The sequence below is a fragment of the Ochotona curzoniae genome, unplaced genomic scaffold, assembly GCF_017591425.1.
Source record: "Ochotona curzoniae isolate NIBS_2020 unplaced genomic scaffold, NIBS_Ocur_1.0 contig_1482, whole genome shotgun sequence".
Taxonomy (NCBI): Eukaryota; Metazoa; Chordata; class Mammalia; order Lagomorpha; family Ochotonidae; genus Ochotona; species Ochotona curzoniae.
In genome coordinates, this window is record NW_024465100.1 from 7062388 (window position 1) to 7205153 (window position 142766).

The window sequence follows — 142766 nt, forward strand, 5'->3', positions numbered from 1 at the left end:
CTCTGCCTAGGTAGGACTCTGGACTTGGCAATCACCAAAAAGACCAAGGGGTGAATGAACAAAATTAGGACTGGTCAATTCTAGGGAAATATTCTTCCTGAATAAATTTAAATATCATCTCCTACGAGAAGCCACTTTAATGTTGAGCTGCTCTCTCAAGCTCTTGGAGCCAGAAGGCCTGTGCTGGGATCTTGGCTCCCTCTTCGTGTCTCTGAACAACTCACACAAGCTCTCCTCAGCTTTCACTGCCATAAAATGGCACTCAATACGAAATCCTACCGACAGGACCAGGATCAGGATTCAGCTTGAAATTTAAAGAGTTGTGCAGGGCCTGGCAGCGTGGCCTAGAGGCTAAAGTCCTCACCTTGAACACACCGGGATCCCATATGGGCGCCAGTTCTAGTCCTGGCAGCTCCACTTCCCATCCTGCTCCCTGCTTGTGTCCCGGGAAGGCAGTCGAGGACAGCCCAAAGCTTTGGGACCCTGCACCCATGTGGGATACCCAGAAGAGGTTCCTGGTTCGGCAGTACCGGCCGTTGCAGTCACTTGGGAAGTGAATCAGTGGATGGAAGATCTTCCTCTCTGTCTCTCCTCCTCTCTGTATATCTGACTTTGTAATAAAAATAAATAAATCTTCAAAAAAAAAAAGAGTTATGCAATTTTAAGATTTGCCCTCTCCCCTCAAAAAAAACAAAGTTAAGACATGTACTTTACACGCTGATGGAAAGAACATGAGGTGGAAAATCTTTTGGAACACTGACAGTATCACATCAAGGAAGCAAAAAAAAAAACCTTCACTATAAATTTTTTATTAAAAAATAAAATTATAAACAAAATACAGAAAAATATTGACACCTGTGATAACAAGAAAATGACTTAATATTTAGGACAACTTGTCCTGGGGGGAAGAAAATGATTTTTATACTTTTATTATGCAAAGGAGGAATGTTCATTTTTACAGCTCATTTACAACAGGCATTTGGCATTGACAGAAAAAGCATTTCTATGCGTACATTCAACAACTTGCAGGATATTTACATTCAAGTTATATCTCCAGGTCCTATGCCAATACAAGCTAACCACTGAAAATCCTCAGATTCTTACCAGCTTTCTGTTCGTTTGGGAGTTTAACATAATTTTATTAGAAAACGATTTTACACTCCTACTGTATTTTCATTTCTTCAAGAAAACTTGTTGACGTTTGCTTCGCAGTTTAAGCAACTGTCATCTTCTGGACAAATTAAACATTAACTCAGATGTGACCAGTATGAAATCATACATTCCCTCCTTCTTAGTCAGTAAAAGGACTCCAGCTCTGAAAATTGCTTTCTATAAAACTGCTTTCTCTTATTGTACTCAGGAATGTTAACTGCAGAGTTTTAGCTTTTTTGTCAACAACACCACGTGTACTTTCCCCTCAGCAGTTACAAAATTCCCCATCAGAACAAAACACATCAGCAAAGTCACAGTGGATTTCTGAAACCTCTTCACAACTGTTCCCACACACTTCTTATCAGACAATCTACTAATTGGCAAGGCTTCGATTTATTTTTCCAAATTATACTAGGATCATTCTTTTGCTTCCTGGCAATCTTTACATTCTAAATTATGATTTTCTTAAAATCAGAATAAATTACTAGTAACTTCCGACATTTTTGTTATAGTTCTCTTAGAAATCTGCCTTACTTAGCGCCAGGTCAGGATTCCATGGAGCCCGTCTAAGGATTAGGACATTCTCAGCCCTTCAAGAGATTCCAGACAGATCACATCTATTCGTGAAGTGTCTGTTCTTTCTTAATCACCTCAAATTAAACTCAAACTTTAAAAAAAATGTGTTGATACTAAGGACAGAACAGTGGAGAGAGATGAATTTTGCTTAGTTCAGCTCATTCCTTCTAATTTTCTTCAAGTTGTAACTTCTCCTCCGGTACATAAGGGCTGGCAGTTGGCAGTGGACTGCTGAGTGGGTATCACTTCCAAGTCAGATTCACGAACAAAAACCACTGCATCCCCACTTACATTTATAAGACACTGTGCCTAGAAGAACAACCAATAAGACAGGCTCGGTTACAGTCCACTACGTGTTCACACTTCTGTTAAACAAGGGACGGTACTGCAGCGTGGAAAAAGCACAAGCGTACAAATCATCAGGAAAACACAACAACCCAATTTGAAAAACAAAATGAAAAAAGGATGAAGAGGGGCACTTGTGGGAAAGGAAACGCAAAAGCCCCTAAAGCTCATATGAAAAATACTAAGGTGTACTATTAATCAGAGAAAAGGCATTAAAATGACATTAAGAGACCACATTTCACAAACTCTGGCAAAAAAATAAAGATGGCATGCAGTGCTGATGAAGAATAGGGCAAAAGCAACATCGCAGAAAGCACAGAAAGCGTGCATTCTGTTATCCATCCACACATCAATATGTAGAAGAAGTGGCTTCAAATGATTCATAGGACCATGAAATTAAAAGAAAAACATCATTTCTGAACATCAGCATATTTAAGCTGAAGCCACTCTCCCTTCTGTAGGCAATGACACCAGCCACTTAGTTCAGCTCTACAGAACTAAGGGTTCTAGAAATTTCACTTTATCAATGCAGTCGTTTTTACATTCTTAGCTACAGAAAAGTAAAAGTCTTGGGCATTTAAGTCGTTTCAAGTATTTTTCTATTATAAATACATTGCAGTAAACAGTCATGTGTTAATACTTATTTTATAATGTGTGCAATATTTCTTCAAGCCACACACACATGAAGGTCATTCACAAGGTCCTTGGGAACTATATTATGATAAAAACTATTCATGGATTTCAAAACAATTTTGTACCGAAATAAGCTAATCTTTTAATTCTACTTTTCTAGGAAGCTTTTAGAAGTGCCTTCCAAAATGCTATAGAAAGCTTCACCTGACAGGATGACGGCCCAAGGCCTTGGAACCCTGCATCTAGATATAAAAGTAGCAGCAAAATATATACAACAATTTGAGGGTAATTCAAAACTTTATGGAGAAATGTAATTAAAAGGTAAATTTATTCTAGTGCAAAACATTCCTTGAAATCCATGTCTAATTCTTTACCCTACCGACTTCTCATGAGCTTTTTGCAGCTCTGTCACACATACGTTCACACCCGCCTACTCATTCTAGTTCCTGTGTCAGCAGTGGTAACAGATCTGTATTCAAGTTTCTGGGTTTTGCGTTTGCCAAGATGCTGCTCCCCTCTGCTCTCAGGGCATTCCCCTGAGCCAGCAAACCAGAGCCAATTACCTCCATCTATTTATCACGGGGCCTACAGAAATAGCAGGATTTATGCTTTGCTTCAAGAGCAGCAGGTTTGGGACACCACAGACAGTATGCTAGCTCATTTATAATACTTCATTTCTTTTTTTTTTTTTCCATTTGGAAAGCCAGGTCAGATTTATGGAAAGAAGGACAGAGAGAAAGATCTTCCACCTGTGGGTTAACTTCCAAATGGCATCAACAACCAGAGCTAAGCCAATCTGAAGCCAGGAGCTTCTTCTGAGTCTTCCACGTGGGTGGAGAGTCCCAAGGCTTTGGGCTGTCCTCTGCTTTCCCAGGTCATAAGCAGGGAACTAGATGGGAAGTGGAGTAGCTGGGACACGAACCAGCATCCATATGGGATCTCAGCACCTCCAAGGTGAGGATTTAGCCACTGAGCCATCACGCCAGACCCTACAGTTCTTAATTTTTAAAAGAAAACTTTAATCACCATAAGTGAGTTATGATTTTAACTCAAAACAAATTTATCCCAAAATGTAACCTAACAAGGTACCTTTTATCTGCTATTCACAAAAGTAAATTGCTTACTAGAAATACAGAGTCTGGCTATAGCACAGCAGTTAGAATTGGACTGTGTCACGGTTCAAACCGAAGGCTATCTTCAGCTCTCCACAGCTAGCCTTCAGATATTCCAAACACCCACTGAGAAAATGGGGTCAGCAGTGGCTCAGAAGGGGGAATCCCAAATGTGATGCAGCACAGTAGCTGGGGGCAGGCATCTGGTCCAGCCGCTCAGCTGCCACTGAAGAGGCCCATGGCCCAGCTTCAGCCATGGTCCCTGACAGCATCCAGAGAGTGAATCAGCAGGTGAAAGCACATGTTCTTTCACTCCCCCTCTGTCTCAAATAAATAAATACGTTTAAAAATATAGAACATTAAAACTAATGCTTGGAGATGTGAAGTCACATCCGAGCTATATGTCACTACAGTACATTTTAAGCATCCAGAATCAAAGATGTCTGAAGTGTAATCCCATTTGGTGGTGGTGTGGAATGATAAGGTCCTGTGTGAAATTCGCAGGCTCCTTCCGGTCAGAGATGCTCCACTGTGTCTCACCTGGTTTTTATTTGGGTTCTCCATGAAAACACACTGCTTCATTATGTAGGAGACAACAGCATTCCCTCCTAACGCTGCAACGTGAGCTCTCACCATCGCGAACACCTCCGCAATAAACGCATGGAGAAAACCACTGACGCCTCCCTCCTAGGGACCAATGCACAAGAACTCAGAAAAGGGGCTACAGAAATACAAACAAAACATGAAATAACGTACACACACAGATATATACCACAACACTGCAAATTATTATAGTATAATGAGTAACAGTGACTAACTTGCCCTCGTGGTAGAGATTTAACTTATAACTTCGACACAGGTTGGCATAGGATTTGCTAACTTTATGCAAGCTGAAACCATTTCCTATCTTTCCAATAAAAATAAATAAATCTTTTTAAAAAGAGAAATTTCTCTATTCACAATATTAATTTACTCAGCAGCTCCTTTCCATTAACAGAAAGCCAGTATTAACTTTCACCTTTCTGGTGTCAAAATTCCTGTGTTACAGAAGATGTAACAGTCAGGGTGCGTCTAGGCTTCAACCGCACCGAGTAAAGTTGTTTTAATACCAAATGAAAGTTCAATGATATTCACTATGAGCTTAACAATTTGAAGAAATGGACTCTCACATACTGTTGGAGAGAGTGAAAATGAGCAGTCTCATTTTTTTTTTAACTGTGAAGAAACCAGCACTAAAAGATATAAAATACCACACAGACATGTGTCCCTATAATAGTCACACTGCTTTGACATGTGAGCCCTTGAGGATTGCTAGTGAAGCACAGCTCAGGCAAGTAACTTCTATGAACACTAAGCCATTCTTTCATGGCTATTTTAAACTTCAAACAGATACATTTAAATATTGACTACACGATAAAAAAAATTCTAACAATTAATGGGTTTAAATTTAACAGGACTCGAAATACTACTACTTGTTAAATGAAGTTTGGTAGGGTAAGCTAGCTCTAGAATCAACTCAGGTAAGTTACTAAAAATTAAGTAAACACAGAAAAATGTAGAAACATATGCTGTTTTGGAAAAAAGAAAAAGCACATCAGACTGAGATTAGTTACAATCAAGAGAAAAAAAAAAGAAGGAATTTCTACGTAATTACCTCACGAAGAGAAGTGGTTTCCCGAATAAAAAACATGTTAATTATCCCAAGATACTTAGTTATTTTTGCTCCAGGAATGAAGGAAAGTGGTGTCATCTTAACAACCCCAACTGTGGAGTTTGCACATGGTGGGGCAGAGCGATTCCGGAAATTTCCTTCTGCCATTGGACTCGCTTTTTCAACTGTCACAGCTAAAGTTGGAAGGAAAAAAACATTAAGTACAGACCCTGGTAACTTGATCGCTCCCTAAGGTTTCCAAACAGTGGTGACAACATTCAGCTGTCTGTGACGCTAAGCCATGTCATGAAAGAAAAGAAATTACCATGCACTACATGCAATTAAAAAAGAGAAAGAAAGAAAAAAAAGAGGAGATGCTTGAATGGAATTCTTTTGGAAGAAAAAATGGCATTCCTGCAAAAGAAACTGTTGATGCAGTATAGCTAGACACACAACGATCGGTTATAGAGTGTAGGAAAAGAAAAAGCAGAAGAGCATTAAAATTATCTGCTGTAGAAACAAATTATTACAAGGAGAGTGTGAAAGTTGTCATTCCCCAGGACAGCTTTTTTTTTTTTTCACCTTTTTCAGACGACTCCATCATTGTTAACTTGTAGATAAACCTTGTTAAGCAGGTGTAATATATATCTTTTTCAAACCTTTTTGATCAAACCAAATCATAACTTTTCAAAATGAAAGGCTAGCTATCCAATAACTGATGATAAACTTATAGGTAATAATAGCTCTCACACATTACCTCCTTTAGCCAGATATGTGTATATCCTCACAATACATCAACAACATGGGTTACCATCCCCATTTCAAAGATGAGGAAAGTTCAAATGTGAGACTCAGAGATACTAAGCAGTTTGCCCAAGGTCACATAATTATTAAAATGCCACTTTTAAAATTCAAGTCAGATCTGGCTGGTTCTATACTCTGTCTTCTTTTCTTTAAATGTGTTGTAAACTCTTTTATTCAAATATAGTCATCTCAAAATCTACCCAACAACCAGGGTTGAGATAAAGAACAAAGAGCTAGTGATTGGGATTCTAACTTGAAGAGTTACCTACTTTCAGCCAGTTCTGGGGGTCACACTGAGTAAACCAACAGATGTCATAAACAAAAAGTAAAACCTTGGGTCCATAAAGGGTAGTTCTTCAACAAGACAGCTAGCAATTTCCTTCTATCTAGAAGGACATATCTATTTCATATATTTCACAAAAAAAACCCCAAAATTTTAAAAACACATTTTTCTAGTTAAAAATAGCAAATCTAAAGGTCCTTCACCAGCGTCTCCGAAGTGACCTTTAGCGTCTGCAGCTTTCACACTCCACAAGGTGACTGATCGGCAATGTTGTTACTGGGCAGGAAAGTCTAGCCTTCACCAGTGGGAAGTTAGGGACACACTTCTCAGATCAGCATAATGTGGTAGAAACATCCGCCTACTTGTCTTAATTGATCCGCGCCTTATGGTCTGAGCTTTCAGTTTAATGAGCTCTATCCAGCTGCTGCATCTGTCTGCAAAGGAACTGTAATCAACTGACGTTGCTGAAAACACAGACAGAAAACAAAAGAAAAAACAAAGAAAAAATATGGATGACGTGTCTTACTGGTCATAACACTCCTGATGACGGTAATTTAACCTTAACTTAGAAAAAGAATGGTCCTTTTCAAGTCAGATAAGAAAGCTAGTGAAGAGTCGAGCTTTAGACACACTGATTGGCCTAAAACCAAGTTCTCTCTTAGCCGGCTGAGTGTCCAGGTGACAGCACGCTCGTGCGGACTCTCACGGAGAGCAGCAGTCTCGTCTACCATAAACGACACGAAAGGACCACATATTGCGCTTCAACTCCCACCCCCTTTCCTTTAATTAACAACATGTTAGTTATTTTTAGCTTACAACTTGAATATATAATTCAAACTTGGAGTATAATCTCTCCCCTCCCCATTTTGACTCTAACATCCAAAATAAAAACAAAAATACTGAAGAATACATGAAAAAAAAAATCACCACTCGAGTTATCTTGCATTACATTAACTTCTTTACACCATCAGTAACCAATAGTTTTGTCAGTATTCTGTCTCTGCATCTGCTTTTTTTGGCACCTGCTTTTTTTTTCCCCCATTGAGAACATGGGGAAGGTGGGGAGGTGTGACCTTAGGAGGTTCTTCTGTTGAAAAGAATAATTTTTACTACTGTAAGGGCAAGAAAAAACATGTGTAGAAGAGCTAAAATTTTATCTTTAGGCACTGGGAAACGATATTAAATGGCTAATAATATTTATAATATGTATTTATAAAAATACATCCTAACTATAAAAAGTCACATTCTGGTGTCTAGTCCATTTCCAGTGGATTTTTTCCATCTGGAATTGTTTGCACCACTGAACTAAATTTTTCACCTTTGGTGACTATTTGCTTAATTCAACAAACTCACCTCTCTGTGCAGCTGGTATACCTGAGTTAGAACTTGCACTCTCCAGGTGTTCTAATAAGACAATATGAACAGCATTAGCTTAAACGCTAAGTACAAACCAGCATCTCATCTTTGTTATCTGTTAATATCGTCTACAAGGCAGAAACAAAGGAGGCTCTTCATGGCTTCCTTATAAAAGCAAACCAAATATAAGCACTTGGGTTTAAAAGGCGCTTTCTATTGACACATGAAAACTTAGAAATCTTACAGACACAGAAAACATAAACATATTAACAAGCATTATTAGGATGAAGGCAGATGTGAGAAGACTGGACAGAAGAAAGGGTGAAATGTTGGAAAGAATATGTAAGCTCCTTCTGGTGGCCGCTACAAGTAGACTGTCCCCCAATCTTGCCAAGAAACGGCTAGGAATCTAACCAGAGACACTCCCCAGTAACCTCAAGGAATATTCTGATAATTTAAGCGCTTATTAATTTACGCAATTTGACACAACACTATAAAAAAGCCAATCTCTTTTCAGTGTTTATGCTCTACCAATACCAGCTTATGTAAAAAAAAAAAATATTTATAAGATTTATTTATTTCAAAGTCAGAGTTACAGAGAAAAGGAGAGACAAAGAAACAGAGAGAGGTCTTCCGTCTGCTGGTTCAGTCACTAGAAGGCTGCAAAAGCCGGAGCTGGGACAGACAAGTCAGGAGCCTCAAGATTCATCCATCTCCCAAGTGGGTCGCAGGGGCCCAAACACGTGGGCCATCCTCCATTGATTCTCCCAGGCTACTAGCAGGTGCTGGACCATAAACAGAGCAGCCAGGACAGAAACCACAGAACAGATGCTGGCAGCACAAGACGTACCTTAACCTGCTTTACCACAACACCTGCCACAAGTATATGTGAATTTTTGTTCCAAAGAATTTTACAAACTCAAAGCACAGCACTGTCATTTATCAAAAAGTCACAAAGGGCCTGGTACAATAGCATAATGGTTAAAGTTCTCGCCTTGAACGTGCCAGGATCCCATATGGGCACCGGTTCTAATCCTGGCGGCTCCACTTCCCATCCAGCTCCCTGCTTGTGGCCTGGGAAAGCAGTCAAGAGCAGTCCAGGGCCTTAGGCCCCTGCACCCATGTGGGAGACCCGGAAAGAAGTTCCTGGCTCCTGGCTTCGGATCAGCATAGCACCGGCCAAGTGGAGTGAATCGTCGGACGAAAGATCTTCCTCTCTGTCTCTCCTCCCCTCTGTACATCTGCCTTTCCAATAAAAATAAATAAATCTTTAAAAAAAAAAGTCACAAAAACCATTGGGAACAATTTGGGTCAGTAAGGTTTGGTTTTCTTCCTTATAAACTATATAAATGTATTTTCTGGCTGTACTTAGTTTGGTGATCTTTTGGTAATATTCTTAAATTAACACAAACGGAACTTTGGTGCAATGGAACTGCAGACCCAGCAGGAAGTCGTCCTAGGTAAGGATTTTGAGGGGCCTTGCACATCAGTGGGGAGGTGGAATCTAGCTAATCTGCTCCTGCTCAAACTCACTGCTATCACAGCTGGGAACAGGGACAGCTGGCCCAGGCACCTGGGCCCCTGCAACCCGTGTGGGGAACCCAGAGTGGGCTCCTGGCTTTTTGGTCCAACCCAGAACTGCCCATCGTGGCCTTTTGGGGGTTGAATCAATGAATCTGTCAGCCTTTAAAGAAAGTAGACACACACACACAAATACAGCAGAATAAGTGATCTATAACAAGACTGACTACAAGACAACAGATTTCCTGAGTAATGGAAGCACACTGAAATCCTTCAGACTTTTGTGGAGTGAATGCTCAGTGTGGGTCAGTTGGATCTCTCTAGAGAATGTTCGAAACAAACACTTCCTTGCTTAGCCCCCCAGTTTCTAGCTATAAAGACAATTTCAAGCTATAGCATCCCACTTCTCTTGTATGATTTCTGCTCTCATTCTACACAAGAAAAAGATGATTTTGCTTTCTGCAAAGAAAGTCACTATTAAGTGACAACCCAAAAATGCAGCCTTAGAAACTAAGTGGAGCAAATATAAGATGATTGTTACATTATTCCATGGCCTATCCAGCCATGTGGAAAAGGAAACTGACCCAGCTTCAATGCAGTTAAGAAGAAATGAATATACTGATGACAAAAAGAAAAAATGAGGCAAGGATTCCTTTCTCTGTTGCACATTTGCCAATCTTCTAAAGTGTGAAACTTCTCCACCCATTTAGGTGGTCAGTCATTGCCCCTGAGAATGAACTGGTTAGTTATAGCCACAGTTAGAACGTATATCCCCTTTGAAATTCATGTTGAAATTTAACTACCATTATAATAACAGGTTCAACATTTTTTAAAAAATTACATTTAACTGAAAGGCAGAGTAACATACACCCAAACACTGGGTGATGGGGCAAAGTGGAGGGAGCTGTTCCATTCACTGGCTCACTCCCCCAAATGCCGGTAACAGAGCTGGGCCAGGCTAGGGCCCAGGAGCAGAAACTATCTGGGTCTCCCACATGGGTAGCAGGAACCCAACGCACTGGTACCAGCATCTGCTGCCTTACCAGGCACATCAGTGGGAAGCTGGATAGAAAGTGAAAGAGCCACAACTCAAGCTGGTACTCAAATATAGTATGTGGAATCCCAACCAGGGGCTTCACCTGCTAACACAAAGCCTTGGACCAGAGGTATGACTCACAAGGGGTCATTAGGCCATGAGGGCTCTGTCCTCATATGGGTGGGACTGGTGCTATTACAGAAATACTGACTTGGCCTCTTCTTGTCCTTTTTGCCCTTCTATCATTTTATGATTGAGCAAGATGACCTACTGGTATTGAGCCTCCTGGATAATAAGATAGATAATAAATTCAGTTCTGTTCTTTATAAATTATCCAGGCTCAAACATTGTTATAACACAAAGCAGATTAAAACAGTCATCATAATGGTCTACACTGATCATTAACTCTTGATTATTTACTTTAGGGGCCCAGGGTCATGACACAGTGGGCTAGGCTGCCAAATACAGCACCAGCATCCTATACCGGAGCCACCAGCTCAAGTCCCTGTTTGTGTGCCTGGGAAAGCACTGGAAGATGGTCCACGTGCTTGAGACCACCACTCACATGAGAGGCCTGTAGGAAGATCCTGACTCCTGGTTTCGGCCTGGCCCTGCCCCAGTGGTTTGATCATCTGGGGAGTGAACCAGTGGATGAAAGCCTTCCAAATAAGCAAATAAAACCAAATCTAAAAACAAACACAAACAAGAAAGGCTCCCTCTTTTTGCCTAGTCCAAATTACTCTCAGTCTTAAAAAAATGCACAGGTCACCTTTGTTCTGAGTAATTAACCGCCCACGTGGTAGACCTGCATTGGGTTCCTGGCTCCCCATTTCCTTCTGGCTGGCTCCTAGGCACTGCAGGCACTTTGAGAGTGAACTAGCAGATTAGATTTCTCTGTCTCTGTCTCATCTCTCTCTTTAGGTCTCTCAAACAAACAAACAAAAAATGTTAACACTGAAAAAATTCCTCCCCCCAAAAATCTGATCTTAAGATTCATGCGATCTAGAATCATGAAATCTAAGCTGTTTTCCCACACATTCCTGTCTTTAGTTTCCATCTTCCTGACATCTCCCTGCTCGGCATCTCCTTCCTTTCATGGCCTGCTATTTTATCTGTCTGGCCACCCAGTAACACAAGAAAAAAAATGCTAATTTCTTTATTATTGTTATCATTTGTTCACAAAAAACATAGCAGACATGCAATGAATTGTTAATGTATAAAGATGTTTTTAGTTAGTATAAATAAGTAAATATAAAATTTAGGTGTCCAAGTGCAGGCTCAGCCCACTGTGCTACAAGGCCCTCCCAAATCAGAATTGATTTAGAAGATAGCTTATTTTCGAGCCTGGCAGCGTGGCCTAGAGGCTAAAAAGTCCTCACCTTGAACGTGCCGGGATCCCATATGGGCACCAGTTTTAATTCCGACAGCTCCACTTCCCATCCAGCTCCCTGCTTGTGGTGTGGGAAAGCAGTCGAGGACAGCCCAAAGCCTTGGGACCCTGCACTCATGTGGGAGACCTGGAAAAATTTCCTGGCTCCTGGCTTCAGATCAGCATAGCACTGGCCGTTGCGCTCACTTGGGGAGTGAATCATCGGATGGAAGATCTTCCTCTCTGTCCCTCCTCCTCTCTGTATATCTGACTTTCCAATAAAAATTTTTAAAAAAAATTTTTTTAAAGATAGTTTATTTTCAGCTGAGTGACTTGTCTGACATGATTTCAAGCTAACACTCAAATGTCCATGTTTTCCGTAACAGTACAAAAGTTAGCTTTTATTTTTCCTCCGAACTAATTACAGGTCTATAATTTGGTAACAAATATTCCAAGATTTAGGCCTTTAGATCTGTATCTAAAGTAATAATCTGTTTACAAAATCTATACGCATAATATTACTGAGACATCTGCAGCCCACGGGAAAAATCTGTGAGGATAATGTTGTGGCGTATCTGTTAACACGCTGCCTACAATATTAACATCACACCAGGGTGCCAGTTCACATCTCAGCTACTCTACTTCCTATCCGGCTCCTAGCCAACACACCCGGGAAAGCAGAAGAGGGCCAAGTTTTTTGGCCCTGAAGTCACCAGGGAGACCTGGGTGAATCTCTGGGCTCCAGCCCAGCCCAGTGCCCACTACATGTGCAGCGAAGCAATGGGTGAACACTCTCTCTTGCTCACTCATTCTCTAACTCTGCTTTTTGAATAAAGTAAATCTTTTGAAGAAATCAGTTTTGTTTTCTATTCAAATGATCTCTGCTTGTTTTTCCTACTGTACTACATTTGCTTTTGTTCTTTTGTTTTTCTATTTATGTCATTTTAAAGTCTCTTGAAAACCATTCCAGAGAGTAAGAAAGATGTGGAGAGTATATGAAACAAAAAAATTATGCAAGTGGTATTAAAAAAAAAAAACTCTGCTAAAACCATCTTTTTTCTTGTAACAGCCAGAAGTGAGCAGGAATAACTTATGTGGCTGCCTATCTCTGTTCCTGGTGGTTCCTCCTTAAGGAATTCTGATGCCCTCCACACAACCATACCCTTTAGGACATAACTTAAGCTCAACACTTTTTAATATTTCAAATCAGAAAAAAGTCAAGATAATTAGCAAGGTAACACTAAATCAACCACAAATTTGAGACACTTCAAATGATTTTGTTACCTTGAAGAAAAAAAAGGCATAACAAATGATAGGAGAAAAAAACTGAACATGGATGGACAATTCATGCCCAGCCTTATTCCGTGTACTGGATTAGCGTACACTTAATTGGAACGTCATTTCTTCATATGATATTGGCTCATTTTCAATAGTGCAAAAATACAATCAAAGGTTTATCTACAAGTGAAAGAGTGGAGGTGTTAATAAATATACCGTGTATAATTTTTCTAACTATTCTGTCAACATAAAAGAAAATGAAAATTTTAGTGAATCCTTCCAAAGTGGATAGTAACATGAAATATAAAATAGAATTCAAACTTACTGGTGCTATAAGAAATATAAAAATTCCTAGAAGGTAAGCCGGACAAGTGACTAGACCTTTAAAAACTATTTCTTGGTCAGTCCTCATGGCCGACCGACTCCTGCAGCTGCGCCTAGAAAGGCAGACAACCTCCCGTGCAGTGATCGCTGTCCTACTTTCCAAACTGCCGCACTTCATTTTATTGAGACATTTCTATCTTCTGTACAAATTCTTTTTACTTCATTCATGTAAGAGCTTATAACTACATTTTCAGATCTTTTTGAAACCCATCTTAACTTCACATATTTCAAGCTGCTTTCAAATAGTTTTTAAAAGATATGTTTACCCCATATCCTCCCGAAAAGACTCAAGGAAGCAGACTTTAGCCAGTATGTCACATGAACCAGAACTGACAAACTGAGAAGGCAGACACACACTTTTCAGTATTTACTGATTTTAAAATGTAATGTTTTAAGGAAAACACATAGGTTTTGCGATTAAGCACTTGCTACAAACAGTTACACACGAATTAGTATTAGACGTAATATGAAGAGAATGTTGATGACGACAACAATGATTCTAAAGGCAGAATGAGCTTAGTGGTTTTCAACCTTTTTGAGATCCTTTCTTCAAATAAAATGCAGAAGACCACTAAGTAAAATCCACCAGTAGGAAAGCTGTTCTCCCCGAGGATGGGGTCCTCACACTCCCACCCCTCCCTGCTACCCCTGTTCACCTCCCAAACACTGCTATGGCTTTGAGGGTGGAGTACAATGTATTGGCTGAACCGATCACATGACATTTAGAAACATTTCATTACAGAAGTTCAGTGTGAGCTCAGCACTAGTTTAGCTCTTATTTGTTTAGTTTTTTCATATGAACATGTGGAGCCTGTGCTGTGGCATAGCCCATTAGAGTGCTATACGCAGCACCAGCATCCCATAAGGATGCCTGCTTGAGTACCAGCTGTGCTACTTTTGATCTAGCGCTCTGCAATATGCCTGGGAAAGCAGCAGAGTACAGCTGAAGTGCTTGGGCCCCTGCTCCAATTTGGGAGACTTGCAGGAAGCTCCTGGCTTTGGCCTGGCCCAGCTTGGTTGTTGGGGCCACTTCGGAAATGAATCAACAAGACCTCCCTCACTCTTTCTCTCTCTGTGACTCCGTTTTTCAAATAAAATAAAGCTTTAAATATATATATAAACATGTTAGTAAATGAAAGTCATAACCTAAGGAAATTCAAGGAATTACAAAATTCTAAAGCCTAGAAACAATCATCTCCTTTACATTTTACCTATGAGGACTTAACACCTAGAGTGTGAAGCAGCTGGCCCAAGTTCTCACGTATTAACAATGGAACTGAGAAAAGCACCCAGCTCTGTCACTTCTTTAGTCCATGTCATGCCCCTTTCTATGCTCCCTAAAAAGAAGTAACATTTTAGGCACTGTTCGAATAATTCAAATTCTTCTATTCTTGTTCTTACCTCACAAAGTATCACTTCACAAAAAACATACTAAGGGCCACGTAGATACTAGTCATAATTACCTATGAAAATTCATTTTGAAAATTTTTGTAGAAGCTGTTATCAAAATAGACTAAGCAAGCCTTCAGAGCTTAAATCTGAGCCGCACTATTCAGTGTGCCTCAATAAATGACACAGTTTAAACTTGTAACTTTTAGTCCTACAGATTTGTAACTGAACCCATGTTTTTGTTGACAGGTTCTGGTGGGTCTTTACTTTTTTCTCAGCCTTCTCTGCAGAGTAAGGATAAACACAGTCATGCGCGGAAGTTACCGGAAGGTACTCTCAGAAATCCATTTCTACATAAAGCAGGTGTTGATAAAAGCAAACAACCTGCAACCTCGTGAATTCAAGGACGATGTTTAACAGTTCTACTGTCTGTTCTGGAAACCACATTTAATTCAGGATCTGAACTCGGATTATATTCTAAATGTAATTTCTTTACCCATTCATCTTAGGAGACTGAAACTCTGAAGCTCTAAATTAAAGAGTTTTAGACAATGACAAAAAAGCAAAGAGTACCAAGGCCTCAGTGTCAACAGGTTCAGAATGTGAAAGCAGCTTTCATCTTGAGTAATATGAGTCAAGATGTGCATGGGCCTTGCACTAACTCAACTAAGATCTGATTGGCCTGGATAAAATAAGAATAAAATCATTCTATACCCATATGCAAATTTAGCATTAGATAACTCACAAATAAAAATCCTAAAATAATTCCACATTATTAAATATAAAAATTAATAGGGGTTGATTATTTTAAATAACACATAATTGTTCAGAATAAAATATTTAAGAAAAAGTAAAACACATTTATCAAAATGTAATTTTATAAAACAAAGTATAGTAATTCTGAACCTTTTTATAGTAAGAATTATGCCGAAATATTATTAAAATGGAAAAAAAGAATTGACATTTTCTACAAAAAAGATATAGATCAAAAATAATCTGCTGAGTCTAAAGGATCATTAGTTTTACATGTGAAAATTTGAGTATATTTTAAGTACATAACAATATTCATCAACTGCAGTAAAAAATTAAGGTGAGAAACTCATCTCTCTCTCACACTCTCCCCCACCTAAAATCCTTCCTCATATCTTCTGGGGGAAAAAAAAACCACTCTGTTTCTATGAAAACTCACAAGTCCTTATAAAGCTTTAATTTTTGTGGAAAAATTATCAGATATAAAATGTCAAATATATGCACATTATATTTGAAAAGTTATGCTGGGAAATTCCAATCTTTGAAAATAAAATTTAATACATTTGAGGTATGTCAATGGGCTATCATATGAAAAATTATCTTAGTAACACCAGGAAAGTATTTGAGAAATGGAGAGGAACATTACTCTGTCCTCTTTACAAACATCGAGAGAAATACAGTGGAGAGTGAAGGATAAACCTTCAGCTCAACTACACCAGACTGCCAATCATGAGCAGAGAACGGTCTGGAAGCCAGGATTCGTGTTTGCCTCTGCTTTAAGGAACCAACCTTTCGCCGGTGGAAAAGGATGCGAAGGAAGTGAATCTGAACAGAGCTCCAGTGGAAACTGCAGAAGGTCTTCATTGTCCGTAGAGGCTGCAGAGGCAAGAAACACCCCAGTTATTTACTAACGAAGAACCTGTGGTAACATACATACTAAATGCATCAAGTACGTTTTATCTGGTAGCCCCGGTCCCAATTTATTCTGGTTATTGTCTCCTTAGCTTCTCCCAAGGAGACACGTCAACCTGAGTAATGTAGACAGTGGCACTATCACACCTGCTAGGAACTCTTTTGAGATTTTTAAAAGACTAATACTTTGAAATCATTTAGCACAATATCATACAAATAAAAAGCCCTACACTTTATACTTTACTAGATTCTATAATATTTAAAACCAATTATGATCAATTGTCTTTGATGTATATCTGCACACACATTTAATATATACCTCTTTGCTACAAACTCAATGCTCAAATCTCACCAATGCCATACATATGGCATACAATCAACTTTACGAAATTCTGGACAAATCAAAAATATTTAGTCAGTAAATAATTTAAAGTTGAGACAGTATGGTATTCCCTCCCTCTCTTACCTTCAAAGCAAAGTTTCCAGTAATATGAGTTTATTTAAGGTAATTCAAACATGATTCTTTCTAAATCGCAGTGGCTAAAGGACCACTCTCTGAATATGCTGAATATTAGAGCATTTCCAGTGCAATGCAACCTGGTGCAATGTGAGTTTGCTCATCACATAGGCTCCCTGCCAGACATCTTAGGACAGGTATCCTAAACTACTGCAGAATCAATGTTATCACCCTAGTCTGCAAACAGAAGCATTCTCTATGTCAACACCATTTTAGCACCTGGTGGTGTATGAGAAATATCAACTTGGCCATACATTTACACATCTGGTTATGACAATAAAGATGGACAGAAAAAGTTCTATCTCTACAAAAAACAGGGTATTTAGTCTACCTCTGCTCCACATCTTATCCCTGAACTGTAAGCGAGACAAACACAATTGTACCTCGCATTTATCAGGCTCACCTCTTTGCAATGACTTTTCAGCATGTGTTTTTGTGGTTTGTAATGCCTGGTTTTTGTCAAAAGTTATCGCAACTGCTGTGACTGTAACCTAGAGTTATAGAAAAATATGATTAGCAAACATCACAGCCAAAATTAAGCTTCTTACTAATCTTTCTCAATACTCAGGAACAAGCTACCATATTTTGCTAATCCATCTTTCCTAGTTAAGTTCTTTGATCACAATTACACACAAAACTAAATATCCAAAACACAACTAAGCCCAACATGCATAGCTAAAGTTAGATATTCCAGAAAGAGATCTCTAAGGAGAGCTCTGAAAAATACATACGGACTGGAAAAATTCCTGATGAAACAGACATTCGCAGCTGGAGCTGTAGCACAGCATGTTAAGCCGCTACCTGTGATCACAGCATCCCAAATGGGTACTGGTTTGTGTCTCAACTGTCCCACTTCTGATCCAGCTCTCTAAAACTGTCCTCTGAGAAAGGAGCAAGATGGCCAAAGCAGCTGGGCTTGCACCTACACGGCAGACCAGCAAGAAGCTCCTGGCTTCAGCCTCGCCAGGTTCCAGCCACTATCATCACCTGGCAAGTGAAGCAGCAAGCACAAGATTTGTTTCTTCCACTCTGTCGATAAACCTGCCCTTCAAATAAACTAAAAAATCTTCAAAAGAGAAAGAAAAGGCACACTTCTACCGTATATACGGAGGCATACCCTCATTAATTCCTGGTTTGGCCTAACACAAGTTTTCAAATATTCCAAGGCAAAGTCCCTGTGTTCTCAAGTTGTCTGTTCCTAACTGTAGAAAAATTATACTATTAAGACAGGAGGGATGACAGTTGGAAAACCTCTCTAATAACAGTCCGAGTCACTCGATTACCTGAATTAATTCATCTTCAGGCAGAGATACCGTAAAATTTACATGGCAAAGGCAACAGGGGATCATAGACCGCAGTTTAAAATACAGGCTCTGCACAACAGAAAATACGAGTAACGGCACTTTTTCTCACTTTAAAATTTACAAAAGCAGTTTTCTTGATGTACATTATAGCAACTGGAAAGTTAAAAAATTAACACAAAACTGTTCCATTTCTATTTCATCTATTCTCAAGTAAGCAACAATTTAAAAACATAGTAACAATCATATGTTAGTAAGTTGCAAAAAGTAGGTTTTTAAAAAAGTTGTAAACATAAGGCAGGTGTTTATGATATTTAAAGCTATTACCTGACTCAAGCAGTTTTTTTCTAATAGTACAATACACTGGGGAGCAGACAACTTTGCCATCTGACTTGATGACAGTTATAAAGGATGGACACATGAAAATATCTTGGCCCACAACCGTACAAAGTATCAGAAACAATACAGCTACTTTTCTTTAATTTCACAGTCCTTAAGATTTTTAAACAAAAGTCTGTCACAAGGTTCCTACCTTTAGCAAATTTTCACAGAGATCATTAAAGTTCTTATTGAGAGCTTGATTAGTCAGGTTAAGGCTGCTTAATCTGATTACTCTTACTGATGTAAACATCTGAATAGAGGGAGAAAAAAAATACATCATTTCATTGTTAGCTGAATATTAAACCAGTAGATAAAACTGCCAATAACCAACAATTACAACTAAAACATGGCACAAAAAAACCTGTAATACACAGGTAAAAAAGAAAACAGATACTTAGATGGGACAATACAAAATTAATTAATGTGATAATCCCTTAAAACTAAGTGTAAGATTTACCTGTATTTCAGATGTCCAATTATTTATACCAGGCATGATTTCTGTATTACAACTGTAAAAGCCTGTCAAAATAAATAGTAATTAGAATATGATACATCATTGACTTTAACTAAACATGTGCCACTGACTTTCATGCTAAGGAATAACATTACTACTATATGAAATGCTAACCAAAAAAACATTTTTTAAAACTTCCATAGCTGCAGGAGTCTTTAAATCACTCGAATAAGGCATCATCCTTTTTTTTTAATGTATAGATGCAAAATGATTAAAATTATTTCTACAGTAGTTCTAACTCAATTATTTCTTTAAGTTATGATTCAGTCCTGGGCAGAAAGCATGCCACAGAATGTGCCCCTAAGACAAGGCCTTGGAAGTAAAGGTAGTGAAGAACTGGTTTCATGTGCAAAGTGGTCTTCTCTGTCACCTGAGGGCGGGGGGACATCTGTCAGCAGGGAGTGTACATCCTCCATGGCATCCGTGTCATCAATCTGAAAAGAGAATGTGCCCCTTTTACAGAAGTACAACATTTTTTAAAAAGTAATAGCAAAATAAAAAATATGAGTACAGCTATTATCCACTAAGTGAAAAATATCTGTGAGAAAATATGTCTACAAAAATAACTCCAATGGTCCAATACTGCAGATCAGGCATCCCTTGTCTGAAACAGATCTGTTCCAGGTTTCACAATTCCTTGATTTCAGAATTTCCAAACACCAAATGCTACATGCACATTTTAATATTACTCAGACATACACATTGAGAACCAACTGACTTATTCCATCATTCAATTTGTAACATTTTCAGGTTTAGTAAAATTTCTATATAATATGTATATATTATATTTATAACTGCTATAATGATAGAAAAATATCACATCAACCTGGCATCTGAATCTGAAATGTGTGCCTTCCAAAGACATCTGAGAAATCAGTCGAAAGCACTATTACCTCCAAAACAAAAGCATCCTTTTTTCCATGTGAAAGATCTAATTCTGTAACTTCATCAGAACTCTCTGATTGAGATCGTAAAAGTCTTGAGCGTTGTCTAGGTTCTGGGATGGGTGATCCTATAATCTCTTCAGATATCTCCTAGAACAAATAAAAGTTCATATCATAAGACTTTTTTGCTTTTGATTTAAACTTTCATATTAGTAGAAAACTCACCGAGAAAATACTATGAAACATACTCCATAAAGCATATATTTAAGTATAACCTTTATAACTATCCATGACTTCCTGATGCCTTGACAACAATATCAATACAATCAATAATGTGTGTGTATATGTATATATATGTGTGTGTGTATGGAACCATCAGAGATGCAACAAAGTTAGTAATACACAGCTAGTACACAGAGAGAACACTACAACAAACCTAAACATGCCTGGATTGGTCAGGTTTTTTCTTCTGAAGTCAATTTATCTTATACTACCAGTTCTTACAAATACAATCTTTAAAGATTTTATTCACTGGGGCCAGCATTACAGCTTAGTAGAGTAATCCACCTCCATGAACACCAGCATCACCTACAACCAACACCAGCATCCCAAAAGATTGAGGGTTTAAGTCCCATATGTTCCAACTTCTGATCCAGCTCCCTGCTGATGTAACTAAGAGGGCATGATGACCCCAAGTCCTTGGGCTCCTATCAACCATGTGGAGAACCTGATGCAGTTCCTGGTTTCAGGGTTTGGCTCTTTGGTTTGGTCTTTCATCATTATGGTCACTTGGCAGAATGAACCAGCAGACCAAAGACATGTACTCCGAATCCCCCACCAAGTCACTCTGCCTTGGAAATTTCAAAGAGTGACAGAAGGGGATAGACAACAGAGAGAACAAGGCCAGATCAGGAGTCAGGGGTCAGCAGCTCCCCATGGCTCTCCCACAAGGGCAGCAGGCCCCAAGGCACCGGGGCTCTGACTGGCTGCCTGTCACATGCATCAGAAGGAAGAACCCATGAGGTGGCATGCAGCAGGCACTCGGTAGGCACCACTGAACTCCCTCCTTCCACAATATTTTGAAACTTCCCTCCTTCCCCCCCCTTTTTTTTTTTAACTTTTTAAACATTTTATTTATTCAAGAGACAAAGAACAGACACAGAGGGAGTTCCTATGCACCAGCCATTCCCCAAATGTCCACAACAGCTGGCTGAGGCAGCCAATGCAGGAAGTGTGAGCAATTTATTTCATTGGTCTAACAGCAAAGATTTGCTAAAATATAGCATTCATAACCAAATTGCTGTCATCAGTCTTTTGCAGGAGCAATGCGCTAGCTGCAGGGTTACTGTGCAATGGACCTTGTTAGTTGGAACTGCCATTGTTAAACATATTCAATGACTGACTATGTTTTAGCTGGAGTTCCACTAATTGGAGAAAATCCATCTAGAGTTTGAAATCTAGCTCATCTCTTAAGCGTGTGTGTACACATATAACATCCATATTTAAATAATGACAATGCACTGTAATAATTCTTTTGTGATATGTAAATATTAAGTGAAATCATCTTTAGCAGTGGTCTATGTTGTGCTTTGTAAGCATACATTTTTGTGTAAGGATGTGACCATTTTACCTTTCACTGTAAATGAAAATACCATGTTTTTCCCTTTTATTTTAAAGTGACATTTTGGTTTTTGTTTGTATAGAATTTATGTGTTGAAAATACAACCTTTTACTGTAGTCTTGAATTATTTTCCTTTGAAAGCGTTACTGTACCATTATGGAATTAAATATTCATTTTCATTTTTATTCACATTGGCCCTCACCATTAGTATCTCTACCTATAATTGACTGAATCTTACTTTCCATTCTGATGACACTTTAATAACTGACGATTTCCACTGTCACAGTTATCCCATCAAGCTCTATTTCTTTTCTCTTTTGCAAAATATTTCCTGTCTATACTTGTACTTTTTCCTCTCAACTGATTAGCTATATTGCAAGTTGGAAAAAATAATGCAGTTTAAATTTAATTTGAACCAAATATAATAGACTAATTAGGAGAAAGCAGATCTCTTTAAAATTGAGCCTCCCTATACAAATAGAAGGTGTGTATTCTTAGCAAAATTATTATTTTTAATATTGTGTATTGTACAGTATAGTTTTTTTTTTCATTCCATGGTATTTTATAGGTGAGCTAATTTAGTAACTGGGACCAGTAAGTGTATTTTAATTACTGATATGGAAGATAATGAATACTTTACTCTGCCTTTTTTTCATAAATTGATGCTTTTATTTCATAAATAATATAATAATATAATGAGAATGTATTCCATGTCTACAATTCTAGGAAAACCATACATTCTTCCCTTCTCACCTCTTCATTCAGGTCTCCTTCCTTCCATTCTTTTTTTAATTTTTTAATTTTTATAGTACCATTTCAATAACATTAGAATTACAGGCTAATGTACCACTAGCCGTAATGTTCAAGAAGTAGCAAAATAAGTAATGAGTAAAAGTAAATAGTCCTTGTCCTATACCCTACAGGAATATACTCCTCATCTATGGACAAGAAAGGACTTTAAGCAGTACATGTCATTTTTGTATTAGTCCCTATCTTTATTTCATGTTCACATCTAGTTAATTGCCTAAATAAGGAATTAGCTGACCCACACACCTTGTTTATATATGCAATTTTAATGTAGTTCTATTGGTCAATGATTTGCTATTATCTGTTTGAAAGAAATTGTCATGTGCCTCTAGGTTTGGATTTTTCCATAGGCTGTCTTTTATTTTCATAATCCATATATTTTCAAAGATTCTATAAAATGCCTGAATATTAGTGTTGTTAGGCACTGAAACTGAGGTTACCAATTTATGGAAAACATGCTTTTGAAACAATTTTGTATTCTCTTTCTTTTGCTTCGATTTTTCCATGTAATAATTAGTGCTGCAAATGTTTGTCATATTTATTTTACTTCAGCATCCATTAAGTCTGTAATAATTTCACGGTGTAAGATCACGATTTTAAATGTTTTTCTCTTTTTTTAAAAACTATTTATTTTTATGGGAAAGTCAAATTTACAGAGAGGAAGAGAGACAGAGAGGAAGATCTTCTAACCACTGATTCACTCCCTAAGCAGCCACAAAAGCCAAGAACCAGGAGCTTCTTCTGGGTCTCCCACACGGGTGCAGGGTCCCAAGGCTTTGGGCTGTCCTGAACTGCTTTCCAAGGCCACAAGCAGGGAGCTGAATGGGAGGTGGGTTTGCCAGGATTAGAACTGGCACCCATATGAGATCCCGGCATGTGCAAGGCAAGGACTTTAGCTGCTAGACTATCGTGCGGGACCTAAATTTTTCAATTCTATATTTTGGAATTCGGTTACATAAGGAAACACTTAGTTTTCCAAGTACTTATATCAATGTGAACTAAAAGACATTTTTCCTATGTATTAATTCATCAGTGTCATTAAATAACTATTTCAAGTTTTTCAAAATTATAGATTTAAATGTTAATTACTAGTGTATACTTTAGATAAAAGACAACAGCTGCACAGCTTCCTAACATGATTTGTGACCTAACTGCACATCCATTAATCTTATTTGCATTTCAAATTAATCTGCCATACATAAATCTGACAGGATGCACATTACAGCAGTTACAACGTGAGAAAGAGCAGCAATTCCAAGATAAAGCCTTTTGCCTGGGTTTGACCACTGCTAAGTGAGGAGCTGCCTTTTGAAATGTCTGCCTGCAAGATACTACATTTGCTTTTATAGCCAAATAGCAGATGAGAATCCTGTCACCTGAGTGCAGACTTCAGCTTTATCATCAGGGTTTCATCACTAGGAATGTTACTGTAAAAGTTTTATGTCTGCTTTTGTTATCCTCAACTATCCCTATAAGTCTCATCAAGTGGTACTGCACCTCTACACTAAAAAGATTTTTCAATGTAGTGAGAGGAAAAAAAAAATCAAATAGCATTTACTTTGGCTGGAGCTAACAGAAGGAATACAGTGATCCACACTTGCAGATTTAAATGCTTTGCAGGGTGGGTGTACATTGCTCAACAAAATTAATGACAAAACTAGAATGTGTGCAGAGGCCTCGTGATGAATTATGGGCACTGACTGCTAAGCTCTGAGATTTTATGGTAAGGAATTACAACGTGGTCAGTATATAAAATGAGTAAAACACATTACTCATAACCTGATGAGTCCTTTCGTGGAAATACAGTCATCAATATATGAGAGCCTTATGTGCTAGATGTTTTAAGAGTGTAATATATTTATTCCCTCCTACGAAATATAAACTGCATAACACAGAGGTAGCTCATTAGTTTTCATGGAACGGCTGAAATAACTTAACTGATGTTCTCATTCCAGTGGCCTCAGAAAAACATAGTAGTTTATTCTCACTCCAACACATCTTTCTCTAAATTCATACTGTGGCTTCAAGCCATGTGTAAGGGAGAAACTTTGTGATAGACATCGGGGGAATGACCATCAAAGTGGCTTCTCAGAAAACTCTAAGAAAGTACCTGTAACAGAAAACTGCACTCTACATTTTTAACCATAGGTAATCTTTTTTTTTTTTTAATCACAAAAGAGCATTTAAACCACTAAATCACCCAACAGATATTTACTGATCAGCCATTATTATTAGAAACATTTCCAGGCGCAGAGAATTCAGCAATGGTAGTACTTCATTCTGCTGGTAGTAATCGGCAAGAAACAAAAATCAAAAGCCTATCGATGTATGTGTATGTCTTCAGTGTCCAACAAGAAAACATACACTACAACAACATCTCAACACACAAGTCGTGGTCAAATACAGGCTCATTTCACTCACAGGAGGACTGATCTCATACAGCTCTTTGTTCTTGGCGATCGTGTCATTGATCTTCTTCTGCATGTGAGAGACGTGCTGCTCATAGGTGCCATCATTTGGAGTCTTCCCAGCAATCTGGATGCCACCAGGTGGGGGGAGAGCTGCCAGATACACACCTGTAGCAGACTGGTGAGAGCAACAGGAAGTGATCACAGTAACATACCAACAAGAGCTGGTCGGCTAGCATTCCTGTTTCGGGAGACAGTCATTTTTACCCAAAAAGAACAAAATGTTCACCAAAAACATGCACAGGCCATCTCTGGAAGGCAAGGACAGGTCAGACTGGAAACTGAGGCTGGCTACTTCAGGGCAAGACATCAGTAGCTTCGGGATAACCATAAAATGGGGGTAAACCTGGCTGTGTTCACCCAGTGCTAGTCTAACTCTTTATTGTAAAATAAATAAACAAATAAATAAAACACAGCTGAGCAAAACAACAAATAAAAACGTTGCTGAAAATAAATGTTTCTCAATAAGTAGATAATTTTCACAATGGCAAAAGTAGAAGGAAAACTTCTATAAGCAAGGTAAATAAAATTATTTAAGTTCGGAAAAGACACAAAATTTACTCAAGACCACAGTCAATAAATGTGGAGATCTGAGTTTACGTGATTCTCACTCTAAAGTTACCCTTCCTCCATATAACAAGAACAAAAAGCTTTAGACTATTTTCAATAATTAACTGACTATTAATTTCTCCTTCAGTTATGATACATTATTTATACCAGAAAATTTGGAGAAATTTGGGTTAAAACAAGCTAAATTCAGATTCCTATACTTATTTGTATTTAAATATGGAATTACAAGCAGGTTTAAAAACAGTAGACTCAACATCAAATTAACTTTAACAGGGTAGAAAAGGAGAGAAAAGACACTAACTCTGAATCATTTGAAATGTTACTGTCATTACACATGCCAGCATCTCTGGCAGCAGCTTTATCTGTTATGCCACTACGCCAGAACAGACGCTAGATTTTCTTTTCTTTCTTCCATTTTTCTTTGCTGTGGTTAACATTATGGACTAGCACGGAGGGAACAGGTGATGTTCTTAGAGTTTGACATGCTTTATTGCATCCTATGTGTTGTGTCGATGCAGATTCTATTTCATTATTTTGATATTCTTTTATGGTGAAAACACGGAGCCACGAAGATTTACAACTTTCCTACTATGTCTCTTTTAGTCTTTTCTTCATTTCTACTTCCTGGTCAGCTTTCCAGTCTCCTAGGATCACTGTGTGTGCCCAAGCAGTCTCCTCCCCTACTCTAAAGATGCCGTGATCCTAATCTCAGGAACCTGTTGATTTATACAACATGAGATTGTGAGATGGAGACTTTCCCCTGTGTTGACCAGATGGGCTCAGTGTAATTACAGGAGTCCTTCCTTACAAGAGTGAGTCATGGGCCTTGTAACTGCTTGGCCTAGCAGTTAAAGTCCTCACCTTGCACACATCAGGATCCGATACAGGCACTGGTTCTAATCCTGGTGGCCCCGCTGCCCATCCAGCTCCCTGCTTGTGGCCTGGGAAAGCAGTCCAGGATGGCCTAAAGCCTTGGGACCCTGCACCCTTGTGGGAGACCCGGAAGATGCTCCTGGCTCCTGGCTTTAGATTGGCTCAGCTCCAGCCATTGCGGCCACTTGGGGAGTGGATTATTGGATGAAGATCTTTCTCTCTGTCTTTCCTCCTCTCTGAATATCTGACTTTTCAATAAAAACAAATAAGTCTAAAAAAAATGGCAGGGACATATACCGAAATGCTGGCTAGTGAAGTGTTCAGAACAAGAGAGACTGCCAAAGTATTACTGATCAGATTTCACCCGATCAATAGACAAGTGCAGGTCCCTCATCCCCTGGGTCCCAGGCCTCTTGCAGAGGCTGTCCCAACTTTCCTGGTGGACATTTCTCTAGTCAGAACTTATTTTCCAACAGGCCGAGGCAGGCATGAAGCACAGACAGGGATTTTCCCTAACTTGTATTCTATCAGCAGTTTACGGAACACATTTTATTTCTCACACTACTGTTGGCCACAGAGGAACATGTACGGCGATGCTTAATTCTCTACTGAACTGTTTCCCATGTTTTGCTCTATCAGCTCCCTTAAAATTGAATTTTGTTTTACTACACGTTTCTCGCCCTGGAGTGACTGGGCTCTCGTAAGGAACATGTGGCAATATGAAGACTCTGCTTTTTACCACTGGAGGTATGTGGCTAAGCACCCAGTGAGTAAAGGCCAGGGATACTGCTGAGCAACCTGCAATGAGCAAGACAGCCCTGCACTGAAGAGCTATCCTGCCCCAGAGGCCAGCAGTGCCCAGGGACCCCTGCTTTGAGTGATTCATAAACAATCAGGAAACCCAGAGCAATGACAGCCATCTCACTGTGTAGCCTACACAGGAAAAATTTAGAAATGTGACCACTGAGGGGCTGGTGCTATGGGGTAGCACATTAAGCCATCGCCTGCAGCGCCAGCATCCCATTACACGGCACATCGATAAGAGGCCCAGCTGCTCCACCTGCAACGCAGTCCTCCGTTAATGTTCCTGGGAAAGCAACGAGAATGATCCCTGCACCAACATGGTAGACTCCAAAGAAGCTCCTGGCTCCTGGCTGCAGCCTGATTCACTTCCCACTGTGGTAGCCATCCGGGAAGTCAACAGCAGTTGGGAGATTTCTCCCTCAATCTGTAACTTGGCCTTTCAAATGAATGAAACTTAAGAAAAAGAAGAACAAGAAGTCGTCTAGGGCATAGACACACACAACAGGAACGAGACTACGGTCACAGTCCGCTGAAGTTTGCGAGGCCCAACATAGGATCTTGCTCTGCTTCAATGGTCCCCAACACTTAAAAGACTTAAACACCATTTTCTTTAGAGGAAATCTTTTTAGAAGGTTCTTTAAATCACATATAATAGAATTTCCTACAACTACAGAAAACAAAACAAAACACCTCAACTTACCGCTAAGCCCATCAACATATTTTCACCCACTGTGATCTGAATTCTCAGCCCAAACAAGGCGTTCATTCCTTTGAGTTTTAGCTTGTTCATCAGCTGGGTGTGCACTTCATACTCCATAAACGGCAGGAGATTACTGACAGCTGTGGCGTTCGCTTCGGCCTGTGCCTTCTTCTTTAAGCGACATAATCTGTTAAGGAGAGTAATTCAGTCAGTGCACAATATCCATCTAAGGAAATGCTTAATTCCTAACATTTTCAGAAAATGTTTCTTATATTTACATGTTTTAAGTATAAAATTAATCTCTTTTCCACTTTTGTCTCTGTGTAAATGTCACTAAGCTATATTTTAATAAACAATGGGCGTGCTTAAAAATCTGTATAAATGAAATAAATATTGACCCAAATCATCAGAGAAAATCTTGGGTTCCATAACTGCATGTGGTTAGAAACATACTTTTAAAGAACAACTGAACATGACTCTGCAATGAATATGGAAGGAGAGAAGGATAACCACGAAACAGTGTCAGAAACATCAAATTTGGCATGAGAAACTGGGTTGAGAAAGGTACCATTTATTAGAGCTGAAGGGGCTAACAAGAAAGCAACTCAGCTTGGAGTAAGCGCACAATGCCTGGGCTAGAACATCACGGCCAGTGAAGCAGAGAGGGACTAAGATCTAATGCTCTGAAGGAAGTTCTGGCCTCCCGCCACAAATGCAGGTGTCGCAGACCTGGAGAAGCTTAGAGATGCACAGGAGTTGATGACTAACCACACAGAGCTTTGCGACGGTCTCTGAACAGGACTCCACAGGGCAGCCCAAGACTACACACAGGCAGGGAAACACAAGGTACAACACTGTGGAATCCAGGACACTTCAAGAGAAGATGACCAGCTGTGTCATGCAGCTCCCGTTTTAGACAGCTACAGCTCTTTCCAGTGTGCCTACACAACTGAAGATATACTTCTCCAGAGTGTTTCAGAAGGAACTACTTTTTCTTTTGACTTATAAAATCATTTATTTATTTCCATTTATTTCAAAGGCAGAGAGCCATACATAGGAGAGGAGAAAGAAAGATTGATCTTCCATGTCCTTGTTCACTCCCCACAGGCCTGCAGAATGCCAAGCCAAGCCCAGTTGAAGCTAGGAGCTAGGAGCTCAGTCCGAGACTCCCACACACATGGCAGGGACCCAGGCACCTGAGTCACTGAACCATCACCTGCTGTTACCCAGAGTGTGCACTAGATGAGAGACAGGAGCAGGAGTGGAGCTGGAACTTCAAATGGGGTGGGCAACTGGCACAAGGGTTAAGATGCTGCTAGGGACACCTCTGTACAAGTTGTGCCTCTTCTGCAGGCACTAATAGGCACCCCAGGAGGCAGCAGCAGCTAATGGCTCCCATACGTGGGTCCCTGCCACGTGGGAAAACTGAAACATTATCCTACCCATCCTCTTCCACACCTAGACCTTCCCCACCCTGATCTGGGGCCCACATAGGTATGCGCTCCTCCCAACTTCGTAAACTATATTTTTTCCAAGTTAACATTCAGTCAAATTCCTAGCCTAGCCCTTAGGGGGCAGTGATGTTGCACAACAGAAAAGACACTGCCTATATTGTTAGCATCCCATATGGTCGACAGCTCAAATTCCAGCTGTTCTACTTCCAGTTCAGTTCCCTGCTAAGGCATCTGAGAAAGAAGGCTCAAGTATCTACACTGATGTCACTTATGTGGGAGACCCAGCCAGCGTCCTGGCCACTGTGCTCATGTGGGGAGTGAACCAGTATGGAAGATCTTTCTTTCCTCTGTCTCTATTACCCTGTCTTTCCAACAAATCTTTAAGAATAAAAGGAACTCCCTAGCCCATAGCAGGTTAATTAATCATCTGCATAATAATAAATATTCAAATTTAAATTCTTACAATTTGCTTTTGCATATAAACTTACTTGAACTGTATGCCAAGAATATTTTAATTCCAATTTTTGCATGCAATAAAATACAAGGTTGGGAGATAAGTGCCCAGCTTGGCTATAATCAAACAGGTTTATGATTCTACATTTCATACTTTTTTTGGAATATTAGATACTGCCTTCACAGACATACCTTGCTTGAATGAGACAACCTTTTCCAATAACAGCTGCATCTGTTGGGAGGTCTATAGTGGTAAACAGAACATCAGGAACTTTTTGTTTCCTGCAGTTATAGCAATATGTGAGATGAGCTGGAAATGGCATATTCAGTTCATCATATGGTATATGGCAAAATCCACAGCCAACAGGCAAATTTTCTTCAAGCCTATATAAACACATTAAGGAAAAAACATACAGCATTCTTGAATAATCTACTGATTTTTTTTCAAAAACATGTACATGTATAGTACTGATGCATAAACTGTATAATTCTACCACAATAGGCTATAAGAGTAACACTCTGATCAATAAGAATGATAAATGACCCTGATATCAGAACTTCACATTTTTCCTATAAGACAAACAGCTACTACAAGGAGACCATTATCAGCAATGATTCTTTGAGGCTTTACACCTGACAGATTGCTACTGTCTCAAAGCTTTTATTCTGAAAGGTATGAAAAAACAGTTGGATGATACAGATATCATTTGCCTACCAGCTGACAAATATAACCACAGAAAAATGCCTAAGAGAAAAAAAATGGCTTAACCAATCTAAAAATTGGGGGGGGAGGGAATTAGCATAAAAATTAAAACAATACAAGTTAAAATAGACCCACTATAAAATTTATTTCCCAATGAGTAGTTGAGCATTTCTGAAAAGGTAAAATGTTTGCTTCCTAAATGATGTACAAATCATAGACACCACAATGAAACACCCAAATCCACTGTGACACACATGTTGCTATGCGCTGCCTGTGACTTCATCTTACAATGATTAAACTATTTCTCATTCATGAAGTTTGATAAAATCAAGACAACAGGAATAAAAACAGACTGAATCTTTAAATTGAACTTCAGCCTTTCATAACATCATATCTAGAGTCTAGAAAGACATGTATCTTACCTATCCCTAATCTAAAGCAACACTTCCTCAGTTGAAACTTTGGGCTAGGCTGCTTGATTACATTCCCCTAAGGATGTCTGAGTTCAGTATTTTAGCTCAGCTCTGGGCCTGGTTCCTGAACCCAGCTTCCGGCTACCACAGGAGCTGGGAAGTCTCGGGCCTGGCTCAGGGGACAGGGAGGCTGCCATCCACACAGGCCATCAGATTCAGTTTCTTGCTCTTGACTTGGCCTCAGCCCAGACCAGGGTCACTGTAGGCAGCTGGGTAGTAAGCTAGTAAGCAGGTTACTCTTTATCAAGTACATACTTTGTGATCTTATGATTCTTTAATTGGTTGGAAATAATTTATAGAATCTTCTCTCTGTTGCCAGCATTACAAGACACAGCACTGCACAACACAGTTCTGATTTCTGCATTGTTCTACCATGAGCCACCCACACAGAGAACTACCCGAACTCCGAGAAAGGAAGAAAGGTCAATCTCTCCCTCCCTACGGAAAAAAGCCAGGCCGCCATGATAACCTTTGTTCCAAACAGCCCTCCACGGTGCCCTCCTGCAGAAAGCGGGGGTTCAGCACGGCCGCCGTCCCAGAAGCAGATAAAATACAGACCTCTTCACTGTAAAAGAAAAAACACAAACACCCATCACTGGTCAAGGAAACTTAGGAAAACACTAAATATAAAAATTATTACAAGAATGACAATTGAAGGTCGAGCTATTAACTTGTAGATGATATCATCAGATTACCTCCTAAACTTAGGATACAAAACAGAAGGACTTATTAGAATGGCTGAGGTAAGAATTCTTTATAATTAAAAAAGAAATAGTATTACTGACCATAGCTTGTTTTGTGAGATAGTAAGTCTGAAAGATGAGAATGCTTCCAAACATAAGCAATACTGAACTACACTGTTGAATCTAACAACAATTCTATACTAAAATACTCTTTAAATGATGTACAACTTATTGAAATCACTTTGGGGTGAATGTTCATTTTGCAGTTAAGCTATCCTTGTCCCCTATCAGAACACGTGGGTTTGATGCTTTGCAGCTCCAGCCCCTGGCTCTTGGCTTCCACACAAGGCCGACTCCAGGAGGAAACAGGGATGCTGCAGCAGCCGGTTCCAGCCAGCCCCAGTGGAGAAGGGACTGAGTTCCTAACTCCTGACTCTCGGCTTCTGGTTGGCCCAAGCCTGGTTTCTGTGGGCATCAGAGGAGAGGTCCAGCAGATGGCTGTGCCCTCTTTTTCTTTCTATCTCGCCCTGCCTCTCAAATAGCACATTAAAAAGACATAATTCTTACAAGGTATAACTATACTAATATGTGTACTGCTGTGGTTTAATTAAAATTTAAATAAATTCTTAAAAGACTGTCCCAGCTTTTCCACTTCTGATGCAGCTTTCTTTGGGCCTGGAAAATTAGCAGATGATGGCCCAAGTCCCCGGCTCTCTGAACTTGCATGGGAGACCCAGAGAGGGTCCAACTGGAAGCCCAAAAACTCTGAACAGCCTTGCTATTACATGTGATCATCCAAGGCAAATGAGAAATACAGCAGCCTAGGGTGAAATGCTAGAAACAAGATGTGCACGGCACAGAGAGGCTTAAGAGGAGATGAAGGAAAAGTCGTTTGGACTGTAAGTGAGCAGCCAGGCTTTTTATAAGGTAGTCACGCACAGAAGAAGTCCTAAGGAATAAAGCATTGCCACTGGGCGTTTCAGAACCAAGGAGTTCTAAAATTAGAAACAAATGTCAAAAGGATGAATCCACTAAGTGGACTGGATGGAAGACAGTAAAGGACATAAATACAAACATTTTTGATAGGATTTAAATACAAAATTTTGAGGTCTAGAAAGGGAAAAAATAGTTTCTGACAGTTGAATTTAAACTTCTAAGTATACTAATAGGACTAATTTGTAAATTTTGCAACTGGCACGTGTCCCCAGCTTGCTGAGGATACAGCAAAGCCTCTGACATCTCACCTTACGCTTCTTATCTTTGAACCCCAACCCCATACTGCTTCTCTTGGCTTTGGGGATCCATATCACCCTCCAAGATTCAATTAAAGCACAGTTACTCCAGTGGCACCTTGTAACAATCCTGTTTCCCACCTCAGCCCTCTGGAATCCAAAAGCAGGATGAAGTATATAAATCATACATCTACTATATTTGTCATAATTCTCCAGTAGAATGCCAATCTATTGGCAGCAAGAATTGTACTCTTTAATACTGGTATCTGTAAAACTGGAAAGTGTGTGAGACTAAATCCATGAGGGAGGCAAGATGACCTATTGGGGAGGAACAGGCAGATAATAAGCTAGGATAATAAGCATAAAAAAGGAAGCAGTTAACATGAATGGGACAGCTACCATGGAGCTAGAACAGCACAAAGACGTAATACATGGCAGGCAAACGAGTAGGGCTAAAATAAATTAGTTGGTTCTTTAAGACCCATTTACTCTATTCTAATCATTTCTCCCCAACAAAAATGATTATCTCTAGAGCAGAAAAGCAAAAGTAGTATTTAAGGGTGCCAAAACAGCCAGCAAATCTACTAAAGAACTGGGAAAATGCTTGGTTAAGTGTCAAGGCCAAGCATTTGTTGCAGTTAACATGCCACTTAAGACAACTCATGTAAGTGTGGTGGATTTGCCCAGCTACTTGGCTTCTGATCCACCTTCCTGCTAAAGCAGATCCTAGGTGTTAGCAGGAAGAAGATAGCTCAGATATTTGGGTCCTGAACACCTATTCAGGAGACCAGAAGGAGTTCCTGACTTCTGGCTTCAGCTTGGCCCAGTCCTGGTTGCTACTGGCATTTGGGGAGTGGACTAGCAAATGCACAATCTCTTTGTGTCTCTTTTCCTTTAAATTAAAATTAAAAATACAAAGGTCAAAAAAAATTAAGTGGAAATGAGAAAACTGGTGGAAAACATTATGTTATATTCTAAGAATAAAATTTTGCAGTACAAGTGGGATAGCTTGTGGCCATAATGAACATGGCTACAGGTCAAGCGGAGACAGAGGATTTTGAGGTACTACATTGTCAGGTGCAACTTGAGGAGAGAGCAGGGACGTTATGAAGAAAGGTGGGAAAACCTTTGGAAGCTGGAGGAGTCTGAACACTAGGATGGCATGGCTCTAAAGCAGGAGCTAGGCTGTCCAAAGTTAACAAGGAGAAGGAACCTAGGGTCAGGAGGAAGGAGGCCCTTTCACAGCATGGTCAAGTAAGGAGGGATGATCTGCTGGCAGGAAACAGGATAAGTGAACAATCTGTCTATCTGGCAGTTCATTTCCAACAGAGCAAGCAAGAATTCCGAAGTTTCCAGTGCAGGGACCCAGCAGTGCCACAAACTCCAGCGAGACAGGCCTACAGTTAACACTTGGGAGGTGCTAGAATAATGTCTTCTTTCAGTCACTGAAAACCTTACAGAATGGAGGTTAGAGTAACTGAGCAACTTTCCCAAAGTGTCACAATGTTTAAGTGGCAAACATAACACATGATACTTAACCCTAATCACTTCCTTAGTCTTTTTCCTATATGCTGACATAAAGCTCTTGCTCATTCCACTGACAATATAAACTATGCACCCAGAAAATCGAGCTGCTATTTACCAGATGCTAGTGGATTCACTGTAGCCCACCACGGCATGACAGCCTAACGCTTTAGCATGCGATTTGATTTCTTGTCTGATCTCTGCCCACCATGCATCTCGAGTTTCTGGTTCATCTGAAAAATAGATTTCAAATCAGTTCACTACTCAACAGCATATTGATACAAATAGGAAATGTTTAAAATAAACATACTAGGGGATATTTTTTAAAAAGTGTTCTATAACAGATTTTTAAATCTCACATCTTTTAAACACTATGTCTTAAAAAAGCGTAAAATTTAATATTTGAAACTCGATCACTAAAATTAAACCACCAAGCTCTATCTGCTTCATTTCTTTAAGTAATACCCACAAAAATGTATCTTAGTAGATACAACTTAGAGTGTGGATGAGAGTTTTGGATTCTGATCTTGATTAGGAGGATAACCTGTCTCTCATCGGAGTGACACCTTGTGTGTCATATGCATAAATTTAAGTTCTGATTTCACACCCTGGTGCCTAATTTTTAGTCAAATACTACTTTTGAGGTTCTTTTCAAGGCAAAGATTTGTCAACATTAAAAGAGAGGAAGCCATCTGTAGCCAGTATCTGTAGAGATGATATTCTTAAAACAGTTACAAGAAATCAAGGGACTTGAGAATCAGAACAACAACAACAACAAAAAAAAGATAAGAAGCAAATACACTTAAAAGATAAATACTAACAATTTGGTTAATGCATATAAGGATAACTTTCAGGCAGAACATTATAAATTCCATATATGGTTTTGTAATTAAAAAACAAAATAAGGCTCAGACCCAAAAAATCAGGGCAGCCCCAGAGTTTCTATCATGAAACATGGGCCTCACTCACGGGCCTCACTCACGGGCCTCACTCGCTCCTAACTGCAAACTATAGTAGCTTTTTAATCAAAGATGTTAAAAGTAAAACAGTTACTAATTTGTTTCTTTTCTGGTCAACTCTTGTTTGTGAATAATCTGAAACACCAAACTACTTAAACAACTTTCAACAGGAAGCTATTTACATCAAACTTTCAACAGAACTGCAAATTTTCCACATAATGATTAATACTAAAACTGAAAAACAGTCTAGATACTTTCTATTTTTAAACTGAAGAATTCTCAAGAAATATTTTTCAAAGAAGTAGAAAAAGTAGAATTATACTCACTAGTAAAATAGTGAAGACAGCAAAGTAAATACAGATTTAGAGGCTTAGCATATTCACATTTCTGTGATAGGATTTTGTCTCCTCCCACAGGAGGACCTCAGCAAGGGAGTAAATGAGATCAAAGCCACTACAAATGATGTCAGGCAGTTCTTGAATTAAAGCTTTGAATCCAAGATAGGACTACCCTAAAATTTTATTTCATAAGAAAATTAAAAAAAAAATGCAGATTTCAGAACACTGAGGAAAAAGCCAAAGTGTAAGATTTTAAAAAAAAGAAAAAAACAAGGAATAGAAAAGCCTACAATATGGTGTGAACAATCAGTATTACGAATTAAGAAATATGTAAAACAATGAAATGACCTTATTTTGCACATATTTATATATACTGAATTACATAACTTCTTCATATTGCTAGCTGAAATGTTTATTTAACAGCAAAAATATGCTTTAAAATCTATTCTCTTTCCCTTCTAAAACAGACAAGCTTCGTAATTCAGTTTGTACATGCATTAACATAATCACAGCCTAAAGGGATTTGTCAATCCTAAATCAAGCTATTATTCAGGCAAGAATTCTAATCAATTATTATGCTTGACAGAAAGCAAAACATCCTGAATAAGAAATGCATTTCAGCTTAGAAAAATAATTATTTTCCTAAGAAAACTCCATGAAAGTTTTTTTTTTTTCTTAAACTAGATCTGCTACTTACTTTTTAAAACCTGAAAGTTTAAAATATTATTTTCTAGAGCAAATAACTGTATTTTTTTTTTTAGGAATAGATTTTCTCACATTAGGGTTGCCTATTAGCTGTGCCATTGGTAAAGATATGACAGCTTTTTTGAGAAATTAATTTTACAAGAAATGATCTATAATATTGCTTTAACAGCCAAGAAAAATGAAGGTGGCTATTAATTTTAAGTTGGAAACACATTTACTAGAAATGGCCAGCATGTCTTAATGGAAAAATATGTAAGTGGTGTAATTCCTGTGAGATACATGTAACCACAGAGCAAACAAAGTATATTTACATCAAACTTACCTTAGTATGACACACAAAATAATTAGATAATTAAACCAAACACTATGAAAGAGTAAGTGGCTGATTAAAGAAAAAAAAAACAACAACAAAAAACAAGAAGCTGAATGCAGCGCAAGTGGAGCATTCATACTCTTCTGACAAATTCACAAGCAGCCTTTATTTCGACACATGAGCCACACAACTGCGCATGAGGATGCCATCGCTGTATTTCATAAACTATGTACAATTGTGATCAAAAGCTAACAAGAGTTACATAACATGGGAGCTTGGGAAGCAAAACGGCGTATGTCCACACTCCAGAGTAGTTCTTCAATTTTGGTTTTTTTTTGGTTACAGCAAAAGCTCAAGGAACAGAGGGTTTGCAAAGCAGATTCAGCATACAGGAGCCAGAAACAGTGGATATTTGGGCGCATGCTTGGATCAGGTGACAGTACGGACCGAAAACTATGGCAGCTCACTGAAATGGTCACAGAAAGGAATGGCCCTGGAGCTAGGTGACAGCCGGCAAGCATACAGTGGGGAGCAGTTCATCACACACTAGTGATTGTACTAGCACTAATCATCTCAGCTCTAGAAACGAGGTCAAAGGACGCGCTCTCTAAGTCATATATATACACGTATTTATTTTTTATTTCTGGACTATTAAATTTAAGGTCTTCTGGATTAAAATTAAACTATTTATTACTACAGAAAAGTTAAATTTATCTTCAAAGCCTATATTACACTCGTGCTAAAGGTAAGCTACAGAATTTTCAGCCTAATTTATTACCAACAAAAACTCAGAAATATAGAATTTGAGCTCTGCAATACAATTTTTAGAAGTTTAAAACTGCTATTACATTTCTATGCGAGACTAGTGAATCTGAATTGTATTACTCACTATATGATACACACAAAATTGAGGTTCTATCATAGTTTTTAAAAAGGCAAAAGAGACTAGCTCAAAAAATGATGGCAATTGCACCTGCTACACATTAAATTTAGTTCTTTGAAAGATATACAGCTGAGATGTGAGATCACATTTAATAAGATGTCATAGATGTCTAGAAAGGAAAAAAAAAAAAAAACCTCCTCACTTTAAATACTATGCTCCTTCCAGTAATCACAAAGATATCAGTCATTTAAAGAGAACTTAAAAGTTAATTATTATGGGCCCATTAACCTAGAGTCCTTGGGCAACCTAAAGTCCTTGCCTTGCATGCACTGAGATCCCATCTGGGCATAGGTTTGTGACCTGACTGCTCCACTTCCCTTCCAGCTCCCTGCTTGTGGCCTGGGAAAGCAGTCGAGGACGGTCCAAAGCCTTGGGATCCTACACCTGCTTAGCAGTCCTGGAAATCCTGGCTCCTGACTTCAGATCGGCTCAGCCCTAGCCACTGTGGCCACTCGGGGAGTGAGCCTGCGGATGGAACTTCTTTCTATCTCTCCTTCTCTCTGTGAATTTGACTTTCCAACAAAAACAAATAAATCTTTTAAAAAGTTAAGTGCTATACAAGCTACATTTCATATTATTTTGCTTTTCTTCTACAGGTCAAAAACTGTGCATATATGATATCACTAATCTTTTTTTACTGTAGGCATGAACAGAACTCTAAATATTTCATTGAAGCCTCCTTCAGGGCTAATGCTGGCACATATGGGTTGACATCAGAATTAATTCACTTGTACTACACTGCTACCTTCCTAGAGCATGGCCACAGCTTGATGTCATGCCATCTGCTTATTATTTTATCATGCTTGTGAAGTGCAGGTGGAATTGGTAAAGACTTCTAAAATAAAACTCTATCTCTCAGAAAGTAAAGAAATGAACAAATCAACAAATACTGCTTTATGAACTCAATCACACACTTCTATTGTTACAAAGCTCTTGGAGACAACTCAGACCTGGAAAACCTTTTAACTTCCTTAAATGAAAAAAAAAAAAAAAAAGGAAATGGCCTTTCAATCTAATTTATAAGTGAACAAGAGGAGATAAAGTGTTAAGCTGGAACAAATAAAAGTTCCTAATACAGCAATGATCTTATTACTAGACACCATGGAAATCTATGTTCCTAAATACCTGAAAACAGTTTTCAGAAAGGGTAACTCCTGAATATTTTTTACCGACTTCCTAGATTATTTAAGTATTGAGAATCAAAAGCTGCTTAACTACTTTAGACTTAATCTCCGTACATCTGCTCAGAAGTTACTTCTCAGATAAAGTGAAAAGAATAACTGTTGAGAAGATCAGAATTCAAATCCAAGAATGCCCATCAGCTCACTCCACTTAACTAATACTCACATAATACAGTACACATTTCAACTGGAAGAACTGGGTTAGATTATTTGCATCAACAGATGTCTGTCTTACTTCAGAATGTGTATTCCTTTTAGTACCCAACATGGCAGACATTTCACAAACATCCATTAGACAAAAAAATTTCTAATTTGGGTCTGGCATGATGGCCCAATTGGTTAACCCTTCCCTCGCAAGTGCTGGGATCCCATATGGCTGCTGGTTTGTGTCTCAGCTGCTCTACTTCCCATCCAGCTCCCTGCTTGTGGCCTGGGAAAGCAGTCGAGGATGGCCTAAAGCCTTGGGACCCTGCACCCATGTGGGAGCCAGTGGCTCCTGGTTTCGGAACAACTCAGCACTGGTTGTTATGGACCTCTGGGGAGTGAATCCGGTAAAAGAAGATGCTTCTCTGCCTCTTCTCCTCTCTGTAAATCTGACTTTCCAATAAAAATAAATTCTTAAGACAAAAATTTTCTACTTAAATAAAATATAGGGCCCGACGCGGTGGCGCAGTGGTTAAGGTCCTCACCTTGCACGCCCGGGATCCCATATGGGCGCCGGTTCTATCCTGGCAGCCCCGCTTCCCTTCCAGCTCCCTGCCTGTGGCCCGGGAAAGCAGTCGAGGACAGCCCAAAGCTTTGGGACCCTGCACCTGCGCGGGAGACCCGGAAGAGGCTCCTGGCTTCGGATCGGCATAGTATCGGCCCATTGTGCTCACTTGGGGAGTGAATCATCGGACGGAAGATCTTCCTCTCTGTCTCTCCTCTCTGTATATCCGCCTTTCCAATAAAAAATAAAATAAATCTTTATAAAAATAATAATAATAAATAAAATATAAATAGGGGATTATACCAAGCACTGAGGCACAGCATTTTAAGCTGCTGGCATCCCAAGTGGATACTAGATTTCCAAGCCCAGCTGTTCCACTTCTAATCCAAGTCCCTGCTAGTGTGCCTGGGAAAGCAGTAGAAGATGCCCCAAGTGTTTGGCTCTTGAACACACGTAGGAGACCAGACAAAGGTCCCGGATCCTGGCTTCAGCCTGGCCCAGTCCTGACCATGTGGGAAATGAAACAGTAGATAAAGCTTTCTGTCTCTCCTGACTTTCAAATAACTAAAAATGAATCTTGCCTCTTCACTAGTAAAAGTTTACTACAGGACAGTAAAAAGTCTTAGGACCGGGCCCGGCGCGGTGGCGCAAGTGGTTAAAGGTCCTCGCCTTGCACACCCGGGATCCCATATGGGCGCCGGTTCTAATCCCGGCAGCCCCGCTTCCCTTCCAGCTCCCTGCCTGTGGCCTGGGAAAGCAGTCGAGGACGGCCCAAAGCTTTGGGACCCTGTGCCCGCGTGGGAGACCCGGAAGAGGCTCCTGGCTTCGGATCGGCATAGTATCGGCCCATTGTGCTCACTTGGGGAGTGAATCATCGGACGGAAGATCTTCCTCTCTGTCTCTCCTCTCTCTGTATATCCGCCTTTCCAATGAAAAGATAATAAAAAAATAAATCTTTAAAAAGTCTTAGGACCAATACATCCTAAAATCCTCGATCTATGTAAAATGTACTGTTAAAAACATTAAGAAATATTCTCTAAAATAAGAGATAGCTAGTTTTTAATAACATTTTATTTAAGGACGTTTAAGTATTTAAAACATCAAGTCCAAAATATCTAAATGTGGAAGCTATTTCAAACTAATATATATCTTCAACCCACAGTATATGGCTACTTTATACTTCCTCTTGCCACTTTCTGAAAAATTACCTAAATCGCCATGCCTCTTAAACAGTAAGAAAATAACAAATTTTTCTCCACTATATGAAGACCATGGCTGATCAACATGTTCATGTAAAAAGTAATCAAAAATATGTTTAGAGCTAATTTAGGAGGAAAAAATCCATTTGAGAAATATTGAGCTTAGACTATTAAAATAATTCTTTGAATAGTTTTTACAGCTTTCAAAAACCCATTTGAGTATCCAAACAGTAGCACTCAACAGCTCACTGAAACTTTAGATTTGAAAGTAATAAGGTATTCTCTGAGAGATCCTGCTGATTTTAAACTCAAATAGTTCGTTAATTTACGATTAAACCCAGAATACTAAAGCTTCAACTGTGGTTCAGCCACTTTCTATTCACCTTGAGAAAACTGCTCTGATAGTTTTGCTAAGCTACAAAATGGGATTAGTGCCTCACTCAGGATTTGTTGAGGGGATTAAAGAACCTTGTATGAAAAAGTACTTACAGAGAACCTGCCACTGGGTGGCGCTCGGTAGTTATCCCTTCTATCACCACCAAATCCTAGACCACAGCTAACTGGTCTCTGTGTCTCTCCTTGCTGCCCTTAAATCCATTCCAGGGATAATATGTGAGTGAAGCTGGCTCTTGGGATGGTTGCACCCCACACAGGATTGTGCGGCTCACACCTCAACTCTCCTTTGCTTCCGATCCAGCTTCCTGCTAACGAGCAGCAGGTAAAATCCAAGTACTTGGACTCCTATCATCCAGGTTCCTGGCTTCTGGCTTCAGCTAAGGTCAGTGTCGGCTCTTGAAGGCATTTGGGAAATGACCCAGCAGAGAGAAGACCTCTCCACTCTCTTACCACTCGGCCTTTCAAATAAATAAATCATCCTTTAAAAACAAATGATGAATTCATCCTGCACCCTGTAATCAATGACTGATGCAAATGTGATTCCAGGCTACCCCATGGTATTTGCGTGCACTCCCTTGCCTAGCATGCCACAAACAAGATCTGCAAGTGCCGCAGTCTCCTTCCTTCCCAGCAGCAAGATTGACCCCCATCTTTCTCAAAACCTGATATCAAACCAGAAAACGCAAGCAGCAAGATAAGCATGGGTACTATTTTTAACCTAAGTTCTCCCATACGGGTTCCCTCTCTCCTGCTCTAAACTTGTTTTCTACCACTGCAAACTGAATGCAGTAGACAGGTGGAGAAAAAGAAGCTGAACTAACTCGGACACTCCGTACCGTGTGGCAAATAACTTACAAAGTTGGAGGCAACCACATAAACATCATCAGAGGATAAAAAGCTGCGAGTTTCAGAACCACACTACCCATGAACCCAAACCTTACCGTACGCTGTCTGACACATGTAAGTCAACATGATTCTCCAATATTTCTTTAACTCTGAACTGCATAAAATTCCCTGACAAAGTCAATCACGTCCTGATCTTCATCTCTGCTCACACATCACCCTCCACAGTAAGCCACTCAATGAGCCTCTAGCCTTCAAGAGCGAGACGTTCACGGATTCGGGGACTTGTCAGGTTAGAACGCTGTGAACCAACACGGTGACGCTTGTTCACAACTGTGTGTCTCTCCCTTCCTCCTGCTAACTCTGCCATTTAAATAAATCAATAATTCTTTAAAAATTATTATTCCTTAATGTGCTCTCAACACCCTTTTTCTACATGGCCTTCTGCTGTCCCCACTAGGCTAATCTGCCCATAGTTTTAAAAACATATTCTAACTTTATGAAAGAATCCAGCAGGGCATGTTTGCATTTTTTTTTACCATAAAGAAATAATAAGGAGCCAGTGGTTAGGCCTCATCAACTCATATGTGAGACCCCACAGAGGCCCGATCTCCTGGATTTGGCCTGGCCCAGCCCTGGCTGTTTAGGTAATGTATCTCTCACTCCACCTCTTTCCACAACTGGATTTCATATAAATAGATTTTTTTAAGGCAATGATAAAAAAAAACTATGCTAAAAATGACCATTTTAATTCTAATCAATGAGAGCATGCTGGTAAACTTTGGTACATAGGGGTAATGACCTAAAGAAGACCCGACTGATCCCACACTCCACCTGCAAACGCTGGGCCTGAACTGAGGTATCTCCACAGTAAGAGAAGCACTGTGTCATCAAGCATGCGTAACTCACTTCAGAACTTATATCCTAGGCTTTTAAAAGCAATATATTTGTGGCAATCGTAAGATTATGAGATACTGTCTAAAATGCGGAGTCCTTTGGTGTCTTTGTTTTTCTGTAATATACTTTCTGATACAAAGAACTGAAGTTTTGGGGCCAGTACGGTGGCACAGCAAACTAACCCTCTGCCCGTGCGGTGCCAGCATCCCTTATGAGTGCCATTTTGTGAACCAACAAGCTTCACTGTGTTGGTTCACTTCTGATTCAGCTTCCTGCTAATGGCCTGGAGAAGCAAGGGAGGATGGCCCTGGGACACTGCACCCAAGTGGGAGATCCGAAGAAGTTCCTGGTTCCTGCGACCTGCCTTCAGATCACCTCAGCTCTGGTTGTAGCCATATGGGGAGTGAACCAGCAGACAGAAAACCTTCTCTCTTCTATCTCTCCTTCCCTCTCTAAAATCTGCCTTTCAAATAAAAATAAATCACTCTTTTTTAAAAAGAAAAGAAAACCGTGAAGTTTCTTGAAGCAAAAATCAGCTTCAGATACTCAAATTGGTTCTATTATTTAATTTAAAACAAAGGCTATTTAAAATTTAAGTACTTTTACTTTCTAAATATACCTTCATCAAAATGAAAAATTTGACCTTGTGTCTAAACCACATCATCAGCTGTAATGTTCTCTACTTTGTGTCTTTTCAAAATGCAAACTCTATCCACATGTAGAATCATTGAGAAAAATTACATTTTCACATGTAAAGGTAAGAAGGAAGGCATTTAATCTGCAAAAAAAAAATGCTTTTACTAAATTTTAGAACACTTCTAGAATTATAAAAATCGAACAATTACACCTAGTTTTTTATAGCGCACAAAGTATTTTCTATTGAAATCTAAATATCAGCTGAACTGTAAGAATTCTCAAGCTAGTCATTAAATATGTATAATTAGCAATGTTTGCTTGATCAAAAAGCTAATGCCCATGTTAGCTACATATGAAAAAAACTGCCCTGAATGTACTAAATTTAAAGTTATCATCCTGAAAATTTTATCACCTAAAAAAAGTAACTCACAAATCAATGATATTTCTATGGTTTTGACTAATTGAACATGTTTATTGCATTTCCATGGAAATCATGTTATTAAACATATTATAGAACGTGTCTGTATAGCTGCATTAAGCCTATTTAGTCTAGAACATTTCTAAAAACTTCACTGAGCTGCCATAATTTCTGTCAGCATATGTAGTACTGAATGACCATTAAAATACCTGAATTGAAACTATTCCAGTCTAGTAGTTTGTAAGATCTTGTGTTACCCATAATTCCGACAAAGGCTGAGTTCAAAACAGCAAATTAGTAGATCAGTTTTAGGTGCAGAATAGTAGGAATAAAACAAACAAACAAAAAAACACTATAAACAAGAACACAATTGACAACATTACTCAACAGGAACTGGAAAGACACAGACAGCAGAGTTAATAAGAAGTAGAAACAGAAAGGAAATAGAGGCAGGCCATAGGACTCTACCATTATCCAGGCTAGTTCTCCATTCATGACCTTTAAAAGCCACCCCCATTCTTTCCCTTGTTGTAGGCTCCTGTTTGTTAAACATTTAATACAGGAGGAAGTTCTAAACAAACAAACTCAAATAATAATCCATAAAGTTAGCAGGTAATCCTGATTGGATAGTAAATTTATATGTCCTTTTGTACTGAGGGTGAAGTAAAAATTCTTCAATCCATTAACTGAAAACACAGCTGCAAGATTCATTTGAGAATGCAAACACAGAACTTTTAATATCAGTACATGCATCTCAACGCGTCACAAAAGTAAACACTTCATTATGGAAAATGTTTGATTCACTTTATGTCAACATTCAGCTTTTTTTTAAACAAATCTAAATTTTTATACTGATTTAAGGGGTTTTGAGGTTAATAAATGCTCTTAAGAAAATCCTTCTTTTTAGTTAATACTATATACATATAACAACCCAAAAATGGGAATCTTTTATATCAAATGAGTGTAATATTAGAACTATTATACCATTGATATGTCTTTAACTGAAAAGGAAAAAAAATATATTTATATTTATAAACATCGACAGCATTTATATCTGCTCATAACCACTTGGGAAGTAATTTATTCATAAGAGCTTTTTTTACATGTGAACAAAAAAATATTCTGAAAGGAAAAGAAAAGGAGAAAATGGGTAGTTCTGGTAGCTACAAGATATGGAATACACCCTATAATAAGGACTCTGATTTTTCCCTGGACCTGGATCCCTACATTTGTTTCACACAATTAGAATAAACTGGCAGGTATGATAAATCCCCAAAAGAGGCTCTTTAGATAAAAACCGGGGACACCTGAAATATAACTGTATGCTTAAAAATGTAAGCAACCTCCACTTGTTCTCCTGGGCTCTGCTACTTAGAGTACCTGTAAGTCACAAGATAAAAGCCAGGCATTTTCAGTCAACAGAGGCATCACCAATACCTGAAATTATTTTTGCAGCTATCATGCCAGTTGATGCCATTTCTTAAAATATAATGAGTCAAGGGTTCAGAGAAATACAGATGATCTGCCTTGGGTCTGAGAGACAAGGTGAGGTACTGTTACCTCACTACCTGCTTGTACATTATAAAGAATTTAAGTTAGTAAACACCAAGATGTCAAACTTGGCATAGCCTACAAGATGTCAGTGCATTATATTAGCAGAAGTCTCAAATTTTCTTTACTTACTATAGACCATGTAAGCATAATAAAGAAAGGATCTTCAATTGACCAGAATAGCAAGAAACAAGGACCAAAGCTAAAGACTGAAAGAGAATGCCAATGCTTGCAGCATACTTGTTTAGCTTTCCGAGTTTATATACTCCTGGCTAGCCTTCCTTTATCTGAAGCCCGATTCAGTGTGCAACATTCCATTTTGCTTCCATGTAGTTAACTCAAATGGCATCAAACCATAGAGAACAGGTTAAGCTTCTTTTTTTTTTAATTTAAAGGGATGTTCATTAACCTTCTGATGTCTATCTTAAGTCACTACACAATGTCTTCTTTTCATAACTCTTTATATCTGCTAATATAAGCCTCAAGAAGAGGTAACTGGATGACAAAGTAAGATATTAATATAATTTCTGGTTTAAGGGATGTCATCAAAATAACTGATCTAAGCAACTGATTGAACATCCAGTCAATAGGAGACCCAAGCACATACCTCATTGAAAAAGCTTCTATCATTTCTGACACTCACGTTAGACTGAGAACAATTACTACAATATTTCTAATTCAAGTGCCTAAAATTACACTAGGACTTCAATTCCCACCTTCTTTTAAAATTATGGCCCCATATTTTAACAAAGGGAGCTTCCACTCTTACTTGTCTGGTTTATTTTTAGCTACAATAAAGAAGCCAAGGAGCTGGATGTTAGGAAGTTACTGTTTTTTTTTAAAATTCATGGATATTGAACATTATGTTTATAATTAAGTTTTAAAATGCCTTTTTTAAACAAGCGGTCTAAACAGTCAAATTCAAGTTTTTTTTTTTATTTCCATGTGTCAAAGTAAACAGCTGATTGAAAAGTTATTTAAGGAGTCCCTCGAAGTGACCCTCGCCTAAAAATAAGTCAAGGTTGGTTTATTTGTTTCATATAGGAAGTAACTAGAATATCACTTCTACTTAATCTATTTTCAATTATGATACTATAAATATTGTAAAGTGCCATGTGCCAGTTTATACTTTGCTTTCTTTTTTCAGATAGAATCGGCTTAATTAGCAGCATTATAAAAATCTATTTTAAAAAATCACAATTTAAATAAACACTGAAAACAAACTTCTTAAGAACTTACCTGGATTGTGGATACGATCCAAAAGCTTCACCGAGCGTGCGCTGACAACACCTCCAACGTGAAGGAGAAACCCAGGAGGAAAGGCCGTCAGGGTGAAAAACGGAAACTCCTGGCGGAGAAAATGAGGGAAAATGGGACTGTCCACACGCAAAGCATAAAACTGTGCTTGTCATAAAAAAGTATCATCGCCTTCAAAAGGAAAAGCTTACTATATGCTCTACATGCTTTGCACTTAAGTTGCCTTGGATGTTTAGCATTCCGAGTGCATTTCCCCACATGGACAGTGTCACCGAGCATCCAGACACCCCTCCCACCAAGTCTCAGCCTGAGACACGTGGGACATGCTTACCTCTCAGCGGGGCCCTACTTGGCTATAACTGCACAAAGAGAGGAGTGCACTGCTCCCCACCCTTGCTGCTTCTCAGAGACACAGCCAACCCTCCACATAAACACCACGAGCTACTGGTGAAGACTCCAAAAGCCTGGGGACAACAGAGCTAACAGTGGGACCCGGAGAGGGGTGCTGTGCGTTAGCAGAAAGGAGCAAGGATAAGGCCAAACACCAACATGAGGAAGGTACACAGCATCACCTCCTGGGATGATGTACCTTTAGTCTATCCATTCCAGGGCAGCAGGACAAGTGCAAGTGCACAAATGAGTAAGGAGAGGAGGACAGAAATGTGTTAGCTGGAACTAGGGAGGCAATACCATGCCACAAGCTCTTCTAAACTTCCTTCCTACACAGACCTCAGGATTGGAATGGCAGGAAGAAACATGGCAAAAAGAAACATCAATTACAGAAGGGGAAATCCAATGGAACCGTACCCAGGAGAAAGGGGAGGTCCTGTGACTGCCCAGACACAAACATCCCCCCTGTTTTAAAGACTGGAAAAGAGTGACTACCTGCCCTGCAAGATTCACACAGCCCACCTAACTGCACATCACTTACCGAAGCTTCAGTTATTCTAAACACAACTGAGAGGTGCAATATAAGCAAATCAGGACTCCTAACCATCAAAAGAATTGTATAGTTTCAAGTCTGAAAACACGCTGGACCGAGCACGTGGCATACTGGGCTAAGGTGATGCCACCATCCCACTGAGATGCAAGTTCAAATGTAGCTCTTCTGCTTCCAATCCAGCCCCTCGTTCACATGCCTGGGAAAGCGGCAGCAGATGACACAAGTCCTTGGGCCTCCGCCACCCATGTGGGAGACCGGAAAGAAGCTCCAGACTTTGGTCTGACCCGGCCTCCCTGGCTCTTAGGGCCATGTGCGGGGTGACTCAGTGGTGGAGATCATTATCTTCTCCTTGTCTCTCTCCATAACTCTCCTTTTCAAGTAAATAAAAAACCTTAACCAAAGAAAGAAACCAGATCTTTGTTCACAGATTTCCACAGCCCATGTTCCAATCACAGTATGCACAGAGTAAGTATAAATACATATTTTAGGAATTGGAAAATTTATCATAATTTTATTTTCTGTACCACAGCAGAAAAGCTGGAGGAGAAATAGATACAGAACAGTACTAGAAGCACAGACATTAAAAGCAACAAGACTACTAACTGGATGCTTAAAGCATAAAGAGTACAAACTCGTACAAGCACAATCCACAAGGCACAGCAATTTGGGATCACTCGGTACAAAGGTAAACAGCCTTGCATGCCTCAAACTCATGAATGTAGAATACAAAATGTGTGTGCATGTGCACACATCTGTCACAGGGACAGGAAATCTAGGTTTTGAAAGAAAAAGTGAAAAATACAGTCTATACATGCATTTAATTTTTCCCCAGCTGAAAGAACAAAAAGGGAAAACAGAAAAGAAATATTCACTAAAATGCCTTCTAAAATCTTCAAAAATATATATTTATTTTATTTCAGTGATGAGTAGGCGAATGTGTTACCAGAAATGCATTTTCCTTAAAAGTGAGACACTAATATTATTTTCTTCAATGTCAGAAACGTTTAAATTTTTAAAATTTCCTCATGGGATGATCCCATAGAGGGGGAAAAAACTATTTATTTGCATTAACTAAAATCTTTTAGGTATCAAGAAAAGACACTGAAAATAAAATTTGTGAAAGCAAAAGAGAAAACAGCACTCTCCTCAAAAACTAAAACTATTCGGGTAAATGCACACAATGGGAATAATTGTATAATATATTTTAGGCAAATGTGGAAAATGCACCTAAATGATTCTCCCCTGAGGCTTGTAAGCCTTCTAGAAGAAGGACTGGGAAGAAGTGCCACGGCAGAAGAAAGAGCAGATGGCCACAGTTAGCCAAACAGGGGAGGGGACACTGCTCACTTAACTCCATCTTCCCAGTCTCCAGGTCACCTGATCAGCTCACCTAGTCACTGCGCAACACAAAGATTTTCAAACTAGCCTCAGTAAACAAAAATGTTTGTTGTTTAACCAAAATATCATTTCCAAACAGGTCTCTAATTAGAAGAGTTACAGTTGCTATCAGCAGCAGATTCTAAAGGAACTATCAGAAATTACTCCATCTCCTCAAAGATCCCAATTCATCGAGTTTGCTTTGTATCAATGATTTCCAAGGTGTTCCACGACACAGACCGTACAAGGAAAGTTCTAACGTAAACCACATTTCAGAGACCTCTATCAAACCAGGCTACATCATTTTACTGCAGGGAAAGCACACATCTCAGAAACTAAAATGTAACTTCATTCTTGTAGATGAGAGTCTTAATGAATATAAATGCATTTGCCTTACGTCAAATAATTCAGAGGTAAAACCTCAACTTAAATAAAGCTTTCTCTCTCTTTCTCATCTCCCAGTTTCTGGCATCAGTTGCCAAGATATTGACAACTCACATTTCAATGCTTTTTTTAAAAAAAAATAATATTTTTATTGGAAAGTCAGATATACAGAGAGGAGGAGAGACAGAGGAAGATCCTCCATCCATTGATTCACTTCCCAAGTGACCACAATGGCTGGAACTAAACCAATTCAAAGCCAGGAGCCTCTTCTGGGTCTCCCACGCAGGTGCAGGGTCTCAAGGCTTTGGGTTGTCCTCGCCTGCTTATCCAGGCCACAAGCAGGGAGCTGGATGGGAAGCAGGACCGCTGGGACAGGAACCAGTGCTCATATGGGATTCTGGTGCATGCAAGGCAAGGACTTTTAGCCACTATGTTACAGCGCCAGGACCTTCAGTGCCTTTTAAAACAAGCAACAACAAAAACTTTAGTTCATCTAATTTGAAAGGCAGAGTTACAGAGACAGGAAGAAACAGAGAGAGAGGTCTTGCATCCACTGGTTCAATCCCCAGATCACCACAATGGCCAGGGCTGCTAAGCCAGGTCCAAGTCAGCAGCCAGGAGCTTCTTCCATATGTTGTACCAAGTGCTTGAGCCATCCTTCATTACTGTCCTAAGCACATTAGCCCAGAGCTGGATTGTTAGTAGCCAGGTCTTAAACCAGTGCCTATATGGGATACTGGCACTGCAGGTGGCAACTTAACTCAGTACATCACAGCATCACAGTACCAATCGCTACTTCGTTGCTTTTTTTTTTTTCTTTTTTAACAGAAAAGAACACTGGTTTTATTTTTTTAAATTACTACCTGAATAACCATCAAACAACAAAAGTCGGGGGTCTGAAGGGTAGCGTCTGGGCTAATCCTCCACCTGCAGCATCAGTAGCCCATATAAGCACCAGTTTGTGTCCTGGCTGCTCCACTTGTGACTCAGGTCCCTGATTTTGGACTGGGGATGGATTGGGAAAGAACTGGAAGATGGCTCAAGTCCTTGGGCTCCTGCACCCATGTGGGAGAGCTGGAGGGAGCTCCTGGCCTCAGAATGGCTTAGCTTCCGCCGTTGCAGCCATTTTTGGGAGTGAACCAGTAGGAAGAAGGCTTTTCTCTCTATCTTCCTTTCTTTCTCTATAAAATCCACCTTTCAAATAAAAATAAATAAATCCTGTTTAAAAAATTAGGCAAATAGCTTCTCACTCATCAAAAGGAAAAAGGCGTTAATAAGAGGGTTAGTGAGAGATAAAAAAATGATTATTTTAATAAATAAAAATAAATAAATCCTGTTTAAAAAATTAGGCAAATAGCTTCTCACTCATCAAAAGGAAAAAGGCGTTAATAAGAGGGTTAGTGAGAGATAAAAAAATGATTATTTTAAAAATAAGAGCAGGGGATGGTGATGTGACACGCAGGTCAAGGCATTGTCTGCAGTGCTGCCATCCCATATGGACACTGGTTCAAGTCCAGGATGTTCCATCTCCAATCCAGCTCCTTGCTAATGTGCCTGGGAAAACAACAGGACAAGACTCAAATGCTTGGGCATCCATGCAAATGATGAAGCTTCTGGCCTTCTGGTCTCAGCCTGCCCAGCCCTTGTATCTGCAGGCCTTTGGGGAGTGAACCAGGAGATGGAAGAACTCTTGCTCTGTTTCTCCCTCTCTCTCTGCAACTCTGTCTTTCATATTTTGTATTCGGGTACAAGAGCATTCCATCTGCATCTGCTCAGATAACTGCAATTATCACATGCGACTGAGGTCACCTGAAACAACTCATGCTCAACGAAGCTGCAAAGGAAAGCACAGTCTTACAGACTCCTGCAGTGAATTCGGTGAAGATCGCCTAACAACATATGTCCACCGTGCCCAAAAACTTCAGAGTGTTTAAAAGCATATTTGCAAATGCAAATGTTATCAACAGTAAATTCAAAAGGATCTTCACTGATTGTTATACTGTTTTCTCCTCAAAGCAATAGTTTTTAAGATTCTATAACAAATATAGCAAAGTGATGGGTACAACAATATAGGCAAAATGCCATTATGTCAAATTTCAAGGCAACTTAATTCTTCCTGTCAATGATCATTCTGGAACAGTAACAGAATTGTAAGAAATGTCTAGAAAACTACATTGTATTATTTGTAACAACAGGATATGGAAAGCACTGATTTCAAAAGTCTAATCTGTAGAAAGGAAAACTTTGTCTTATAAACTCCACCCTTTTATGGGTATCTAGGATACATTCTACTTCTTCCCACTCCAATGTTGGTGAAAATGAACCATACAAAAGAAAATTTTGTAAATGCTTATAGCTTCAAAAAAAAAAAAGCTATGAAACAGTGTCTTAAAACAATGGACATGACATATAAAACCATGCACTGTATTAGTAGAAAAAGAACATGAGCCTAGCAGTGCTATTAAATTAACAAACAAACAAGTGCACATTACGAAAAAAAAAAAAGTCTGGCAACACTTGTTAAAAGCTTAAATAAAACTTAAGTGACCAATACTAAACCAGAAAAGCTTCCAATACAGGAAGTAGGATTTCACACATGTCAGGAACATACCCGCCTTCTACAGAACCTATGGGGCGATCCTCCCTTAGCAAGGAAGTTTACAAAACACAAAAAAGAAACAAAAATAGAGAAAAATCATCCAAAAACTGTAACTACAGATTTTCCTACTCAGTAAATATAACTATATATTAAATATATAAGTATTAAATCAACACAAACACATATGTATATTAATCTGACAAATATAAAATATGTGCATTGCTTATCCCAAAAGAAACTGTCCAGAGATTTTTTAAAAGCTAGTTCTAACAAAGCAAATATACTATAGACTTCTTTTTCATACTGCAAGAGACAACTGAAATGCTTTTTCTGCAAAAATGTCTGCCATTTCCTTTCCTATATTATATACTCTTAATGAAAAATCAGAAATGATTTCAGTATTTCATGCATATTCCCAAAAAGAATAGTAATAAAAGACTGGAGAACAAAACAAAAAGTTACAGAGCTATTTCAAATCACAACTAATTATAAACAGTTCATGACAGTATAGACACCCACAAAAGCCCCAGATAATTCATCGGTACCGATAGCACAAGCAGGGATGTCAGGCGGCTCTTACCCTCTGCTCCAGGGCGGACTGAGTCTGTTGTCTCAACAGGGCTTTAAACGGCCCCCCTTCTTTTCCAGCACTACCACTTCCCATTCCTACAGAACAACAGCACATAAACAAGAACCAAAACAAAACAAAAACTATAGAAACAGAAAGTTTAACTGCACTTATCTTTATAAACATTATGAGTCAAAATACAACAAAATTATCCAAACATTAAAAGTATTTTAGGATGGCAACTATTTCATTATAATTCCATTCATAATTTTCTCCTTAGAGGCAAGATGTCAAAGACCTAATGACCTTAGCTAGTTTGGACTTAATTCGTCCAAAAAATTATGTCAAAGCTCTGAATCTTTGTGTAACACTCCACTTCTAGAGATTTTTATCTAATAAAAACTAATCAAGATAATAACAGTATGTCACTGCTGTTTTAAGATATTAAGAGAAACACTAAATATTTGGCTACAAATAGAAAAAAAAAGCACTAATTTTACTTACTTAAAATATCCCCATATCACTAAATTTAAGTATTTCTGAAATATAAACAAACTTGTTTTTTAATAACTTCCCATTTCTAAAAATGTCAAAACAGCATCAATTTTGTATTTGTCAATGCTGATTCACAAAAGGCAACATAAATTTTAAAAATTAAATAAAAATCACAAACATGTAATAGACACATCACAGATGTACATAGTTATGGATGAAAAAAAAGTATTTCCCAAGCTCTTATGTGTATTTTTAAAAGCTTAGTTTTGAATTTCTTTTCCTATCTTCATTTTATTGTTTCTGTAATGCCAAGAGAGCAACTGTGAATCAAACAATTATAGAAAGCAGGGGCCAGGTGGGAAGCCAGTGCTGTACAAACCAGATTTAATTCTACCCTTTCAGAATTGAAAAAGCATACCAATCAAATTCTCTACAATGACTTAAAAAGGAACTAATTTACTTTCACATTTTTAGCTGTTCTTGGATAAGGAAACAAAGGTTAGCATGTGTATAGTCCCATTGGTTCCTTGGGAAAAATATTATTTTTCTTGTAGCAACCTAAATATTATTTTTAGAGACTATACAATACTAAACATAGAAATAAAACTAACATCTTTATATGAAGCATACTGAAAGCCACAAAATAAAATGCAAATTTATAGTGATAAGTGAAATATCAGAAAATATAGCAGGAAAATTTAATAAATAGTTAACATAATGGACAAAAATAAGGGGGGGGGGGATGAAAGAATATCACCAAAATGAGACTTCAACTGATTCAGACAGAAAAATTTACTAATGTAGCCATTTGGCTTAGCCACGGGATGATGAATAGATCCAGCACGGATGGAGTGGGTATGAAGGGAAAGAAAGTACAGCATCTAAACAAGGAACTACCGGGAACATCCACCTTCTCACGTCCTTTGACGTAAAATATTTTAATACAAAAAATAATCTGGTGTCGTATTCATAATTATCCATACAATAATTCGCAATAATTTTCTTACCATAATTAGAATCATTTGGCTCTAGCAATGTGAAAATGAACAGAAATACATTGTGTTGTAACATGCTTAATAATTCTTTACAGTACAAACTAAGAAAAAAATGTTTTTCCAAAGGAATTTAAGACAAAAGGAGTCAAAAGCTGACATAACGTGATCCTACCAGAAGCAGCCAGGAACAACTCTTCACTGAAAGAAACACTTTTCCTCAGAACAGGGCTGACAGGGCTACAATGACGAGGGGCAAGGCTAGATTCCGAGAGGAGGAGACAGGACTTTCTAAGATGAAGGGAACCACTAGAGAGAGAGGGGGAGCTGGGACACAGGTAAATCCTAGGTCCCTGTGGGTAAGGTGCTGTAGAGGAAAGTGGCAGAAAAAGACGCAGATTCAGAAGATGATCAGAAAATGCAGGATAAGGAAACCAATGATGAAGCAAAAACGTAACAGTAAAAATGAATTTCAGAATGTATCGACAAATTACACTCAGCATATGAAGCCATTTGTAAGTCTGCGCAGCAGAGTCTGAACTCCACAAAACTTTTGCAAACTCTGCCTGCCTTAAAATTGTCTTAACCACTATCTTAGGATTTCATGTCATCATAATCATTCTTAACCCACTTCAACATATTTAAATTACCTTTCTGGTTTTTTTGCTTCAGAATCTTTAAGGTTAAAATGTACCACATTCTCAATTTTTGAAGCCCAAAACTTGCTGTCTTAAATATTAACATCTATTTAAGATGTTATTAAATAATACACCATTTATGGGTGCACTATCAAATAGCTACACAGAAAAAAGTTAAATGCTAGGTACCACTAGAATTTCAAATACATATTTTTTTTGCCTCCCAAAATGTTTAATCCTTTAACTTGATCTTGGTTCCCTTTGCGTTTACAGAGATTTGGATACTCTAAAAACTACACAGAATTAACTGCCGAAGAATCTAACACTTAGATTCTGACAGCTTTCAAATTGCACTTTTATTAGTTGAGTACTTGGGAAAAAAAATAGAAAAATAAAGTCTTTTTAAAATGACAAAATTTAGAATCCACACAAATAAAAATGGAAATTCTTAAAAGAAAATTTTAAACTATCAAAAAAAACAAATGATAGCTGCAAATATAAACAGAAAAAAAAGTCTTTCTCAGACTCCGTTTTATTATCTTTGTTTTCTTTTTGACTTCCACATCTATAATTATCACCTGTTTAATTCCTCTGTTTCTCAAGACACTGGTTTTTATATACAGGTAGATTAGAAGGACGAGAAAAAGAAACACATGCTCAACTACAGCCTTGGGAATTTTCAGGCAATTATTATAATTTGGCCAGTTTAAACATCCATGAGAAACAGGCAGGTTCCTCCAGATTAGCCCACGACAGCTGAAGGGATTATGAGGTAAACTGAGTAACACGCGGCTTGGCAGCAGGAGCTCCAGCTTACAGACCTTTTCTATAAAACACTGCGGCAGTGAAAAACAGGCAAGACAATTATTTAGCAGTAGCTTACAAACGAAGAAATGCATGAGGATAATATCTCATTTATAAAAGAACATTTAAAATCTAACAGTGTAGAGCCAGAGGATAAAAAATTTTTCCTTGGTAGTAGAACTGCCTGCCTACTAGAAAGCTTAAGCAAAACAAGTCCGGTTCAGATCATTCATTACATGATAGCCTTCTTTAGAATTGGCGTTTTTGGTAAATTAAAGAGACAGAAAAGGCCACAAAATTAGTTTCAAAACTTCACTTGCGGTGGAGCAAAAAATAATGAAGTCTTAAAAAAATGGCCTAGAATCCGGTCAGTGGACCAAATAAGAAGTTAATCAACATATTTGCACACAAATATGATCACGTTGTTATGAAGATTTTTCATAATAAAATCTTAGAATTAAATTCAACAACGGGCAAAGACAATGAATCCAAAAAAGCTCATGCTGCATGAGGAATGTGATTGCAAATTACTGGAGAAACGTCCTATTCGAACGCTTTAAGATGTTATTTCTTGAAGCGTGAGCATGAAATGAAAAGCGTCTACCTAGACACACCAGCCCTGGCCTTACGTCTACACTGTAATTCAATCAACAAGACGTACATCTCCAAACAAGATCATTTTTGAGCTATCCAATTATTTTCCAATTTTAATGATAGTTACTGAAAATGATTTAATATTAACATTATCTCTCTCTTTTTTTTTTTTTTAATTTATTTAACTGCCAAAATCAAGAGGAAAAGATTTGGATGGAAAAGCTAGTTAAGAAATAGAGACAAATTTTTTCAAAAGAAGAAAACAAAAAGTGGGTGGAAGCGCCTTACCAGTTTTGGGTGTCAAACTCAAATCTGTGTCAGAAGAAGAGGACTGTCGGCTGTAGGACTTGGAAGGTGAAAAGGAATAAGTTTGGTTTTTCAGAGGGGTTGAGGGTCCTGATGAGTGAGTATTGGGGTTGGGATCTTCATTGAAGGGAATCCTGCCAGAAGAAGGTGGAGAAATATTAAGTAATCATGTGCCAGAGGGCTTGGCGGTTGGCAGCATGATCCAAACACCAGCAAAGCACTTGGGGCAGGGCCAGCAGGCCTTTCTTAAGTGTGGAGCTGGGATTGAGGCCAAAGACAAACGTTTGCTGTTGAACCACTCATCGTCTCCAGATAAATATTTATCTGCATTGAAACAGTTAATAAGCCAAGGGAAAAAAGCAAAAAAGCATGAAATGATGAACTAAACGGGTAAAAATTATTGAACAGAGAAATAAATGAAAAAGACAAAATATTTTCAAAGAAACAATGCTTCTTTAAATTACAAAAAGGAAAAATGATGACCACAAATGGTGTGTGTAAATATTTGTAACTGTTGTTATATTTGCACACACAAGCATCTTCAAAAGAAAAAAAACATGTTTCCTTATCCCACAGCATCAAGAGTGCCACAGCTAAAAACCCAGCAGAGAGGAAACGGAAGCCCTGCAGTTAATGCACAACTGTTGCTTACCTGTTGTCCAACAGCTCTCTTCCACAGAATCAGACCCTACTGTACCCGGTTTAGCACACAAATAAGTAAGAGGAATCTTTGGAAGGAAATTTCATTTAGAATTTGATCAATTTCACTTCTGAACATATGCAAAAAATCATGACACACTGGAAGCTTCTCCTCAAAGTGACACACACGTAGATGGCACAGGGGCCTTAGGAGATCTGTGGAAGAGCCTTTGGAAGCGGGAAGAACACTTGCACTTCCATCTAGTGACAGCAGTAGGGTGGCTGAACATGGAAGCTCTTCACTGCAGCTGCACTTGGAGCAAGAAAAGGAGGAAGCAAAGACTCGCGGCACCTGCCTACCCAAAGGCAAAGACTCTGCGGCACCTGCCTGTGCTACCTGCTTGCCTGCCTGCCTGCCTGCCTGCCTCTGCAGCCACTCTGCCCGTGGCCTGCCTCTCCCCAGCTCTGGAGTCTGAGCAGTCTCGTACCAGTATAGATGAGAGTGGGAACTGACACAGAGAAGTTCTGAGTAAGTCGTGAGCCAGTAGCAGTGTGAATTGGGCTGTTGTGAGTCGAGCGGCATCCATGGCTTGGAGGATGAACCAGCGGAGACCTGGGGGAATTTTTGGTCAAAGTGGAAGAAAAGAAAATAATACATACAACAGATTGCAAAGTTAAGATAATTTTGAAGGCATTTTTGTTGGGGGAGAAAACTTACTTTTTAAGCCACAGCATGCAATACACTAGTAGAAGTTAAAACAGAAATAGCTAACTATTAATTTGTTAGGCTATAGATAAAAGTTAAAGGGATCTGATTAATAAAGTAGGACTATGAATAAGAAAAATTAACAAGCACAAGTCAATTAAATAAGTAAAAGGCTAAGATTTGGGTTTCAAATTGTCTTAACGTTTGTTATTATTTGGATGACAGGAGAATGTACCTAAATAACAACATTTACTGGGAGAGGAATGCCCACACAAGTGAAAAGTCAAATATAACTTCCTCGAATTACCTTAGAAACTGAGATGAATAACTAACATAGGTATAACTTTCTAAAAATTAAGTTTAACAACTGTTCTTTGTCACATCTCTTAAGATAAAGACATTTTAAGAACATGAAAAACGACAGCATCAAGAGAAATGAGGGAACTGAATGGATATGAACATTTATACATTTCAGCATTTCAACAGATGAAATACACAGCTTAGAGCTAACCTGCAGTGGAACCAAAACAAAATGGGAGCATGCTGGTTTTAAAAACACATTTAAAAAGCAAGGTAAATAATCTGTCTAGTTTGTATATATGGTACATTATATAAACTACATTTCGCTAAAGGTGTATTACAGAGAAGTGTTGGACTTCATTCTAGACCTTATTTCACTAAAGAAAATCTTTGCTTTTTCGCAGTGGGGGGAAACAATCATATCTAAGTACATCATCAAATCTTCATTTTTTAGAAGTCAAATTGAAGGTAGGCCAACCTTTCCTGATCTTCTCTTTCCAACTGCTATCCTACTGACTGCCAAGGGAATATTTCTACCAATCACAACCTGCCCATGGTTCACACATGAGCTATCACAAATTAGCCATGTGTTTTTTTTAACAGGGTCCAGAAATGACTTCCTGAAAATAGTACTGATTTTTATCATATGATAAATGTTTCTGATTTTGTTAATAAGATAAATCTAAGATTTGATAACATTTAAAGATCTCATTGATGATTTATTTTTATCCAACCAGAGTTTTTTGTTTTGAAATTTCTCTGCTGACATGTGAAAAAGTCTAAGAATGCTCAGATTTAAAAAGTCTAACAATCAGTCCAGCACACAGGAGAAATCTCAGACTAAAGTGTATCAGAAAGGCCTTTTTTATAAGTAGCGAAGCAAAGAACCATATGTTATATCATCAAGAGAATACAGCTAAGAAGCACTAAAGATTTTACACTGTGCCTCCCTCAATACCTAAAAGATAAATACTTAGTAGCGGTAAAATAGAATGAATACTGTGAAATGCTCAAATTGCAACACTGAATTAATATTCAAATACACTGCAGTATCACTTTAATGTACACCTAGAACTGTAGTTCTATTAGTCTCCTTAAATCAAAGTACCTCACTAAAAATCCTTACACAGTTTCTAACATTAAATCTACTCAGACAGGGACACCATCTAAACTACATTCTACCAAATTCTTATCAAGAACAATTCTGCAATGATAATCAAATGCCAGAAGAGTTATAGTAAGCTGAATCATTAAAAATTCATTCTGAAATAATACTCAATTAATTACCAAAAATATAGCAAAGTTGGCTGAGAATAAAGCAGTCTGGCTCCTGAGAGTATTTCTTTTTTTTTTTCATTTTTTAATAATAAAAAGAAAACACACTGTAGGAAGATGCCTTTCAGGAAATCCTGATAAAGTAATTTAAACTCTTCATGGTGTGAATGCTTGACAATTTACAGCAAACAGCTACAACAAAATCAGAAAGTGGAAAAAGCCTACATAGCTCTTGAAGGTAGATATGCAGAGGTGAGGAACCTTTTTCCTGTCAAGAGCCAGTGGACATGTATAACATCATTCATGAGTCATATAAAATTATCAAGAGGAATTTTAAGCCCTGCCTGTGGCTGCCTTGCGAGATTGAGACTGAATGAGTTTGCAGATTCTAGCATTCCTGTGTGTGGATTAACGGGAAAGTTCCTGAGTACATGTAAAACATACTCCTCTCCTACTCAAATTCCATTCTGATGCACCAGCAGATAACACAGCTTTGTTCTACCAATGAAGTGATAGTCCAAACAGAACTTGAAGCTGCACATCTGCAAAACCATGCCGAGTCAGGCCATACAGGGGCATCAGCAAGACAAATCTAGATCTTAAACTAGCTTTGGAAAGAGGAAAACACAGGGCCAGCTCTGTAGCGCAGAGGTAAAGCCATTGCCTGCAATGCAGGCAACCTGCATCTTACGGAGACCCAGAAGCGCCTGGCCCTTGGCTTTGGCTGGTCCAGCCCTGGAAGTGAATCAGTGCACGTAGGATATCTCTTTCCCTCTCTCTCTTTCAAACAAATATAACAAATAAATCTATAAGAAAAAAATGCAATGTGAATCCCTCCAGAAGTTACAGCTGCTACTAGACTTATAATTTGTCTAGGACATGTGAGAATTATAAATAGTATAAATAGAACATAAAGCAAACTTACTCTTAACTTATTTAAAACAATTATTTCTATGGTCAATGTGTTTCCAAACAAAGTGAGGTAACTTATGATACTTGGCTCTCTCTTGTGAGTAAACTTCAAACCAAATGACTAAAGCCAGCAGAAAGGAAATGGCTAAACAAAAAAACAGAAAATCTCATTTTAAAAGATTATCAAAGATATTTTCTTTTTTAAAGGATTGACTGCTTTCTATTCAGCTTCTATGCATGACTACTGGACTGGGGGACATTTCAGATTTTCTAACTACAGAACTGTGACTCTCTGATACAGAACAAGGATTAGCTAACTGCAGGCCCTAGGCCCAATCTAGCTTGTCGTATCTGTGTTATAAGAGCACAGCCACACTCGGTTGCCTGCAGACTCTATTGCGGAGATCACAGCACAATGACAGAATTATGTGGCAGCATAGCAAAAATTTCAACATTTATTTTGACCATCTCGCCACATTCAGAAAAAGTTCATCAAGCCTTGATCTACAAGAATCTACAGATGAGTGGTCTCAATAGAAGCACCCTGAACATACCACTTAAGACCTTGCCAGCAGCTCGCTCTGTTGATTGCCAGCATCTCTAGTCCCTAACGGAACCTACACCTGTCATTAAGCATCGTGACAGATAACTCCTAATTCAAACATTCCAAGCTGACAGTACAGGCTGAATGGCAATTATCTAGAGTGTGTGGAACCAGCAATGTTTCAGAGTCAACATTCATAAACTGGAAGGCCTCTGCAGACAAGTGACTTTCAGACTTCTGAATAACTCAAGTCTTTCCTGCTGCCTATACTAATGTTGTCAATAACAAGTACAACTGAATTAACATGGGGGTTATACATTACTTAAGCACAGTTCTATACCATGGGATGAAATGACTTAAAATTTCAGTATCTAAAAATCTAGAATACATTCATCTATACTTTTTGAATTTCACATGAAGACAAAATAAATACTAATAATAACTAAACACCTCAAAATTTTATAAGTCCTCTTGGATAAGAAATATCATCATAGGAAAAATGTGTTTTGAGCAAAGCTAATAAAATGTTTTAAATTCAGTGAAAAGGTGTAAGATAAAACTCTCCATAAGAATAATCTCATTGACTCATACTTACTCCTTCATTTCTTTGGATGGGGAATTACATGCAGGAAGGAATGCCGCCGGGCTACTTAATTTATCCAAAGTACACGCTGTTCCTATGGCTCGTACCACTAACCCAGACTCGCCCTCCAGATCAAAACACTGCAAGTACCCGACAACTGCATTTCCTCTCATTTCAAGGACTTTCAGACCAATCTTCCTTTGCAATTCACCTGAAAAGGGGAAGAAAATTCATTTGTGCTTCATATCTCTGCATTACACATGAGAAAGCTGGACAAGGCAAATAAGATAAAAACAATTTATTAACAAACAAACAAAAATCATAGGTTTTCATCTTGAAGGAAACCTAAACAATCATCTGGTCCATTCACTGACTTCCAGGGAGGCAAGTTCTGAATGGTTGCATTTTACTGATGTGCAAGCAAGCCTCTCGCAATGATGCCTTCATCTACAGAAATACTAGAAAAAAAAGGACATTGCTCATCTATGCTAAGTGCCAGGGACACAAGGATGAATAATAAAGGTAAAGTTCCCAATCTAATGGAGTTTACTCATTTGTAAGATAAACCAAAAATAATATGAGTAAACAAATATATATTACAAATAATATATAGAGAGCACAAATATCACAATTAAACATAAAAATAACATTTAGACTTTATGTATGTATTCTTGAGTGTATACATATATCACATGTATGTTCATACACAAATAACTATGTAGTTTATGAAGCATACAGGTTCTTAAAGAATAAAAATCACAGGATAAGACGGGCAGGGAAACCGACATGACAGGAAGACAGAGCTTGCAGTAAGTTCTCGGGGAAGGATGGAGAAAAGGCGGTGTTTGAACCGCATTAGGAAGAGAGGGACAGTCTGCCTAAGCTCTGACCACAAATAAAAGGTCTAGGGAGGAAAACCAGACTCCAGCTTCCTGCTCAGGCCTCCTTCAGAACCTTCTCACTCATGACTCTTGCCACTGTACCACTGAATGAAGCACACGATTTCCTTCTGCTACCTGATCAGGAAGCAACCACAGGCTGCTGACTGGTATTTCCACGTGTTACAATAGGGCAATGTATCTGTGTTCAGAAGGAGTGATCCAGGGACAGGGAAACACAATCACAGCCCTTGCTGTACAGTTTCAAGAGCGTATCAAAGGGAAGTGAAAATGCTTTGTGTATTACATTAATCAGTAATAGATTTTCCTTTCTTTTTGTTTAAATACCTGACATTAAAGAAATGAGTCTCTGTCTTGCCTCATTTGAGGCCCTTGGTGTGCGAATTCGATCAATCCACTGATACTCTGGGTCTTCATTCACCACAAGTTCTTCTACAAATCCATGAATTATCACAGCTCTATAGCACTTTGGAATAGATGTTGCTGTTAAAACAAATGATGTTATGCCTCATTTACCCCAAACCAAAATTCAATTTTTTAAAAAAACTGTTACATTTTAGACACATAATATAAAAACTATTTCTACTATGAGAATCTCATTAGAATTATACTAACACTTCCAATTACAGCTTTACAGGCATCTAAGGTTTATTTTAGTCACATAAATAATCATTTTCTTTTATAAAGCCTATCATCTTTCTTATGTCAACACAGTAAATATAACTTATATTTATGTAAATTGTGGAAACAACTACATATTTCCTTACATAACACTGAATATAGTTTTAAAAATCAAAATTAAGGTCAGCTAGCAGATTATTTTATAAGTAGGCACAAAGTACAATAAATCTAAAAATTCTTAATTATACAAAGATCTTAGCAAAACTTCCTCCAGACACCGCATGCTGTAGCCTCAAGCCCTACTCCCTTCGCCCTTCTAGAGTGCTCTTCGAGCCAATACTGCCCCGCAGGACCTAATAATCCAAACAGCCGAGTGGTTCTGAAGTCACTGCACTACTCCACACACCCATTTTTTAATATGCTCTCATTTAAACTGAATTGGTATTTGTAGTGAAGATCTCATCAGATTCAAAAAGAGAGAGTCTCAGACTATCAAATTAGTCTCTTCAAACTGATGCTAGTTCATTAACAGCAGCTCTGCTCCTTTTAACCCTACCTCCACTTGCTGCTTATGCCACCCAGATTTGCCCAGTTCAGACCCACATACTTCAGAGTTCTCGGAACTCCATTCCTGAAGAAGTCTGGACACTAAGGGGCAGAACCATCTAGTGCTTGGCTGTTGCGCTCTAACAGCCTCCAAGATCCTGTATACTATTTACACTCAGGTATGACAATTATTTCTGGAAAGCCAAATATTTTCTCTCTTGTACTAAAACCAATGATTAATACAATTTCAATTAGCCTTCTGAAATATTCACTGTTTTCCCATGTTTAAGAATATGACATGTTCTATGAAGTGAATAAAACAACTTATTTACTTACTGCAAAAGAATTTGACTCCACACGATGACTGTCGAAACCGATTTAAATCATTGAAGAGATCCACTTTAACAACTACATTGATTTCCCCACGGATACCTAGAAATGCAAGAGGAAAATCAAGTTCCTACCTTAAAAATAACATGTAAATAAACAAGTAAATAAATGTCAATGAATAACTTCAAATAATGTATCAATCATAATAGTAAAACTTTGTTTCCTCATTATTTTCATTCTACCTATTCTTCTATTTTCTAAAGTGCTACATGTGTACAGAATAATTTTCATTTTTGCCACAAATCTCCACTGATCTGAACCATAACTAAATGAAAAGTAGTCTCATCTCATTCAAATAGGGTGATGATTTCTATAATGATAACAACACTGAAGATGACATCCTAAATGTCTTAATATCACATGTCACAGTACCCACATCAACACAATCAGGTATTGCAATACTAGTATCAACCCTATTTCATAAAAGGAATACTTAATTAATAATAACTGTAACTGGCAAGGCTAGTATTAAAAGACTTTTGTGGCTCCAGCATACATACTCTTAACATCTGATTTAACACAAAATAGATTTTCTTCCTTCCAATAACTATAAGTCTAATAAGCTAACTATAAAATTCTAAGACTAAGGACTTTTAGAAAAAGTCCTAATATATAAAGATGATCTAGTACTTACCTCTAAATATTTGCTAGGCAATTTTACTGAACTATTCTGATTTCACATTAAATTCATACTTTGCACTTCATAATAAATCATACACATTTCCTGGTGATCCTGTTTTCTGAAAATAGGCTTTTTATCCCAAGCATAACTCTTATCTGCATATATTTAATTTAAGCAATCCTAATTTTCGTCTTACATTTATCATTTTAAACATTAGTAAGTAACAGGATGTAAACATTCATGAATATCCATATTATGTTCATAAGAACATAACATTATAAAATAAGCTACTCAATGTTTATAAAAATGTAAACAACAACAGAAAACATATATGATTAGAGAGACAAGCACCACTTCTGGATAGGTTTCTTTGCGATTCTAAAGAGATATTACATGTTTAGTCCAGCAGGTCACAATTTTTTGGTTTCAGGAGCCCTTTACCACCTAAAAAATGATTTGAGAGGGGGTCAGTGTTGCAATGCAACAGGTTAAAGCTACAGTTTGAGCTGCCAGCATTCCACCTCAGAGTGCCAGTTTGAATCCCACCACCCAAGGAATCCCACCATACTGGAACACCAGTTCAAGACCAATCCAGCTAACTGCTAATGCACCTGTGAAGGAAACAGAAAGATGGCAGTGCAAGTGCTTAGGCCCTGCCACTCGCACAACATGGAATTTCCGGCTCCTGGCTGTGGCAAAGCCCATCCTCACCTTGTCAGCCATTTGAAGAGCAAGCCAACAGATGAAGGACTCCTCTCTCTCTCTCTCTCCATCACTCTGACTTTCAAATAACTCTTCAAAAAAAGGCTTTTTACAGGCATATTTTTAGTGCACATAGTTTAAAACTACCAACTATACCACAAGTATCTTCAAGGATAAGTAATAAAGATTGAGACTGTGATTTACTCTTGAAACACTTCCTACCATGTATGGTGTCATAAATTGGAAACCATCCTGAGATGACTGTTGCAGCTTCACTATACAGTAAAGGGTCGATGTCGATGTACACCTTCCCAATGGCATCATTGGCACTGTAGGTGTCATGGTCAAGAACTGTGATCTGCAGAGGTTCGTCCTGCAGGTCTTCATCATCCACCTGAAAGTACATGTAAACATTAAATTTTACAGTTTTGAAACATTGATGATCACAAATGTGTACCTAGACTCATGAAAATGATGACATTTCTCAAAAACAAAAAAGTATAGACTTGTTACACCATTTGTTTCAAAGTACAAAGATTGAGGCATTCACACACACTGTAGGATGACATCTTTCTGAAGAAAAAAAGAACACAGTTTTCCTCCAAGTACTAAAGTAAGAATAACACAGAAAGTTCTCAATGTGTTTTCCTATATTATCATTTGTTTTACAACTCTGAAGGCACGTCACAACAGAGCCCATATCTTCTCTACAGAGAAAGAAGATGCCAATGAGTACAACTGTACCATAATTTCGAAGAACTATTTCAGAAGAATGAAATTTTAAGCAAAATAAACTATGCATGAACAAGTAAACTTCCATGTATCAAATTCATGATACATGTCTTCTCTGAATTACACATTATCAAGAATGTTTCACATGCCAAGCACTGTGCCAAAACAAAACAAAGGAGACAAGACCTTCACCAGACAGTTGACTAGTTTGAGGAGGTAGGGTAATAGAGGGAAAGTTCCTCTTTGAAGCCATAACATGGCTGTCAAACCAGCCCAAAACCCTGAAACTCAAATGAGACAATGCTCCTAAGGCATTTCACCAGGGTCCAAGGCTAATAAATGCTGTGCAAGCGAGAACTGTCATGTTTTTTCAATATTTCATGTTCCTTCCATAGGGCCTGGCTGAGTTACCAGAATCTCCTATAATATTTGCACATATTAACAGCCTGAATCAATGCATGAAAATATAAACAGATATACACAGAGAGGGGCAAAACATGCCAGCAGTGCAGTGATTTTGAGCCAACACAAAACAGAATTCCCAAGGGACAGCACATACAGTGGACCAACACACAGAATGGATACAGCAACCCTATGTCTCAGGACAGGATGTACGTAGGAGGCTGCTGGGGAGCAAGGGATCCTCAAGTGCTTTCCCCTGGCCAACTTTAGCTGTTGAGTAAACTTAATTCAGTTAAAATTATTCAAAGTAAAAAGTATTTTCATTGTGTAAACAAGTTAATATATCTGAAATAAAAGGTATTGCTACCATTCTGGGAAAATAATCACTTCAAACAAAAAAAAAAAAAATAAGAAAAGAAAAAGAAAAAAAAACAAAATATTGCTACTTAAAAACTCACCTCAAATTTAAACCATTCTGAGTTCCACTGGGGGTTGAGTGACTTGAGGTACACATCTGTCTTAAATGTGGTGTTACCAAATTTTACCTAAAAACAGACATAAATATTAAAACTGTGAGTAAAAATAAATTATCACGACAGCCACATGACCATAGCAGGAACAAGGACAGCTGTCCTCTATGACAAAAAGGAAGTTCCAGATTTGTCCATGTGTGCGCGTGGAATACTTCTGGCACCTTGCTTAACTAGCTCCCTGGGAAAATGGGGCACAGAACACAAGGTAAGCTTGGAGGAAGGACTCAGGAGGACACTAAAAGGAACTGACATAAAAGAGGGAAATCTTTTTTTTTTTATTTCATTTCATTTTATGTCACAGTTTCATATGCTCTAATATTCCCCCAGCCCCTCCCCATGCCCTCCTCCCCTGGTGGATTCCTCCACATTGTTGCAGTATTACAGTTCAAATCCAGTCATGATTCTTTCATTGCAAGCATGTTCCATGGATGGAGTCCAGCATCTTATTGTCCAGATAAATTCAACAGTTTCTTGGGGAGACCATCTCTGGTCTGAAAGCAGAGCTGGCAGAATATCATCCTCTCCAATGAAAAGCCACAACATAACATCGACAACAATTTACAGCTTTATGGAGTTAACTGACATGGTATTGAGTGACCATTGTTAGAAAATGCAAGTTCTTAACCACTGTGACTATTTCACTGACATTTCAATTTTAGTTTATACACAACTGGTTGCTATACACCTTAAAATGGCTGTAGGATACTATTCAGCTGTCTCGTGTCTATTTTCATTTTTATATTTAGCAGTTTATAGTGTTGAAGCATAATTTTTACTGAACTTGACGAATTTTAGGATAATCCAAACTGGCTTATAACTCTAACAAGGCATATGTCAACAGTTGAGGTGCAGAACAGTTTTAGGAGGGGTGTGCAGAGAAATCTTCAATACTCCAGTGAGGAGTAACTAATCTTTGTGTCCAACCTAGTAAGGAATACGTGAGTCCAAGCTGACCGTTTCCTTTCTGGTTCTAAGCTTTCCTTATTGGTCTCTGTCTATCTAATCTAATTTTTTTTTTTGGTGGGGGGTGGTGTCTGGAGCGACCCTGACGATCATTGCAAGAGAGGGTGGGGATCCAAAGTTGGAACTAAGTAAGAACCAGAGAAAGCTCCCCTCCCGAGTCCTGAAGGAAGTTTACTGTTCTGTTTCTGAGATCCGCTCAGGGCTCCCAGCTATTGTTTCGATGACATTAGATCCTGTGAAGGATCTGGGCATCTTCCATCCCATGTGGGAGATCCAAAAGGGAGTGGATGACCCCAGAGTTCTTGGCCTACAAGGGCAATCCAATTCCCCATGGTCTCCTTGGCAGTTGGGATACAGCCCTTTGTGCCCGTACCTTGTGAGGATCCGGGAAAAAGAGGGATATCTTAAAAGAGTAGGACCAGAACAAATAAAAATCACAAGGTGATGCCCTCCTAAGCAAGAGAATCTAGCACACCCACTACTTCAAGAACTTTGGAACATTTTCTGGTAACTTTCCCGTATCTGTTGTGTCTTCATTTCTGCATTTCATCAACTGTGATGTTTGATGTTCCCAGCTTCAAAGATGATAAAAGGGGTTAGATGAAAGACATCTTAATTCACAGCCTATCTTGGCAAGCACTAAATTACACAAGCTCCAAAAACAAGTCATTAAAGAAATGAAGATGGGGGGGAAAAAGCAAGGTAAATCCCTGGGGTTTGCTTCCAACAAAGAACTGGGTGAAACCTGAGAATCAGTCTGTGAAGTGGTCAGGAAGTAAGTTCAAGAAAAAACCACCAGGCCCATGTTTTCTAACTTGCCTCAAAGTCCCTAACTTGACCTCTGCGAAGTCTTACTGCTATTCTATTATTTATCACCATCAAGTATTCTTCCAAACTTCAAAGTACAGTAAGCCTTAGCTCCTGTATCCTAACAACCAGCATTGCACGCTGTACATACTCAATAAAGGCTTGTCCAACCTGGTAAATGTCATAATATTTGCTGATGTCACAGCTTAATCAAAAAACTTGTGAAAAGCAAGATTATTTTTCTCTTCCCTATGTTTTTTAGTTATTGTATTATTTAGCTAATTTAGTTTCAATTATCAATTATTTGGTAACTAAATAGTGTTTAAGGGTAGGGAAAAAACCCTACAAAGGCGGCTTGTGTTATGGCTTAGGGAGTTAAGCCATCCTTTGCAACACCAACATCCTATCTAACATGGGTGTGAGCACTGGCTTCTCATGGCACGATGCAACTGCCTGTGGATGCACATTATTGCACCAGATGTTTTTGCCCAACCACAGGCTAAGTGGGCTAAGCACATTCAAATTAGACTAGGAAGGTTAGGTATATTAGAAGCTTTTTGAAGAAAATATGAGCCGTCCTCAACTGCTTTCCCATGCCACAAGCAGGGAGCTACATGAGAAGAGGAGCACCCAGGACATGAAGCAGCATCTGAATGGGATCCTGGTGCTTGAAGGGAAAGGATTAGCCAACTGAGCCATAAGAGCATCTTTTTATCTAGTGAATTTTCAATGTACAATGGATTCATCAGGATTAAATTCCATTACAAACGCCACTATAAGTTGAAGACAATTTTTCCTTTACATAAGCCACTGCCAGCTGGCATTATAACACAGTAGGTAAAGCGGCCACCTACAACACAGGTATCCCCCACATGGGTGCTGGTTTGGCTGCTCCACTTCTGAGCCAGCTGCCTGCTACTAAGCTGGGAAATGCAGCAGAAGACAGTCCAAGGGTTTGGGTCCCTGCCACCCACGTGGGAGACCAGAAGGAGCTCCTGGCTCAGCTCTGGCCATTGTGGCCACTGGGGGAGTAAACTGCGGATGGAAGGTCTCTCGTTCTCTCCATAAATATGATCTGCCTTCCCATTAAAAATAAATATATATTTTTAAAAATACTAAAACTGCCTTATTTGAAATAAAATGCTAGGATTTTCAAAACCCTTCAAAAACCAAATACACTTCAAAAGCATAGCATGTTTAAAATGATGAACCTGGAGCCTCTTCAGTTGTCACACTACGGCACCTGTCCTAGGCCTATGCTCTGGTTTTTGTTTTTTTCATGTTGTTTTGGTTTTTGTCAAATGTTTCCACTCTAGATATAGATCAGACAGTTCCCAAATGGAATTAAACAAATAAGATTTCACAAAAAGAAAGAAGTTAGTATGTGTATTTTGTCAACATTGTGATGTTTGCCCTTTAACTAACGCAGAGTCACAGTTCATTTGGTCTTATTTAATTTAAAGGAGATTTTATTACACAGCAATTAAATGAATGCCTTACAACTTTGTTAAGAAACATCAGGGACTTTAATGGGAGATTCCCCAGTAAAGTAAGGCTTCCTTTTCCCCCACTCATTAACTAAATTACCTTGAGAAAGTTATTAAGCCTATTATTTAAGCCTGCTTCTTTCTCTGAGAAGCAAGAATGCTGGAAGCATTACATGAATTTATACATGTAGTGGCCCCACAAAATATCTCGGATATAAAAATACTCATTAAGTGCTAATTTCATTTCCTCTCCATAGTCTCTCAAAGGCTCCCGGATAAACACAAGATGGCAATGTAGTTTAGCAGAACATATTTCAACATGCACACTGAGAGATTTAACAGTTCCCTTGTACAGAATCCCTTATTCATGCAGAGATTCTGCGAGAATAACCATCTCTAAATACCACTTGCTTCCACCGGATCCCTAACTCATCTTACACAATAGAAATCCTCTCAACCAGTGCCCACCAGGAAAAATATTCAATTAAGTATCAAATGATTTAGAGAATCATTAAGAATAATATAATCTGCAAACACCTTAAGATATAGCATATTGGGGCCCAGCATGGTAGCCAAGTAGTTAAAGTCCTCGCCTTGGATGCACCAGGATCCCATATGGGCACTAGGTCTAATCCTGGCAGCCCCGCTTCCCATCCAGATCTGTTTGTGGCCTGGAAAAGCAGTTGAGGACAGCCCAAAGCCTTGGGACCCTGAATCCGCCTGGAAGACCCCAAATTAGCTCCTGGCTCCTGGCTTTGGATCAGCTCAGCTCTGGCGGTTGTGGCCGCTCGGGGAGTGACTCAGTGGTTGGAAGCTATCTCTCTCTCTCCTCCTCTCAGTATATCTCAGTACCCGTGACCATCCTAGACTTTACGGCTTCACACTCCCAGGGGCCTGATCATAATCCCCTATCATCCCTTTACCTGCATGTTCCCCTTTTGCTGGATTAGTGTAACTAACCAATTGTGGTTAAACACTCCAGTACTTTCCATCTCCCTTACACAGTCATGTTTGTCCTTTTAAAGATTTACTTACTTATCTGAAAGGCAGAGAAAAGCCGAAAATATTATTTTTCATTCCACTGCTTGATGTGCTAAATGTCTAACAGCAAGGCTGGGCCAGGCCAAGGTCAGGGGACAAGAAATCCCTCCCCATCGTGGAAATGGATGGCAAAGAAACAAGTACTTGACCGTCACTTGCTGTCTCCCAGGATGTGCATTTACAAAATGCTGGATCAGGAGTGGAAAAGCTGGGAGACTGCAGGACTGGCATCGGAGCCCAGCAGGTTTAAGCAGACTCCTGTGACAACAGTATGCCAAAGCAGAGTGCCAGATGCTCTGAGCTGGCCTCTCGCTAATACTCCTGGGAAGGCAGCGCATGATGGCTCAAGCACTTGGGCCCCTGCCACCTGTGTGTGAGACCAGGATGGAGATCCAGGCTCCTGGCTTCAACGCGGCCTGGATCCAAGTACTGCGGCCATTTCGGGAGTGAATAAGCACAAAGAAGAGTCCTAATTCTTCCTCTGCTGCTCTTTCAAATAAATAAGCTTAATCAACTCTGCCACAACACCCACCCCTCGGCCATTCTTCAAATAGCTGCTTATTCACACCATTCCTCCTTTCCTGGCTCCCTTTACTGACAACAGTCCTGGTTGTAGCTTGACTGTGCCTCCGCCAGGATGGGTAACTGCCTCCACACTGTCTAACAGTGACTTCTCAGTCTTACTTGACCTCTCGAAGCATTTCACAGAAGTCCCAACACTCTCGTGTCTTCTAAGACATTACTTTCTGGCTCCTCCCTTCCATTAGCATTCTATTTCCTTTTCCTAGTCTTCCTCATCTTACAAACCTGTTCACACCCCCACTTTCTCCCCCTAAATCAGAGGTTTGCAAAAATTAACAGGCGCTTTAGAAATGTCCAGCAGGGCTTTATTGGGACACAATAGTAGCTAATGAGGAAGGGTGAGACAGGTGGGGTGTCCTGCAACGCCAGGGGTCTCCCCAGTAATGAAGACTTATCCCATCTCATGACTTCCCAGCGTCCCATCCAACAGTCACATGGGTAGGAACCCGACCTGGAAACCAGCTCAGTTACGGGTGAAACTACTGTGACAGAGTCCAGCATTGCAACACAGTGGTTGAGCCTCTGCCTCCAACACCAGTATCTTGTATGAACACTGGTTCAAGTTCTGACTGTTCCACTTCCAACCTAGCTCCTTTCTATGTAGCTGAGAAGGCAGCAACAGATGGTCCAAATACCTAGGCCCTGCCACTTTTTCAAGAGTTTGGGCTAGAGTGCCAGTCTCCTGGCCGGGCCACAGCCATTGTGGGCTCTGGGGAGTAAATCAGCAGATGAAAGATCTCTTCCCCTCTCTCATGCTGCCTTCCAAATAAGAAACTAAATCTTTTTAAAGTGTATTTTATTAAAAAGTTACAGAAAGAGAGCTAGACAGAGTTGTCCATTTGCTGGATCACCCCCCAAATGGCCACAATGGCTGCAGCAGAGCTAAGCCAATCTGAAGCCAGGAGCTGAGACTCAAACCAATGCCCATATAGGATGCTGTGGCCTAAGTGGAGGATTAGCTTGCTATGCCACCATGCTGACCACTGTAAAATTTTTTACAAAGTAAAAACTAAAGGCACTGGGATCAAGTTTCACATTGTTAAAAACTCTAACCATTTGGGTAAGTGTTTGGTTCGGCGATTACTACACGCTCCATGTTGAATGCCTAGGACTGAGTGCCACTTCTGGTCTCAATCCAGTTTCCTGCTAATGCACCTGGGAGTCAGCAAATGATGGCTCAAGGACTTGAGTCCCTGTCACCTACGTGGGACAACCAGCCTGGCCCAATCTCAGCAGTGGCAGGCACAGGGAAAGCAAAAAACGCAGACAGAAGATTCTTTGTGTCACCTTAGCTTTTGAATAATGCAAATGAACACAACACAACTTCCTATAGTGAGACCACAGTGAGGGCTAACAACTGAAACCTACTTAGCAGCGATCTGGCAGCGAGGAGGTTTAACACACATTAGCTCTGCATTCTGGCTCTCAGTTGCACAGGTTAGCCCCTGAGCTACCTGCAGCATCCCATTCCTCAGCATCTGGTCCCACAGCACACTCAGGAAAAGGAAGCAGGATTAAGAATTACTGTGACACTGAAGGGGCAAGAGAACTGCAGTCATTATCCTGGAGAAGCCTTAGGGAACGCTAAGACTGTTCTGAGACGAGGCGCTAAACGGTGGGGCCTCTATCCGCTCTCAAACATTAACACCCCAATGATTATTGCTCTACCTCATCAACTCAATTTTTATTGCAAATTTTCCTTGGCTTCTTTCACACGCCGGGTTATTACTTTCTGGGCCTTAGGCCCACGCTAATTTGCATGAGTTTTTAAACTAATCATTAGATTTTAAAAAGCAATTTTGCAATTTAAATCCGTGGCACTTAACTGACTTCCTACCTCAAGGCACTAAATTACCCTTCCTGAAAACACCTCCCCGCGACTGTGGGTCCCTACAGAGGCAGTGTCAGCAGCTGTGTTTGATCAATTCTGAAACAGGTTGGGTCAGGATCCCTGTCACACCGCAGGGCTCCACGCACCCGTGAAAAGGGCTGGAGGCACCTCCAGCGACAAGACGCCCATGGCTCGGGCGCCCAGCGCCAGCCCTCCCTGTGGCGAGTCCTGACACCAGCTTCCCCGCGCCACCTGTGCGCCAGGATCCATGACAACGGCTGAGGTCTCGGCGGTCATCCCTCCAGGGACAGCTGGTCACGCCCGGCAGACAGGGCGCGCAGTGGAAGGGCGTTTGGGCTGAGGAGCGGGGAGAGGGGGCGGGTGAAGGCGAGGTGGGCAGATCCTTCACAGGGTTTGCAGCTCTCTGGGCTATAAGGGGGGGCAGGACCTTGCACCAACCTCCACGAAGGCATCAGTCAGGTCACTAGCACGGTCCATCACCGGCAAATGGCGCCCGGCCACGATTTTCACCTTCAGTTTCCCGGGCATCTTGTCGACTTCTGCCTCTCCTTGGGCTCCTGCAGGAAAAAAAAAAAAAAAAAAAAAAACCGAGTCTGCGCCGAACGCCGGAGCCGGACACGCGCCGGTCGGGGGCGCGCGGGGCAACTGACAGCGGAGGACGCGCGAGGACGCGCACAGCCGCCGCGGGCCCGTCACTCACGCTTGGGGGTGAACAGGGACCGTCTGGCGCTGGCGCTGAGGTCTCATTCCGGAAGAGGCAGGCGGAAGAAAACGCCCTACTGGATTCTTCTGTCTTGTGCCCCGCAAAGCTGGGAAGAGAAGCCGAGCCCGGTCCGCATCCCGTAGAGCCTCGACCGCCCCTCCAGGGTGTTTCTCCTCCCCCCCCAAAATGGCGGCCGTCGGGGCGTGCGGGAGGGAGGAGGCATCGATCGTTCGGCGCTCGGCCCTCTTGGCGGGGGAGCAGTTGAATTCGCCGAGCGGAGATGAAAGGGGCGGGGCCGTCTTGGAGGAAACCGGCGGACAGGGGAATGGGTCGAATCTTGCATCATCCACCGAGTCGCGGCTGTGCCTTTCCTCAGCTGAGGAAAACGCTGCCGCCTTCAGGGCCCGAGCGCGGGCACGGCTCACGGGCATAGCGGCGGGCCACGGGTTCGCGAGCCCCTGCCACCGCGAATCCGACCGAAGTAGCAGCTGCGAAGGCTGCGAGGGGAGCGTTTCCAGTCGGCCTGTGTCCACCCGTCACTTGGGGGTGGAACCGAGTTGGCTGGTTTCCGGCCTGGAAGAGGTACAGGTGGAGTGGTTTTCCGTGAGGGGAAACTGCCCGGGCTCTCTCCGTAGTGAACCGAGCGTGACTTAGTGAAGCGTTCGTTTCGGCCACGTGGCACTTGTACTGGGGCGAGAGGGCACTGTGAAAGTTAAAGTCCCTGCTTGGTGCGAGTCGCCCTGCACTTGGCTCACCTCGGGGGTGTTTATGAAGCATCCACAAGCCTTAAGTTCAAGACCCAGGATGCGGCGGGTGGTCCTTCATCCGCAAGAAGCGAGCCGTAGTAGCATTTAACATCCTGAAGAACCGACTCCGTGGTGTACAGAAAAACGTGCAAAGCAAATATCAAAATCCATATATCAAATATCAAAACGAGCCTTAGTGGTTAATCCGTATCCTGGCTGCCAAAAATAGCATGAACAAAGCAAAGGGAAAGGAAGTTGCGCGGCTCCTGCGTTCTCCAGGAATGGAAACTTCCTAACCTGGGGTATCAGCGTGCTCTGTTTAACTGTGAATAAATTCATCGAGGTGCAGTAGGTAGTCAAAGCAGATGTTACCCAGAATTAGCTTTTCCAAGACAAAATTTCTTCCTACACAAAGAATATTGTTCACGAAAGTAAGAAGTTCAGCTCTTTTAAGGAGAAAGGAACCTTATCCAAGGAAAAAATCGGAAAGATCAAGCTCCTAATTTATTTCCTTTCAGCCACCTGCAGCTCTTGCAGATTTTCCATCCAGTGGTTCACTCCCCCAGATGGGGGGTGGGGGGTGGGGCGTGGAGAGGGGCGGTGTACAATCTGGATTTCCTAAAAGGGTGGCTGGAACCATCACCACTGTTTCCCAGGGTGCACATGGGCATAAAGCAGTTTAGAGGGCCCGGCAGCGTGGTCTAGAGGCTAAAAAGTCCTCGCCTTGAACGCGCCCGGGATCCCATATGGGCGCTGGTTCTAATCCTAGCAGCTCCACTTCCCACCCAGCTCCCTGCTTGTGGCCTGGGAAAACATTCGAGGACCGCCCAAAGCCTTGGGACCCTGCACCCACGTGGGAGACCTAGAAGAAGTTCCTGGATCCTGGCTTTGGATTCGCATAGCATCGGCCGTTGTGCTCACTTGGGGAGTGAATCATCGGACTGAAGATCTATCTCTCCTCCTCTCTGTATATCTGACTTTGTAATAAAAATAAATAAATCTTTTTAAAAAAATAAAGCTGGTTAGAAGTGCATGTAAGACTCCCATGTGGGATACCAGTATCCCAAGGAGCAACTCTGGCCCAAAGCCTGCCCGTGCAGCTTTTTTCTGGAGTCTGACTTTATGCTTACCAAATTCTAAAGACCAACTACCTAAAGGAATCAGTCCTTTCTGGTGGTAAGGTTGAAGTGGCTATTTCTAATGAAATCTACATATTGCTAATTCACTTTTAATACAGGAGCATTAAAAAATACATTAGAAAACCTTAGCAATAATGGCAATGGACAATTATGTGCTAAATTATGAGATACTGCAGTGTAAAAAGTATTTGCAAATTGCATAATTAGAGGTTAGCAATCCCAGCCTCCTAATTAGTAGGCTATAAGGTACTTGTACGTTCCTGTTGCCCTAGGCTTCATTAACAGGAGATTATAATTAAGATGCTTCCTGAAGACCCTTTTTATAAGTAAAATTAAGCCTGTCTTCAGTTTAACTGTTCCCTAATAATCATATTAGTTTGTTTTAATTAATGCTGGGAACAGTGCTGACTTGCCGGACAAATACGAAGTGAGCCCTAATCAGCTCCTGTAGCTTCCTACCCTGAACCTGTTCTTAGCATTTTAAATCCTGCAGTAATAATGAGAGTTAATATGTACTGAGTGTTTGCAGCGTGCCAACTGCTGAATTCTGTGCCTCAAAGTTTTTAAGACTCCTTAAATACTGCATGAATATAATCAGGTTTCATCTTGTTGTTTTTTTTTTAGACTTATTTGTTATTTATTTCAAAGGCAAAATTATAGACAAAGAGAGACGGAGATCTTTGATTCATTGGTTTACTACCCAGATGGTTGCAACAGCTAGGGCTGGGACTGGCCGAAGCCAGGGGCCTAGAAATTGCCCCGATCTCAGATGCATGGCTTGGACCCTTGTAACTGGGCCATCTTCTCCTGGTTTCCCATGCACAGTAGCAGGCAGCTAGATCGTAAGCAGAGCAGGTGATACTCAAACCAGTGCTCTAAAACGGGAGGCCAGCATGACGGGTGTCATCTACCCACTGCGCCATACCACTCGCCCCAGTCCTCATCTTATAAATGAGAAAATTGAGGCTTTGCAAAGCTGTTATGTTGACCAGGTTCACAGAACTGATGATGATATAAGCAGTTTGCATCTAGGAAATGTGATTCTAAGAACCCATACTCTTTAGAGGCTTAATTTTATAGCAAATTATTTCTTTCCCTGTGCCTGGAATATTTTTTTTAATTATATATTTTAAAAAAAAGCATTTATTTTTAACCTGAAAGGCAGAGTTACAAAGAGAGAGACCAAGAGAGTAAGAGAGAAGTCTTCATCTGCTGGGTCACTTCCCAAATGGCCGCAGTGACTGAAGATGGGCCATACCAAAGAACATAGAAGCTTCTTCCAGGTCTCCTAAATGGATAGAGGGCCCCAACCCCCTGGACCTCCTTCCACTACTTTGTCAAGTTCATTAGCAGAGAGCTGAATCGGAAGTGGGGCCACCAGCACTCCAACAAATGCCCAAATGGGTTGCTGGTAATACAGTCAGCATCTTTACTTAGTACACCACAGCGCCAATCCCTGGAATATCCTAGCGGTCACTTAGGAATCACAGATCAATTTAAAACTCAATTCTACATCTATGATTTCTTTTGTAAAAAAAAAAAAAAATACTCTTCACTCACACCTGTGCTACTGCTAATATCATACACCTGTTACTGTACTCTGTCCTAATTAACTTTTCTGTCTTATACTCCCTCCTAACCCCCAACCCTGTCCACTAAACTTTGAGCATGTTAAAGAAAGGGTTATATTTTTTCCTTTTTTCTTTCAATTCTCATTTCCTTCTTCTGTGGCCCTCAGGCAGTCAGTAAATACTTGTGTAAGTAAACTGAGTCACAACACAAATATTACTATTTGTTCTCTCTCTTCCTGCCTGATTTACCCAAATGTTCCCTTTAATCACTCTCCATCCCTGTAAAATTAAAATTGCCTGTACTTGGTGCCCTCTGCTTGCCTACCAGACATTTTTGAAATTCTATCTATGTTTAGCCACCAACACTCTATACCAAAATAGCTTTCATTAACACTGCTATCAATAGCCCCTGGTGCCTACTCCAGTCAACCTTTTCTTGTTTTCATTCTACATGACTCCCAGGAGCATTTGATGGCATAAATCATACTCTCCTTAGAATGCTTTTCTTGTTGATATTCAGACACCACTCTGCTCTTACCTATTCTAGTATATACATATGTCTCTCAGCCTACTCACTGTGCTTAACTATTAAATGTGCAAGTTTTCACAGGTTCCGTTCTTGAGTTTCTTCCAGCTATAGTCTCTCTTTAGGTGATCTCATCCATCCCCCTAATTTCAGTTTCCATCTGTTTAGCCAATGGCTGTCCAAAAAAATAAATAAATAAAATAAGTGTAAATGCAATCTTTCCTCCTGCCTTTAATTTTAAACAACACATTAAAATTGTTCAAATTTATGGCATGCCATGTGATGTTTTGGTACATATGTGCCTTGTATAATGTCAAATCTGAGTAAGCATATCTGCTCACATACTTATCTCTTTGCAATGACGACATTCAAGTTGGTCTCTCCTAGCTTTAGACATATATATATGCATGCATGTACAGTACATTATCTGAAACGACCCTACTGCAATATAGAACTAAACATTTTACTCTATTCTAACTATACCTTATTACCCATTATCAATCTTAGCCCATTCCCTGTGTTCCTCAGCCTCTGGCTAACCACCATTATACTCTCAGCTTCTGTGAGATCAACTTCGTTTTCAAATTTTTAAGATTCATCTACTTGGAAGGCAAAGTTATACACAGAGAGACATCTTCCACCTGCTGGTTCACACCTCAAATGGCTACAACAACCAGGGCTAGGCCAGGCCCAAACCAGAAGTCTGGAACTCTATCTTGGTCTCCTACCTGGGTGGCAGGGGCCAAAACCATCTTCTACTGTTTTCCAAGTCCCTTTAACAGGCAGTAGGATAGGAAATGTGCAACCAGGACTTGCAGACAGCAGCTTAACCTGCATCTCTTATTTGCTTTAATTTAAAATTTTATTGTTTATTTGAAATGTAGAGAGTCAGAGAGAGTGGTCCTCCATCCACTGCTTACGCCTCAGTTGCCTACTTACATTCGAGTTTGGGTGAGGCTGAAGCCAGGGGCTCAGAACTCTCCAGTGCTTGTGGCTGAGAGGCACCTAAGCACTTGAGCCATCACCTTCTGCTCAGATACTTAGGCATACACTAACAGGAAGCTGGAATCGGGAGTGGAGCCAGGATGGAAACCCAGGCACTCTGTCATGAGGTGTGGGTATCTGAAGTGTATCTGACCCTGTACCAAATGCCCACCCTGGGGTCTACATTTTTAGGTTCTACATATGAATCAGCTCATGCAACGCTTATATCGCTCTGATCGGGCTTATTTCACTGACACAATTGCCTCCGATTGCAAAAAAATGTTGTTGAAAACGACAGGATTTCTGTTAGATGTATAGGCTGCATTTCCTGATCCATTCATCCACTGATACTTTGTTTCCATTTCTGGGCTACTTGGAATAGTACTGGGGGGAAAAAAAAGAAGGCATAGTACTGCAGCAAGCACATGTGTGTAAAATCCTTTCAAAACAGACTGATTTTATCTCATTTGAATATATACCCACTAGTGCGAGTGTGTCTTATAATGCCTGGCGTCAAGTTCTGCCTCTACCTCTAGTTTTCTTTTTAAAATATCTACTTGTTTGTTTTGTTTTGTTTTTTGGTAAATCAGATTTACAGAGAGGAAGAGAGACAGAAAGATCCATTGGTTCACTCTCCCAGGTGGCTGCAAAATGACAGGAGCTAAACATCTGAAGCCAAGAGCCAAGAGCTTTTTCAGGACCTGCCATGCAGGTGCAGGGTCCCAGGGCCTTGGGCTGTCCTTCGCTGCTTTCCCAGGCCACAAACTGGGAGCTAGAAGGGAAGTGGAGCAGTGGAACACAAACGCCCATAAGGGATGCCAGTGCTTGCTGGCAGAGGATTAGCAAGTTGAGCCATCTTGTCACTCTCTACCTCTGCTTCTTATCAGTTTCCTGTTGATGCTCCTGGGAGAGAGCAGGTGATGGCTCACGTACTGAGTCCCTGCCACCCACAAAGAAGACAGAAGGCGTTCCAGGCTGCAGGCTTCCTCCCGACCGACTCTGAGCCCAGTGAGTAGATGTCTCTCTGCTTTCTCCCTGTTTTTTTTTTTTTTTTTAATGAATAAAATACATTCAAAGAGGCTGGATCTGTTTCGATGCAGAGAAGATAGATACTTCTGCATATTTTATTCATAATATGGGTTTTCCATGACCTTTTGAAAACCCCATCATATACTTGGCAAATGTTTTTTCCCATTCTGCAGGTTGTCACTTCACCCTGTTGACTATTTCCTTTGCATGGAAGAAGTTTTTTACTTTGAGGAAATCCCATTTGTCTAGTTTTGCTCATGTTTCCTGTGCTTTTGGAGTGTAACCCAAAAAAACTTTGCCCACTCTGTCTTCTTTCCCTTGTCTTCCTCCATATGATCTCAGCGCTTGCATTTCATCCTTTAATCCATCTTGACTTAAACTTTTTCTAAGGTAAAATAGAGGCTATGGCTTCATTCTTCCGAACGTATTTATCCAAATTTCAGGACAATTTATCGAAGAGAGCGTCCTTTCTCTACTGCACATTCTTAGCAACCCTGTCAAAATGCAGTCATCTAGAAATGTGTGGGTTTCCTTCTAGCATCTTTTCCATTCCATTATCTACACACCTGTTTTTATACTGCTACTATGCCGTTTTGATTACGATAGCATTGGGTGAAGGACATGGTGGCACAGAACGTCAAGCCAGCATGGAGGTCACCTGTATCCCATTTCAGAATTTTGGTTTGAGTCCCAACTACTCCTGTTTTAATCCAGCTTCTTGTTTATGCATTTTAGGAGGGAGGAGGTGATAGACAGCAGAAGTGCTTTGGCCTCTGCCCCGTAAGCAGAATTCCTCCCTCGTGGCTTCTGTCTGGCCTGTCCCTGGCTGCTAGACACACTGACGGAGTGACCCAGCAGAGGAGAAACATCCCTGTCTCTCTTGCTGTCACTCTTTGCATTGTCCTGCCTTCCAGGAAAATGGAAATAAGCATTTTAAAAATTAAAAATAATCACTAGAGCTTAGTAGCGTATTTGGAAGTCGGTTGATATATTGCTTCCTGCTTTGTTCCCTTGCTCAAGTCGCTTTGGTCATTTGGCTTTTTGGTGACTTCCCTGTCAACCTTAGGCTTATTTCAGCTAGTTGCAAGATGAATATCATTGGTATTTTGAACTTTGTTTCATTGATATTTTGGCTTTTCTTTTATTTCATTGACTTCTTTTCCATGATCTTATTTTTTCTTCCCTTCTACTAATTTGGGGTATGCTTTTTTTCTTGTGTCTCTAATTCCTTGAGATGCATCAGTAGGTTGTTTGTGATCTATTATTGATGTAAATATGAATTGCTATATACTCTTACTATTGCTTTTGCTATATCCCAGAGGTTGTACTATGTTTCCATTATTAATTGCTTCAAGAATTTTTAAAATTTTCTTTTTAGAACAAATATATATATTTTTTTTACCTTAAAGGCATAGTTTACAGAGGCAAATAGAGAGACCTGTGTTCTGCTGATTCACTCTCCTTCTGGCTGTGGTGGTCAGGGCTGAGCCAGGCTGAGTCTGGGAGTTAGGACCTTCTTCAGAGTCTCCTGTGTAGCTGCAGAAGCCTAATCATATTTGGGTCATCTCCCACTGCTTTCTGAAGCGTATTAACAAAGAACTGGATCCAAACCGAAGCAGCAGGGACTTGAAACAGTGCCCATACAGGATGGTGACACTGCACACAGTGGCTTAATCTACTATATTACCACACCAGCCCCTGATTCTATTTCTTCTTTGATCCAATGACTGTCCAAGGAAAATTGCTCAGTTTCCATAAAAGTTTCTCTTATTTATTTCTAGCTGCATTATATTAGGATCAGGAAAAAACATATTTGATGTATTTAATTTTAATTTTTAAAAAATATGATCTGCCCTCGAGAATATTTCATGTAGGGAATTCAGAAGACTGTGTCTTGTGCAACTGTTGAATGGGATGCTCTGTGGAAGTCCATCTAATATAACTGGTCTAGGGTGCAGTTGATGTTTTATTTTTTTATTTATTTAATTTTTATTTTTTCATGGTACAATTCCATAGGCTGAGAGGTTCCCCTTTCACTCTCCTCATTTCCCTTCCTAAGATGCAGTTTAATTCTTCCGTTTCTTTGTTGATTTTCTGTCTGGATGCTTTATCCATCATTAACATTAGTGTTCTGCAAGGTTTTCGCATTAGTCTGTCTCCCCCTTTAGGTCTGCTAATATCTGTGTGCCGCAGTATTGGGTATATATTTATAATTGTTACTCTGTCTTGATGAATTGATCACGTTGTAGTTATATAGTGATTTTCTTTTTCTCTTCTTACTGCTTTTTCATAAGATATTTTACTGACCGAAGTGTGAATATTTCTGCCTTCTTTTGGATTCCATTTTATGCAATGGTTTTTTCCATCCTGTTTGTATTCTTAGGAGTGAAGCAAGCTTTACTTTTTAAATCTATTTTTGATCTTTTTAATCACTCTCTCTCTCTCTCTTTAATTTGTTTTTTCTGAAAAACAGTCACACACACACACACAGATACATAGAATCCCCTATCTTTTGGCTGTGGTTCGCTTGTCAAATATCTGCAGTACTTGGGGATGGACCACACCAAAGTTGAGACTAGAACTCTGTTCAGGTCTCCTATATAATTATCAGAAACTTAAGAATGGAGCCATGACCTGACACCTCCCAGTGTGCACAGTAGCAGGAAGATGGATCATAAGCAGAGCCACGCCTCAGACACAGGCACAGATAGGGGATGCAGGCATCTCAAGTGAAGGGTTAAACTGCTGAGCTAGGCAATTGCTCCACTGGCTCTCTTTTCATTAGAGGATTTAATCCCTTTACATTTTGGATAATTATTGAAAAGTTATCAATTGCCACTAATATTTTGATACTTATTTTTCCTGTTTTATTATAGCTCCTTTCTTTCTCCTTCTGTTAAAATCCTCCTTTATATTTCAGTGTTTTTTCCTCTATGAATAAGTTTTGATCACTTATCATTTTTGGTATTTCTCTTACACATTTCTACTTTGTGGTTACCACAAGGCATGCAAAAAAAGGTCTTTTCTTTATGCCAGCCTATTTTAAAATATTAAAACTGAACATCGATCATAAAGTTAGGACAAAAAATAAAGTGATAGAAACAATAATATGAAAAACTTCACAGTTCTACATTTCTGCACACCTTTTTGAATTTCTAACATCCTGTTGTATGTCTCCACATATGGCTTATCTCTTAACATATTAATGTAGTCTTCATTTTAATTTTTTTTTGTTCTGCAGGCCAAAGATATAAGTGGCTTGAGCACCATATTTATAATATTAGAACATTCTAAGCTAGTCTATATTGTTATTCTTATGATCAGCTTTCTTTTATTTCTTCTGCTTATTTGGAAACGGAGAGGGGGAAGGAGAGAATAGGGCAAGCTCCTATTCTCCGGTTAATTCCTCAGGTACACTTACTTCTTCTTTCTTCACCTTCAGCCTTGGCAAATGTGGTTCCCCTGTATCTTGAGATAGTCTTGGTAGAATTGATTTTGATTGGTGACCTTATGTCTTCCTATACTGAAATGGTTATAGCTGTCCTTGCGTTTGAGGAACTTTCTGTTATTAAATTTTATTTATTCATTTGAGAATTGGAAGTAGAAAAAGGAAGTGGGTAGGCAAGTGCATTTCGTTCTCATGGTTCATTCTCTAAAAGCCCACAATGGCGGGCCTAAGCAAGGTCAGGAAGCACGAACCAGGTCTCTGCTGTGAGGACAGGAATTCAATCACATGAGCTTCCACCACCTCCAAGCTCTCTATCATCAGAAAACTGAAGTGAGGAGCTAGACCTGCTCGTTGAACCGGACTAAGGGACACAGGCATCTTAGCCAGACTTTCAACCGTTGGGCCTCTCTTGTCTTCTGTCCTTTTCCCATTGAGTAAGGTTTCTAAACCTTTGATCTTTTCAAGTGCTTCTTTTAAAAAAAAATTTACTTATTTTTATTGGAAAGTCAGATATACAGAGAGGAGGAGAGACAGAGAGGAAGATCTTCCATCCAATGGTTCACTCCCCAAGCGGCCGCAATGGCTGGAGCTGAGCCAATTCGAAGCCAGGAGCCAGAAGCTTCTTTTGGGTCTCCCATGCGGGTGCAGGGTCCCAAGGCCTTGGGCCAGCCTCGACTGCTTTCCCAAGCCACAAGCAGGGAGCTGGATGGGAAGCAGGGCTGCTGGGATTAGAACTGGCGCCCATATGGGATTCCGGGCGTGCAAGGTGAGAACCTTAACCACTATGCTATCGCGCCGGGCCCTTCAAGTGCTTCTTGAACTGCAGTAATTGTAATATTTTCTTTTTTGAAGTTTCTTCCAAAGTTCTCATAAACTGGCTTTCTGGACCTTTCTTCCCTCACCTCCCACCACATACTTTCAGATACCCTGGCTTTGAGTATTAATTCTTTTTTTTTTTCTGTTTGATCTAATCTAATATCATGTCTTCTGTTGGATTTTTAATTTTGCTTAGTGTGCTAAAGGATTTCTGGTTTTTACTTATTACTTTAGTCTCTCAGTTACATATCTCAGAGCATTGAGCCACTTGTGTCTCTGCATTTTCCTCATGCTTATTGAGTTTCCTTATTGAGCCACTATTTTGAATTCTACATGCAGTAATATGCAGTTCTCCAAGTTGCTATATACTCCCTTTCTGGTGCCTTGTTTTGTTCATTAGACAAATCATAGTTCCCCAAAAGTTTTTGTTCATTATTGGCATTCAACATTGTTATGTGCATTAAAGGATTAGATATTTACTCCAACTTTGTAATCTGTGTCTTTGTCCTCCTAAGGAATTCTAAGCAATTTGCTTATGTTCTCTGAGCTTGTGGAACTACTGCTATTTCATCACTAGATGGCACCCTAAGCTTAGGTTTGCCGCACGTCTGCTGTTGGTGTGTTGTCATTGTCTTAACACTAGATGGCACTCTAATGTCAGATTTATTCCCAGATCTGCAGTAAGTGTGCTATTCAGAATGAACCAAGTCAGACCTGTCAGCTATCCCCATAAACCTCTAACTAGTGTTGGGTTACCCCCGAATTTGTCCACTCTCACTTCCCCATGATCAGGTGCTGGGGAATCCCGCCTGACTCTGGCCTTCACTATGGAGGAATCATTCTCAAGGTTTTATGCAATAACTTGATATCTCCCTCCTTTTTCTTTCCCTAAGTGAATAGTGGCTCTGTGTTGGCTGGCTGGGCTTGGGGGACTATGGGGTAGGCAGTCATACTTCTACCATTGCGCTAATGCTAAAATTAATGCTTAGGGAAAAAAGCACCGGGCCCTGCGCGGTGGCACAGTGGTTAATGTCCTCGCCTTGCACGCCTGGGATCCCATATGGGCGCTGGTTCTAATCCCAGAGGCCCCGCTTCCCTTCCAGCTCCCTGCCTGTGACCCGGGAAGGCAGTCGAGGATGGCCCAAAGCTTTGGGACCCTGTGCCCACGTGGGAGACCCGGAAGAGTCTCCTGGCTTCGGATTGGCATAGCATCAGCTGTTGCGTTCACTTGGGGAGTGAATCATTGGACGGAAGATCTTCCTCTCTGTCTCTCCTCTCTGTATATCCGCCTTTCCAATAAAAAAATAATAATAATAAAAATAAATCTTTAAGAAATGAACCTTGTAAAAAAAAAAAAAAGAAAAAGAAAAAAGCACCCACAGGGTACTGAGACCAGTGCCCCATGGGGCATGCAGAAGCTCTTGCTGTTATAGGCTGCCTGCTGCTGAGGTAGACTTGAGGCTGCAGCCACCCACAAATGGCCAAGATGTAAATCTGATTAATTGGTGCCACAGATATTCTCCTGGTACCAGAGTGGTTCCAAAAGGCTCCATCATCAGCCACTCACCCTTCGACAGGGTGCATTAGAATCCCTAAAATCTGTTTTTCATTTTGTTTCTAAACATTTATTTTATTTGCGAGACATACATACAAACAGACAAACAAAGCTCTTCCATGCGCTAGTTTACTTCCCCAAGGATCACCTGAGCTGAGCATGTTGGAAGCCAAGAGCTTCTGGGTCTCCTACAGGAATGTAATGGCTGAAGAACCTGGGCCGTCCTCTGATACTGTCCCAGGCACATCAACACGGAGCTGGATCAGAAGTGGGGCGGCCAGGACTTGCACCAGCACTCACGTAAGAGGTTAGTGCTCCCAGGCGGCAGCAGCTTTACCCACTATACCACAGAGCTGGTCTCCATAGCTGGGTTTGCATCAGCCCAGCTCTGAGTTTCAAGACACAATCCTGTGCTTACTTTTTGGATATACTCCTGATTTATTGGTGCTTTGCACCTTGCTGTCTGTCTCGAGTTGGGTGAGGGTTGATGGAGGCAAGGCCTTGCTTGCACAAGTCCACATCAAGCCAGGTCTCCTAACCTAGGGGGTTTCCTCAGTCTTGTGGGTACATATCAGGTCTCTGTGTGGCTGGCCGTGACTCAGGCCAAAATGTTACGTAATTTCTGCCTCACACCTCATACCGAGGAACATCTGCAGGCTGCCTGGAGTTAGGGTCCTCTAGCAATGACTTTCCCCACAGACACCTTGCACTGAGTGCTAAAATAAGGTCATTGGCTCACTTTCTTGTCCTACTGCCCAGGAGCTAAAACTCTGCTCTGCTGCCTGCTCCAGACTGGGGAAGGAGGGGCGGGAGAAGTGCCACGATGCCCACGGGAGGTTCAGGAGCTCAGCCTTGCAGGTCCTGGCTCAGATCACGAAGCCTCCCCTGGCACTGAGTTTCACCATGAGCAAGCCTGGTAATGAGTTTCAGGTCTAAGGTCTGCATTGGAATCCTTCACACTGCCTGCTCGGAGTTGGAGGAAGGATGACATGGGTAACTTCTTCCTTCTTGCCTTCTGTGAGGCACCTTTTCATATTCCCACGCCACTATCCAGTGCCGTGGCCTCCGCTCTGGCTTCCTTAGCTCTGGTGAAGGTGATGTGCTGCGTGGGAAGCGTCCAATTTGGTGTCTCTATGGGTATATAATCTTGGATGCTTTGTTGTCAGCCTCCATCTTGGTCTGCTTCCTCTCAGATTTTTATCTTTAGCCCACAGCTCTCCTCTGCGTTCTTGACCCATGTGACAACAGGTTAAGCCTCCACCTGGGATGCCAGCATCCCATACTGGAGTTCCTGGGGCCAAGTGCCACCCTGATTCCCTTTTAACTCCATTCTGGAAGGCAGTGGGAGAAGGCTGTTACAAGCGCTTAGGGAGCGAATCAGCAGAGGGAAAACTTTCTCTCTCCCCTTCTCCTCCCATTCTCTTGCTTGCCTTTCAAATAAGTAAACGTAAGGGGGAGGGGGAGCGGAGCAAAATGCTGGTCTTCTGTACTGTGTTACCCATGTTGACGGTAATCACACCAACTATCTAGTCATTTGTTCAAGTTAGAAACTCACTGATTTAAGTTGGAGTTAGGCATAAATCCCAACTTGAACTTAGTTCAGTTAGTTTGCTTTAACTTACTTCTTTTTTTCAAGAGTTTTATTTATTTTTAAAGGCAGATTTAGAGAGAAGGAGAGACAGAGAGATAGAAAGATTGTCCATCTGTTATTTCACTCCCCAGATGACCGCGACACCCAGAGCTGGGTTGTTCTGAAGCTGGGTGCAAGAGCTGTTTCCAGGTCTCCCACGTGTGTCCAGGGGCACAAGGACTTGGGCATCATCCTCTGCTGTTTTTCTAAGCCGAGAGCTCTATTGGAAGTGGAGCAGCAGGGGCTGGAACCATCACAGCCATATGAAATGCTGCAGGCAGAGGATTAGTTTGATAAGCCATGGCAGCAGCCCCAACTTTGATTTACTTCTAAAACAGCAAATCAACTGTGAAAATAAGATAAGTAGTCAGCTGGAAAGCCTCGTCTTGCCATCAGTCCCCTTCTATCTCATGAGACCCTGTGTCAAGGACCATCATTGAAACGGCAGCCCTGCATCCGAAGGCTGTGCAGGTGGAACCCATTGCTTGGCGTTAGCACTTATCATCAGTGCACTCTGGGAGCCCTGGCACCCAGGAGTAATTGGCAGGTACTTTCTTTCTGCACCTGCACCAGCACAAATTCCCCTAATCAGTGCCTGTACTGCCCAGCGTAGAGGTTTTCTAGTGAGATCTATTTAAGGGCTTTGTGGAAAACTATACCCACGACTGACAATTATCTTTATCTCTTCCTCTTCTTTACCCCTGACACCTAATTAATCACCAAGCCCTATTATTTATAATTCCTAAAGACCTTCTCAAATGCATCTCTTTCCCATTGAAGATTGATATTCCCATCTGCTCACCACAGAGCAGCCCAACTGATCGTTTTAAAAAGTTACTCAGATCATTTCTTCAGAATTTTTTTTTTTTGCAAAGGTCAGAGGATTCTTCTCATGCTGTTATAATATCCATATCTTCCCGTTTTCATCTGCGGTTTCTAGCTTCTAGCTCTCTCTCTCCAAGATAAACCTTAGAAACTTAGAATGTCTCTTACACAGGCCAGGCATAGAAACTAAAAACCTGATATACTGCTTTTCTGCCTTGGAGCTGACTAAAAAACTTTCTGAGCTACATTCTTTGAAAGTAGCTCATAAGGTCCTCATGTAAGGAGGTGTCTTTGCTCCGTGCGCATAAGGAAGAAATGCTGCAGAAAAACCCAGAAGAATCTGTTGGGCTTCTCAAAGAGAAATCAAGTCTAATTGCATTAGAGCATAACCTTTTTTTGCCTATGCACTGAAGTCGCCATCAACACCCAAAGCAGGCGGTTCATGTGCCAGGCAAATAGTGCAACCCTGCTCGGCAAGGATGACAGCTGCTGCACGCGACACCCTTCCACATCTTGTCCCGTGTGTCTCTTTCACTCCTTACTTATCTCCTTAAAAATATGTGTCTTACAGCACACCGGTAGGTATATATACTGTTTCTCTGAGTAGAAATCAGTAGAACCTGAAGGAAGGAGAACCTGAGGGAAGGATCATGGGAACCCCAGTTTAGGGCACCGAGCCCTCCACCTGTTGGTAGGTTTGAGCTGCTGTCTGCTGCTGCCACATTGATTATTTTCTTGTTAGTAGGGAGAAATGCTGCGTACTTTTGAAGTCACTAGTCTGCTATGTTAGTCGCGGTGTGAGAACAGAGAAGAAATGGTTAGATTTTCCTGCACACTTCCTCATTCAAGTCAGACCTCTGCGTTATAATATAGCATGAAAAATGTTCAAACTTTACAGGGACAGATACCAATCTGAATTAGTGTTTTATATGTTATTTCTGTCTTGCTGAGTGTGTTTAAAATCAAACTCTTGGCAGTAGTTGAGCTGTACCCTGCTACGCTGCAGTATAAGATGCCAACATCCCACACCAGAATGCCAGTTTGAGTCCCGGTTCTTTTGCTTCCTGCCAGTGCATCCTGGGAGTCAGCAGATGATGGCTCAATTGCCTGGGCTCCTGCCACCTTCATCTCTCTCTCACACCTCTCTCTCTCTCTCTCTCTGTGGAAAAGATTTAGAAATAGAGAAAGATTTTCCATCTGCTGGTTAACTCCCCCAACTGGCCTCAATGGCTGAAGCTGAGCCAATCCAAAGGGAGGAGCCAGAAGCTTCTTCCGGGTTTCCCGCATAGGTGCAGGGTCCCAAGGTTTTGGTCCATCCTCTATTGCTTTCTCAGGCCACATGCAAGGAGCTCAATGGGAAGTAGAGCAGCCGGGATACGAACCGGTGCCCATATGGGATGCCCACGCATGCAATGTGAGTACTTTAGCCACTAGGCTACCACATAGGGCCACAGCAATTAGTTTTTAGTTTTATAAATCATTGTGTGAATGTGATATAAGTCCCAATTATTTTGATGCAAACAATACATTAGGAAAATCTTAAATAAAGCCAGTTACATAGAGCAAATGACTGTTTCCCTGAAAATATGTCACAAGAAAAACAAAGAAGTGGAGAAATGTTACACATTTTAGCAGAAGTAAGATAGTATTCAACTAAATTCAACAGATACATCCTGATTATAATGTGTGAGAACAAGGCAGGGAGTTAGGCAGGAATAAACAGAAGTTAGAAACTGTGTAACAGCTGTAACTCTACTGCCTTGCTTGTCCATCTAGCACACCCCGTGTCTCATGATGTTCTTGTGTTATCCGTAACTAGGAAGTTAAACTGCACATGGAGTTCTACGCATGGAGCCACACCCAACTCTACCCCATTTGTCTATTCAGTTAGGGTGCTACTCCTTATCTTGTAAAAACAATTTTTTTAAAGCTGTTATATATGAAAATGTCTTTCTTTTGTTCCTGGCTTCTGGACCACTCTTAGGATCCCTTGCCAGGGCTCAGGAGCAGGTGCAGGGTCCCAAGGCTTTGGGCTGTCCTCTACTGCTTTCCCAAACCACTGGCAGGGAGCCGGAAGGGATGTGGAGCAGCCAGGATAGCGCCCATATATGATACCATTGCCTGCAAGACATTGCACCAGGCCCTGTTTTGAATTCTTAATCTCTGTGAGGCAAGGATTTAGAATAAAAATTGAGATACTTAGCCCATAACAATAAACTACAAGAATATGTCTGAGAACAATTAAGGAAATTTTAATCTTGATCGGATATTAGACTGTATATATAATTAAATTTCTTTGCATAAAGTTGTATTCTAGATACTTTACTAGTCTCTGCAGAGGTCTTGAAAGTTCAGGGAAAATTCATATCACATAAAAACTGTGCTTGAGTTTCAAAAATTTTTTCAAAGAATTTATTTACTTGAGAGTCAGAGTTACAGAGAGAGAGAGTGGTTCACCCCTGGATGCCTTCAACCTTTGGTCAAAAAATTTATCCAGGTCTCCCTCAAGGGTGACCTCTGGATTGTAATTAGGTCATAAATGGGATTAGTGTCATTATGAAGAAAAGGCCTCAAGGATCTGCCTTTGCCTTTCCACCATCTGGGGACATGGCAAGAATGTGCCAGGCGGTGACTCATGAAGTAAACCCTCCTCAGTCACACACCTGCCATTGTCTTGATCTTGTACTTCCTAGCATGCAAAACCATGAGTAATAAATATTTGTTGTCTGTAAGTCAGTCAATTTATGATATTTTGTTGTAGCAGCCAAATGGATTAAGACACATGACATTGCAAAGATTTATGACAAGAGGAAAATACAAATAAATTGTCATGTGGCCCTGACTCGTGTTTGAGTCACACTCAATAGTAGCAGGAACAGCACAGTTACACTCAATTTATCATGGTCGTGAGCAAGAACTTCTTGCAGCTGACACATATTTCTAAGTGTGTGTCTGGTATACGTTAAATTCTGTTAAGTCTGTGTTATATTCTGATTTTTCGTAATTATTCTGCCCTTTCTTGTCCTATTGCTTGAGTCGCTTCTCTGAAGGACACAGGTTTCTCATTATTGTCAAAGCGATGACTTCTTTTCTTTATTCATGGGAGACTTAGGAAAAAGTCACTCTGTGACTTAAAATTTTTGTTTCTGGACATAGAAACAAATTCAGTTGCATTTTAAACACAATTGTCATCATTTTGTGCCTAACTCTGGGATAAGCACATAGTCTTTGCTCTCAGAGAAATTACATTCACTCACTCATTCAATAGATAACTATGGCGCTCCAACTATACATGAGGGTTTTTTTTTAGAAAAAAAAAAAGGCAATGTGGGTATTTCAAAGATTTTGAAGCAACACAAACAACTTTTGACTCAATTTTCCAGAAACATTTTTGTGTTACCCCTTGTGTATCCTCAAGTTAAGCTTTGGGGATGCAAAAGAACAACATAACACCTATAGGAGGAACTTAGAGTCTGGAGACAGAGACAGATCCATGATCAGGGACTGCAAAATGGAAAGACACGTGCCGGGAGTTGTGGCAGCCTTTGGAAAGAGCCTGTAGCACAATGTGGGAGAGTCAGGAAAACCTTATAAAAGTAAATGCGTGAGTTTCACATTGCTGCTATAACAAAGTACCAGAAATTTAGTGGCTTATCACAAATTTATTATGCCATTCTGGATATTAGATCAAAATGAACATGTGAACAGGGCTTCATTGTTTCTTGATACTCTAAAAGATTACCTGTCCCTTGTGTTTTCCAATTTTTAAACTTGCTTGAAAGGCAGAGTGTCACAAAGATGTGAGGGTGTATGTGGGTGTGTGTGTGTGAGAGAGAGACAGAAAGAGAGAGAGAGAGGCACTTCCATGTGTTTGTGCTTTCCCCAAATATCCACAAATATTTAGATAGCTAGGGGTTGACCAAAGCCAAGAGCCCATATCTCAGTCTGCATCTCCCATGAAGGTAGCAGGAACTCAAGTCCTAAAGCCATCAGCTGCTGCCTTCCAGGGTGCACACATTAGCAGGAAATTTGAATTAGGAGTGGAGTAGGGACTCAACATCAAGCCTCCAGTTGGGGATGTGGACCTTGTAAGCAGCATCTTAACTGCTGCGCTGAACATCTGCCCCTGTTTTTTGTCTTTTCTTGACTTCTACAGGATTCCTACATTGCTCCTGGCCCCTTCCAGACACGATATCACTCTGACCTCCCTGCTCTTCTCATCACATCTTCTCTTTTATTCTGATCGCCATGACTCACTCTTGTAAGGAAGGACTCCTGTAATTACACTGAGCCCATCTGGTCAACACAGGGGAAAGTCTCCATCTCACAATCTCATGTTGTATAAATCAACAGGTTCCTGAGATTAGGATCACGGCATCTTTAGAGTAGGGGAGGAGACTGCTTGGGCACACGCAGTAATCCTAGGAGACTGGAAAGCTGACCAGGCAGCAGAAATGAAGAAAAGACTAAAAGAGACATAATAGGAAAGTTGTAAATCTTCGTGGCTCAGTGTTTTCACCATAAAAGAATATCGGAATAATGAAATAGAATCTGCATCGACACAACACATAGGATGCAATAAAGCATGTCAAACTCTAAGAACATCACCTGTTCCCTCCGTGCTAGTCCATAATGTTAACCACAGAAAGAAAAGAAAATCTAGCGTCTGTTGTGGCGTAGTGGCATAACAGATAAAGCTGCTGGCATTCTACATGGATGCTGATTTGTGTCCTGGCTGCTCCAGTTCTGATCCATCTCCCTGCTAATGGCCTAGGGAAAGCGCTGGAAGATGGGACAGGTACTTCAGTGTCTTCTACCTTTATGCGAGCCCCAGAAGGAGATTCTGGCTTTCTGGCTTTGGCTTGCACCAACCCTGGCCATTGTGCTCATTTGGTGCGTGAACTAGCAGATGGAAGATGTCTCTCCCTTCAGCTCTATATCTCTCAGATTCAAATAAATACTTTTTAAAAAGGTAAAAAGGAAATCTAGAGAAGAGGCTGAGACAGTAAGCAGTGATTTTGTCGAGTTCATGATGAGTTAATGTGATAGGAGTCATGTTGATGAATTCTGTGCACTAATGTGGCATCATGACACAAGTCATGGAGATGACTAACTGCCCGTGGTGAGTGGAAAGCAGATGGAGGGAGCCAACACTGAGGTGGCGAGCAGGACCAGGGCAAAGATAGAGTGAATTAAGGATTGGCCTTGTGTTATCGAGGCACCCAAATAGACTTTAGTCTTCCAAATTGAGGAGACACCGAAAGACTAAATCATCAGGATAAATATTCTAATGCAATATTTTAGAAAAGTAAGGCCTAAAAAACAATCATGATGAGCAAGTTATGAAATTGTTCAATGGACAGGGTCACTCAAAGGAAGTTCTAATAATCCAAGTGAGAGAGAGATGATGAAAGCCTGAAGCAAAGGAATGGCATCAAATGTGAAGGTCGTTGGACAGATTAAGGAAATCTATGAAAAGTGAGGGGCAGGCCTGGCATGATGGCTTGGTGGCTAAATACTCATCTTCAAGTGCCGGCATCCCACATGGATGCTGGTTCATGTCCAGGCTACTCCACTTCACTTCTAGACCCCTGCCTATAGCCTGCGAAAGCAGTAAAGGATGGCCCAAAGCCTTGGGACCCCATAGCTGCATGGTAGACCCAGAAGAAGCTCCTAGCTCCTGACTTCGGATTGGTTCAGCTCCAACTTTTGCAGTCATTTGGGGAGTGAACAGGTTTCTCTGTCTCTCCTTCTCTCTGTAAAATCTGCCTTTCTAGGGCCCAGTGCAATAGCATAGTGGTTAAAATCCTTGCCTTGCACGCACCCGGATCCCATATGGGCGCTGGTTCTAATCCCAGCAGCCCAGCTTCCCTTCCAGCTCTCTGCTGTGGCCTGGAAAAGTAGTCAAGGATGGCCCAAAGCCTTGAGACCCTACACCTGTGTGGGAGACCTGGAAGAACTCCTGGCTCCTGGATTCCGACTAGCTCAGCTCCAGCCACTGCGGTCACTTGGGGAGTGAACCATCAGATGGAAGATCTTCCTCTCTGTCTCTCGTACTCTTTGTATATCTGCCTTTCAATAAAAATAAATAAATCTTTTTTAAAAATCTGCCTTTCTAGTAAAAATAGACAAATTTTTTTAAAAATTTATTTTATTTTTATTGGAAAGTCAGAGATACAGAGAGAAGGAGAAACAGAGAGAAAGATCTTCCATCCGGTGATTCACTCCCCAAGTGGCCGCAATGGCCAGAGCTGAGCCAATCTGAAGCTAGGGAACAGGAGCTTCCTCTGGGTCTCCTATGCAGGTGCAGGGTCCCAAGGCCTTGGGCCATCCTCAACTGCTTTCCCAGGCCACAAGCAGGGAGCTGGATGGGAAGCTGGGCTGCCAGGATTAGAACCAGCACCCATATGGAATCCCTGTATGTGTGAGGCAAGGACTTTAGGCACTAGGCTACCACATCGGGCCCACCAAATTTTAATAAACAAATAAATAAAATTTCAGGAAGGAAAGGAGAAAGAGAAAAAAGGCAAAAGAAAGAAAGAAAGAAAGAAAGAAAGAAAGAAAGAAAGAAAGAAAGAAAGAAAGAAAGAAAGAAAGAAAGAAAGAAAGAAAGAAAGAAAGAAAGAAAGAAGTGAGGGGCAGCAAAGTTCTTTACTAAAAGGCTATCCAAATCATGCATAAGCTTACAGAGGAGGAGATGGCAGGATGTGTTGAGGCAGAAAATTACATATTGCTTTGGACATAGTTTATTAAGCAGCCTGAGACATACTCACCTGGCGGTTCCAGTAGGCAGAGGAAACACATGAATATAATGAAGCAAAACTTGTTAACTCAAGGAGAGTCCCATTATTTCTACTCCTTATCTATTAGCTTCTAAATATTTGTACTGTTTATACTATTGCCTCCTTGCCAACCCAGATCTTTGTGAGGAAAGAAAAGATCCTGCAAGGTCCTGAATCCTTGGGGCAGAGGACCAAACAGCTGGTAGCTAATGTGCTGTTAGCTGTGTGTTAAGAGAGCAGCCATTTCCAGCTGGTTACACCTGCAGCCGCCTTGCTCCTTCAAGGTTCTTGTCATTAGTTGTATCAGCCTCTAATCACCATCAGTGCCGTCCTGCGTGGACAGCCTGCGCATTGCAGCTTCCTTCAGTGCCGTCCTGTGTGGACAGCCTGCGCATTGCAGCTTCCATCAGTGCCGTCCTGTGTGGACAGCCTGCGCATTGCAGCTTCCATCAGTGCCGTCCTGTGTGGACAGCCTGCACATTGCAGCTTCCTCAACAAAGACTTGGATCCCACGTGTTGCTGTTACCTGGAACCCTTTCACGCCGAGCCGTTCAGACATAGCACTGTGGGGCTTTTATCTTCCAGCTTTTCTCATCATCGCTCCTATTACATCAGTTCCTTGAACTGGTCAATATTTCTCAGCCCTTGACTCCCTCCTCTGGTTTCTATCCGCCCCTCTCCTCCAGGGCACTGCAATGACATGATACTTCTCCAGTGCCTGCACCGGCAACCTATTTTCCGTGCTGTTTTCATGCATTGTCATCTCCTCTGTAGACCCCCAACTCTACAAGATCATCTCAAATTTAGGGACAGTTTAGGGATGCACATGCAACACTGCCGAAAGGGGACAAGAGAAAACAAGCTCTAGCTTTGGAGACCTGGGATCATCTTGCTCCAAGGATGCACCTTTTTCTAAGCTGCCACATAATCCAGGGCAGAGTTTCTCAAACTACACTTCCCAGAAAGCATATCCACCTATGGCCTGCTTTTGTATAACCCGCAAGCTAGGAACTGTCTTTACATTTTTAAACAGGTGAATAATATCAAAGGAAAGTAATATTTTGCAATATGAAAACTATATCAACTTCAAACTTATGAGTCCCCAAATAAAGTTTTACTGATCTATAGCTATGTTTATTATGTATTTATGTATTAGTATTGGTTGATTTTATATGACAAAGTCAGAGTTGAGGGGTGAGCATTATGGGGTGACAGGTTAAACTGCCACTTATTACAGCCATGTATCTCTGAGTTTGAGTTCTGACAACTCTGCTTTTGATCCACCCTCCTGTTAGAGCGCCTGCAAAGGCAGCTGATTGATGATTCATATACTTGAGTCTCTGCCACCCACATGGGAAAACTGGATAAGAGTTCCTGGTTGCTGGCTTTGGCCTGGTCCAGCCCCAGCTGTTTGTGAGTATTTAGCGAGCGAGCCAATGGATTTTTTTCTCTATCACTTTCTTTCAAACAAATAAATATGTTTTAAAAGAATAGAATAGCTAACGTAGGGAATACATGGTCTGTAGTCCTTTAATATGTGCAACCTTAGTTGTTACAGAAGTCTGCCTGTCCCCGGTCTAACAAGTCTAATCTGCCTTCGCTGTGCAAATACCTGGACTGGTAAATATTTACTAGAGAAAATCCACTAATTATATAGATTGGTGCCAAAGAGCATTCATGATCTCTAACCCCACCTACAAAATCAACATTGCACAGAAACTTCTAATCATCTTAGTCGGTTCTATTTCTTTTCTTGAATTTTTCACTTCTCTCACTCTTCCAAGCCTCCAAACACTTCACCCCTTCATCCCAACAGATGCTCACTCCTACTTCAGAGTGAAAATAGAAGGCATCCAACTGGCACTCCCTCTGTTTCCTGCTGCTGGACCTCCACATTCGCCTGCACATGCCTTACCCCCTGTTTACTACCTCTTCTATCAGTGCAGATGGAAACTTTTCACTCATTGAAAGCCGATTCTTCAACCAGTGCTGTGATGGGTCATTTCAAATATCGTTTTGAATAGATTAAGGGAAATCCAAATGGTCTTTAAGACATTAATTCTGGGCATGCTTGTGAGGGCATTTCTGGAAGTGATTAACATCAGATTCAGGAGATGGATAGAGAAGATCCACCCTCACCAACGTGGGCAACCATCAGCCAGACTGTCAGGGCAGGAGAGAACTCCTAAGGCAGAGGAAAGGTTCATTTGCTCTCTTTGTGAAGCTGGGACATCCATCTTGTCCCAACTGGCTGTACTGGTATTCCAGTTTTTCAGGCCTTCAGACATCACCACTACATCCTTGTCAGTTCTTATGCCTTTGAACCAGGAGTTGTGCCATTGTCTCCTCTGGTTCTCAGACCTGACTCACACCACCAGCTTCCTTGGCTCTTTAGCTTGCAAAGAGCATATCACACTACATCTCTGCCTCCAAAATTGCATAAACCAAGCCCCATAATAAATTTCTTCTTATAGAGTGGGGTGGGCGTTTGGCTTAGCCATTAAGACACCACTCAAAGTGCCCACACCCCATTTTAAAACATCTGAGTTAAAATTCCACCTCCTCTCCCAATTCCAGCTTTCTGGTGATACCCACATTGCGGGACAGAAGCAGTGGATGACTCGGGTAGTTGGGTCCTCATCACCCAGGTGGAAATCTGGATTGCATTTTGCATTTCTAGTTTCCAGCTTTAGCCTGGTTTAGTCTCAACTGTTACAGTGATTGGGGAGGGAGCCAGCAAGTGGGGAGCTTTTTTCATGTCTCAGCATCTCAAACAATTTTTTTTATTTACAAATAAAATCCCAGAACCCAGCAAAGAGCTGAGTTGAAAGTGAAGCAGCCATGATTTAAACTGGCACTCTAATGGTATGCTGGAATTCCAGGAGGAAGCTTCACCAATTGTGCCATAACAGTAGGTCCACTGCGAGGGATTTTAAAGGAACAAAATTTAAATGGTCAGTTTGTCAAACTGGTTTGGGCTTCTTGAAGTGACTCTCCAATTTCATTAGATTTAAAATCACTAAGCAGGGTGGGCAGCATTGTGGCATGTGGGTTAAATCACCACTTGTGATACAGATATCCGGTATCAATTCAAGCTGTGGCTGCACTGCTTCTCATCCACCTTCCTGCTGTTGCATCTGAGAAAGCAGCATAAGCTAGCTTGAGTGCTGGGGCCCCTGCTGCCCCACACAGGAAACAGGAATGGAGTTCCAGCACGTGGCTTTGGCCTGGCCCCAGCCCCAGCTGTTGTGGTCATTTGGGGAGTGAACTAGTAGATATAGAAGATCTCTTTCCCCCTCTTTCTTTCCCCTACCGCTTTCTGTTACTCTCTTTTTCAAATAAATAGAACATGCATACAGGCACACATACACATAAAAACAGTTGCTCAGGATCTCACTCTAGTAGTAAAGAAAACACTAACAGTTCACTGCCTGAACTATTTATAGAAACAAGCAAAAAATCTGCATTGGCTAATCCTAGTAAGCCACTTCTAAGAGGTATCAAAGGATAAAGTTTTAACAATTTGGCTTAGCATTTTTATTTGACTCTATTTTAAATTTTCAGGCAACACTTCACAAATATAGTAAGTATTCTGAGGTGCCAAGCAGGAGTCAGTTTTACAGGCAGAAAAGAACAGAAGAAAGTAGAAACTAAGTCAATTGATCATTTAAAGGTAAGATCAGAGTACAGAGATAGAATACGACGGAAAGAATTTGAATGTTAACTTTGACTTGTTTTAGTTGGCTTCTTTTGTGTAAGGATTAAAGTAGAAGGATTGCCAGCATCATGCCAAGTAAAATCTGCCTACTTGGCAACTTTGTTTGTTATCTCTCTAATCCTTATTTCTGTGAAGGTCAAGGAGACAGCCAAGTTACAGCCTGGTGATGTGGAGCTTTTGGTTTGGTTTGTTTGTTTTTTTTAAAAAGATTTATTTTTATTAAAAAGTCAGATATACAAAGGAGGAGAGACAGAGAGGAAGATCTTCCGTCTGGTGATTCACTCCCCAAGTGACTGCAACGGCCAGTGCTGCGCCGATCTGAAGCCGGGAACCAGGAACCTCTTCCGGGTCTCCCACATCGGTGCAGAGTCCCAAAGCTTTGGGCCGGCCTTGACTACTTTCCCAGGCCACAAGCAGAGAGCTGGAAGGGAGTGAGCTGCCAAGTTACAAACTGGTACCCATATAAGATCCTGGTACGTTCAAGGTGAGGACTTTAGCTGCTAGGCCATGCCGCCGGGCCCATGGAGCTTTTGTTAGTAACTCACTTTTGGTTGTTATCTTGGTCTGCTGGGTGCTACCAGTACAGGAGCTTGGTGCAAAACACTGTCACAATCTCTGTATTCTTTATGTAACAGGGAGAGAGCTAAATAGCATATGTGTGTGTGTGTGTGTATGCATATATAGCTCTGTACATATAGTATATGCATATACTATATATGCATGTATGTATAGTTCTGTATATATAATATAATATATACATATATATGTATTTATATGAATATTTTTGGAAAACTAAGGAGTAAAAAGATGTTGGTTGGTTGCTTCCGATATTGTCAAAATAATAAAAGAATAGGATGAACTTAGTGGCTTAAATTTCATTCCTAGAACAATGCTGGTCTTTCTTGAGTTGGAGCCCCTATGTAATGTCTTGAATGTAGGCATTAGACCCTGTCAGGCAGGGGGCTGGTTGGGATGTGGAGCAGCTGGGACACGAATCAGCACCCAAATGGGATCCTGGTGCCTGCAAGGTCAGAATTTAGCCACTGAGCCATGACACCAGGCTCCACATCAGCCTTTTAACTACAATACCCTGTCTGTGCTTCATAGAAATAGCCTACCTACTACTAGTCTAGTTTAGTAGAAGACAGCTATATTTTTACTTCTGCTTCTAAACCAATGCATTATAATTTGTTGCTTTTTTTTTTTGTTTTGGATTGAAGCATTTGAAGAAAATGTGACTTCACACAGATAATATATTTTGAAAAAGGTGGGTTACTTTAGTAATCTTTTTAGATCATTGTGGATAATCTCTGATGCTACAACAGAATTCAAAGGGGTACTTTCTCAAAAGTTAATTGCAAAGTGCCCTCTGGCATCTTATCCGTCATATTTGGTTGCATTAAAATCTGTTGTCTGTCTTGCACTTGTGGCCCTTGACAATGAGAGCTGCCCAGTGCCCAGGTTCATCATTTGCTTCACTGAGTAATTCAAGAACAAGTCGAAAATCACAAACAACAAGTACCTAACATTTCATTGAGAAAGAAAAAATGCACACTCCGCAATGAGAGTTAGAGCTCAGTGGAGGAGAGTGGCTTTTTCTCTAAACTGTGTTTAACATTAAGTGGCTTGGTTCATTAAATAGTCTTTCTGGGAAGTGGGTGGAGATTTCCCAAAATCTAGCTACCAACCCTTTCCAATCTTTATGTAGTTCAATGTTTCCTGTCATGGTGGCTGAGCAGATATGTCATTTTGTATGCTAATGTGTTCCAAGAAACATAGATTGAACCGTTGGTCAGTCTGGGTCAGCCTTGGCCTTCTAAAGTGGTCTGAGCCTCTTCCAGGCAGACGGGTGTTCCTTTTCAGAGTGAGATGAACCAAATTCCCAATTTGTAGGCCTTGAGGCGATAGTATCTCTCTGGTGGCTCAACCACTCCCTCCCCTCATTTGTTTCACTTGGAATAGCTCTTTTTTTGCATGTATTTTATAGCTTAACACATTGATCATTAAAAGAAAATTGGTTCCTTGAGTGATGTAGACAGTAAGGAATGACTTGCAACATTCCAAAGGCTGACGTATTTCATTATATAATAATAATTTTTTAAAAAATCACTGTAGCCATTCTATCTCTGATCTCATCAGGCAAACGCTGGATGCTATTGAGCCTTCAGAGGCAGATACAAATTTTTCAACATTCTAATTTGTCTGAAAGCTTAGGTCTTATCATGGGCAACAATTGCTGCCATCTGGTTCTGTTGAAATAACAAGGTCGCTTGCTTTGTTTTTAAGAAATGTGTCTGCCAAAAATTCAAGTTTAAATAAGCCTAATTTTCCATGACTCATTTTTTTAAAAATTTAAAACCAATGAGGAGGGGGAGTGGTAACACAGGTTTTTCAGCTACGATTGAAACAATAGCACAAGTCTTTCCTTGGGACACTCAAAACATTTTGGTTTGTGCCAAGAGTACTTCGTTAGAACTTTGCACACCGTTACGCTGATTACTAAATGGATGCTGTATTAGCTCTGCACTACTATAACAGAACGCCCAAGGCCACTAACCTTTTAAGAAGAAAAGACTTATTTAGCTCATAGTTTTGGAGTTCCAAGGGCATAATATTTGAATTGGCTCAGTTCTGGCAAGGGTTCTCCCGGCTACAGCCAGCTCTTGACTCTGTGTGTGTGTGTGTGTGTTTAACAACCTGTGTCACCAAATAGAAAGGCAGAGAGAGACAATGGAGTCTCACAGTCTCTCCAGAGGTCATAGTCCCAGAGACCTAAGCACCTCCTGGCCGTGCCGGTCTCCGAAAAGATCCACCACCTTCCAGCACTGCAGTCCCGGGGAATCAAGGCCTCAATCGCAGTGCACCTTTGGGAGACCCAATTAAACATTTAAACTACATCCAACCATAGTAATGTATATTGAAGCTTCAAACTAATAAAATAGTACTCACCCTCTCCATGGTTGAAAAAAACAGCATTTTCTAAAAACTGCAAGAACACTAGTGGTAAAAAAAAAAAAAAGTTTAAAACTAGTGCCTTGATTGGTGCAAAGGTGTGAAGAGTTTTACCTACAGTTGTGTTTCTGTTTTTGTACAGTTATCTACAGAAAAATGAAAAGCTGTTAGTGTCTTTGTACTGAAAGCAGTTTGGATCTCTAGTGCCTCGTGAAAGAGTCTTGGAGAACCCCAGGGGTTCTCACTCTTTGAGAACAATTGCTCTGAACATTGAAGTGAGCCAACATTCTTGTCTCTTGGTCACTAGAAAATTACTCCTAGTTTGGTGGCTTTCATGTGGGATAGGCCTAGAGTTAGCAAAGGACGAGCAGCTAACAGGTTTCCAGAAGTCTCCGTGCCAGAGTCCCATATTGCTAAAAACTCTTCCTTGCAAATTCAGCACACCCACTTTCCCATGATGCAGCTGGGCCTTTCCCCAACAGCCTGTGGAAGACACTATAATGCACGCATGGATGCTGAGCCCCATGTAAGATGCTGGAAACCTTTCCAGAGATCATCATCTTGCACAATGATCACCAAGCCCCAACTCGCCTCCACCTGTATTTCCAATCAGCACACTACGCCTTACCTGAAAAGGGGGGCTAATGAACTCAAGTGGGAAATGATTACCCCACAAAGGAGACTGCACTCGCATCTGAGTGTACACTGTTTATTTAATTGCTTTAAATAAATCCTGTGTCCATTTTTGCATTTTGTCTAAGTTTCTGTTTTGATCTCATGCTGAGAAAAGAACCTTAGGATAAGTCTAGCTAGAACCCCCTATTCAATTCCTACAATAACTTTAGCTACTATTTTTCACAGGTTTTTTTTTTTTTTGAAAGGCAAATTTCAGACCCTGCTCGGTAGCCTAGCAGCTAAAGTTCTTGCCTTGCATGCACCGGGATCCCATATGGGTGCTGGTTCTAATCCTGGTTACCCCGCTACCCATCCAGCTCCCTGTTTATGGCTTGGGAAAGCAGACAAGGATGGCCCAAAGCCTTGGGACCCTGAAGAAGCTCCTGGCTCTTGTCTTTGGATTGGCACAGTTCCAGCCATTGAGGCCGTCTGGGGGGTGAATCAGCAAACAAGATATTTTCTCTCTGTCTCTCTCCTATGTATATCTGCCTTTCCAAAATAAATAAATGAATAAAAATATATGGCATCTCTAACTAAAGAAAAAAAAGAATGAAACGAATGGAAAAAAGAAATGAAATTTTGTCATTTGCAACAGAATGATCAGGCTAGATGGTGTTACGTTAAGTGGAATAAGCAACACAAAGAAAACAGTACGTGTTCTCGCTTGTAAGTGGAAGCTATAAAACAAAACAAAACAAAAACCTGTCTGAACACAAAGTGGTGGTCACTAGGGACTGGCAGGGGTAGGGTAAGAGAGAGAGGGAGAGTTTGGATAATGACTCAGAGTTAGACTGAAGGAAGAAGTGCCCGGAGAGTTACCCAGCTTTGTGAGGAGTCTGTAGCTTACATGACGACATTTATATTTTATGAACAGGTACAAAGAGGAAGCTCCAAGCCTCTGACCAAAAAGTAACGTTAGGAAGGGGTATGTGTTGGTTGTGCTGTTTTGACAGTATCATTGTGTGTGCATGTGTTAAAGTGTCACACCGTGACCCATAAATATACATAATTATTGCTAGTGTAAAAGCATTAAAAAATGCTAAGATAATCTGCGAAGATAATCAAAATTTTAATTTAAAAATTCATAATTCATTTGTTAATATAAAAATAAGGAACTCTTGGGAAGTTGTGCCTAATGTATTAGGTTACCAATAGGCCACTTGCACCACAACAGTTGCTATTTGTGCTGATTTGATTGGGTATTCTGTTCACACAAGCATTTCCTGGTTATTTCCATTTAAATAAGGTATTACTTAATGTAATATTTACAATAATACTGTCTAGTATTAAAGTATTAGTGTGTAATTGTTGCATTATCATAATCTGAGATATGTGAGGTAAGCTTCTACTTTGTATTTCCAGCTTCTAACTTAGTCCCTTCTCGTGTGATATGAGTGAGGCATAAGCGTATTAAAAAGAGAACTCAGCTAACCACATGTTAAATCTCAAATATGATCAGTGATAACTTATCTATTTTCCCAACCCTTGCCAGTTACACAGTAACTAATACTTCCTTTTGATGATAATGTTCATGGAACTTGCTGATATACAAGTGGGGAAAAAAAAGTGTGCTCAGACTTCAGTAGGTAAGGATCAGGTCAGTTTGTCCCAGGCGGCAGTGCGAGAGAAGTATTCAGTGCAGGCACCCCTCCAGCCATTTGGTTTACGAACCAGCTGTGTCATGATGTGTGTCTGGTCCGTGCTTCAGCCATCAAGAGGCCAATATTGGTCAGGTTACCAGTCCCTGGAGATGAGTGAGAAATGTGAGAAACCATTGATGAGAAGCACAGGAGGTACCTGCAGGGGAAAAGGGGTCACACAGTCCTGCAAAAGCTTGTATTGCTGGACTATAAAACTGCTACTGTGGTTGTGTCATCCACATGTATCAGTCTTGAAAAACTTGGGGAAAATATGTACTATGAAAAAAACTACCCATGTGTTTCAAAATAATTTTGCACCAACACAAATGTATCATTTTTCATGAATGTTATACAAATTCTCATTTATGTATTTTCATTTTATTTGAAAGATAAGGAGAAAAAGAAGAGTCGTGACTCATCTGCTGAACCATGCCCTAGTTGCCTACAACAGCAGAAACTGGACCAGATCAACGCTGAGAGTCAGGAACTCCCACTGGGGCTCATTACCTGCTGCGGCCTGGAGTGCACATTAACACGAAGCTGGGAGCAGAAGTGGAAGTGGGACTCAGTCCAGGCACTTCAGTACGAACGTGGGTATCTCGAGTGATGTCTGAACTCCTGCACCAAGAATGTACCCATAACTTAACTGTTTTTTTTTTTAAATCAATGATTCATTTATTTGAAAGGCATATATTATGCATATTATATATTATATATGTATATATAAATATACTTATATATTTATATATATATTTGAAAGATTGGGAGAGAGAGAGAGATCCGGCTGGTTAATATCCCAACAGCTTTAGTTGGGACAGGCCAAATCAAGGATCCCAGAACTCAATACAGGTGTCCTAAATGTGCGACATGGACCCACCTGCTATCTCACAGAGTATGTGTTTTCAGGAAGTTGCAAACTTGAACCCAGGATCTCCAAAAATGGGATGCTGGCATCCCACACAGTCCCTCTGTCAAATGGCTCCTTGAACATTTGTTTTAGTTTTGTTTAAAAAAAAAATTGGTATGCATCAAAATAAAAATTTAGCATGTGCAGATGTGCAATGTCCATTTACAAGTCACTTTGTAAAATATAACTGTGGATTAGGTCAAGTGACTGTCCCAGATAATTCCGTTGATTTTTATTGAAAGTTGCATTGTGTGCTTAGGATAAATTTATCAATAATTGGAGTTGGCTCTGTTAGTAGGAGAGGTTTCTCAGACAGCTAAATAATCTTTGATCTTTATGCCAGTGTTACAAGATGCTCCAAACATAAAATCAACTCATTTCAATAATAAGTTCTTTTTTTTTTCCCCTCCAATTCATCAAATCAAAACAAAATTTTTGGAAGGTCATTCTGCCTGAAGTAAAATATCTAACATTGGAAGGGTTTATTGTAAATTCCGCTTGAAAACATTTCAGCCTTTAAACACAAGTTTAGCAAAGATCATTCAGACACAGACTCTGGTGAATTCAACCTATCGTGACAACAAAGATCTTGGAGCAAACATGGTGGTGGTGCCTGGTTCAAGTCCCAGCTACTCCATGCTTCTCACCAATTTCCAGCAAATGCATCCTGTAAGGCATTGGATGATAGCCCTCAGGTTTGTTTCTACCACCTCCTTCTTGGCTCCTGACTTCAGCTGGGCTTACCTCCTCCTGCTGTGAGCATTTGGGGAGTAAACCAGTGGATTAAAGATATCTCTCTGTCATTCTGCCTGTCAAATAAATAAATCAATCTTTAAAACAAAACAAAATTATGGCCTTAGCATATTACACAATCTGTCGAGCAAAAAAAGTACTTAGGCTTGGTTTTATTACACAATATTCCTAGTATTATGTAAACACATACTTCACAAAATGTGTTAAAGATGGCAGATAAGCATATGAAAAGATGTTTAATATCAACAATCACCAGAGAAATGCAAATTAAAACCACAATGAGATTTCACTATACAATTTGTATTCCTCAGCTTGGGTTTCTGTACAGATTACCACAGTTGGGTGCCTACACCACAGAACTTTATTTTCTCAAGATGAAGATGCCGGCCAAATTGGTCTCTGGGGAGATCCTCTTGCTGGCTTGCGAACAACCATCTTCTCATGGTGTTCTGTAGGCCTTTGCTCCATGTGGTCACACAACTGATATGCCTTCCTCCTCTTGTGGACATAAGTCCTGTAAGAGTAGGACCCCACTCTTTTGACCACCTTTAACCTAAATTTTTTCCTTGAAGTCCAAACACAAATACAGTCACATAGGAAGTTAGGGCTTCGGAGAGGGGAAAAAAGGAAGTTAGGGCTTCAACCTACGTGTTTTATAGAGAAATTACTAAGTTATAGTCACTCAATTATAAGAGTCAACTTAATGCACTCCTTCGCCAGATCTCTTTCTTGCTGTTTTCATCCTCTACTTAATCCATGCTCATCTTGTCCTCCAGCCACATTCAGTTTTTTGGATTTTGATTTGCTTCTTCTGCTCGCAGGGTTCTTCCACCAGTAGATAGATAGCTACAGGGAACTTGAGGTCCTCTTCTGCCTCTGTACTGTGCAAGTCACGATCCATCATGCCCAGGACTTCCAACACTACTCTCTAAATGCTGATGATTTTATACTACTTCCAGGAAAAATTTACAACAGCCTTATCTTTGACACTACATTATGATGCCAAACAAACCAGGGACATTTTTTCACCTTAAAAACCCTACATTGTCTAGGAAATTCCACACTGGCTTTGTGGAGCCGTGAATTAAGCCACTGATTCCAACACCAGCCTCCTGAATGAGAGTGCAATTTGGAGTCCCAGCTGGGACTCACCTGGGATGGCAACGAAAATGGCCCAAGTACTTGGGTTCCTTCCACCCACGTGGTAGGCCCAAATGGAGTTCCAGGTGCTGCTGGCCTCAGCCTGGCCAAACCGCAGTCATTTTGGCCATTTTGGCTGTGATTTCAGCCAATCGAAGCTTTCTCTCTCTGTCTCTGTGTCTTTTTTTCTGGAGTTCTGCCTTTCAAATAAATAAACCTGTTTTGTTTTTAATGACTTATTTGAGAAAATGAAGGGACAGCAGAGATATGTTTAGTCCTTCCTTGAGATCTTGAGGCCCGTGGGAAATTGTTCCTCTCCTGTTTGGGAAGAAGCCACCAGTTTGTGGCGAGCTGAGTTCAGCTGTTCATGAGTCTGTTACTAGCTCGGGAAACCCACTGTGGCTTCTCAGAGTCACTTTCGGACAGTTCTGCTCTCCATATTATAGTAATCAAAAAAAATCTCTTCACAGCTGATTACTTAAAAATATGTCAATGTTCACATTGAATTTCAGAAGTATAAATTACATAGAAAACACATAGCAAAAGAGAGTGCCCACACATATATCATGGTAGCATTTTGTTCCTTCTCAGTGAAAGTTATTTCCTCTCTCTGGTGAACTCTTGATCCATTCATGTAAATGAGAACCTTGGAGTGTCCTTGAGAATGACTCAGGAAAATTCTTTACTTGAGGTGGTTAAATTAATATGTAATTTATCTCAGTTAAAATTTAAAAGCTCATTTTTTCTTAAACTTTTAGCTTCATTTCTGAGTCACGTCACTAAGTTTAAGTCTGACAAACATTATAGCTACTTTTATCAGTTGCCTTAAGAGGTCTTTGATTAATAGATGGCCTTATTCATAATTTTAGTAAAATATTTCAATTACCTGGAAAAACTCCTGTAATACTTACATGATCCTTAGAAATCTAAAAATTTTATTATAAAAAAAAATTTTAGATTGATTTATTTGAAAGGCTGAGTTTATAGAGAGAGAGAAGGAAAGGCAGCAAGATCCTCCATCTGCTGGTTCACCCCAAAGGGGCACAATGGTCAGACGGTGCTGGGCCAGTCTACAATTAAGTGGGTAGAGATCCAAGTACTTGGTCCATCTTCTGCTTTCTTGGGTCCATTAGCAGGGAACTGGACTAAAAGTGTTGTTCACATGGGATGCCAGCATTGCAGGCAGGGACTTTACTCCCTATGCCACAATGTAGACCAACCCTACACCTAAAAGTTTAGTATGTGTGTATTTATGTTGAATCTCAAGTTGTTTTGACAAAGGTCAAATACTATCAATAAAGCTACTGTTGTCTTATACCTTCAACTTACAAGTTACAAGCCTGGAGCAATGAGACATTTTATATTGGAATCAATCAAAAGGATAGTCTATAACATATAATGCCACATGCCTTAAAACAATGAAACAATAAAACATGAAACATTAAACTATACCAAGGACGGCATATTTCCAAGACAATTGTGGAAGTATTACTACTAAGACTTCATTTGCTTCCCCATCTATGTAAAGCTGGGGGTTACTATAATTTTAATTTTTATTTAATGTATTTAATGTTCATAACAAAGGTGAGGGGGTTGCAGACCCATGTGGGCCACTAACTAGGATGAAGAGGGTGCTGGAAGGGTGGGTGAGATTCACGTTTCCAGAAAGGGGCAGGCAGCAGGGAGGGTGTGCTGCTCCTTGTTGTCAGACTACATTAGTGCCAGGGGCCATAGATGGTTTCCTGATGCCACCTCCAGCACTTTGGTGGGTTCTGGGTAATTTTTTTTAAAGCAAATATTTATTTATTTCAGACATAGAAGAGAAATAGTTAAAGAGAGAGAGCACCCATGCACTGGTTCACTTCCCAGGTGTCCACAGCAGTCAGGGAGTTCAGTCTGGGAGGTGAAATCGAGACAGGAACTCAACTTTGTGAGCCTTCACCACGCCTGCCAGGGTCTGCATTACCCTGAAGTAGAATCAGGCCCAGTTCCAGCTCCTGTGCACATTTGGAGAGAGGAATGGAAGATATCTCTCTTTGTCCCCCTTCCTGTAATCCCTGCCTTTCAAGTAAGTAAATAAATATTAAATAAAAGATACCACCAGGTGCTCGCTTCGGCAGCACATATACTAAAACATACCACCAGTATCAAGGTTATTGGGAATGAGAAGGGTTGTAGGTGTAAAGAAATTGCATAACACATTTTTTTAAACTATTTATTTACTTGAATGGTACAGTGACAGAGAAGGATATGTGGAGAGGGGAAGAGAGAGAGGGAGAATGAAAGTGGTATCTCCATTTGCTAAATCACCTCCCCTCCCTCCCCCGCAAAAGGGTTGCAACAGCCAGGTGTGGCTAGGGCAAAGCCAAGAGCTAGGCACTGCATTCAGGTCTCTTACATGGGTGGCGGGGTCTCAAGCCTTTAGGCCATCTGCTGCTTTCACAGGCTCTTGTTATCTATATTCATCCTGGATGTATATGAGAATCTTCAGCCTCAATTTATCTTGATCTGGAGACCTTTGATTCAGTGACACCTTCTGCACGCTCACCTTCACTCCCACTCCTCCCCGAAAACCCAGTGCACACTGATGATAAAGGACAGCACAGCTGCAACAGAAACTCAGGTTCTAAAGGCAGGAGAGTATGGAAGACACAGAGCTTAGTGCTGTGGTTTGAATATGATCTGGCTCCCAAATGCATGAAAATTTTAAACATATTTATGTAAGAGGAAAACATAGACTGGACCAGGCAGAATCTGGGAGCCAGGAACTCATCTATTCTCTTCCACTTGGAATGCAAGAACCCAAGTACGAGCTATCGCCTTGGCAAGATTCAGGAGCCAAAACCAAATATCAAATCCAGGCACTCCAACTGGGATGCAAAGTGTCCTAACCAGCATTTTAGCTGCAGAACCAACACCCATGGAGTATTTATACCCCAATGTCACAAGTTAATGGTACTTAGAGGGGTGGAAACCTAATCCAATTATGGTCTTCAAGAAGTGGACCTGATGAGAGGCCTTAGATGGGAACTCTGGCAGGAGGGGCTGATTACCAAAGTCCAAGTTGAACCCAGCCTCCCTTGTGGCTTGGCTCATCATGTGATCCTAACTGTGCATACACTGCCATCATTGCCACCCTCCACTCTCACAGAGGTCAAAGCCATGGGGCTACTCTTTCTTGGACTTGAACCTCTAACACTGTGAGTCAAATAAAATTTTTTCTTGTTTATGCTTATTGTAAGCAGGTATTTCAGAGTAGTGATGAAAAGCTGACTCCTGCACTCAGCAGACTGAAACCTGGGCAGGTTTCTGATACATCCCCACAAATGCCAGAGTCAAATCTCAGTTGCATTCTCTGGAAGTTATCCAGATTGGTTGTTCTGTTGATTCTTGGCTTTGGCCCTTTTATTACACTCAAGTCAGCATTTGCTCTCCGTAAGTTATTCTGCTGCCTTCCTTTGGAAGTCAGTGGACCAGGGGCAGTCATTCCTTTCACAGCTCTCTGTGTTACTTGGTTGCCACGGGTCAATATCCTTATGATTCCAGAAAGTGCTTCTGTGTAACTCTGAGGATCTCCAGTTCATCTCCTTAATTTTTTTGAAAGTCTTTTTTAAAAAAGAGTTATGTATTTACTGTTTTAAGACAATGATAGATCGGCAGAGACAGAAAGAGATCTTTTACCCCCAACTGCCAGCAACAGCAGGGCTGGGCCAGGCCGAAACCAGGAGCCAGAACTCCATGCAGGTCTCGCACACGGGTGGAAGGGACCCCGGTTCTCAGACCATCATGTGCTGCCTTCCCAGACACGTTAGCAGAGAGCTGGATCAGGTGCAGAGTAGCTAGCCGGGCCTCAAATCAACACTATAAAATGAGATGTGGATACCCAGGTGGTAGTTTAAACTGCTACAGAACAACAACTGGCCCTTACTAGGAGGGATGAAAGAATTCCTTACCAAGGGCAAATAAATCTTTATCATTATTTCTGTTGTTTCCAGTCTTCCTCAACTGTCTCCTCATTGTCTTTCTGGCCTCGTCCAACAGCTCCTCGTGTCCTTCCATATTCTGCCCACCACCTGGTCCCAAAGCGATTGTTGTATAATTTGATGACTTCATACAGCTGAACTCCACAGCCAGAATCAGTTTTTGCCTGAGTTATCTATCGCTGAGGATCAAACAACTCCCAATACTTAAGGGCTTATAGCAGGCACTACTGGGGTAAGAAGAGAGCTGTGTGGCATAGTAGGTTAAGCACCCACCAGGGATGCTGGGATTCTATATTGGAGTGCCTGCTCTGATCCCCAGCTAATTTATGCTCCCTATCCAACTTCTTACTGATGTGTCTAGGAGGCAACATATGGTGGTCCCCAGTACTTGAGCTCCTTCCACTTACATGGAGTACTAGGATGGAATTCCTGGTCCCTGGCTTTAGACTGGCCTGGTCACAGCTATTGCAAGCATTTGGAGAGTGAGCCAGCAGATGGAAAATCTGTCACTTCCTTTCTCTCTGTCACTCTGCCTCTGAAAAAAAAAAAATCTTAGAAAAAAAAAAAAAAAAACACCACACTGTGTCAAGTTTATCCATTGGGATGTGAGCTTAGATGCAGCTGAGTTGGAACACTGTCCCCAGCATGTTGGTGAGGTTTACTTACACAGATGCACTCACCTGGGAGTTCATGTGGGGCTGGAGCATTTACCATGGCTACTTCAAGGAAAGGCCCATAACTGCCAAGTATAACGGGTTGCTCACGAGGTACTTAGACTTAAGGAAAGGGTAAATGAACTTCTGTGGATGGGAGAAGCATCATGTATGTCCAGTTGTTGGTGATCTTGTTTGGATATTAGCTCTTCGACCGCTGATAGGTTGCAGCATTAGTTTTGGATGTTTCCCCCAAAGCCTATGTGTTAAAGTCTTGGTGCCTAAGGTCTTATTTTGATAGCTAGTGAATTAATTTTAAGAGTTGATGTATTGAAGATAGAAACTTAATCTGATATGGTATCTGAAGGCAGGAACTTTGGGAAGTGACTAGGTAGGACTAGGTTGCTAGGGCAAAGACTCCATAATCAAGTAAATCCCAGTAGTTTTCTTAGAAAGACCACACAGGCATAATTACAAGCATGCTGCTGCTTTTTTTTTTTTTTTTATAAGATTCATTTATTTTTGGGCCCGGCGGCATGGCCTAGCAGCTAAAGTCCTCGCCTTGAACACGCCAGGATCCCATATGGACACCGGTTTTAATCCCTACAGCTCCACTTCCCTTCCAGCTCCCTGCTTGTGGCCTGGGAAAGCAGTTGAAGACGGCCCAAAGCTTTGGGACCCTGCATCAGTGTGGGAGACCTGGAAGAGGTTCCTGGTTCCCGGCTTCGGATCGGAGCAGTATCGGCTGTTGTGCTCACTTGGGGAGTGAATCATTGGACGGAAGATTTTCTTCTCTGTCTCTCCTCCTCTCTGCATATTTGCCTTTCCAATAAAAATATATAAAAATTTTTAAAAGATTTATTTATTATTATTTTTTAATTCTTTCACCTGGCTCACCACATAATCATATGTCAGCTCACACTCTGCCATTGTCACCCACCAGGCTTACCACATGGCTAAACCAATGGGACCCGCCTGATCCCGGACTGTGGACCTTCAAAACCATGCGCTGAAACAAAGCACTTTCCTGCAGAAGTAGCCTCCTCTAGGTATGTGTTACAGTCTTGAAGAATGACTAATACAACTAACACACCACTGCCTACATGCTCTTGTTGATGGCACTACTTAACCAGTCACACGGGCTTGTAAAGTAAAATTTACACAACTGCTTTAAACCTACATTCCGTTATTGACTATCTTCTGATAATAATGTCAAAACAAGCACTTAATTTGTTCCTTTGTTTTCATTCCCTTAGATTCCACTTTTAGTGTGTTTTAACATAGTTATTTAATTTTTTTTTACTCAAATAGATAAAAATTACTCATTTGAAAAGGAGATAGTGAGAGCAAGAAAGCACCCATCTATATAGCCTCACTCTGCAAATACTCTTACCAGTTGATGCTGAGCCAGGACAAACCAGAGATTCAATTTGTGTTCCTCTTTTCTTTAAAAAAAAAAAATTATTTTGAAAAACAGGCAGATAAATAATTGGAAAGAAAGAGCATTCTCCTCTGCTGGTTTACTCCAAAATGGTCACCATAGCCAGGGCTGGACCAGGCTGAGCTGGAAGCCAGGAACACAATCTGGGTTTCCTACTTGGATTCAGGTACCCAGCGACACCTGTGCTGACCAAAGTGTGAATTCTAAGGGAACCAGGATCAGAAGCATGGTCAAGACTTGAACTGAGGGTCTCTGGTAAGGGACACAGGTGTCCCTCCTGGCATCTAACTATGAGCCAAATGCCTGCCTCCAATTCAACTTTTAGATGGCATAATCAAAAGTGATCAGATTATATGGCCAAAGTATATATAAACATTGAATATACAAATGTTTTTCCTATAATAAAATAATGTAATTTGGTGTGTTTAATATATATGTTATGGCTAGTGCCTCTAAAGGTTAATAAGCACTGGCTCAGACATATACAATCAAATGAAATTTTTATTTTCCCCTTATTTGTTGATTGACTTCCCTCACTGAAATAAATATTTTTTATATATATATACCTTGTTTTATTTTACAGCATAATCACACAGGCTACTATAGACTTCTGTGTTACATCCTGACAGTTGGCTTGGTGGTCATCTAGCGAATGGGAAGAGATTACCTTTCTCCACTTTATGTCCAACTATGAAGACACGTTAGCTTTCCTGTGACCTTCCCTTCACAATTTGGCCTCCTTGATGCTTTCTGTGCCCTTCTTGCTGAAAATGTTGATGTAACAGATTAACATTAATCACTACATTTTCTTTTCTAATGTTGAGGTGTGCTCTCTTTCACTGCTCCACTAACCTGGCTGGGGCTGGGCTATCTGATTTGCATTGGCCCAGCAGTGTCTGAATGGAAATGATGTGAGCAGAAGCTTTGCATACACATGGTGCTTTGGTGATCTCACTTGAGTAGTGACTACAGACATGCTTGGAGTATCCTGATCCCACAATCCAGAAACAGAAGCCAGCAGCACAGATGCCAGAGATGGAAATCTTGCCTATCCCACTGAGGAACAACTAACCAACCCCACATCTGTCAGAGAAAAATGAATAGGTCACATTCCACACTGTTATTGCAGTAATAGTTGACTAAAACACACTCTTTTCTCATAACCCAGGAGTCTTGGGGCCAAGTGAATTGAGGCACTAGACACTTTGTGTTTAGAAGTTGTGTATAGTAGGCCTGGCACAATGGCTCAATTGGTAAATTCTCCCTCTTCCAGTGCACCAGGATCCCATGTGGGCACCAGTTCATGTCTCAGCTACTGCACTTCCCATGCAGCTCCCTGCTTCTGGCCTGAGAAAGCAGTAAAGGACGGCCTAAAGCTTTGGGACATGTGCTTATATGGGAGACTTGGAAGCTCTTGGCTCCTGGCTTCAAATTAGCTCAACTCTGGCCATTGCGGCCATTTGAGAGAGTGAAAATAGATAAAGTTGTATTTAAAAAAAAAAGGTATTTGTTAGAAATCAGTGTTGCAGCTCAGTAGATTACAGTCTCACCTGCAATGCCGGCATCTCACATGGGCACTGATTAGAGTCCTAACTTCTTTTAATCCAGCTCCCTGTGGTTGTGCCCAGAAAGGCAGAGAAAGGTGGTCCAAGTGCTTGGGCCCTGCTGGAAGACCCAGATGGTTTTCCTGTTGCTGGCCTCAGCCTGGTCCAACCCTGACCACTGTGGCCATTTAAGGAGTGGAAAATTTTTTTTTCTCTCTCTCGCTCTCTCTCTCTCTCCCCCTCTGCTTTCTCTTTACGTCTGCCTTTAAAAAATAAATAAGTAAATCAGTTGGGGGTAGGAATCGTCCCCACCTCTGGCAGGAAATCCCAGACCTTATGGAATTATACCATAAAAATCAAAATTTTAAAAAAACTGATATTAATTAGAGGCAGATGTTTGGCCTAGCAGTTAAGATGCTGGTTTGGATAACCCGGGCCTGGGTTTGACATCCAGTTCTGGCTTCTGACTCGAGTTTCATGCAAACTCTGGGAAGCAGCAGCTATGATTCAAGTAATTGGGTTGCTGCCACCCATGTGGGAAATCTGGTTTGAGTTCCTGGCTCTCCGTATTGGCCTCGACCCATTTCTGGCCCTGAGGATACTGGGGCAGTGAAGAAGCTGATGAAACCTGTCTGTATTTCTGTCTTTGTTTCTGGTTTTTTTTTTTCTACTCCAAGTAGAAAAAAAATTAGTTAAATACAGCATTTCCCATGAGATCATAAATCGTGTCTACTTTATTCATATACTCAAAGCACAGTGCTACGTATATATTAGTTCATCAATACACATTGGTAGAATGTTAAAAATTTAAACAGAACACAAAAAGCCAAATATGACTTAACATGAGCCCAGAAGCTCTTAGAATCATCTACAGTCCACCTCTTCATAAATGGAAGTTACAAAAATCTGTATATACTAGCCCTGCTTTAGGTTTAATTTAATTTTAGACACAAGCAAAAGATCCACAAATAAGATGGAGGGATTATTTTTGAATTATTGGAAATTTTTATTGTTAGATAGATATTACATCATTGTATCATTTTGGCTTTTGTACATAGTGGTATGAATGGGCAGACATAAGAGGGTTGTGAGCCAAGTCATGATATGATTGAGTTTTCAAACCACTTACTATAATTGCTTTGTTAAAGATCATAGATAGTGTAGGGAAAAATGGGAAGACGATTAAGGAAGGCAAAGCCGTAAGCTGAGCTACAATGGCGGCTTGGAATGCATAGGTGTAGTAGTAGAACTGATGATGAGAAATAGTGAGAATCTAGAGTCTAAATCTGCAACAAAGTTTTATGAACAGATTGAATGTGAAGCAGGAAAGAAAGATGGAATAAAGAATTGTATCACAGACCATACGTTGAGAGCAGCTGCTCGAGCGTTTGAGCATCATTATGTTAACCTGTGTGTGTGTAGTTTCATGTACATACACATAGTATTCATACACACTTCACATAGGTTCAGAGTGCCTTGTCTGAAATACTTAGGGCCGGAAGCGTTACGATGTTGGATTATTTTTTGGATGCTTGAATATCTGTCTAGACATATACACACATATAATGAGGTTTTCGAAGAATGGGATTCAATTCTGAATTCCAAAATCATTTGTTTCTTGATCATCATATACACGTAGACTGAAGATAATTTCATAGAGTATTTGAATATATGTGTGTGTATATATATACATATATATTAAAATACTCCATAAAATTATATATTATATATAATTGTATAGAGTATCTATGCTATATAATTCATATATGTTAAATATATTATATACTTATATATATAATTTTATGGAATATTTTAGTATATATACACATATATAATTATATCTATATATCCTACAGTAAATGTATAATTTTACGCAGTGTTTTGGCTATGAACAATCATAAGGGGCAGAACTGGAATTTTGTACTGTGCCATGTTGGCACACAAGCAGTTTCAGGTTCTGGAGCACTTCTTATTTTAGATTAGGCATGCTTAACCAGTATGTATGTACATCCTGTGTATAGGAGCTAAAATTATGTCAAAGTGTGGTTTCACACAATTTATTGAGGTTTTCTTCAGTTTTGCAGTGCTTGTCAGAACTCACTTAATTCAGTAATATTTATGTTGTTGCAGGGTATGGTCAGGGACTGCATTCTTGTGAGCCGAGTGTGCCATCACTTCCGGAGCAGAGCTTCTGAACACTGAGTATGTACTTCCTGTTCTTCCTCTTTCACTCAGTGGGAGCACTGAGTCACTTGTGACTTGACTTCAAGTAAAAAAACAACCCTAGGGCAGAGGTTATTAATCAGGGTCATGAACTTGAGTGGGAAAATGTTACATTCTTATTTTCATTAGCTTCTAGCTGAAATTATTATGATTTTTTTTATGATGAATGTGTACAATAAGCCACAGGACATGGTTAATGGCATCTATGAAATCCCAAAGACTTTTCATGATGATACTGGACAGTGAGGGCTGCCCAGTATCATAGTCCTCTGCTTTAAAAAGGAGCTCAGGAGCAAGTCAGAGAATCGCAAACAGATCAACAAGTGTTTCATTGAGAAAACAAAGATACACACTCCAAAGGTAGAGTGGGCCGTACCCAGCGGAGTGGCCTAAACTCTGAACTCTGTTGATCAATGTATGAGTTGGTTAATGAAGGGAGAGGCACATTCTTTTAAATTATTTTCTCATTTACCCATAAAGTTTTGCTTTTATTTTAGCATTTGTTATAAAGGTGAGGAGGTTACAGATCCATGTGGGCCTTCTATTAGGGGAGAGAGGGTCTGGGGAGGGGAGAGGTTTGGGGTGAGAGAAATGTTTCAGTTTTTCCTCCTGGGACCACCAAAAGGGTGTGGGACAGTGCTCTGCTCCTAGCTGTTAAGACTATACCAGCGTCCTGGGGACAGAGACAGATGGTGATGTCACCTTGAGATCCCATGTGGGAAGAATGTTGTGAGGGTGATACTTCAGTGATCTCGATCATTTTGAGAAGTTGTTGGCTTCATTGAACCACAAGTAAGGAATTTTTTCTTCTTTTTTTCCTTTTTTCTTTTCTTTATTTCTTTCTTTCTCTCTTTTTCTTTCTTTCTTCCTCTTTCTTTCTTTCTTTCTTTCTTTCTTCCTTCCTTCCTTTCTTTCTTTCTTTCTTTCTTTCACACTTAGGGATACTTTCATCCACTGTGAAACATCTGAAATTCCCACAGCTTGGTGGGAATTTTATGGGTGACACAAAGTTATTTTCTTAATTGGGAATAAGATGACCATGTATCCTCTCACCATTCCTATCTTTTTTAAAAAATTATTTTTTATGATGTTTACAAGGTTGACCAGGCCCCAATGCATTGTCATATCCTCCACATGCGTCTGGGTATACTGTCCACTCCTCCATCTGAGCCACTGAGGAGGCCCAGTTCTGACATGTGCACTCCACACTCAGACCACAGATCCTGTGATTGTCCTCAAGGTTGGAGTTCTGAGTGCAGCAGTTCAGTTGGGAGGATCCCCAAAGAAACCTCATCTGAGGAGATCTCAGACCTGACTCTTGTGTGTGCTTGCCAATACAGGATCTGGCTCAGTCTGTCACCTGCATCAGCCTACTCACACACTGGCAGTTGCAATTGCAGGATCAGTTCTGTCTCCAGCCCCATCTCTTATGAAGTGCTGTGTTAGCCAATGGGCGCTGTGGCCAAGGCAAGCCCTGCCCACCACACACTTGGCCCTCACCAATGGGAGCTATAGCCTAGACACAGCAAACTCCAAGAACTCACACCAGGCCTGCCCCAGCACTGCTTTCTGCACATGCCAGTATATACAGCAGACTGGTCTAGTCTGTTCCACATCCCGTTCAGCTCTCACACACATCAATGGCCATTGAAGTCTAGTTCAATCTAACTGACCCTACCATCCAGCCCACACACCTGCGTGTGAGTACCAATACCTGTCTATCCTGGTTCTCATGCTCTCAAGTGGGAGTTGCAACCCATCAGAGAGGTGCCCACCTCTCAGTGGCCTACTGGACCCACTCCCAGTCCAGGATCATGCACTCTCCAAGCGGTTCTGCAGTCTAGCTTGACAAGTTTGCCCCCAGTCCCAGCACCTACCAGCTGATACTGTGACAAAGAGCAACCAGCCTGCTCTTACTCTGGCTTATGCATATACCAGTGGGTTCAATCAGTTAGCCCAGTCTGGTTCTCCCCTGAATTCATCTCACACACAGATCGACAGGTGTTGTAGCCCTGCCCAGCCTGTTCTGCCCCCTGCCTGTTCTCATGCTCACCTTTGGGAGCAGCAGGGAGCGCCCTATCTTGGTTTTCACATCTGCCAGTTGTCCAGCTTGGTCCAGCCTGTCCTGCTCCCAGACTTGACCCACAGTGTGCCAGTGGGTACCGTAACCTGGCCTGGTCTGGGTTGCTCCCAGCCTTAGTTCTTTCACTCACTTGCAGGGATTACATCCTGACAGAGGAGTTTCCAAAATTCCTCTATCATGCTTCCTCTCAATGGCAAATCTTGTACACACAGGTGGGTGCTTGGCTCAGCTTGACTTGACCCAGCCAACTCCCAGTCCCAGCCCTAATGTGTACTGACTTGTATTGTGGCCCAGCCTGAACTGTTGTGCACCCCGTCTTGGTTTTCACACCTGCCAGTGGGTGTTATATACTGGTCCAACCTGGCCTGCTCCAGGTCTCATCCACACATATGCTGGCAGGTACTGTAATCTGGGTTGGTCTGGTCTGCTCCTAGTCTTGAGTCTTGCACTCACCTGCAGAAACTGTGTCCTGACAGGGGTGTTTCCCAAGCTTCTCTATCAGGTCTCCTCCCAGTGGCAGATCTCGCAAATACAGGTGTGTGCTTGGCCCAGCCTGACTGTCCACCTCCTACCCTGGCCAGAACAGTGGCCTTGCCTGACTGATCCACTCCCATTGCAGTTCTTACTCTGAGGTGCTATAGCTTAGCCATGCCTGGTCCAACCCCAGACCCAAATCATACATTGTCAGCCCAACTCTGCCCAGTCTGTCCGCATTCCCTTTCTTTCATGCAAATTGGCAGGTGTGAAGCCTAGCCCAGCATTGCCGGCACTCCATCCTGACTCCTGTATATGCTTGTGTGTTAAGGTTTGGTCTGGCCCTGTCTTATCAGTCCCCTCCTTGCCTCCCCTAACCAGACACATACTTGCTTATAAGTGGAACAGTCTTGCCATACTTGAGCAACACCCAACATTGACTCATGTGCTCACCAGTGGGAGCCATAGCCCAGCAGGGGAGTTCCCCACGTTCCTCCACCAGGCCCACTCTCAGACCCAGGTCTCATGTGTTCCAGTGGGTGCTAGATCCTTACCTAACATAGTCTGCTCCCTCTGTCTTGGCCTCTGTGGGTACTGGTGGGTGTTGCAGCCCTCTCTGTCCCATAGCCTATTCCTGGGTGCACCTATGGGTGTTACAGCCTAGACCAGCCAAGCCTGTTCCCAAATCCAGTACCAGTGAGTGCAAGAGGGTTCCATGGTCATGCCTAGCTCAGCCCGTCACCCACCCCAGCTCTTGAGCAAATCAGTAGATATTGCAGTTCCTCAGGGGTGAGCTCACATATCTCCCAAGGAATCTGCCCCAGACCTGGTTGTCTCGCATGCTAGTTAGTGTTATGGCCCAGCCTGATGTTGCCCGTGCCCTGTTCTGACACTCATGGCAGGTACTGTGAGCTAATCCTGCTAGGTAGGCCCCCAGTCCTAACTTTAGTGTGAACCACTGTGTGGTATTCAGTGGTGGTTGATGCTAAGTAGCCCCATTCAGGTCTTCCATATGGGTGCGTGCATCAGTCTGTCCCAGAAAGGTCCTCCAGCTTCCCTCCTCCAAACCTCTTGGTGTCAGCCCCCTGACTTACCTGCAAGTACAGTGACCTTGTCGGCAGAAGTCCTCCAGAAGTCATTCCTTACCTGCAACACACTCCCTCGGTGGTCCTCCTACCATATATCCCATAACCCCTTTCCTGATCAGTTCAAAGCCCCTGTGCCCACAAACACATGGGTTCCCCAGCCCAGTCTTCTGGCAGGGTGGCGTGCTGGCCTGGAACCCTGCCCGCCCACCCAGAATCCCAGAGTGAGTCCTCTGGCACATGTGACAACCTGGGACCCTACCCCTCTGCTCAGCCAGGACTCAAGCATGTTAATGAATTCACAAGCCCAGTCTACCAGCACACCAAGGCAGCATGCCAACCTGTGGCCCTAGCACCCCACCACTACCTGCCTGGGACCCACATACACAGGGAGTTCCCAGGTGTGCTCCGCTCCACCAGCCCCCAGCCCAATTCCCCAGCGATCCCCTTCCTTAAGCCCCCAAGGCTGATGAAACGCTACGATGGAGGAAGCCAGGAATTCTTTCTAAGGGAGAGGTACACTGTAGTAGTGGGGAGACCTGATTTTTCTGGGGAGTAGGTTGACATTTCTCAGAATCTCATTACCAACCATTTTGCTCCTTATGTAGTCCATGTTTCTTGTCATGGTGACTGGCAGGTCACCATGTCATTTAGCATGCTGAGATATGGACATGGGCACAGAATGAGCTTCAGGTCAATCTAGTCAGCCTTGGCCCTCTAACCTGGTACAATCCTGGACCAGGCAGGGGATCTGTTTGTCTTCAGAACAGGAGGAGTCAGTTTCCTATCCTGTACACCGTAAGATAATTGGAACTACTATCTCCAGGTGGTTCGACTGCTTGCTCCAACTCCCTGTATCAAAGTCATACTGTAATTCTTTTCATATATATCATTATGCTCAATCCTACTTCAAAGTAATGATACCTATTAAGTCATTGGTATACTGTGTTAATAAAATTAAAAATATATTTATCATCCTGTCAGAGTTCATTTATGAATTTTATTTGAAAGGCATAGATAGCTCTCATCTGCTGGTTCACTCCCAAAATGTCCTCAGCAGCCACAGAGGAACTTTAGCCAGGAGCCAGGAACTCAGTCCCATATCCCCCATATGAGTAGAGGAACCCAGGCATTTGATTCATCACCACTGCCTCCCAGGATGCACATTAGCAGGAATTTGGAATGGAGAGGCATCACAAACAATGATTTAACTTCTGCACTAAGTACCTACACTTGTGTCTATCACAAATGTAGAAAAAAATATTTTGATAACTGCTAATATACTTTAATTGGAATCTTTTAAATCCATATGTGCTTCATTTTAGTCTTTGCTTCTGAGAGGCCAGCCACTTCAACAGAGCACCAAAGAAGTCCACAGCACAAAATGATTACAAACCCTTGCTCTGTGTGGAAATATAGATTGGAAGGGAGCAAGGGGAATTAATGAGGCGTAGAGCAGAACCAGCCAGTCTCCTCGGCTTGTACTCCTGAGGCAATCTAAGGGTCTACTGAGTGTCGCCTCATTGGAAGGAAACACACCCCTAATGCATTAGGGTCATGAAATAAGAAAGACTGGAAAACTATCTGATTAATAAAGCATAAGGAAGGATTACACTAAGTCAAAAGTTTGTTTTCAATTGAATCCTGGCTTAAAAAAAAAATGACCTTGGGGGTAGAAATTCAGCTTGCTGGTTAAGTTGTCAGTTTGAAAGTTCATGACAGCTGGCTAATCTTCCATCTCTAAGCATTGGGATCTCATATGGGCTCTGGTTCATGTCCCAGCTATACCACTTCCCATCTAGCTCCCTGCTTTATTGCCTGGGAAAGCAGTAAATGATGGCCCAAAGCCTTGGGACTTTGCACCTGCTTGGGAGACTTGGAAGAAACTCTTAGCTCCTGGCTCTGTTGCAGCTGCTTGAGGAGTAAACCAGCAGACAGATCTGTTTTCTCTCCTTCTGTCTGTTAAGTCTGTCTTTCCAATAAAAATAAATATTTCCAAATCAATAATGAAACTGTTAGAAATGGATAGGCAATGGGATGCTGGACTGTCTGACACTGTCTGTACCAGCAATGTCGGAGCACACGTAAATAACAGACTGATGGAATCACGACTCCTTATGAAGGACTATACTATTGTAGCAACATGGGGAAAATCAGTTGGGGGGTGGGGTTTGGAGAGGAGGGAAATCCCAGACTCCATGAAATTGTACCATAAAATTCAAAATTTCAAAATGAAAATTAAAATAAATAAATATATCCTTAAAAAACTTGGGTTCAGTACCTGGATCCTGACATGAGCTTCTTGCTAATACAGGGCTAGCAGAAAGCATGATGGTTCAAGAACTGGGGATCCACGTGGAACACCTGAATTGAGTTCCTGACTGCCAGCTCTGGGCTAGATCCAGCCATCGCTGGTATGCGGGAAGCGAACCAGTGGATGAGAGTTCTCTCTGTCATCGAATGAATTAATTAAGTAGATCACATCAGTGAGCAGCGGCCAAAATGTGACATTTATGGACTAGCTGGTGTTACTGTGTCAGCATTAATTTCTTGATTGTGATCATTTTTTTAAAGATTTATTTATTTTTATTGGCAAGTCAGATATACAGAGAGGAGGAGAGACAGAGAGGAAGATCTTCCATCCGATGATTCACTCCCCAAGCGGCCGCAATGGCTGGAGCTGAACCAATCCCAAGCTGGAACCAGGAATCTCCTCCAGATCTCCCACACGGGTGCAGGGTTCAAAGGCTTTCATATGGGATCCTAGCGCACTCAAGGTGAGGACTTTAGCTGCTAGGCCACCGCGCCAGGCCCAGTTGTGAACATTGCAGCTTGGTTATATAAAATTGAGGGAACTATGTGAAAAAGGTACATAAAAATTCTTCCTGCTACTTTTGTGACTTTTTGAAGCCTGAAATTATTTCAAAGTAGAAATCAATAAAGCACAATTATCTGCTACTTATCAAACACATGAAAAATCAAAACAAAATTATAAGACTTTGAATTAAATAATGAAAAATGTTTAGCAAGAAAAAATAAAGTAAGCAAAACTCTTACACAAAAGATAACAGATGGGCCCTGCGCAATAGCCTGGTGGCTAAATCCTTACCTTGCAACCGCTGATCCCTTATGGGCACCGGCTGGTGTCAACTGATTTGATTTTTTTTAAAGATTTATTTATCTTATTGGAAAGGCAGATATACAGATATACAGAGAGGGGGAGATAGAGAGAGAAAGATCTTCCAGTTGCTAGTATACTCTCCAAGTGGCTGCAATGGCTAGAGCCAAACCGATCCAAAGCCAGGAGCCAGGGGCTTCTTCCAGGTCTCCCAGACAGGTACAGAGTTCCAAGGCCTTGAGCTGTCCTCTACTGCTTTCCCAGGCCACAGGCAGGGAGCTGGATGGGAGGTGGAGCAGCTGGGACACGAACCGGAGCCCATATGCAATCCTGGCACATGCAAGGTGAGGACTTTAGCCACTAGGTTACTGCACTGGGCCCTGTTCTATTATTCTTTATATTGCTCTCTGCATCCTTATTATTTCCTTTTTAAAATTTTTGAAGTGTTTACTTCATGTGACTAAAACTAAAGTTTTAATTAGAGAGGGAGTGATAATGACTCTGTGGCCATAAAGCCCCAATTGATTATGCAGTCATTCTAATACAGACACATGACTGGTTTACTTGGAAATGCACTGTTTTAAGACTACCTCTTTAACTTAATATTACCATATCAAGAATGTGTCCTCAGAGTTTGTATCCTTGGGAACCCCCCTGGTTACCAGGTAGGCCAGTAACAGCCGTGATGTTTATATTCACTTGCCCATGACTGTTACTATGCTGGAAGGGGCCAAAGAGCCGTGATGAAAGAACTCGTATTCTGACCATGTTGGGGTTTCAGTCTAATGTTCAGCCTGCATATCAAACACCACATTAACCCCTTCGAGGAGTCCAAAGAGATGGAGAGTGCAGTCACTGCTCGCCAACAAGCTGCTTTTCAGTTTAGACACTTGAGTCACGTAACAGCAGAAATGATTGGTGAATGATTGGTCTAGATTCTACGACTCCAAAGACCTAACAACCTCTCTGGAGTAAGAAGGCTGATGATACTTCAAGAGGGAAACAGGACTTGAGGTGGGGAAGTCAGAGGTGAGACTCACTCAGACGAGGAGGTAAAGGCTAGCCAAGCCACTTTTTTTCTGTGAAGACAAAGTGTGGGCCCTGAAGCAGGCACGTGGGGTGCAGCTCTCACTTGCTTTGTCCACATCAAGGACTCCAAATTATTTTCCTTTAGCTTTAACTGCTGGCATGTTGTTTCATACATACGTCATTTTTCTAAGAAAGAACAGTTTAGAGCTAAACGCCAATGCAATAGAAGGTAAATGAAGTGAATGAATCCAACCTAAGTAAAAGTTTTCTCTTCTGAGGGGGGAAAAATATAAGTACTGAATAATTATCCTGAGATATTTGTTTTTCCACCTCTTTTCTTTTAAAAATCTTGTTTATGTACCTAATTTATTGAAAAGGAGAAACAGCGAAAGAGATTGACTTTCGAGCTGCTGATTGACTCCCCGCAATGCCCACCACAGCCACAGCTACATCAGGACAAAGTCAGATATCCAATCAGGGTCTCCCATGTGAGTGGCAGGGACCCAAGTACTTGAGCCACCTGCTGCCTCTCACGGTGCATTAACACAAAGCTGGAGAGGCCAGTTATATGGAGAGGTTAGCTTTATACCTAGCTTTATAAAGCAATGGCATATACAGGTGCCAGTTTATGTTCTTGCTGGTACCTATTAATGACCTGGGAAAAGCAGCAGGAAATGACCAAGGGCTTGGGCCTCTGCCCCCAACAGGGGAGGAGACCTGGATGAAGCTCTTGGCTCCTGGCTTTGGCCTGTCTCAGCCCTTACGGAGTCCCTTAGAGAGTGAACCAGCAGACAGAAGACCTTTCTCTAGAACCTGTCTGTCGTGTAAATAATTCCAATATATGTGTTGCCGGAGCAAGCACAGACTTTCACATAAATAAATAAACCTACCTTAAAAACACAAATAAATAAAAAGAACAGGAAGCTGGATTTGAAGGCAAAAAATGAGACTTGAGCCAAACACTGACTGTTGTGGGGTACGGGCGAGATCACGCAACAAGTCTAAGGTTTGTTAAGGAGTCATTATTAACGAAGTGCGGTGATAACAGGCTCCACTAGAAACAGCAAATCACAAGTCCATATGGCAGTCCAGTCCATCGTAACCCCAAGAGGAATAAATGGTCACTATCCTGAAGTCCCTCCATGAAGTTGAAGACCTATGTCCCAGCTTCCCCAAGAATATAAGTTATCCTAAAAGACATGCAATGAATAACCTGGAAACACAAAGCTATAGACAATTCACTTTTCCCTGGCTTCTCTGCCCACATTCCACTACTGCTAGGCCTCACCTCTCCTGGAACTCCTGGTAGTACATAAATTAGAAATACAAAGCATCTTAGCATTGCTAGCTTCACTGTCTCACCTAAGCAGTGAACAGAGGGTGAGGAATACAGACACACAGGGGTCACGCTCAGGGGCTACCTGTCCTCAGATTCTATCCTGGCCAAGAGTCGGAGTGCCAGAACAATGGAGGCAAATGACCAAGAGAGCGAGCTCCTTCTTATTATGAGCCTTTAAAGGGGCTCGTGAGGAGAGTGGTTCCACAACAATGCAATACTGTCCCCTCTGAGATTCCAGGTAATGATAGGTGAGAGTCACTGGTGGGCAGGAGGGAACACCTAGGTGGTCGGGGGTGGCTTTCAAGCTCGTGACCCTGAACTAGCTGCCTCCCTCACTACACTGACATGTACACATGTGCCCCAAGCCACATCTTAGCTCCTGTGCTTCTGTATTATTTGAGCATCCTGAGTTAGAGTTGCCCGTTCAGACAATCCCTTTCTCTACCTCAGTCATGACACACCAACTACCTATCCCTTCCATTGTTGCTTGTCTGAGCAAAACCTATCTTTTCCTTCCCAGTGGCAGTGTCCTTCCCGGCAGTACTCTTTAATTTTATGTCCGAGAAGAGAGAAAAGGATATCTCCAGAAAACATATTTAGGATTTTTTTTCCTTTCCTGGAAGGCCCCGAGTACCTTTTGCAAACTGTTCACTTTCACCCCCATGACCAACTTCACATTCCCAGAGACACAGTGAGTAAGACTCACTGAATTCATGAAAAATATTGGCTACACCTTCATTTCAGAGCAAGGACCTCTGCCTGCCTTTCGTTTGCAGGAAGGTCATGCTAGTGACTCTCTAAGAAATAAATAACAAGCTCGCTTGAAAAATAGTGCAAAAAAAAAAAAAAAAAGAAAGAAAGAAAGAAAATCACCATGCCACATTAAAATAGCCTCAACACTGCCTTGGTGCATGGCTTTCAATACATTTAGTTCCTTTGTTTTTACTCCCACTCCTGATGCTGCTCCCAGTTCTACAGTTGGTTTTGATAGGAGTGTCTTTTTGTCTTGAATTCTACATATCTTATTTTCCATTCAAGCGAACCAATAAGAGAGCAATAGAGTGGAGGAAAAGGATGTTTGAGGCTAAAGACTGACATAGAAGAGCAAGAATGAACTGGGAGGTGAGAAACATCCTGCACAGAATCTTGGAAATAAATATTTGAAGGTTGGTTAGATTGTCCACTTGTGATGAGAAGTGCAGCTTGGCTTTACTTTCCAAGCATTCCAAACCTGATATTTACCAACTGCATATTTTTTCAATCTTTGGATAGTTACAAAATGTTCGGGTATCAGGCCCAGCAATGTGGCCTAGCAGCTAAAGTCCTTGCCTTGCAGGATCCCATGTGGGTGCCTGTTCTAGTCCCTACAGCTCCACTTCCCATCCAGTTCCCTGCTTGTGGCCTGGGAAAGCAGTTGAGGATGGCCCAAAGCCTTGGGCCCCTGTGCCCACGTGGGAGACCTGGAGGAAGTTCCTGGCTCCTAGCTTGGGATTGGCTCAGCTCTGGCCATTGCGTCACTTGGGGAGTGAACCAACGGATGGAAGATCTTCCTCTCTGTCTCTCCTCCTCTCTGTATATCTGACGTTCCAATAAAAATAAATAAATCTTTAAAAAAATGTTTGGGTATTAAGAATTCATATATATTTTCCCCCCACTATGTTTGGTCTGGATAAATTAAGATGCAATATTTTTTAAAAAATCAGCAACAGAATATGGAATTTATTATTTTAAAAAATAGGTTTATTGTTTAAAAAGCAGAGTTACAAAGAGGGCTCAAGAGACACACACGGAGAGAAAATGTGTCCATTTGCTGGTTCTATCCCCGGATGGCTGTAATGGCCAGGGCTGCATTCAGGTTTCCCTTGTGGGAGACAGAAGCCCATGCACTTGGGCCACCTTTTCCTGCTTCTCCCAGGCCATTGGCAGGGAGCTGGATCACAAGTGAAGCAACTGGGACTCAAGCCTGTGTCCAGATGAGACGCTGGTGTCACAGGCCCCTGAGATGGAGGCTATTTGGCCCAGAAGTTAGGATGATGGTAAGACTCCTGCATCCCACATTGGTGCCTGTGTTTGACTCCTTCCTGCCTCTGGCTCCTAATTCCAATTCCCTGTTAATGCAGACCCCGGAAGGCAATCAGGATGGAGTGAAGAGCTGGGTTCCTGCCAGGCATGTAGGAGGCCTAGGTTGTCTTTCCATCTCTCAAGTACAGTCCTGGCCCAGCCCTGATAGTTGCTTGAAAGTAAATTTATAATTTCCTTATTATGAAAACTTAATAATCTTATTAATAAAAAAAATTCTATTATGACAAATATCTAACATTCACAAAAGTGGCAGACCAATATAGTGAACTCTTATACACACATTATCCAGGTTTTTGAAAAAGTTGCCAGTATTTAGCCATAATGGTTCATCTACTTTGATTTTCTTTCTTCTTATTACTGAAGTATTTCAAAACAAGACCTCTTGAGACTTCTACATATTTATAACTTTACTGATTTTTAATTGAATTATTGATTGAGTGGTTAGCAGGAAACAGGATATTACTGGAAGTATCTAGTGAGGTGCAAAGTGTAGCCATTAATCTTTTTCTCATTTAATCAAAAAGAGCAGCAGGGCTCTGGTAACATTAATTATGTTTAGAAATGGAAATTTTTAAAAATCAAAAACAGGGATGCAATTTTAAGTCTTCCTGAAGCCTTCACTTCAGCCTGGTAAACAACTGGCTGCTTGTCAGCACTCCTGCCCCTGTGTACCCAGGATATACGTAATCACCCTGCTTACTCAGCAGAGGACCTGCAGGGCTCCACAACAGGGGGTCAATGAGGTTTCCATTTTTGTAGCACTGTCCTGGCCCCCATGTCTAGGAGGACTTTACTGTACCTGCACACTGATCAGCATTTTGAAATATTTTTCTTATTTCAGATGAACATGGAAAAAATATAACACTCAATGTTCACGAAGGTATATATGATGGATATCTTCATTTAATTCTGATGAGACTATGCATTACTTAATATTTTTAAACCCAAACTACTTTGACAATAAGACCTGAATTCCAAGTTTTCGTATTTGAGATTTTGCATTACATTTTGATACTTGGTATCTTCAGTCTTGTTGTTAGTCTTCTTATAACCACAGCAATTCGGATCAAAAGTTAGGAAGGTAGAGATGACCTTCCCACCAGGCCCGAGAATGCTGGTGTTTTGGTTTTTTCCTTCCTGTGGCCTTCTTCTTTCTCTGTCCCCGGGGAAACAGAGTGTTCTTTCCCACACTGTAGTTACAGAGTTTGAGATCGGGAAGGGCTTAGAAGAGAACAAAGCTCAGTGGACCTGGAGTAGCTACAAACCAAACGCAGGCAGGACAGGACAAGGAAGGACAGGACAGGAGCAAGGTTTGTACGGCTGCGACTCCAGCACCGCGTGGGTCTCCAGAGAAAGGAGCGGGAGTGAAAGGCGGGCTGTGGGAAATGTTACTGGAGTACACGAATGGAGATTTGTTAATAATGTTAGAGGAAAGTCAGGAAAATTACTAGAATTCCTTTTAAAAACATTTTGGCTATTTGAACTACAGTTTTCTTGCGAGAGTTTCCATTGTCTCCCATTAGTATATATCTTCACAATAAGGGTGCACCCAGCCAATGTACTATACTTAATGTCGTGTTTCTCAATAGTTGGATTTATATTATTTGTTATATTTTGGTTTAATTTTTATTTTCTTTTATTTCAAAATCAGGAAGACAAGGAAACAGAGAAAAATCTTGCATTTGTTGGCTCATTTCCTCAAATGCCCACAACAGTCAGAGCTGGGCCAAGCCAAAGCTAGAAGCCCACAACTCAACCTGGGTCTCTCCCAAGGGTGGCAGAGAACCAAGCACTTGAGCCATATTATCTGCTGCCTCCTAGGGCACACATCAGCACGAAGCTGGAACAGGACGCGGAGCCAGGACTCAAGTCAGGCCATCTGTTGTGGGATGTGGCCATCCCCAAAGAAGTATCAGCCAGGCCGAAAGACTGCCCCGGGGACCATCTCCATTCTGTGTTCTGTATCTCCAACACACACCCCACTCACCATGTCCCAAACTTAAAAAATGTTCCGGTTATATTTCCCCTTCTTTTCCTGCAGGTCCTACTATTTTATGCTCTAATAATGGGTGTTAGCATGTATGTATGAACATTTCTGATATTTATATATATAATTTTTGCTTTCCTAGGAGAGCTACAAAGCATAAAACAGCACTGGCTGGCCTGATGCCAAGTCAAGTCCCAATCAGAATTTGCCTCTTCAACATTTCTGTGTTATAGCAGCCTCCTATCCTGTCCAAAAACAGTTCCTCAAATCGCTGATCAAGGAATCAGATTTGAACATTAGTTGTAATAAAGTTTCTTTTCACCAGAGACCATTGGCTACAGTGTTTGTAGCCTTCAGAGTGCTGACAGTTGGGGAGCAACATCTGAAGAGAACAAAAGTAGACTCTACCCTGGTCATGATAAACCTGAGCACCTTAGCAATGCCAAGAGAATACATTGACTCCCTAAGTCTCCCTGGCCCGGTTCCTGTAGCTTATCTGTGACTCCCAACAGCAGGAAGTAAGCTCTGTACTGTCCTGCACAAAGTGCCCTTCTTCTATGGGACAGCAGCTGTCCAAGTGTCCTTTCCTGCACTGAGGAGCCACAGTGACTTTCAGATCCCACGGCAAAGGCACTGGTAGTGCTCCATTAACCTGGTCCCCCTGCCCTACGCACAGCGCTCCTTCTGCTCGCAAAGAATAGCACGATTTAACGCGGTGTGTAAAATAACCATCCATTGTGCTGGAAATAACTTACAGGAAAGGCTTGACCCCAAAATTACCCAATATTGCTCAGTTTTAGTAAACTAAACATTCTCTTCTAGAAGAGAATAACATATTGTACCATGGTTTTCTTTCACAGTGGTTGTGAATTTTTTTTTTTAAAGATTTACTTATTTTTATTGGAAAGTCAGATTTACAGTGATAAGGATAGGAGAGACAGAGAGAAAGATGTTCTATCTGCTGGTTTATTCCCCAGGTGGCCTTAATGGCCAGAGCTGAGCCAATCCCAAGCCAGGAGCCAGGGGCTTCTTCCAGGTCTCCTGACCAAGTGCAGGGCCCCAAGGCTTTGGGTCATCCTCTACTGCTTTCCCAGGCCACAAGCAGGGAGCTGGAAGGAAAGTGGAGCTGCCAAGTTACAAACTGGTACCCATATAAGATCCTGGTGCCTGCAAAGTGAGAACTTTAGCCACTAGGTTACCACGCCAGACCCAGTGGTTGTGAATATTAATGATATTCCAAAAGCATAAGAGTACTGATAGGTATGGATAATACTCAATAAATAGTGATTGTACATTAGTAAGTAATATATCACTTTAGTTTCCTGTAGGTACAATGTAATAAAACCTAGATTTTTCCGATTATGTCCATACCCCTACCAAAAGAGACTAAAAAAAAAAAATGACATTGTAAGTTAATGAAAATAATTTAAACGCTTTATTTGAACTGAATTTAAGAGAACTATTGCTTTCCCTGATGATCCTATTCCCTTTGATGGAAACTAAGGATTTATTTTCACCTATAATAATTAATGCATATATAATATAAATTTCCTTTTTATTCTTATCTAGTATCTGTGTGGGAAATGCGATTATATATCAAAAAAGGAAAGAAGTTTCATTCATTGAAGCCCAATTTAGCTTCTCAAAATTATTACTTCATGTTCTTTTTTTTTTTAAAGATTTATTTTTATTATTTTTTTTTTATTGGAAAGGCGGATATACAGAGAGGAGAGACAGAGAGGAAGATCTTCCGTCCGATGATTCACTCCCCAAGTGAGCGCAACGGGCTGATACTATGCCGATCCGAAGCCAGGAGCCTCTTCCGGGTCTCCCACGCGGGTGCAGGTTCCCAAAGCGTTGGGCTGTCCTCGACTGCTTGCCCAGGCCACAGGCAGGGAGCTGGAAGGGAAGCGGGGCTGCCGGGATTAGAACCGGCGCCCATATGGGATCCCGGGCGTGCAAGGCGAGGACCTTTAACCACTTGCGCCACCGCGCCGGGCCCTTCATGTTCTTTTTTAAAAATTAATTTATTTGTGAATTTTGTTTTTAATGGTGTTTACATAGCTGCTCACAGTGGGAAGGGTTCGGGGTTTGGGGAAAGTGAGACCATTGTTTCTACATTCTTTTTTCTTCTTACTGTATCTGGGGGAATGGGGAAATCATAAGAAAAGCTGCACCCAGCCTCCCAACTGCCTCAGTATCCAGAAATGGGGAACGGCCACCCAGCGTCAGCCCAGGGTCCCAGGTATGCGGCACGCTCCAGGGATTCTGCTCAGGTGCTTTCAATAGCTCCATAGTTCTGAAGTGCTATTGATTTCATTCCACCAAGGATGAGGAAATCCTTGCAACATCCATTGGCTGACAGAGTGCATCTTAGAGTCTACAATCACCCAGATACTTGCTGTCAACACTTGGCTGGGAGAGTTGCCCAATTTGATCTGTCCTGCCTCCTCTGCTATGGTACTAGATGCCCTCTGCAGGCCCCAGTGCATGGTCATATCCTCCACGTGCATCTGGGTATACTGTCCACTCCTCCATCTGAGCCACTGAGGAGGCCCAGTTCTGACATGTGCACTCCACACTCAGACCACAGAGCCTGTGATTGTCCTCAAGGTTGGAGTTCTGAGTGCAGCAGTTCAGTTGGGAGGATCCCCAAAGAAACCTCATCTGAGGTGATCTCAGACCTGACTCTTGTGTGTGCTTGCCAATACAGGATTTGGCTCAGTCTGTCACCCACGTCAGCCTACTCACACACTGGCAGTTGCAATTGCAGGATCCGTTCCAGCCCCATCTCTAATGTTAGCCAATAGCTGCTTTGGCCAAGGCAAGCCCTGTGCGTGCAAGGCTAGGACTTTAACCACTATGCTATCGCACCGGGTCCATGAACGCCGGTTCTAATCCCACCTGCTCCACTTCCCATCCAGCTTCCTGCTTGTGGCCTGGGAAAGCAGTCAAGGACTGCCCAAAGCCTTGGGACTAACCATGTACCCACCTGGGAGACCCAGAAGAAGCTCCTATCTCTGGCTTTGGATCGGTTCAGCTATTGTGGTTGCTTGGTTAGTGAACCAGTGGCTGGTAGATCTTTGTCTATGTATCTTCTCCTCTCTATACATCTGCCTTTCCAATAAAATACATACATGTTTTACAAAAAGGAAAAACTATACCATCACACAGAAAAATGTAAACATAACAATAAGAAATCTATGCTTTAACTAAATGTTTTAAAATTCAGCACTGGTTCTGCATGTTTTTGTGATTGAAGAGTATTTCCATGCACATATGTGAGTGTGTGCCAGCGCCGCTGCTGGTTTGAATCCCAGCAGTCTGATTCTACCAAGGACTAAGAGTGTGGCTGATAAATGACCAGACGAGAAGACAATTATAGCATAGCTTATTGCAAAACGTAGAGAGATGGAAATTCCTACACCTGTTACACCAGGCAGGTATCTCAGTACAGGACTGAGAAACAGGGATGCATTCAGAGTAGGGGTTTTAGGGACAGGAGTAGGAGTCCCCCGTTTCTTCTCCCTTCCTCCCTCTTCTGGGAAGATGTGCCTAGAGGAAGGTGCAGATGTGGAATTCCCCTAAACAAACCCTCTGGGCAATATTGGCCGTCAGGTTCTTGTCTACAACAATCAGCTCCCGCCCGGTGACTAGGATCTTGCTGGACCAGCTGTGGTGCTCTCAGGTCAATGAGTTCATTTTGATACGGGCCAGGCAAAGTCACTTTGGGCTAGGAGAGAGTCAAGGCTGGATCCTGATTTCAGAACTGGTTTACTGGTTCCATTGCACACATTAATTTATCTTTCTTCTCATTTTCTTCTGTCCTTCTTACACACACAGGCTAATTACCATGTACCTGGCTGCCTTAACACCAAGTTCTAAGTTCCATTGTGTGAAAGGAAACCCCCCAAAAAGTGCAAATGCACGTTTTAATCCTATATGAAACACATGTAAAGTGGAAAACGTTATCACCTACCAAGAAATTTGAGGTAGTATCTCTATGAACGGAAAGCCATGCAAAAGCAACAGCAGACCTATAAGCATTAACTTGTAAAAGAGTTCCCATTTCCCCAAACTTTTATTAGTCTATTTAATTCACAGTCATCAGACACTATGCATTAGTAATACAAATAGTTAATGAGTTACTCAAACAAGTTCAACCCTGGTGTAGAATTGCAAGCCTTAGGGCGTGCTCCACCTTCCAGCTCACTATCACGTGACTGGGCAATGAAGCTTTTACAAGTATTCTTGGACTTTACGGTAATAAATTCATCACAACCTGATCTTTAGAAAGTTAACACAATTTATATTTATTTAACCATTTTGAGTAGCCATGCTAATGTCAGCAATTTAGTAAGCAATAAAGGGCAGTCAGTTACCAGCTTTGTTTAGTAAATCTGTAACCTTGCAAGAAAAGGTCCACTAGCATCAAGAACTCTCCTCACCTGTGCCGGTTATTCACAACTTAAGTTTAGCTACTCGATGATGAGAAATATGAGTGGCTTAATCATGAACCCAATCACTTATGAAATGCCTACTATGTGTCAAACATTTTTCTAGGGAGCGGAAACAAAAACAAGTAAGATGTAGTTCTTTTTAAAGAACACACAGCTATGGGACCAGCATGGTAGCCTAGTGGCTAAAGTCCTCGCCTTGCACATGCCGGGGTCCCCTATGATTGCCAGTTTGTGTCCTGGCAGACCTGCTTCCCATTCAGCTCCCTGCCTGTGGGCTGGGAAAGCAGCTGGGGACGGCCCAAAGCCATGGGACCCTGCACCTATGTGGGAGACCTGGAAGAAGCTCCTGGCTCCTGGCTTCGGATCAGTTCAGCTCTGGCTGTTGCAGCCACTTAGGGAGTAAATTATTGGACGGAAGATCTTTTTCTCTCCTCCTCTCTGTATATCTGACTTTCCAATAACAATAAAGAAAAACACACAGCTATTTTAGGAAAACAAACAGCTAATTGCAATATAGTTGGATAATGAATTCATGTGGAGTTATAATATTTATAACTTTATAGAGGTGACACATATCCTGGCCTTTTCCTGTAAGTAGGAGTCAGGCAGTAAACGGATGGAGGGATATACTTTGGGTGGTCTGTTATCTTTATTGCAATTTGCTAAGCACGGTTCGCAAGTGATAGTCGCAGCATGATAAACTTAAGTGAAAGAAACATGTTTTAGCACACTATTTGTCATACTGTCATTAATATTAAGCAATTCATAAATATTGTGAATTATTTTCTTAAGAGTTTTATAAGGAGCATTAAGTGTTTTCTGAGTCGAGGGTTCTTAAAACCTTTAAGGGCTCTTAACTTCTTCAAAACCTTTACATCATAAAAACACATTAAGCACTAGTTAAATAAGCAGTTTTTTCTCAACAGGGCATAAAGACAGAACTTGTTTAAGAAAAACAAATGACTTCACTCTATTCTGTCAAATCCTCCTGACGCATCTCTTAATGACATCTCTGGAAAAAAAAACATAAATTTCTGTTTATATTCAGTTATTCAAAAATCAGCGTGGTTTGACTTCCCTCCATGCACACAAGTGCTCCTCCCTGCTGGATCTCAGCCAGAGCAGTCCCAAGGACTGAAATGGGAAGCAAATCACTATCTTTTCATTCCTAGTCGGATCTCTTGGCAGCGCAGTGTGGCAGGAACTTTTTCACCAAAAGAATAATGACATATAGACTGTGGACTACTATTTGTTTATAGGAAGTCAATGAACCCATTAAAATTTTTATTGCCTGTCATTATAAACCAAAGCTTTCAGTGATACGATAGCCTGTGGATTCAGAATAAACATTTCACAATTTGTAGCATGAATTGAACTCTTTGCAACGTCACAACACTCTTCCGTCAAGAAATATTTATCGGGCTCCACGTGGTGGCCTAGTGGCTAAAGTCCTCACTTTGAACGACCTGGAGGAGGTTGCTGGCTCCGGATGGCACAGCACCAGCCATTGCGCTCACTTGGGGAGTGAATCATTAGACGGAAGATCTTCCTCTCTGTCTCCTCCTCTCTGTATATCCACCTTTCAATAAATCTTAAAAAAAAAAAAAGGAAATATTTATCAATAACTTATTCTGCAATGGACACTGTGTTACACAGGTCAAACCATAGCACAAACACATGCAAAAAGGTTTCATTTAGATATACCACATGTTTTCATCTTAAAAACATGGCCGTAGGTAGTTAGGACAGAATATTTTCTAAGTGATCTAAGATGATGCTAAATGTCTCATGGTCCTGTTGTGACTGATGGTTCAGATTGACTTAAAGCGATTAATACTATAAACAATAGCAAACACGTGCATATTGAGTAGGTACTCTGTGCTAATGTGTTATTTTCCAAATTTTATTTAGTGTAGAGATTTTTAAAATATTCATTCATTTTTATTTGAAAGATGTAATCATAGAGAGGAGAGACAGACAGACTGATCTTCCTTTCGTTGGTTCATTCTCCAAATGGTTGTAACTGCCAGAGCTTAGCTGATCCAAAGCCAGGAGCCAAGAGTTGCTTCCAGGTCTCCCCTGTGAATGCAGAGACCCAAGGACTTGATTCACCTTCCACTGCCCTCCCAGACCAGAAGGAAGGAGTTATTTTATTTATTTTGCAAGGAGTTAGATGGGAAGTGGAACAACTGGGATTAGAACCAGTGATCCATATTATGAGATGCTGGTGCCTTCAGGTGGAGAATTAGCCTGTTGAACCAAGGCACTGCCCCTATCTAATCTACATAATTAATAAAGTTATTAGTAATAGTATCCCTTTATACAGTGAGAAAAACTGAGTATGAATGGTCATTAAATTAGCTTACCTTATGGCACCTGTTAAACCTCAAACGTTAATTCAAAATCCAGTTGAGTAGGCTTAGTTGGCTGATGGAAACAACAGCGTGTACATGTAGTTAACATCACTCACACTATATAGTAAATGTCATTAAGAATATAGATTTCTTGAAGAAAGAAAGTTAGTTTAAAAAAAAATTAATCTATTGTATTTGAAAGGCAGCGTTACTGAAAGGTTACTGAAAGAGAGAGACAGATTCCCCCATCCACCAGTTCACACCCCAAGTGGTCATGATGGCCAGTGCTGGGCCTCCTACTGGAATGCAGGGGCCTAACGCCCTGGGATATCTTCCTCTTCCCTCCCAGGCCACCAGCAAAGAGCTGGACAGGAAGTGGAGCAACTGTGATGACTCTTAAAACTTGAGACTGAAGGTCCTTGCAGGTGTCTGAACTGAGTAACAACTGCACTGGAAGAGTAAGAGGAACAGTCTTACTTTAACAGCTTTGATCATCTCCCTCCTTCAGGCCGAGTGTTCACAGCGCCACAGCACAGAGGGTTCCCTTAGCCCCAAGGATTCCACAGTGACAGACCCCCCTGCCTCCAGCTTCTCTAGCAGTCTAAGACGTCTTCAGGGAAGCTCCCTACTCTTACACAAGTCCACTTGGGATAGCTAAAGCTCTTGAACATTTTTACTCTGGAATAACCTCATTCTACTGTGAATGCCAACACAACCTTTTTTCAAAAAAAAAAAAATGCTACAATACTTCCCTTGATTAGTTCCTAGTGGCACTTAACAATCTTGCTTGTATTTGCATATTCTGGAACAGCTAAGGCAGCCTTGGTTGAGCTAAAAGAGACTGATCCTGCCTGGTCTGCGCTGTCCCAGCTTTTCCTTGGAATGATAAGCACATTGCTTACATTTTCTTTTCTACTTTGATGACGAAACCCCTACAGTTAGGAGTTTTACTGTCATTGCAATTATAAGTTCCAATTCAGCAATAACCCAACTTTTGCATATTGTTTCCATACTTCAAAACATCATTTGTAAAAGAAAAAATATATAAAAGAAAAAAACCCATCATTTGTGTATTTTTAATTTCTTTTTGAGTCAGTTTTTACTTAGGACAACACTTGAGATTGAAAATAATTGAAAAATGTTTCTTGCTATCAATAATCTTAGTCTTATTTGATGTGTTATATATTCTATTTTTAACAGTGTTATTTGTTATTAGCTCAAGACGTAATTAATATTGTATTTGCATCTATCGAAGCACATACTTTTTCATCCAGTGAATTGGGACACTTCACCTACTCAGATTTTGTATCATTCCTCTTCTTCCTCTTTTGTCCTCCACCTTACCTGTTAATTTTTCCACACGAGGGTCTACCCCTTATGTATTTGTTTCAGACACCTGGTTTTGGGCCAAGACAGCGTATCTAATTTGGTAATTACTGTTTCTCCACACTGACTCAGAGGTTAGAGAAGAAGAGTGGAAATTCTACCAGTTTTGGCAAAATGGGTTTCCCTTGTCATGTCTAATAAGGACATCAAAAATCCCTTGGACTGATCCAGATAGAGTCCCATTGGGGACATTTTCGCAACACTGGCAACTATTTTGGATAGGATTGCCAGTCAGTTTTCTCTTATTTATAAAGCAGAATGCTAGACTGTTTGATTTTAGTGTGTTCACAAGAAGAATTACATCTTACCAAAGTCCAGAGAGAACAAATCCAGTGTTTCCTCATTATCGCTAATGGCCAAACATTATCGGAAAAGTTAATTAATTAGTGCAGTGGGCTTTGCTCTTTGAAAGCCATGAGGGTTTTGCCACACTATACTTTAAGCTCCTGTGAAGGGTTATTACTGGATTGCTTGGCAATCACCCAGGCAGTAGTTACCTAGGCATCCTGGTTTGTCTTTCTGGTCTAGGATTAGGAAGGCTTGCATTCTGCCCATCTTCATTTTTTAAAAAAATCGTATTTCACTTTTCTCTCCAGCCATCTCTAGGGTTTTTGTATTTATAAATTTTCAAATGCGCAGCAGCCTGCTCTCTACTCTGGCTTTAGGTGACTTGCAGACACGCTCGCCGAGTTGCCGAGTCACTGTGTCCCTCTCCGTTCCTTGCCATTATGCTCTTTCCAGGTCATGTTACAGCAGCTTTAAAATATACAATAGGGAGAAAAGGAGAGTAACGTGAGCCAACTTCATAGGTTACAAAGGACCAGAGAAAGTAGGTCTAGAGACTCCCTTTGCCCTTCACCCAGAATCTTATCCTGCGGCCTGTCATAATCTTATACCACCTTTGACCTCTGATAATCTTACACCAAGGCAAGAAGAGAGAAGCATCCTTAGGTTCGGCAGACCCCAGAACTACAATATGGTCCTGGCTTAAGAACGTTTTTTTTTTAGTTCATTTTAATTTTATTTAAAAGGTAGAGACAGAGAGAGATACAAACACACAGATAGAAAAAGACCTTCCATCAGCTGGTGCCCAAATGCCTACCAAAGAGGTCTGGATCAAGGCTGACGTCAGAAACCTGGAGCTCCACTTGGGTCTCTCACATGGGTGGCCAGGTATTCAGGCCATCATCAGCGCCTCCAGTGATAGGTATTAGCAGGAAACTGGAGTGAAAGCCAAGAAGCCAGGGCTTGAATGAGACACTGGCATAGGGAATGTGTGTATCCCAAGCAGCAGTTTGGCGTGCTGTGCTAAACACCTTCCCAAACTAAAGGAACTAGACTTCTTTTATTAACTTAATGTTTAAATATTTCAGATAATTCCCCTAGATTGGGTTAAGAATGGCTCTTACCTTCTTTTTTCTTTTTTTTTTAAATCTTTGTCTTTTACCTTCTTCTACTATGTAATAATAATACATCTCATTTAGTAATATTTATTTATTACAAGCTATTTCCTTTAATCTGGATTTAAAAAAAAAAATGAAACAATAAGGCCTCCAAGCATATCTGAGCCTTGGCTAGCACCAGGCATTATGCAAGACTTCACACTCCTGGGTTTAAATCTCTGTATGTCTCTCTTTTGCAGATGAGGAAACTGCAGTAAAGAGAGCTGAAACAAATTGCTCAAATTCTACAGCAGGTTTGCCAAACTGCAAAAAGCTTAAATCCTATTATTCCTTTTCATTGTCTCTCTAGTTTCAGAAATGAAGGAAGTATTAAAACTTTTGGAACAAGGCTTAGTAGAATTTAAAGCTCAAGAAAGTGGAGCTTATGTCTACATTTTTCACATGCTGTTAACACTTCAGTAGCTGGCATTAGCCTTTTTGTGCACACATAATCACTCCGTAATCCTTTCTTTAAAATATAAAAAAATACTTTTCAATGACTCATTGTAAAGGAACAAATAGGTGTAGAAATGGAGATACTGAACGTTTTACTTAGGAATTGGTGTTAAAATGGTTAGATACATTTGAAGAAAAGCTGGAATGGTAGTGAACTATCCAAGTTGATACACTTTTGGGGTGCAGAAAAACTGTTTTAAACTGAAATACAGAATACATGTAACCTATCATGCATTTTACTTTGCAACTATCTATTTCAATCTGAGAAGATAGAGAGTGTGTTTTCATCAGCTGGTTCACTCCTTAAATGCCCCCAAATGGCAGGGGTTGGAGTGGGCTGTGGAAGCCAGGAGCTGAATGCTAGTCTCTTACGTAGGTGCTGGGATTCCTCCATTACAGCCTCACTACCACATCATCAAGAGCCAAGCTCGCCCATGGAGAGGAGGGCCCCCTAACCAAAGGCCTAAGTACCAGTCCAAACTCCTACCCCGACAAATAATTATAAGAGGCCCACTAAATGCCAATCATTAGCTAAGTCTGAAGAAAAGTCAAGAAAATTAGATGTCTGGAATCTTTAAACCTGTACAGTGATTTATTTATCACTCAAACATGTAGCTATTACTCTCATCATTTATTGATGAGCTCTTGTGAGCTTTTCATTACTACTACCAAACTACCAATAAGGACCATTAAAGCAACTTTACACATTATGTAAAAAGTAATATCCCAACTGATTTAAATTATTACCTTTATTACATATTAATATCTTTTAGGTTCACACTTTACACTGTTTATTCCTGAGCCAGCTTCACCACTAATGGCTTGAAAACAGGATCTGACTTTGGTAAGGTGCAACTCCATTCATTGCACACATAATGGCTTTCAAAAAGTTTTTAACCCTCCCAGATTTTAGGTTATGAGAGGAACAGTTTGATACGTTTCTTCATAGGCAAATTCATTTTTGTTGTTAATTTGTAATATGTAATACACTGTCTTTACACTTGGAAACTACAGAAAGGAAAATCAGAAGGTATGAAATGTAATGTGTGGAAGAGTTGTCTGGTTCTAGGAATGTGAAAGAGGCAGGATAGAACAAGTGCCGGGGACAAGCTATGTGTTGTTAGTGTTTATGAGGTCTTGTGTCTGAGCACACATTTAGATGCTGCTGCTTTTCTTAGATGTTTAATGAGGTTATTGCAGCAGGTTTTTAGATGACTGCTCCCTTTGGCTATCTTAAAGTTACCAAGTGCAGAACAGGTAGCCTCTCTGATACCTAAACACTTAAGGAATTCTTTTCTTTTTCTTTCTTTCTTTTTTTTTTTTTTTTCAGGGACGAGCAGAGCAAGTCTGTCCTTGAATGTCTGCTTGAATTCCTGCATTTCCAGTTCACTCCACAATCACATTAGCTAACTCTGACTCTGTTAGGTGTACAAATGTGGTTTCATTTTAACTATGTTTTCCATTTTGGTGGGTGATCTAACTGTTAGACATGCATATGTAATCCTGTTTTACAGAAATTTCTTTTGCAAATTCTTTATGATTTTCCCCTGGTAACGAAATCTAACTGTGTGGTAATTAAAACATTCATGACCAGTGCCTTTGGATTTATACTCAGCAATCCCTTCATTCCCTCATACAAAATGCTTATTATACAACAAGTCATGAACCGCTCTTCTGATCTTTAGTGTGTGGCATAATCATTATGACCTAAATCCACAGTGTGGGTGTCACAAGGCAGAATTGTTTGGGTGTCTTAACAGATGTATAAGAAAGACTAGGACATTTGGACTAGGAAAAATCCAGATAATCTCCATGATAAGGATTTCTGGAAGTTAAGCTGGGAAGAATGAATGAGACTTCCAGAAATGAACATGAGAGGCAGAAACTCCTAGCTATTTGATCTTACCCCTCAAGCAGAGTAAAGGAAGAGGACTCTACCATGTTGGATGCTTCACAATTGTGTTTTATCTACATAGCCATCTTACAACCTCTAGACATGTTTGCTGGGCAATTTTACTGATATTCTAATCTGTAGTCATGATTTGTTCCAAACACATAGATAACTAATGGCCTGGCCAGAGGCCAAGAATGTGGTGAGGCAGAAGAGTTTAACGTTAATCAGACTACTCTGTGGTGATCAACAAACACAACTGCTAGCTGAGAGCTATTCTTATATGAGGTTAACATAGTTTCCAGAGCTCATGAGTTAAGTCTAAGTGTTTATTTATAGAAGATCTTTTTTTGTTCTAGGTAATAGTCAAGGCTGAAATTTGTTAGTAGACAAGATACATTTTGACTCTGCTATCCTGAGGCTGTTCTTGTACTAGAACAAGAGAGACTCTGAAAAGTAAACACTGATTTCCAAGATAACCTACAAGGCAAGCAGCCAAAA

At 40.8% G+C, this 142766-nt stretch overlaps 1 protein-coding gene across 10 annotated transcripts; it reads right to left on the reverse strand.

Moving 5' to 3' along the window:
• Positions 1-802: 802 nt before the first annotated feature.
• Positions 803-74563, reverse strand: C2CD5 (C2 calcium dependent domain containing 5). Of its 10 annotated transcripts, XM_040967695.1 has the most exons (29): positions 74397-74563; positions 74135-74253; positions 66890-66976; positions 65520-65691; positions 63920-64015; positions 62744-62899; positions 61530-61728; positions 57686-57810; positions 52742-52827; positions 52174-52206; positions 46841-46949; positions 44260-44325; positions 34632-34746; positions 31544-31639; positions 30091-30282; positions 27992-28178; positions 24998-25162; positions 20158-20298; positions 19635-19698; positions 19208-19269; positions 18902-19000; positions 18352-18441; positions 17472-17559; positions 16429-16515; positions 7910-7960; positions 6919-7020; positions 5473-5663; positions 4359-4505; positions 803-2037 (listed from the first exon to the last, which is right to left on the reverse strand). In XM_040967695.1, the coding sequence occupies exons 2-29, from the start codon at positions 74222-74224 to the stop codon at positions 1906-1908; spliced, it is 3228 nt and encodes a 1075-aa protein (XP_040823629.1). In that variant the 5' UTR covers positions 74225-74253; positions 74397-74563; the 3' UTR covers positions 803-1905. The 10 variants fall into 10 exon arrangements, with proteins under 10 accessions (XP_040823629.1, XP_040823637.1, XP_040823654.1 ...); XM_040967703.1 differs by lacking the exons at positions 44260-44325; positions 52174-52206; positions 57686-57810; positions 74397-74563 and adding an exon at positions 56541-56692 and having other exon boundaries at positions 74135-74337; XM_040967720.1 differs by lacking the exons at positions 6919-7020; positions 52174-52206; positions 74397-74563 and having other exon boundaries at positions 74135-74262.
• Between the last annotated feature and the right edge of the window lie 68203 nt (positions 74564-142766).

Bases quoted from the DNA above. Each gene is read 5' to 3' on its own strand.
- C2CD5 (XM_040967695.1), bottom strand. From the start codon at position 74,224: ATGCCCGGGAAACTGAAGGTGAAAATCGTGGCCGGGCGCCATTTGCCG. The intron at 44,326-46,840 runs GTAAGTTCTTAA...TTTTGAACTCAG, and splicing joins GGATCGTATCCACAATCCAG to CCTTTGTCGGAATTATGGGT. The intron at 19,001-19,207 runs GTAAATCTTACA...CCCTCTATTCAG, and splicing joins ATTGGACATCTGAAATACAG to ATGTTTACATCAGTAAGAGT.